Raw genomic sequence first — 111,321 nt, 5'->3', positions numbered from 1 at the left:
AATATATATTTTGTGGTCAGTCTAATCTAAAGGCCTGTGCAATGTTAACTTGTGAAGATCTTGAGTTTTTGTTAAAGGGAGTGTCCATGGCGCCATGACAAGTTTGATGTCTTGCCACAGCAAGAGAAGTTGTTATAACTCTGGCATAAATTGTTCGATCTTCCCCAAACTTCACATGTTCGATAAAGAGTCCTGGTCTGAACACATCTGAAGGCTAATATTCCATAATAATGATAGCGCCACCTGCTGGCAACAGGAAGATTGGAACATATACGGAATATACTTTGATATATTCCAATCATATTTATGACTTTAAATGCATATTTCTCACCGTTAACCTTTTTACTAATGCCACTCGCTGGCGGGGAGCCCGGGTGCGAGGGCCTGTTCATCGCTGCTTGCAGCTTTAATTGTTTATGTTATGTTGTGTTTTGTGGCGAGAATAAAGATTCTCCTTTTTCTAACTCTGCATCTGAGTCCTCTGTCCAGTACGCACCCCTGACACTGGTGGCATACAGAGCCAACATAATAAAAACTGTGTCAGGGTCCAAATATATATGGACCTCATTGTATTTCACAGCAATGCCATGACAACCATCCATGCACAGCACAACTAAAAAAAGAATGTGAAAATCTGGTGTCTATTCCAGTGTTAGTGTTATCTCTTTTGCTTGTTTTGCTGCATTTGAATGAAGAAGGCTTTTATGCAGGTGGTGAGGTGCTCTGGTCTGGTTCCCACCCCAACAAACTGCACACATTCCTTTCTCCATTCCAATACTCACTTGAATAGCATCACTGGGTATTAATGAGGATTTATAAGAGCCTTTGTGTATTGCATTGCGAGTTCGTCTAAGTGAGGGTTAACAGCGATTTCCCCCAAAAGGGATTTCTACAACACAAGTGTTCTTCAAACAGAGTCAAAGGATGAATGGGAGTTAGATGAAAGGCTTTTGGGCAACTAGATAAGGCCACACCCTCCAGCTCTTTTTAACTCTCAGCCAGCTGATGATAAACAGAGAGATGAGCAATGGACCATTAGAGGAAAAATCAGTGAGTGGGAGTAACAGAAGTGGGAGTAACAGACTTAAAGATAATGATTTGTTGGATGTGGTTGGCTGGTGAAATGATCACTTTCTGATTTATTTATTTTTCAGTCATTCATATGTGTCTTAATTTTTGAGGAAACTTGACATAAAAACTGATAGTGAAAATCAGGCACATATACACATAGACACATATCTGAATATTTTTTATGTTTGGAGAAGAATTTTAGATCAGTAAGGTTTTGCTGTTTTGACTATTAACTGCATTTACTGTTACTTTTGTTCATCTTCAAAACACAAATGAAAATAATTTTATATTGTCTCATTTTTATTCCTTCCACTGAAAGTTAATGCAACAAAATCCATCATGCATTGAAAAAGTACAAATAGATATTGTAAAAATAATCCATATGAATTTAGCAGTTTGATCCAAACCTCTTGAGGAGACACGATCGCTTGTTGATGAGATTTTAGAGTTTTATTCACAAATAAACACTGATCAGTGCAACACAGAGGCTTAACCGTGCAAGAACCAAACTTGCATTGTACCCCATTATTTACTTTTCTTTTACAGTTTGTATATCCACAGTTCTAGTTTGGATTTCTCTAGATTGCTCAGACAGTTATTTTCCCTAATGCAGACATGCAGTGTGTTCAAGCACATCTTTTTGGCCTAGAGACAGGCAATGAGAGGCGACAGTTGGCACCTTGTTAAAGTTTCATTCTTAGCAACCAGTCATTGCCTTCTAATTTTTAAAGATAATGTAGTTAACGGTTAGGTTATTAAAACTTGGCTTTAGGACCATGTTTGTTGATCCAGGGCCAACAGAAGATTTCGATCCAGGAACACATCCTACTCTACAAAGTCAGAGTCACTGCACACATTATAAATAAAATCTTTATTGCAGTATTCCTAGTTAGGACACAATTATTTTTCCTTTCCCTTAAATGGAACTCATCATTGTGAACCCATATTGCTTTGCTGCTGTTCCTTTATATCTTGTTCTGCAGTAGAGAAAATGCTTGTTAGACAATAATGAGTTGTTTATTCATTAGTGTTTCCTCGTTTGCTTACTCTTTTTGCTCAACATTTCTTAAAATACAGTACACAAACGCATCCCAGGGGGCTAAGATTCCTCTCCTCTGACTGCGATTGGTGTTCGGTCTAATTTATGGGCCTGTTTATTCTCTTCAGCCCACTAATGCACTCTTGTCATGCACGCGGAAGCTAAAGCTGGAATTTCTTTGGAAGTGTTACACAGCAAAAGCTATAAACGGCCCAGCAGAATGGATTGTCAAATCCCCTTCCAGATTCCAATACTTGTGTAGCCGGGTGTCCCTGTCACTAAATTAGGCTTCCGTTGCCAAATAGGGAATTATGTTGATTATACATTGACTTTCATGTTTACATTCTCAAAAATGTGTCTGCGCTTTATTCCTTGTACATTTCCAAGTCAGTCATCTGCTGTGAGGATATCCCTTACCAGGTGAACTTCAGCTTGAGGGTGTTGTTTGCTTCAGCCATGTTTGTCAACCAGCTTTAGAAACAGCATAAACCTGGCATTTCATGTTGGTCGTAGCTGGTCGTTTCATCAAGGTGAACCCATGATCCACCTCCATTAAAGGTGTATAATGAAAGGTCTCTCATTTTCCCCTTATTCTGAGTTCTGCGTCTCTTGTCATGAACAGTTCAGTAGTGTCCTTAAAATAACCAAGAACCCTCGTTTTAGAGATATTAGACCACACAGAGACCCTTTCACCAAATTAGGCTCTGCGCTGCTGTTTGGCATGTAAAGCTTTAAAGCCTGAAGCTCTTTAAAAGTATCTGATGGCTGACAGCCATTCTGAGGCTCGCATATCTCACTGACTCGACCTCCAATGGCGAAGCCAGTCCAAATATATTCGTGCTGACGCATTCAGAAGTGTTTTTTAAAAAGACAGGCCAATTCATTTGCTTCTGGGATAAAAAACATGAATTTAAAAGTAACTAAATCTTGCTTTCAGCCAAAACTGTCAATTTCTCTTACACTTCTGTACAAACCTGGCATGGATGCAACCTGGCATGGATGCAATACATGCAAGAACCAATGAAGTGTGTGCAGTTTCTTACACAGCAAGAGCCACAAAATAAAAAAGAATCCATTATAATCAGTGATGTCGCTACACTGGATGTGTCACGATGAGACACTTCCAGAAATCTGATCACATACACCCACATTTGCATACTCTCGACAACAGCACAAGTGGATTTAAAACTTTCACTTTGGTACGTTGAGTGTAGATCGCCTTTACCTGTTGGGGTGTGATGCGACAAAAGTCACATTCTGTGAAAACATGGTTTATTCTTGACATTAAAAAATGTAATATTGATTTTGTGTTAATACTACACACGTGATAATAGAGTAAATAATCCAATTCTAATAAATGGTTGACACTCCAGCACAGTAGGTGGCAGTATTGGCTGGTTGCCACCTGTCATAAAACAGGAAAAAGAAGACACAGTGTGTATTTACTAAATGCAGTGCAAAAATCATGTCAACTGAGATATAAGACGAAAGCAATATACTCGCAACTGACGACAGTTAGCACACCAGTTTGCTAAAGGCAAGAAATATTTGTGTAAAAGTAACCCTTTAAGTATCAAGTTCTACAGTAGCTCTAGTTGACTTGATTGCAAATAAATGCACAGACACTATTTAAAATAAAAAAGAGATGACACACACTGTTTTCCTAATGAATGTTGTTCAGTTGCTTTGACGCAATGTATTTTGTATAAAGCACTATATAAATAAAGGTGACTTGACTCTAGTTACTTGTTACTGTTTTGTGATAACACTAGTTGTGCTGACCTTTTGGCTAAATAGTTTTTACTTGTAAATATATGTGTCCAATAAATCTCTAGACTTGTTTTTCTCACCAACTGAGCTGTCAAAACCTCTTTCACAGGAGCCAGCCAACCACTGAGCTAAAAGAGGAGATTCTTGAAGACATTTTTGTGAGACTGGTAAAGAAGCATTGTCTGTGTTCACATGTCTTTTCAAAGAGTGAGCAACCACACAACGTTTCTGGACAAAAGACAGAGACACGCACTCTTTCTTCTTTTGAAAGGTTGTTTTTTTCTTTTCCCACAGAAACCTCCACAGGTGCTGACATCATCAAACCTCCACACGTTACATGATGAAATGGCTGTGTTTGCTGTGAAACTGATATTAAGGTCTGTTGCGTGCCTGGAGAAATGCATTTGGACTTTTCCGTGACAATCCACAGCGTTATCTGATGCAGTCGGTTTAAGAGAGCTGTGAGAGAATGATGTGCTGTCAGAAATCGAGAGCCTTGAGCATCTAGGAGTCTGCTGACCTGCTTGGCCTTCAGGTCACTTTATCTCTTGAGTTTGAATTATGTTGCTCATCAGTATGAGAACCACCCAAAACCTTCTTCTGTTTTTCTCCTCATTCTCTTTGAATTTGTCATCAGTGTTTGAACTGAAGTGGGGCCGGTAGCTCCTGGACCCACGGTACGAGTTAATGGACCACCCATATTAGCCAAGGAATTAAACTTAGGTTAAAAAAAAAATAAAATGTTAATTATATTAGTGATTTGTAATTCTGAAATTAAAACCATTCTCATCACATAAGAGGTATTTTAAACGGAAAAAAAAGACTCACTTGAATAGGATTCCCAGATAAACAGCGAATGTCCTTACATATTTGACTAAAAATCTTTAAAAAGATAAATAAAGGACAAAACATTTTTTAAAGTAATGTTTGAGGATTGTTCTAATAACTTCGTTAATATTTGATATATGTTTATATATCAGTAAAGAAAGAAAGAACAAAAAAAAAAAAGAAACAAATAAGCGATCAGATGAGAAATATGTAATGTAATGCGTAACTTTTTACCTGGGTCGATACTTCATTATAAGAGAAAATTAGGCTAAGACTTGGTACCCCCAAGAGCTCTCTGACTAAAATAACCATGGTTTGTCATCAGAACAGACTTCAACAAAGCAGGAGAGCTTTTAGCATGAGGAGTCCAGAAAAAAATCCCTCTTGTCAATGAAGGTAATGTGAGCGTGTTATGCTGACACAGCAGAAAGGAAACTGCTCTCAGGAGACTGAATCAGATGACAGTGAGGACACTACTAGACAACAGTGAGACACAGTGATTCCCAGACATACACATACAAATGAAAAGAAGGGAGGAGGAGATAACGGTAACCCTTCCATTAAAGGTCTTGTTAACCTAGGGCATTACGGTAATTTACCGCCTAACTGTAAAGTGTCTGTGTATGCCTGTGTAAGTGATGTTTGTTTGTGCTGACTGAGATATTGCATTTTTGCTTTGAGTGCAGGGGAGGGATGGTGATGGAGGGGAAGGGAGGACGGTTGACTTAGTATCATTTATGATTAGAAGAATAGTACAATACATTGCTGAACAAAAAAATAAATAATAATATATATATATATATATATATATATATATATATATATATATATGTGTGTGTGTGTGTGTAAGTTTTTTGCATAACATTTGCAATAAGAATGTCTTGATCAAACTGGGCTGCTAAACTACCTTGGGCCAGCAAATAAATAGAAACCAAATTACAATAAAAGTCTGACATCTTTAAGCATGACATCTTTATTTTTATTTTTTATAAACTTCAGAGACCGTAACGAAATACATATACTTAAGTACACTTTTTGAGTGTCTGTAGTTTACTGTATTATTTTATTCTGTTAACTTATGACTTCAACTTCACTACATTTGAAAGTTAAGTTAACACCAATAGAAATGAAACAAGTAAGTTGATAATATATTATCATTATAATATAATATATATAAGGAGTCTGACAGCAGTCAGTGCTCCACACAGAGATCTGATTTCATCACCATCAGTATGTCTGGAATAACATGAGGATACAGAACAAACTGAGACAGACTCAATCCAGAAGAACTGTGTTCCAGAAGTCTCCAAGACACTTCAAGAAACCTGCAAAGCTACAGTACTGTTTAAAGTTTTAGGCACTTGTGAAAAAATGCTGTAAAGTGAGGATGCCGTCAAAAATTATGTTGTAAATAGATTTTATTAATTAACTTCTATTAACTTAATTAAATAAACATTTGGTGTGACCACACTATGCGTTAAATAAAGCTTTTTTTTCCCTAGATGCACTTGTGCATAGTTTTTCAGGGAGCTTTGCAGGCAGCTTTCTTGAAGTGTCTTGGAGAATTTGCCACAGTTCTTCTGGATTGAGTCTGTCTCAGTTTGTCTCAGTTTGTTGTGTTTCTTCATGTTATTTCAGACAGACTGATGATGGTGATATCAGATCTCTTTGTGGAGCACTGCACTGGCTGCTGTCAGACTCCTTGTGCAAACAAAAATCTTATGGATTATAACAATTAATGGTAAAAAATTATATTTGGAAATGTAAACTGATATTTACAACTGACACACTACAGGAAAAGATAGAAATAACTGACTTAAAACCATTTTTTGTTGGTAAAAATACTAGTGGCCTAAGACTTTTGCACAGTACTGTATGATTGCACCGACCATGATACCAGTCGAGTTGATGATATGAGTTTCGTGAAACAACACGCTATGGGTTTATTTTAGTCCATCTTAGTCAAGTTGGTTAGGGCTGGTAGATCACAGCACCCATCTATCATGTTCAACAAACCATCTTCAACAGCTGCTATGACCTGATCTTTCCACACAGGTAGCACATATTCTCTATCCTTGACGCTCATACATGCAGATTTCGTTTCAACACTCGTTGGCAGGATGTGAGGGCAGAGAATGGGGAAAACCCAGTAGAAGTTAGGTCATCTGTGGGGCCTGAAGTAGAACAGTTGTGGTTTGATGGTGGGTGGAGGGTGGAGGGTACTGGGCATTGAAAGATGATGTCACTCACCACATGGCACAAAAGGATGTTTTGACAATATTTAGGTTAATTGTGCCAAACAACCTGGCAATGAAGAATGACCTCAGAGCAAAGGCGACGTGGCAAATTATGTCACCATGGTGCAGCATCACAGAGACCCTAATAAAACTGAAACATGAGGACCAGTGGTACAGAGAGAACTGCACCCTAATTTAAAGTCAGCCCTTATTAAGAGGAGAAGAGACAGCATGCTTTCTTTCCTTAAATATCTGCTAAAGAAGCTGACGTGGTGATCGGTTGCAGGAGGAGACGTAGGGCACTGATGTCATCAATATCACCTAGACACACTGTTGCATTAACAATACCTAATTAAATACTGGTTCATTTTCTCCCCTTTTCTCTCTCAAATATATGCATACGCACAAAACATGACTTGACTAGAGTGCTAAATTGCAAACATATCCACATCACTGTGATCGAATGCTTTCTTAAAGGGGTAGTTCTTCCAAAAATTTTAAACTGCTGTTCATTTACTTAGTCTTGGGATATCCACAATGAAGTAAACAGTAAATGTTATTAAAGCCATTGGTAAAACCCTAATAGCCACAGTCACGTTAAGAGCCAAGAATGCATAAACAGGCAATACAAAATAAATACCCCTGACTCCTAATGATATCTTGAGGTCTTATGAAGTAAAACAACTGGTGTGTGCAAGAAACTGAACATTATTTGCAACATTATTACCTGTAATACATGACAACTTTCATTGCTGTGTGCTAATTTTGTTATTGAGAAGAAAGCATGCAGCATATCCAACCCTTGTATTTTTTAGTATTACTAGTATTATAGTGAAATACTTTTAATCAGGCAAGACAAAGAACAGGGATTTAAAACAATTCTGAGAACCTGACCCATGAAAACGAAATTCGATTTTGGAGAATGTAGCCACCCACTAATAGCATCTGTGACCATTAAAACAGTACACGCCCCACAATGTCCCTTCATGTTTCAGTAGAAAACGTATCAGCTAAGTAAGGAAAACTACAGTATGTTCATCATTCTTTAAAAATCTGTGCATCTTTGCTTTCATATTTTTGACATTTTATAATCTGTGCATCTTTGCTTTCATATTTGTGACATTTTATAATCTGTGCATCTTTGCTTTCATATTTTTGACATATTTTATAATCTGTGCATCTTTGCTTTCATATTTTTGACATCTTTTATAATCTGTGCATCTTTGCTTTCATATTTTTGACATATTTTATAATCTGTGCATCTTTGCTTTCATATTTTTGACATATTTCATGAGATATTTTACAGAGTGCACACAAAGAGCTTCTTGTTATGTGTTACAGTTGACATGAAAGAAAATCTATTTTTACTGTAGTGTGAAGGCTAACATACACAGAAAATAAATATTTACATTTTATTAAAATATTTGCAAGAAAATTATTAAAGAAGTAATGAAATCAGGCCACATAGGTGTTTCTTCTGGCAGTAAATCTGCATTCCTGTTTGGAGAGGTCTAGCATGTGCACTGTGGAGTGTGCTTCTGCAATTATACTCATCAAAATCAGAAACCTCCTCAGAGACAATACACAAAGCCTCTCATATGCAACTCACGGCCCTCCAATCATGTTAGATGCCAGCATTCGAAATGACAGTGTAGGCGCTCTAAATATTTCTTTGATTGCAATTAAAAGAAAGATGGAGCGCACAACTGAGAGAGAAACACCAGAGTACAGATGGATGGATTGGACTGAAAGACAAAGTGAGAATCTTTTCCTTTTTTTCTCTCTCTCTCGAATCAAAGGTGCCAGAACGCCCCGCCTGTCTTCAGGGAACTGTAATGAAGTATTAAAACTAAAGTTACACTATTGACCCTGTCACTGTTTTGTGACCTCATGTTTCACAGACTAATTTTTCCCTGCTGGTCAGTAAGACTCGGCTTGACAGTGACAAACTGAGGAAAGTTTCAGGTTTTGATTAGATTTCCATGCTACAGTGACACCAGATGGCCTTAGTTTTACAGTTACAGCGTGTTTTCCAGGCAAGTTTACAATGACATCAAAAGTCCAGCTCCATGTTACACAGCTCATTCTGTCAGCGGCTGTGTAAATGCTGGAACTTGTGCTGACCACCCTGTCTGCTTTTTGGCTATGTAATATGGGCAAAAGTCGCATGTATGAGACTCTTTTTTTCTGTGGAACACATATGCAGATATTTTGAAGAATGTTCATGCTGTTCTTTTCTAAGTTTGTGCATCATGGTGCATCCTTTTTGCTTTATCAGTAGTTGTTCAAGATGTTATTTCTGGTAGCTCTCTGGTGTCTCGTCCATCGTTTGACTTCTGTGGTATGAATCTGATGTGTGCATGTGTTTAGGAATGAACACTATGTAGGAGTTCCAGATAGAAAAGCAAAAAGAAATGAATGGACTTCATTACAGCTCAGAGTCTCATCTGACTGCAGGGGTCACCGGCACAGACTACAAAAGACTCTCTTGTCTTTCTGACAACTCCGAAGATGAGATGTACTGAAGGGAACAGATATAAAGCAGAGGACAGTCTTGCACACAGCTGGTGACTGAAGAAGATGATCTTTACTGCACAGAGGCTGTGTAGACATGGACAGAGCCATATCTCTTTCGTAGTCTTCTGATTTAGTCTAATGTGTCTGAGATATAGCTAGCATGGCGGTTTAGCATCTCTAAATAGTGTTAATTTATTCATATATATTCATCACAGGCTGCTTAAAATGTGCAGGCTTAGTGAAAATGTTAAAAATATCGTTAACATTAACAAAAAAATGTGGCAATAAATCAATCATTTCTGGAGTTAATGTTGAAGATACAGTGTGCTTTTTTCCTTCAATGTCAAAATACTTTATCCTGGCTTAATTTACAGAGCAATTTGTAGATAGATATTTTTTAACCAATGGAAAACTGGGGAGTGTTCAGGAATGAATAGGTTATGTGCTTGACAAAAAAGTTAAAGGTTTAAGCCAGTATTACTTAAATACCAGTAAAATGGGGTATATGTGTATATATATATATATATTTATATATATATATATATATATATATATATATATATATATATATATATATATATATATATATATATATATATATATATATATATATAAACAGATAAATAAAAACAAAACAAAAACAAAACAGATTTGTGAGCTTTAGTGGTGTGAGAGTAAACACAAAACAATTTTTTTTTTATTTAGATATTAGTGACAGAAATCACACATTTAAGGTTTAATCCATATTTTAAGTTAATACACAATTATTTCAATATATGATATACATGATATATTTTCATTTATAATCTTCATGTTGGGAAAGTCATTGTATCAAAATGAAAATAGCCACTACTGTCCAGTGTTTAACTTTCTTTTTGTTATTTTTCTTTTGACTTTTCTTTATATATATATATATATATATATATATATATATATATATTTTTTTTTTTTTTATTTTTTTTATTTTTTTTTTATTTTACATAATTATTTTGTTTAATTTTATATTTAATTAAATTATTATAATTATTTAAGTTAGAAATGTTTAGATATCCCTTTCTAGAGTATTCTAAAATCATCTAGGAACACATCAGTAGCTCCTGATAAGTTATAATGAAAAGGTCAAAGGTCGTGCACAACCGCCACCTTTTTCTTGGGCACCGGAATGTTATCAAATGGCGACGTGTGCTTTTCAACAACAACACCGATCTGTTATGCTGAGGTGTGACGGATATTTCAAGCTCTGTTCAGACTGGAAGGACACTGAAACTCAATGAATAGATAAATGCTTCGAAAACAAAGGTGCGTTCTGCGTTTGTGCACACAGGCTTTGAGGGGGTCAGGGTTGGGTGTGCTTTTCTAAGCTAACCTTGGCTTGCTGACATAAATACTTTAGTTACTAGAGTGATTTGGCTTAAGTGTGTGAAGCAGCCAGAACAATGGACTTCCTGTGCCTGTTCAACTGGTCACTCATCTCATGCCCTCGAGGAAGGGGGAGAGGAAAGGGGACTACAATCGACAGATTCACATTTCCTGGCAGAAGTCTTGAGGATGACATCACTTCTGGTGTAGCAGCCTGGGTGTGAGAAGGAAGGGTGTCGAAAGAGAAAGTTAGGGTCTTATTTTTGTTTTATTTTATTTTTGAGAATTATTTTCTGTTCACACACTCAAAGTTTTTAAATAACTTGTTCAGCATAGCTCAGATAAATTGATCTTGGAATGAAATTGATGAGAATAGTCTGAGTTCATATTAACCCTATAAAGCCTACAAATATGTATAATATCTGATTAGCATTTTTCTAAATGATTAACATGAAAAATCTGTTGTACATAATCTACTACTGCTATTTTATGTAAGTGTTTTTTCATATTGTTATATAAAGATATCATCAATTTACTTTAAAAGCTATTAGTATTTAATTTTTCAACTTTTTGGTGATATAAGTAACTTCACCAAATTGCACATTTTTACTTAATTTGAGGCTCTAAATAAAACAGAGTTGTTTTTTCCTCCTCTAGTATAAGCTTTTACTGTTTATCATACTAAATGATAAAAGCCTAATATATTGAATATTGTCCCCCGAATAAAACAACAACAACAAAAAAATAATAAAGAAAAAGTACAAACATTTTTTTTATATTGTGTGTGAAAGTTTTTAAAAAATCAGGCTTTATGGGGTTAAAGGTACAGGTTGTAGGACCTGCCACTAGAGGGTGCACTACCAAAACAATAACAATCGCGTGGTTTGATAACACTAAGAAGGAGTGTGGAATGATGGGATTTGTTGTCTTCTACCCAACCGCTGACCGCCATCAATCAGACGGAAAGATAAATCATGGATTTAACACAAGTTCACCAATTTGTGCAAGTAGACTACATACAAAGTCAATGCAAAGACCCGATCAGACTATGGATCAGACGCATACTCGCGATACCCCGCGTTTGGCCTGTATGCCCCATAATACTAATCTTGTTGATCGTTATAATAGCATACGTTTTCTGTAAAGATACGAATCAAAACTGGTTCACGGTTCGGTTCATTTTCGGTACAGTAAGGGAAAGAAATGGAAACATTAAACTCCAGCTTGTAGGCCTGCTCATATTTTAAAAAATATATAACTTTTCCAAAGTGTAACCCATAGACTGTATAAAAACATGGTCGTTGAAAATTCCGCCACTTAATATGTTTGTTTGGAAACATGTGCACAGTACCGAAAGCCCTGTACCGAAACGGTTCGGTACAAATACACGTACCGTTACACCCCTATTTACAAGTAGTTGAAAACATTAGAGATATTGTTAGTAATCAGGTGGACAAAATATATAACACTAGCTTAGTGGTTTTTGGATATTTTACTGCAAATTGTACCTTTAAAACTCAGTTGTTAGTACTTTATATTGGAAAATGTGTGCACAGTCTGAAACATTTTGGAGATCTCATCTGTAATTTTACAGGGAATAAAGTTAAAATAACTGCTGCTTCTGGCAGAAATTTGAGACCATAATCCATTAAGGTCTGTTGTCTTCTCACGTCAAACTCCTCTGACATTTGTGTGTAGAACTGTTGTTTTTGGAATGTTTTTGCTTGTAAACAGTGGTGTACATCAACCATGAGAATCCCTGCTTTATAAAGCTGCCATCTCTTTCTTTCTCTTAAGGATGTTGTAAACTATAATGACTGAGGTGAGAAGAACACTTAGGTTTTAATGTGAGTGTTTTTGACCTTTGGCCTGCCGGCAGTAACGCGCCATGATAGAGCAATAACACAGATTCCATGCTTTGCCTATGAGGTCAGGACCATTAGAATAGATCTCAATGCCTTCATTCAAGCCTGCTGTGTCCCTCTCTCTGATCCTGCCTTCAAAAAGGTCAGATCCCTATCGCTAGAAGCTAAAGCTAACCCACCCATTGTAAAACGCCCATAATAAACCATGTTGAAACTAAAAAAATCACCTGGTGGTTAATGAATAACCCAAGAGTTCCCCGTTGTGATGGCCTCCTCTGTTTGCATAAACTGGCTCTGGTGTTGTTTACCTGGTTCTACACATCTCACTGACCATGCAGGTTTTCCCATAGTGTACCATAAAATAAAAAGATGAAAGGATCAGAAGTGTGGGAGAGAGGTTCAGATGTAGGTGACTCTTAAAGGTCTGACCCTCATAAGTTACTTGATGTCACCACCTTCTTCTCGGTTCTTCTTGACTCTTGGATTAAATAGATACATAGCTATTGATGATTACAGGCTTGAGCAGGCTATGCTTTAAGGATTGCTGTTGTAAGATGAAAAGTTGCGAGATACAACCTATAAATCTTTGATTAACCACTCCTATAGATTCATTAAGCCTCCCTTTTCAACAGTATTCAGAGGAAAGCTTTATTGCTCAGTGGTTGCTCTGTCATAGCTCAAGAGACTTAATCGAAGTCTCATTTCATTTCAGTAACAGCTTTCACTCAGCTTCTGACTCACAGGGTTATACAAAATAATATACTTTTAAAAGAATACACAAGTGCAAACTCAGTGTAATTATTTACAGACAGGTAATTGCAGGTCAATTGCAAATAAACAAAATGTATTTTAGTTAAAATGTGCTTTTTATAATCTACTTATGTAGGAATTTTTACATGTAATTACATACTTACTTCTAGAAATATTGTTAAAATGTTCTGCCAAATGTACTGACAGGTATATTTGTCAAAGTGAAATACACTTTCATGTCATTTATACAGTTATTATGAATTTTACTTTTAAATTTCACATAATTACACGTGTTTTGATCTGTCAACACATCAAAACAAGTGTATACATCAACAAAATATCAATACAACAATTATTTAATGTACTTTAAAGTAAAACTTTAATCTAATTTGACATCACTGAAAAGTCCACATTTATATTACATGCAAGTGCAGGTTTATTTTATTGTAATTTACATATTATATACTGTATATAAATACATATATATTTGTATTTATTTATGTAGAATATGCACTTTGAAATGCATTGTAAGTGCACACTGCACATTAAGCACTTTTCCCTACAAGGTTTGTTTTGGAGAAAAATCCCCTCACTGCCGTCTAGGGAAAACAACTGAGATAACGAAGGTTCCTTAAAAACAACAAAAAAAGATCTGTATACATGTTGTCTAAGAATAAGGCGTGTGAACTTGGACAGAAATGCAGAATAGTAGTTTTTTTTTTATGGCCCACTGGCTGTAATATGGACCACAGATGCCAACATCAGACTGTTTGTAAGCGAGGGTATCATTATTAGTCTGATGTTACTCTTCCTGCTGTTTTGTTGTCTGTTTTAATGGAATAGTGCCGTCCAAAAGAGACTCACTTCATTCTCCTGAATTATACAGCCTCATGCAAACCACGATAATAAAAATAAGGTGAATTCTTGTCAGAAACGTTCTTGATTTATCTGAAGTAACCTTACATTCCAGAGTCCTTGTATCTGAGCCAGCTGTTTTCTCTCAGACTAATTGTCTCTCCTCTTCCTGCTCTCTGTTTATAAAAATGTTCATTATATTGGTTTTCCCGGTTGAGCATCTCTTTTCAAACAGCACCTGTAAAAAATAAGTGGATTGCTGAGTGCTGGTTCTTAAACGCATTGCTGAGTATCTGTGCATGCATGAGTGTGGAAAGGGTCTCATAAAAACAGCCCGCTTTCAGATTTCTTCTTTGACATTCAACTGCGTAGATCCAAAGACTATATTTGAACTGGAATAATAGCTTACTGCATCTGGGTATCAGGCTTCTTTATTTATCCCTGAATTAGCATAGTTTTAATAGTTTGCAAGAGCGTGATTAGAAGCTGTCATTGTGGACTAGTGCGTAGATGAGCTTACCTGTTCCCTATCTGTCGGTCACTACGAGTTATGTCGACCGACAAATGGGGTCTCACTTGGGAGGCCAGTCATCTCTGAATTTAAGAGAAAACGCCAATGAAAATTGGCTAGTGGATTAACACACCTGAGCCACTCCCGTGCCGACGGGTATAAATAGGGCGACAGGTGCATCCACTCATTAGATTTTTGCTCCGGAGCCGAGTGGTTGTATGAAAGCTGTTATACTCCACAAAGCCATTCATCTGCTGTGTCGGGAAGCTGTTCTGGTTGGCGGTACGGCGCAAACAGCGGTGTCCCTTTCAGCGATTCCCCTGGGCGTTTCAACTAAGAGAGCATTTTTTTCAAGACGCCGTTTCGTACGCGTCCTTCTGGATGCGGTCGTTTCCTGTTCTCTGACAATGGCCACGTTCGCTCTCTTCCGTGTCTGGGCATTCAGCACGCTGAAGGCGCATTCGTGGATGGTTCATGCACGCACTGCGTGTGTGACCATGGCAACACTGTGATCGCGTCTCCCCTTTCTTAAAGGGAAAGGAGCAGACCCCTCTGTCACTACCCGTTCTGGTTTCTCTGTCTCGAGCAGAGGACCGCTGGCTAGTGCTCTGGGAGATTTGAAGGTGACAGTGAGAGCTTCTCCGCCGGGCCACGCCCCACGGACCTCTTACCCCTTCCGTAGTGTTTGTCCTGTGCGGCTGCTGGGTGATTTTGCTGGGCTGTCTTATGGCAGTCCCAACGGGTCATTCAGTTTGCCGCCGGAGATCAGATGACAATTGCAGCATCGGGGATGGGCTGTTGACCTCTGTGGATGAAGATTCGGCGGGGCTGCCCCCCTTGGGTGTTGTCGCCACTGCCGAATTGGACCCAGAGTTGACAGCCGTGCTTGCCCGGGCAGCTGTGAGCATCACGATGGAGGTGAATGCACCGCCCAGCCCTGAGTGCTCATGGCTGTTTGATTTGTTCTCGGTGTGGAGTGCGACTCACAACCGCGTTTTACTCTGGTTCCTTACTTCCCGGATGTGCATGGGGAAGTGATGTAGTCGTGGATGGCCCCTTTTACGGCCGGAAGCAGCTCATTTCGTTCCTCCGTCCTCACTACCCTCGATGGCGGGGCAGCTAGGGGTGCGTTGACATTCCCCAGCAGGAGAGTTGTGACACTTGTGTCCGCAAAACGCCGCCACTGGGAAGGATAGTCCGCGCCTCTCACCCAAGGCCTGTAAGCTGTCGGCCGCGCTCGCTACCAACGCAGTGCTGCGGGCCAAGCTGTCTCTGCTTTGCATGCCATGGCTATCCTGCAAACCCAACAAGCCAAGGCTTTAACAAATGCACGAGGGTAGGACCAACCCCAGGTTGATGCAGGAGCTGTGCATGGCGACTGACCTCCCCCTTCGGGGTGACAGAAGTCACAACGCAGTCCCTCGGGTAGGCGATGTCCACTCTGGTGGTCCAGTAGTGCCGTTTCAGGTTCAGCCTGGTCTGTAGGAGAGACATTGACAAAGTGTATTTTCTCGATGCTCCCATGTCCCAGGCTGTCATGTGTGGCGACGCTGTCTGGGGCTGTGCCCATTAGTTCCTGACAGAACAACAGCAGACTGAGGTCATACAGCACATCTCGCCACGACGTGATCCTCCGGTTGCCACCATTCCGTCGCAGGCAGTGCCTCAGCCTGCTCGTCGCCGTGGGCGCCCCCCTGCGTCCTCCACACTAGCTCCGCCTCGTGCTGAGAGGTCTTCAAGGCCGCGCGTCGAGCCCCGCACAGGAGAGCGGTGCCCACTGTGTCACTCCCGGCTGCGAAGTCCTCAAGGAAGTCGGCTAAACGTCCCTGACACGGGCAACTTGGAGATGTGGGAATCTGCTCTTCAGGAGCTGGCGAAGACAGCGCTACTCCTTCCCCCGGAGGAGGGCCGGGTGGAAAATCTTCAGTTATGTTTCTTTCTGTTCCGCCGCTGGTCAAATGGCCAGTGGCACCCACTTTTTCAATGAAAGAGCAATTTCCCTTTCCTCCGAGTTGCAAGGCTTGTGGGTTGACGATGAGCGATGCACTGCCTCCTCATTCTCACCCACGATGCCCCCTTTCGCCAGCGGTCGAGAGGTCGCGGTTCGGAGACGCAACGCCTCTCCACGCGTCTCTGGGCAGTTCCTCCAGGAACACGGGAGTGTGGCTGTGATGACCCAGGACGCAATGCCTTCTGGGCCTTCCCCACCGCTGCACCACTGCGGGTATGTCAACTGTCTCTTTGGTGCCACTTGTACGGAGTCTGGGAGCGTGGCTTGTGCTGCCCAACCCGTCACGCTGGCTCATCCGGATGGTCCGACTCGGCTACGCGATTCAGTTTGCCCGGCGACCCCCCAACTTCAATGGCGTGCTCGAGACTTCGGTGGCAGTCCGGGACGCTTCTGTCTTGCACGAGGAGATTGCTGTCCTGCTGGCGAAGGATGCAATCGAGCCGGTCCCTCCAGCCGAGATGAGGACGGGGTTTTACTGCCCTTACTTCATCGTACCCGAGAAAAGCGGTGGCCTTCGGCCTATCCTGGATCTGCGAGTCTTGAATCGGGCCCTGCTTAGGCTCCCGTTCAAGATGCTGATGCAGAAACGCATTCTCAAATGCGCTCAGCCCCTGGTTTGCAGCAATCGACCTGGAAGACGCGTACTTTCATGTCTCAATCCTCCCTCGCCACAGACCGCTCTGCGGTTTGCATTCTAGGGTCAGGCATAGCACTACAAGGTCCTCCCCTTCGGGCTCCCTATTCCCCCGTGTCTTCACGAAGCTCACAGAGGGTGCCCTTGCCCCACTCTGGGAAGTGGGCGTCTGGATCCTCAACTATCTCGACGACTGGCTCATTATGGCCCGGTCCCGAGAGCAGTTGTGCGATCACAGGGACTTGGTGCTCCGGCACCTCAGTCAGTTGGGGCTTCAGGTCAACCGAGAGAAGAGCAAGCTCTCCCCTGTGCAGAGAATCTCTTATCTCGGTATGGAGTTAGACTCGGTGAGTATGACGGCACGGCTCACCAGCGAGCATGCCCAGTCAGTGCTGAACTACCTGAGTTCCTTCAGAGGCAGGACAGTGGTACCACTGAAACACTTTTTAGAGGCTCCTGGGGCATATGGCATCCGCAGCCGCAGTCAAGCTGCTTGGGTTGCTTCATATGAGGCCACTTCAGCACTGGTTACACTCCCGAGTCCTGAGATGGGCATGGCGCCGCGGTACACATCGTGTCACCATCACACCGATGTGTCGCTGCCTATTCAGCCCCTGGTCGGACCTTGCCTTTCTACGGGCCGGCGTGCCCTTAGAACAGGTGTCCCGGCATGTTGTTGTCACAACAGATGCCTCCAACTCGGGCTGGGGCGCGACATGCAATGGGCAGGCATCCGCTGTTGCTGGACAAGCACGTGTTGGTCCGCACGGACAACACTGCGGCTGTTTCGTACATCAACAGACAGGGCAGTCAACGATCACGTCACATGTCTCAACTTGCCCGCCATCTCCTCCTCTGGAGTCAGACGTGGTTGCTACGCGCTGTCCACATCCCGGGGGAGCTCAATCGTGCAGCCGACGCGCTTTCACGACAGCTCACGTTCCCCGGAGAATGGCGACTCCATCCCCAGACGGCCCAGCTGATCTGGAGTCGATTCGGGGAAGCCCAGGTAGTCCTGTTTGCTCCCCACTCCCCCTCTGGCCTGCACTCACATATATGCTTTCAGCATTTGTGCCGGAGCACGCTTACGTCATTATGGTGCGACGGTTTTGGGATAAACAGAAAGAGTGGCACTCTCTGAACACAATGGAGTCCATCGCTCTTTTTTCTTTGTGGATAATTTTGCGTTGTTTGGTCCACAGCCCTCTCACAGCCTGTTGTTAAACAGATGTGTCGCCTTAGTGGCGCGAAATTTTCACGTAATCGTGCTGCTCGTATTAGGATGTTTGCAAGGTACCAGCTGAAGTGCAGTTTTTATGCGTTTTGCACCTCTGCCGTAGACCAAAGCCACCCTTTCCCTGCCATGTTGGTTTTGGAGCGTCGCAAAACCGTGACGCAACGCGTCCTTTTCCGTGCTCCGGCACGGTTAGCGATCACACTGCATGCGAACCGCGCCCGAGTCCAACTGAAAAGCGGGCCAGGGCCGGCTAATCGAGCCGCGCCCAGGCACGGTTTGGAGCACTCACACTATTCAAACGAACCGCGCTTTGGTGGTCAAACGCACTCGGGCACGGTTCAAACTGGCTAGTGTGAGTACACCCTAAGAGACGTATGGTTGTATGCTATTCTGTACATAGCCAAACTCTCAACTCACACCTGCTGACAACAATATGGAGTTCAGGATGAATTCATCTAATTTAGAAATTTCTTTTGGCAGGCAGCAAACTGTAGCATGCTGTCACTCTGCCACATGGCGATAAATTGCCGCCCTTACCACCCGTCCCTTCCACCCCTTCAGTACTTTTCTTAATCTCTTCTATATGTCCCTATTTATGAGGCCTTGTCTTTTCTCGCCCATGGCGGAGTGACCCTCCCCATCTGCTTTCTCAAATGAAATAAGGACTCTAATGTGATTGAGTGAGCTGCTCTCTCTCTCTCTCTTTCTCACTATCTCTCTCTCTCGTCGTGTTCTGGTGGAAGAGGAGGCATCCATAGACATCCTAAGCTAATTTAATAAAAACTCCATCAGGCTAATGGAGCCATGTGGTCTGAGCACCTTCCCCTCCCCCTTGTCTCTGCCTCACTCTACTAGCTCCAGTGCATTGTGGGAATCCATTCACATTTATCAGCCGTTACTCTCTCCTAACTTATCAAACATGCCAAAACAGAGAGGGGCGAAGAGAGTAAGCTGAGAAAATACACACAGAATGACAGTGCATAGTGACAAAGTATTCTGTTTACTTTTTCTGCAGTATAGGCCTACTGTGCATTGTATTTGATTGTTTTTAATTATGTATTTTATACGCTGCCATCATTTCAGAATGATCATAGTTAGGAGATGAGCATACATTAATCCCTGTACAATAGCATAATTACAATACCTGGCCTACCCCTTTATACCTGACAGTTTCTGCAGTTCTTGAATCACATTTTTTACAAATACAAATCTTAACAAAAGCAAAAAGCAAAAATCACAAATCACAAATCACACAACAAACCTGATCTAAAATGAAAATGAAAACATATAAAGTGTATAACATACGAAAATAATGTCTATTAAATTATTTACAAACTTATATTACTAACTTATTTTAGTACGCTACTAAAATAACACTGATTCCGATCATAAATGGAGATAGATTTTATATCCTTACGTCATTTTTCTTTCTTTTTTTTTTTAAGTCCATGCAACCAAAAAGTTAAAGCTCAAAAAAGAACATTAGAGGCATTGTAAAAGTAATCCATATGTGTTGCGTAGTCTAATCTAAGTCTTCTGAAAAGACATGTTCACTTTATATGATAGTGAATGAAGATCAATGTCAAAGTCAAAGTCTGCTCTATTGTCAATTCTTCCACATGTAAAGCACATACAGAGCTTGATTTGGCTTTCTGTAATGATTATATTTACATATAAACATTGATCAGTGCACACTGAGCTCAACCATACTTGTTTGATATGAAGAAGAAAAAAATGCTGTTCATGAGTCCTTTACTGTGAGTGGATGAACTATGAATAATACTGTCTTATTTTATGATGCTTCATAAAGTGTATTTCATATAGATGGCAAAACTACTCTGAGTGCCACTTTTGGGACACAGCGCCCAGTTTCATTGAAACCACAATCAAAATGACCTTCCTCTGTCCCTGACATTTTGAAGTGACCAAATCATGCTCAGCTGTTACACACAGCTTGAATTCATTTCTTGTTGGTCTCATGAAATTAAACCCACTGTTTAAGATTATGTGGAAAGAGCTGAGTGAGCAATACTTTACAAGGATCATATGCAGCTGAATGAGGGGAACACAAATCAACATGGAGACAGTGAACGCCGGCCACACAGAGGTGACAGACAGACAGCCTCCCCCTGCTGCTGGTTACCAGAGCAACATCCAACTGTATCTCCACCCTGCAGTCCATTTCCATTGCCTTTTTGTGCCTGAGAGACTTAAGAGCCTCTTCACTGGTCATTATGGCACAGATGTGTTTGTGAGTGACCCTGGTAACAATCTGTCCTGGTTGCAGCAAACTCACTGCCAGGATTTGAGCAAATCAAGCAGCCCACAGACAGTTACTTAGCATATCACATGCTATGCCCATCAAATTCTATCTAGGACATATCATATTGTTTTATATACCCTTGCAACAAAGAAGTACATTTTATCATACCTTTTGAAAAAACGTATAAATTAGGGAAATAATAAAGCCTTCTTAAGTGTGAACTTTAATGCATGTTAATTGCAACATGTCTTATGGTTTAAATTATCAAATTAAATTAGCAGAATTTTTGAGTGATTTTTTATTTACTTAAAGGGTTAGTTCACCCAAATATCAAAATGATGTCATTAATAACTCACCCTCATGTCGTTCCAAACCCATGAGACCTCCGTTCATCTTCGGGAAACAGTTTAAGATCTTCTTGAACCAGTTCACCAAATCTAACTGAATCGTTTTAAAAGGTTTGCATCCCCAATACGCATTAATCCACAAATGACTTAGAGAGAACTGAAGATGAACACAGAGCCGAGCCAGATAATGACTCGTTCTCGAGTCAAGAACCGTTTCTGTCAGACGCGTCCGATTCGAGAACCGAGGAGCTGATGATACTGCGCATGTGTGATTCAGTGTGAAGCAGACCGACACACAGGGCGTCTGAACTGAACTGGTTCTTTTGGTGATTGATTCTGAACTGATTCAGAATCAATCGATTCAACGTTTATTGAATCAAACTGTCCGAAAGAACTACTGGTGATCCGAAAACCGATGAGACAATCTATTGTTCATTATCTGGCTCGGCTCTGTGTTCATCTTCAGTTCTCTCTTCACAGCAGTTCAGTCAGTGTACTGTTTGTGTAAATGAATTACTCCGGGTTATTGGTTTGTTTTAACTCAGAGGGAGTGTTAGCCACATTAAAAAAGTTAACAGCTTAAGTCATTTGTGGATTAATGCGTATTAGAGACACGAACCATTTAAAGGGATTCAGTTCGATTTGGTGAACTGGTTCAAAAAGATCCGGTTACGTCGAATGATTCGTTTGCGAACCGGATATCACAAACTGCTTTGTTTTGAACTCTCTCACAAAAGACACAGAAGACAAGACAATGCTGAATAAAGTCGTAGTTTTAGCTATTTTTGGACCAAAATGTATTTTTGATGCATCAAAATTACTTTATATGTGGTTTAGTATGTTAGTCAACATCAAGATAAATGTACTTTTTTAAAGCATTACATTTAAAAAGCATTTAAAATGTACTTCAAACTTCACTTAAGTGGCATTATATTTCATAATTTTATTATTATATCTGCATGTTCTTTTTTATTTTAATTTAACTTTAAGATTTGAAATACACTAGAAGTGCACATTCAATGTAAGTGACTACACTACACTACTTTCTTAACAAGTGTAAAGCTATTATATTGTAATATGAAATAACTATAGGATAAAAGAAGAAGGTTCCTGATTTTATGCAAATTATAGCCAAATATAGGCCTAACACAAAGACACATGCACACCCCATCCTCCCTGGCTTATTGTTGTTAACAGAGGTAACTAATAAACAGACTGAGAGATGCCACAATAGCAACTGTCAGAAACGTGGATCACATTTTACAGCAATAAAAATACTCCATTGGAACACAGATGGATGGAACATACAGCTTATATCTCCCACACTGCCTTCCTCTTGTGTGCAATAATAAGAGGATGAGAAAGGAAAATTAATCTAAAACTTTCCAGAGGTTAGGACATTATCCCAGGATTTTGAGCTCCATGCTCATAAGGGCTTTTTACATTGCACTTAACCCTGGGTTATTATTGTTCTAAACCTCACTTTTAACCCCAGCTAAGCATTTCACACTTGTAATTTAGTGGAGGGGTAACACCACTTTTGCCTGCTTTTAGAAACACTACCTGTTGTACACACAGTTCGTTCAGCATCTTAAAATATGTCAAATGGTGACAGAAAACACTTGGAGTTGATTGGAGTGAAGAAGAGACTGTTTCTTATTCTTTCAGTACTCTGAAAAGGCCATTCAGAAAAACTTGATAGTACAATATACAATACACTTGCAGCCCATGATACAGTGATATGCAATGTTGGAGCCATTATGTAAACAGGTTGTGTGCACTCTCAAAAATAAAAGTACAACAGCTGTCACCGGGGCAGTTTCTACAGTCACACTTATGTACCATTTTGGTTCTAATATGCGCCCTTTGAAGTACTCATTTGTACATATAAGGTATCAAAATTGACTTTCTACAAACATGTATTTGCAATTTAGGTACAAACGTATGCAACAATGGATCAGAAATTCACTTTACTGATTATGGATTTCTAACCAAACTTATATTTTGACCTTTTTTTTTTTTTAAAGCAAAATATTTAAACGAATTAGTTCTGTGAATTTCACATTTCATTTTACATGATTATTACATAATCAGAACTAAATATTTACAGTCACTGCTAATACAAAAAGTTACTTTACTTAACCTGTTAGTTTCCATTCTGCACATGCTGGCTAAATCTAAGGTTTGTGGTTATTTATTATCTGTAACAATATTATATAATTTTAACTTTAGGTTTTAAGCATTTAACTGTTGATCCAAACCAGATTAAGGAGTGAGCTCGCTAAGCCAGACATTTTTGACCGCGTCATGTGATGAAGACCAGCGAACACGTCTACAAATGAGTGTTGTGGGTCCTCAGTTTCTGGTGTCAGTAATTCCATTCATAAATCAGACTCACGTCAGTGTTCCACATCACACAAAAGCTGAGAGCATGAGAGGTATTGAGGCGTAGTCTCTGAACCCACATTAATGCTTCTACTTAAAGGAGTACTTATGTAAAGTCTCAAGGGTCCAGCAAAGCGTATATTCTTTATGGAGGCCACACATTTCCTGTGTGTCACTGAGGCTCTCATGTGGCACGTGGTTTAAATACTTGTTAATTGCTATGAAGCCATAGTCTCCCCCATGATCTTGAAATAGTCTCATGAAAAAGGTCACTATATATCCTGTGTGTGTCCCCTCACTGACCTGCTATAGTGTCTGAAAACATCGAAATATGGCTAAATGTACTGTAGTAGCATATGTGTTGGCTTAGATTTTAATGCATCATCAAAACATCTGAATAGTATTAACAGACTGTTGCATTGGCTTTATTAAGAGTTGATCTTTAAAATGCATTACTTGCGAAAAAGAAGTGCAGTTAATTGTATTTAACGTGCACCTACTATAATTCAAATCTTAAAGGCAGTTTTAAAAAATGTACTTGTAGATAATATATTAAAGAAATAAAAGGACACCTTAAGAGTACACTATCATGACTGTTTCTTAACACACTTATTCCTTTAAAGTGGACTTTGTAATAATGGCAAATTAAAAGTAGCAATAGCCTACTATGTAACTTTTTCTTTGTTAAAAAATTTGCAAGATGTATATAATGAGCGAGTTCATCATAAATTAATCTACCAAACTGCTTTTTTGTCTTATCCAAGATCACAACAGTACATTTATAAGAAGTGATTATTTTTGGACTATTGTAGCCTTTTCGGGTCGTCACCGCTGCGGCGTAACATATGCCTGCATGAATCGCCATTGACATAAACTTGGAGAAGTAGCTCCGGTTAGAATGTTCTTCCGCGGGATGCGTGCAGTTCTGTTTATTAACCACTAGAGCGGCAAAATTTACTTGAAGTAGGCTACATTAACTTATTAAAGTGCTTGATTATATTTTTTTTGTATCAATATTACCTCTAAAATAAATATATTTTGCATTTACATTTTGTCATTTAGCAGACGCTTTTATCCAAAGCGACTTACAAATGAGAACAGTGAAGCAATCAAAAACAGCGAAAAAAAACAATGATATATAAGTGCTATAACAAGTGTCAGTTAGCTTAAACACAGTACACAGAGCAAGGGCTTTTAAATAATATAATAAATAAAAAGAAAACAGATAGAATAGAAAAAGAACAGATCAAGTGTTAGAGGTCTTTTTTTTTTTTGCTTTTGTAATTGTATAATAAATGAAAAGAAAAAACAGATAGAATACAAAAAGATTAGAAAGGTAGTTAGATTTTTTTGAAAGAATAGAATTACAATAGTGAGTGCTAAATTTAGAGGGTCAAATAAAGATGGAAGAGATGGGTTTTAAGAGTAAAGATTTTACATAATAAAAGAATTTCAACTTTATCATTACCTATGTAAATATTTAAATATATTTTAGTTTGCCATAAATGTTTGTTAGTACATTCAGCAGTAAACTTACACTTATTTCAAAGACAATAGAAGTAATCATGAAATTACATATAAAGATGTACTCAAGTTCTGCTTAAGTGGGTCTAAAATTTAGCTAACTGAATTTAAACTGATACATCTGCGAGAGAAAAAGAATGAAGGAAAGGGGCCTTACTTGTGAAAAAGTGGGTACCACTCATACTTTGAGCCACATTTTAACAATAGTAGACCATAGTCCAAACCACAAAGCATTTTATGTGGCTTGATTATCATTTTGTCAGATTCTTTAAGGTCTACTATGTTTATCACTTCAGCAACATAGACCAAAATGAATTAATTTCATGAAATTAAGAGTCTATATCAGTGGCCTAAAGTAAAAAAAGTTGTTATATTATACATCTGAGTGGTCCCTTCCATATTGGCTGCCATATTTAGATCACATGACCAACTGAATACCATTCATTTTAGCCACTGTTGCTGAACAGATTTGGTTACCAAATAAATTATGTCATTGGATGGCAATTGTATTTATGCCATAGCATCCTTCAACCAGAAGGTTTGCTTATTGTGTGATGCTGCATCCACACATGTAGGTAGTCTATCAGTATAAACACCAGGACCACTGTTGCTTTATTCAGCAAAAATTACTTAGTGCACCTTTAAAGTGGTGTCACGTAATACAGAAAAAACAACAACACACATTTCATTATTAGCCATTATTAGATAAAGTCTTTGGGTTGTGCTGGCTTGTCTTGGCTTGTGCGCGCCATTCAAAGCTGCAGCTGGCACTTGGCAGGCATCTCAAAGCCGCTGGCATTCAGAGCGTCCAGAAACAGCAGCATTGTACAGAGCATGACCAGAGGCAAATCTGACTGATTGTGTATTAGAATGGGCTCACTGTTGCCAGCCCCTCCCCCGTCCTCATCCTGCACCAATCACAGCCTGACTTCTGACTGATTGATGGTGTGATGCGTCATCAGCTGGAGGATGTTATATTTCTGCCTGACACCGAATAAATCTGGCTGTCCTTCAGAAGACCTTTAAAGACATAGCCGGTCTGGAGTCCTTAAAAAGCCAGGCTCTGTGTTGTGGATGGGATTTCCCTTTCATGAAGTTATGAGGGTCTCTCATAGTAATATGTGGTTTTACTGCTGATCTACAGCAATTTGAAGACAGAATGCAGCATATCAAAACATTTCACATGCTGTTTACTCATAAGATAACCATTTGCAAAAGATTTACTATATACTGTATAAAGATAAAAATCCTTTGAATGCATCCCAAGTTGTCCCATAGTACGCTAAAATTTGGTAAACTGTATACAACTGTATGTATGTTGGTAATGGAAAAGAATGTAGTTTGTTGTATTCATTGTTTGTTTGTTCTATAAGTGTTAGCATCTAAATACATTCATTACCTTAAAATCCATTAAAAATGAACTTCCATATTTTATTACTGTTGTGGCAGCTTCAGCCTTGCATTCCTTGCAATTTTTTTTTTGCTAAAGAAAACTTGAAAGTGAATTGCTACAAACACAAGTAACACAAAATTGACATACTTTTACAGTATTACATATTAATTAAATACCGTAAAAGTCCACTTAAGTACTTTAAGAGTATATACTTTCATAACTATGGTTCTTAACATACTGAAGTACATAAAATAATTGCACTTTGTTAAAATTTCAAATTAAAATCATTTAAATAATCCGTGTCATACTTTAAAGTATATACTTATTTTGAAGTGTTGACTAACAAAGTACGTTAAAATACTTGACTATAATTTGTATAGTAGTGTGTTATTCAGTATTACATTTAAACTTGATATAATTTAAATGTAATAAATAGCAACTTTAGTGTGACAAATATGTGATTCCAAATATATTTAAATAAATGACATTCAAGTTTCAATAGAAATTACTTTCGCGTATTTTTCACACAATTCTAATTTAGGATATTATTTAGGACATATAGTACACATAGTAGTCTGTGTCTTATCTTATTTTTTCTTCTTTTTTGCAAAAATATAAAAAATAAACTTTTTTATTAATTGTTTTTTTATTTATATACAATGTGTTAATATGTTATGTTAAATAAATTTTTTTTATATATACTGTATATGTGTGTGTGTGTGTATTTATATATATATACTGCACTAGTCACAAAATAAAATAATTTAATGACGCTTTATTGAAGTAGCTGTTTAATAAACTGTTTAATTTATTTTTTGCAATAACATTGTTATGGACTAAATATTAGTACATTAATCAAGCTGCAAGTAACTCGTAAATTATTTCTTGGTTTGAGGTCAGTTTTTTCTTTTTGATGGAAAACAAGTAAAAGATACAGGTTTTTTTCAGCAGTTAATTCTTATCTTCTCAGTTTATTTACACTGCTCTCTCTGACTCTCCATATATCTTTGCTCAAGAGACTGTTTAGATCCTCTAACTACTTTCCCTCAATTTATTTTCTTTCCTCTCACTCACAAATGTTAACCCAGCTCTCCCAGGACAACCTGGCATCTCTCTCTCACTCACTTACTCACTCACATTTCAGGCCTATAAGAAGTGGGTCAAGTCAACACTGATGGAGAAAAGGAAGAGCAAAAAAAGATTAATTCCTGTAGGAAGAGCGGATACAAAATAGGCCTCAGAATGGGTACTGAGCTCACACAGTTAAGAGTCACCATGGGAACTGAAGAGGAAGCCAGGCCTGTAAAAGCACTGATGACGGTGATGATGACAATGGCGAGGAAGGTTTGTGTGAACGGAGAGAAGGCTGAGTCAGGAGAATAATGCTGGGATGGGAGAAGGGGTGTAGTCTGGGTTATGGATATGTAATGGGCCCCTAGCATGTGAGTTTTAATGGTTTGGCTCGAGTCAAAGAGCGTTGAGCAAATGGGACTTTACAGCATGAACGTCATTGTTTTAACAGCATTTTCTCTTATAGTGCCCTCTGGCTAATGGGCAGACATGATTAGGTTTGCGATTACTGATGCTGATTGTGCAAATCTTTCTGCAGTGCATTTAAGTTTATTTGATTGTTAACTTGGATTCAGTTTTTGTTTTATTCTGGGTGGAACAGAACGTTTCTTTGTAATATTGCGTATTTGTGATTACATATGCACTTTTCTTTTATATTGTTCTTGAATGGCAAAAAAAGGATTGAATGACATTAGGGTTCTGTTAATGGTTTTTGGCATGTAACTAATTCAACCAATTTCTTTTGGAGACACAATATCTTATTGCAATACTCTGAACATTGTTATACAGAGGTTAAGGCTAGAAGGGAGACAGCTACGGCTGCTGGCCATGCACACAGTAATATAGTGTCATTTACGTCACACTGTACAACATTAATTACTGTTTTTGCATTATTGTAAGGTGTAGGTTTAGGGTTAAGGTAGCTGTAGACATGTTGTGTGCCCCGTTCACACCAAGAACAATAACGTCTGTTTATTCTGAGTGCACGTGTGTCTGCCGCTTTAAATCGTCGAGCTCGTTACAGCAGGAAGGATTCTGATTGGATGTCAATATTTGTATCGTTCATCAGCTGGAAAAAAATAGTTCTGAAAATAATTGCAACTATGCTGTTTCTCTGTGCCTTTATCGTTATAGTTGTAGCGTGGACTCTGCTATTCTTTAATATTGAGAACGATTTTTTTAACTATATCTTTATCGTTATCTTTATAGTTATCGTGCTTGGTGTGAATGGGCCTTAATGGGTAGAATATTAAATGTATTGTATGACCAGTTCAATCTGAACAAATGATTCTTACAAACTGGTTCTCTTAAGTGAATTAAAAACTCAAAGTGACCACTCTTGTGTCACTTTTCATTTAACACTCTTTTTAGTGGATAAAAACACACAGCACAACATTTATTTTCCAATTCCTGAACAAGTGACTCTTCTGAGTCAGTTCTTTTTTTAGTGAATCACAATCATCAAGTGGAACCAGTGTAGTCTGATTTCTGAACAAATGACTCTAATGAGTCAATCCTTTTATGTAATCAAACACATATGGCTTACAATTAATATAAGACTTAAATCAGTGTAGTTACTGTCTTGTTGTTCACATGGCAATGGGCACATTACAAGTTTTCTCAATGTTTTAAAAAAATTTATCAGATGTGTTAATTGTTGATTGTTAGATGTTAGGTTAGTTATTGCATTGAATTTAAGCTGTCCTTTTGTAAAAAAAAATAATAAAAAAAATAAAAAAAACGTTTCACATCATTATTGGATGCTTTAATTATATAATTGCATATATGTGACATCATTGCATGATTATGTAAATGAACTACTGAACTGAACCAGTTCATAATTACGAACTGTCTGAAAGAACAATTTTTTTTTTTTGGAAAGAATCCGGTTGAGGCTATGGATTACAGGTAATAATGTTTTACACAATGTTTGTTCAGGTTCTTGCTGTCAGACACAGGAGTTCAGAATTCGGGTGATTGGGGACGAGTGGGTGTGGCGTAAGTGTCCGATTCCGGGAGTGTAGAAGGTGTGGCTGTGACACTTGCACTGACTGATCGTTTTGCTTCATAAGACCTTACTATATAATTAAGAGCCACGATTATTAATTTTGTGTTCCCTGATATGTTTTTATTTATTTATTCTTATTCAAACAGACAGCCACTAAATTGCATCTTATTTATCACCATTAACTACGGTTTCAGCTAAAAATCTTCTTTAAATTTCTACTGAAGAAAAAAGACATCTACATCTTGGATGGCCTAAACTAACAGCAAATTTACATTTTTGGGTGAGCTATCCCTTTAACAATATCATGGGCTGCTCTGTGTTCCAACGCACACAGTCAGGATCACAGCCAAAGTCTGCTATTCTGAGATGTGAGGTGTAAAGACAAGCCCGACTGACCTTTCTGCCTGCTACCTTTGCCAGCCTCCAAAAGCGTCTGGCCTCATTGAGCTACATTTCCTCTCGCCAGCCCATGTGGACAGCTGACCATTACACCCACAGAGCCTGTCCCAACAGTCCCCTTTCATTCCTGTGCAAATATGTCTATCAGTCACCACCGCAACTGCCAGCCGATGTCCCTCAGGAATCTCTCCACCTGTTCCCATCAGAGAGAGAAAGAGCGATGGAGGGAGGGGAGGGATATAGAAGGAGTGATAAAGAGTGTGCGGTATGGAAAAAGACAGAAATACTCAAACTCCCACTGACCGCACCCTGAACGTGACCCTCTGTTTAACACAGCAAGTAATGTTAAGAGTCACTCCTCCATATCCAGACATCCCCCATACATTCATATGAGAATCAGCTGTGCTTGAAGGTGCCCTTTACAAAGGGTTAGAAAGGGGTCATTTTATGGAACATGTGTGGTGTGCATGAAAGTCACTTACAATATGTACCAAATTATGTTTTGTTTTATTTTTTTGTGCATAACAACACAACAAAAAATGGATTATTTGTTGAAAAGCTTAATACTATAATGCTTGTATTTATTTAATATTATGGTAGTCATATAGAAGACAATTTAAAAATAGATTATGATATTTGTCATTTTATTTACTTTTTTTTCTCACTGCATGGCAGTTTTGGGCATTTGCAACACTTACCTGATCAGATATGTAGTACTGGGAAATATTCTTTACAATAAAAAAAAGTGTCTGTTTGAATTTATTTCCACATGCAATGTATTCTTGTGATGGCAAAGCTGAATTTTCAGGAGTCATTACAGTCTTCAGAGTCACATGACCCTTATAATATGCTGATTTGGTGCTCACTTAACATTTCTTATTATTATCAGTATTGAAAACAGTTGTGCTACTTAAAGGAATAGTGTCACAGTTATGTTCTGTTCCCTTGTCTATTAGCTTCCATGGTTCGATTAATTTGCTCCACACTTTTCAGTTCTCCCTAATTACCTTTTCTAGTATTTAAGCCCTGTGTTTTGCCCTAGCTCCTCATTTACAGTATTGGTGTTGATTTGTGTTAATCTGCCTGTGGATTGATTAAAAGAATATGTCTATTTCTGTTCATGTGTTGTTTCTATAAATACACATGACAAATAGTTTATGCCAAAATAAGATTTCAGTCATCATTTTTTTTTCTATCTATGTAAATTAAAATGTAATTCATATAAGAATAAGTACTTTATTATCTTCTTTATTAATCCCCGAAGGGAAATTGGGTTCCTTAAATCTAAATAAATAGATAAAGGTATAATATTGCACAGTAAAATGAATTTTTGACTAATAGACACAGGTAAAATGGATTTCCAGTGTCATACATATTCTACCCTATGCATACAGCTTATTCACATGCTATTTCCTTTAGTGTGTGCATGTGTTTATGCGCGCATGTGCATTTTGTGTGTAAGGAAATTACAAGCATTTTTTTTAGCAATATGATGATGTGTTTTATTCCATGGTGACAGAAGCTTACACTCACCTGTTCCCACAATTTATCTCCACAGATGAGTGATCCACTGTATCCTACAATCCTGGAAGAAACAGGCGGCAGAGTCTTTATCCAACGCCTGCTCAACACATTCCACATTCCTCACAGATGCCATCTATTATCATCTGACATCATCTCTAGGTTAGTTAACTGACTCACAAACATTCCATGCTAAATGCCTCCTGCATAAAACACTTGACTAGTTATTTGCCTTGAATGGTTTTCTGTGTTAACTGTATAGGGACAATTCACCTGGAGCAACCCACGGGTTAAGAGCCTTGCTCATTACACAAAACTGAGGTCTCGTCTCAGGAACTCTTTTATTCTTTTGAAACAGCAGATTATACGAGCAGTCAAGATATATTGCATAAAATAGTGAACTGTAATCAACTTTTTAAAGGGGGGGGGGGGGGGGGGGGTGTGAAATGCTCGTTTTCACTCAATGTCCGGTTAATCTTGAGTACCTATAGAGTAGTACTGCATCCTTCATAACTCCAAAAAGTCTTTAGTTTTATTATATTCATAAGAGAAAGATAGTCTGTACCGATTTTTCCCGGAAAAACACGACCGGCTGGAGGCGTGACATGTGGGCGGAGCTAAAGAATCACGAGCGCCAGTAGGCTTTTGCGTTGAGAGCATGTGGAAACTGTGACATAACCGTGAGGGAAAAACCATCATCCACAACAAACCATGGCTTACAGTCAGATTCAACCGTTTATTTATGATCCAGAATCAGAGGCTGAAACTGAACGAGAGCAGCAGCAGCAACGACTCGCTCTGAGCGGGGCTCGAACCCAGGTCTCCGGCATGGGAGGGGACGCACTAACAAGGAGGCAGAGATATTTTAAGCAGTTTTACTCACCGCCTGTGGTTCCAGCACACGATCGTGACCCTTTTCCGTTGGGATTGCATCATCCTTAAGAAATAAACGATACGCAAATCCGTCGCCAAACTGGGCCTTGTGAACAAGCATTTTCGAAATGCAGGGAACAAACAAAAACACTTGCACAACTCCGTTGATGCTCTGTAAAAATAAACTCCATCCACTGGTCCCTTAATGCTGTTTTTTTTTTTGGTAATCTGTGCAGGGTTGTCTTGCCCTGGCAACCAAAAACACACTTCTTTTGTGACTTTTCGCGACGCTCTCACTCTGATCAGTGGATGTCTTGTCTCTGCTCTGCTATACGGGAGCACGCGCTCTTCCGGCAGAAGTGCCCTTAGGACACATATAAGGAAATTCCGCTCCATCTAACGTCACACAGAGCCATACTTGAAAAAACTTTCCGAAACTTGTGACAAACCGGAAGTAGTATTTTGGGAACAAAAATACTCCTTCAAACGTACAACTTCATTTTTGAAACTTTGTCCATGTTTAGCATGGGAATCCAACTCTTTAACAGTGTAAAAAACTCAGTATGCATGAAATAGCATTTCACCCCCCCTTTAATATGTTTTACCAGATTTTTCTTACAAATTGCAGACAAGCAGCAAAATAAAAAAAAGAGAGAGAAAAAAAAAAGAAAGAAAAGGATAAACAAAATGGGACAGTTAATGCCATTCCATGTATCAGTAAAATACAAATACAAAATGAATGTGCGTTACAGCTCGGATAATTGCAAGATAGTCTAATTGAAAAACATGCTTCTACATTTTAATAAAACTCCAAAACTTACCTATACATGCAGTACAACAGTTTTTCAACTCAAATTGACACCAGATGCAGTAAAATGGCAACAACTTTTGTTTTTCTCACACAAATTATTAACTAATAGGATTAGATAAATAAGGAAACATTCCTTGCAAAATACCATGTTATGTTTTCAAAATGTTTTACCGTAGAGTATGATTTGGGAACTAATACATTTAGATGTCTGCATCACATAACCAGCTCTATAAATGGTCTTTTCTGACATAGTAAACTTGCTTGGATGCTCACCTGGTACAGAATAGCACTTACAATGGACTGGAAAAAGGGTGTTGTATTTACATGCTTTCATCAGGTGCATTGTTTAAACATGAGTTAACAAATATATATATATATATATATATATATATATATATATATATATATATATATAAATATATATATATAAAACAGATAAAAAAATATGCTTCAGTGAGGCATATTTGGACTTTCTGCATGAGACAGCGCCCTCCAACTAAGTATAAATGAAACTATAAGTTCATGCCCTTAATGTTGTGCCAGTTTTTTTCAACTGATATTGAAAATAGTATAGAATATCTATATTTTTCAAGGTATCGTATTGAAGATAGAAATTCTAGTATTGCGATAACACTATGTTGAAACACGAGTCAGATAAACTAACATCTGTCAAAGAACTCAACATGGTCACCAAACTGAAAGACTTGTAAAGGCAAACTTAAATGGCATACTTCAGCAATTGTTTTTTATCCCATGTTTGCTTATGTTAACAAACACTATTGGTCAGGTTTAGTGCTAAACACATCAAACATGATTAACCTTTTGGCACCACTAACTGTATCTTTCCTTTCAGAGCTACTGACTAATAAGTGCAACAATCAATTTAATAAATCATTGACAGATTCATGGTCATCTGTTTGCCACACACTGGACATTTCATTTAAAACATTTCACAAAATGTCATATGAGTTTGCCGAAACTTTGCCAAAGAGAAATATTTCCAATGAAAAATTTGATCTTTGATGAGAAATCAAACAATTTGATGTGAGATGTCATTGAAATCTCTGTTATATGATGATAGACTTTCATATTTTTAATTTTGTCTATGAGAAACAGTTACACATAGTCTGTCCACTGCTGTCCATGAGGCATGTAGCGTCTCATTCTCATGTGTGGTATTGTTTAACACAGGGTGGAGCTGGAGAGGAGCAGTCTGGTGACCTTTGGGGTCATGGTGTCAGGTTTGTTTAGTCTGCCTTTTACTGATCATCACTCCTCAAGAGATGGACACAGAGCACGCACCTGACAAAAGCACACAGATAGAGAGGACAAAGCATGATGGAAGAGTGGGAGCGTCTAAACGCCTTTTAGTGTCAGCTTATGAGTAAGGCTTTGTCACACATGAATACTGCAAAGATGGAGATGGAGGGGATTTTTGTGTTTATGTGTGTGTTGACTCCTCAAGGTCACATAAAAGCCACTACACAAGGCCTTGTCTAACACCAACTACATCTGTGTGGGAAAATGTCCAGAGCGTGTACACAAAACTATTTCTATTGATCGCTTCTCTCCTCTATTTCTCTCTGAAATTAAGCCAAACCACAAGGTTGTGTAAACTCACACAAACCTATTCTCCTTCTAACAGATAACATTTGCTCAATGCAATTGGTAGGTCAGATGAAAACAAGGAAATAAAGTAGTAGAAAAACAACCGAAGCCTTTGAATCTTCTATGATATTGATGCTAACTGCGTTCTCATTGGTCAGTCCAGTCGTACATGTATTTATTTATGAACCAAATAAATGGGCATCAAAATGGCCATTCAAAGGGCAACACTCTTCAACAAGCCGCATGGTTTGAAATATTGTTAATAGCAAAATAATGCAAGAGTTACAATCTAAAGTAATATTTTAGGTTAGTAGTTGTTCAAATTGACATTCAATGTACTTGTGTGTGCTCAGGTCCACCGTGATTTTGCCAAGTAAGACATGCTCCTGGATCAACACTTTTGATGATCCTGGATCAGCATTATTGTCCAAAAATATAGACTTAACCCAATCCCTACCCCTAAACCTAACCTTACCTATAATTTATTCCTAAAATCAGTGGGAAATGATAGCTGATTAACAAGAGTGTAGAAGCACCTAACCATGATTCCAAGCCTAAAACAGATATTTCCTGAAAAGTTACATCTCCATTCTGATTGGTTGATTAAAATGTTGTTCCAGGAACATGCTGTACTTGGTAATATTAACTCTCGCCGTGTGCTCAGTTAGGTGTGTTTTCATCCATGTACTGTACTCGAATGTCCCCTGCTCATCTAAGATGTCCTGCAATCGCCACAAGCAATACAAATGAAGATCTACCTAACTGAATGGTTTTGGTCTTCTCTTTGCTCCGACTCCCATTCATCAAACTCTGGACAGCCACTTTGCATATTGGGATGGCTTTTTTATTGTTCTGCATTAGCTTTGTAAGACAAAAAGTGGGAAATCAATGCAAATTTGATTTGCATAACTTGCTTATGTCCATTATAGTCCGTGTGAAGAATCTCATCATGTGGTTTACCCATTTTATATTCCACAAAGGAACATTAAAACTGAATTGAATTTATGACATGTACCACAGCTCAGTATTTTGATATTTCCAGTGTATGGGATTTCCTGTCACATATACTTGCAGTTCAATGTTTAATACTGCTCACACTGTTCTAGAGCGAGCATAAGACTCATGATCCAAATAATCAAGTATAGTAGTAAAAATGCGGTTTATACTGTATGCATCTTGCTCTGTGTTTTATTCATGTACAGTAAGTGCAGGAGGCACGTTGTTTTTAGTGAATTAGCCATCTATCCAGGGATTATCAAGTTCATCATGGTTCAGCAAACAAAGCCAATCATATGTTTTGTAAAAGAATTCAATGGTATTCATGTGCATCTGTTTCAAGTGTATTTAGATAATAACAATATGCAAGATCAACTAAGCTCTTTTGTCATTGCATGTTCTTGTCAGGCTTGTTGAAAAACTCTGACTCCACCTGCTGCTGGTGGTGCATCATTATCCTGAACTTAAACTCAGGATGTGTACTTTAACACAGTTTTACTTGAGGGGGAATTTTTTTAAATTTAAGTAATTTGATTTACATGAAATGAGCATCCAAAGAAGCTTTTTTATTATTATTAAACCACTTTACCACACAAAAGTTTTTCTTGCACTTCAAATATTTAGAAAATTTTAGCTTTAGATTCATTAATATTACAACTAGCACAAGCAAAGAGAAAGTGGGAAACTTTTATTTCAGAAGTTTGGCTGGTAGAAAAAATAAGAATACATATGCAAGCTGTAGTCTGAGCATTTCTGAATGTATAGACTTTTGTATATTTACATCCTGAGCAATAATGAATAACAATCTCTATACAATGGGGGGGGGGGGGGGGGGGTAAGACTGAGCTAGACAGGAACACTAAGACTTGAGCTGATCACAGTATCTTAAAAGCTTTTTCAAATGTCATTCTTTAATGCAGTGTTGTGTCACCTTGATAATCTTGCACTTATGTATTCATGTAAAGTACATCCACACTCACACTCACTAAAGGGCAAAATATTCTTTGTAATCTGCCATTCACACTCTCATAAAAAGATTAAAAAGCCAACTGTAAAATGAGTATGAGCAGCCACATAAAATAACAAGATAAACTGCTTTTCTGTACATGGTTGAAAAGCAGGCTGGGATATGGCCAAGTGCTCTAGAAGATGTTAGGCAGTAAACGGTAGGGCACGGCTGCGGTGTAGCGCTCCCAGTCCTTGCTGTACTTGTTGCTACAACGGTGCTCATCACGAATGCAGCGGTGCACCAGCAGGATGGTCATGTAGACGATGTAAAAATAGGGCAGCAAGTGCCCACCACCGCAGGCCAAGCAGTACGCCAGGGAGCCCATCAGGTCGCCCGTGTAGTTCATGTGACGAGCCACCCCCCAAAACCCAGAGGTCATCAGTTTGCTCTTGTGAATCCCGCCATCGGCCGATCGGTATGAACACTCGATGAAGGTGGGCTTCTTACCCCAGATTTTACAGTTACCCTCTGTGCGACGGAAAAGGTCTTTCTGGTGGTTGGTTGAGCGGAAGATGTAGTATCCCACCAGGCCCAGGATGAGGACACCTGCAGCATGAGGCGTAGAAAGCTGGATGGGGTTGTAGACCAAGTAAAGGCCCTAAAGAACAAGAACATGACATCAACAGCATTACTCCTGCTGTAATCACTCAGTGAAGGTGTGTGTCCAGTATTGCAGTGGTCCCATCCAACACATATACTGCTCAGATACACACCTGTAGTGTGTAGAGGAAAGGAAGCCACACGCAGTCTCCCCAGCCCAGGTACCAGCCAAAGTGATCATGGCAGATGTCTATAGTCTTGAGGTACCAGGCTTCGTTCCAGAAGAAATCCAACACATAGATGGCCTTAGAGAAGAAAAGGGTCAAGGTTGTGATACGAAGCAGTGAAGGGAATGATATGAATGAAAAGAAAAACACCTTATGAATCAATACTGAAAAAAAATGTTGTTGAATCTAGGCAATATGAGTAATAGTAAAGCACTATTAAGTTGTTTTATAGTGCCACCTAGTGGCTACTTGACTCACTTGCAGAACATTGACCAGGATCATAGAGTTTGTCACATATCCATACAACTCCTGCTGTTTAGCAGCATAGGATAAGTTAATCAGGGTCCATGCCACGATACCCGGCCGGCCGTTGAAGAAAAGCTTAAAATCAAACCATTTTCCTATGCGAGGGTTGAACTCAATTCCCATCATGTAATTGTAGAAGATGTTGCCTGTGAATTTACTGCAAATCAAACAAAAATAAGATAGAATCTATTTAATGTTTGCATGTATTTTAATCTTTGGACAATTCAATGAAACAAACATCATGCTTTTTTTGTGACCAGTGGGGAAAAACCCACTCACACTCGAGATATTGTTTATGGTAAAAAAAATTAAATAAAACAAAAATTCTAAGTAGAATAAATAAGTAAGTTATTATTATAAAAATAATTATTGTTATTGTTGTTTTGTTATTATTAGTTATAGTATTTATTCAATCAGGCATTTCAAATGTTCAAATGAAAGCAAGATTTTCATTGTTAATTTTACAACACACAACTCTTCCGACTCAAAACCAGTCATAAATTTAATATGCCAAACCACTGTTACTACAGTGGGTATATAAAGTGAGCACACTTCTATTAAAATGAAAGCTCTTTGAGAAATTTTCTAATGTCGATTTCCACATTTAATGTAGTATTGAAACCAGAAAAATGTATGTAAGAGAAAGAAAGATTTAAGGGAAAAAAGAAAATTGAAACTCTTCAAACATTCAAACTCTTACTGAAAAGTGTAATCATGTAGTCATCATTCAGGTGACACTGATTAACCCTGAATTAAAATCAACCATTTCTGTAGAATTTTCTTAACATCCTCTTGGTCACATTTTATTGCTGAACCGACAGCCTGCAAAGAGCTTACAAAAGGATGTGTGTGTTACCTGAATTCTGCTGGTTTCAATATTACATTAAATGTGGAAAGAGATCAGAAATTAATTTACTGGTGTACTTCTCAAAGCTGGGGTTTAACAAAGATGTGCAGACTCACTGTCTGCACTGTAAACAATCAAAGCGTGTTTTCTCACCAGTCCTCTGGGTTGGTAGGGAACAGATGAGCCTTAATGAAGGCGAAAGTGGACACGGCATAGCCGAGGATGTTGGTGCACCATAAGAGAGGGATCCAGTTATCAATGATGATGGTTGGAGAAAACCAGTGGAAGTATTGCGCATTAGCCACCCATAAAACATGAGTGATTATCCAGCACTGCAGACCGTTGACTTCATACTTATTAATCAGACCTGAGAGAGAGCAACACATTTACATCACATGAATTAAAGAAGGTTTTGATACATTGCACCAAACAAACCAATAGCGAGTCATTCGAGTAAATCAGTGTTATTTATGTTTTTGTTCATTATCGAGTATTTTTTTTACCTGCTGGTGTTCGAGCACCATCCTGCACTCCTCCCACATAACCTGGAAGAATCTTATGCATGATATCTGGAACGCACATGTACAGCACCACCTAGTGTAGACACAACCAAATCTCATAATTCAAGCTCAAAACTACTCAAACATTCCTCACTATAAATGTTATTGAGCATTTATTCATCTGTAATTCTGCACACCTGAAATGTGACCCAGACTGCGTAGATCTTGGCAGCAGCCCACGTGAAGGAAGGAGCACGGCTCCAGATGGTGAGCAGGGTGGTGTCGCCGTTGTAGAGGTCCAGTAACGGGTGGCTGATGGAGCACTGGTACTGATCACATGCCATGATGAAGAAGAAGACGATGAAGGGGGCAAAGCACAGAAGCAGGATCACACCTGTCAGAGAGAACCAATCCACCTCCCTACACAGATCAACAGATTAGCAATATGAGCCAAAAGTCATGTCAAATATGTGACGCTGGACCATAAAACCATCACATGGGTGTATTTGTAGCAATAGCAATATTAAGATAATATAATAGTAAAGATCATGTTCCATGAAGATATTTTGTACATTTTCTACCGTAAATATATCAAAACATAATTTTTGATTAGTGATATGCATTGCTAAGGACTTCATCTGGACAACTTTAAAGGCGATTTTCTCACTATTTTGATGTGTTTGCACTCTCAGATTCCAGATTCTGAAATAGTTGTATCTCTGACAAATACTGTCCAGTCCTAACAAAACATACATCAATGGAAAGATCATTTTCAGCTTTCAGATGATGTGTAAATCTAAATTTTGAAAACCCTTACGACTGGTTTTGTGGTCCAGGGTCACATATGAGTACTAAAATCAATATCACGGAGTATCAGTATCAATATGAGTAAAATGTGAAGAACTGATGTCAATGTAAAGTAAAGTCAATGTCCCCAAAAGTCAATTAAGATGTAACTCAAAAGTTAATTGCAAATGGGCAATTTGAAAAGAGCAACCAAAATGTTATTTATTGTTTTCCATTTATGTTGGATAGTCGGCATGAAGGGTGAGCGATTAATAATAAATGATTCTCCCATATTTAATTGAATTACAGTATAATATTTTTGGTAAAACAAGCCTTTCATGTTACCTGTACAATAATTTATTCATTTTAAGATTGTTTTATGTTGTTGTAGGCAGAATTAGCCAGATAAGGACCCTGATAAGTTCTAAATAATTGCTTTACATAATTGTAGACAATGCATTCTCAATATCAATGTAATAATGATCTGATCATTCACTTATACTGAGCTTTTGAGTGACTCATACAAGCACTAGTGACTGAACACAGAAATAGTACTTTCAATGCATTCAATTCATCAGTTATTTACTTAAAAAAAAAAAAAAAAAAAAAAAAAAAAAAAAACAATATATAACACTGAACCGGATCAAACTATGTTTAATGTATGACTGAATGGCTTACCATGCTCTTCCCCACTGCACCGGCTCTTTCGCTTGGTCTTTCACCCCTGCCCGGGCTCCACTGGAGCTGCCCTTATGGCGCTTTCTCACAGCGTCAGCTGTCGTCATGATGTCTGAGGGAGTGAAATTTAAAAAAGCAGAGAGAAAGACAGAGTTAGATTGGGAAGAAGATCATAAAAATAACCTCTGAGTTGGTAAACATGTCTCTAGCATGAGTGCATAAGAGGAGAACAAAGTGCAGTGCAGATAACAGATAGCAAACAGAAGATCTAGGTGTTATAAATATAAGTCCATGGTTTTAAATAATGATTATAACATAACTTATCATATATAATCTCAGGAACAAGGCCAGGGTTGTTTCCTTTAGCACTATGACATATAATGTTATCTTTCCAACTGATATGAGGTTGCTAATTGTGTGTTTATTTTATGCAAGAAAAGACGGATGCTTTGCATAAATCTATTTTCAGTTTATGGATTTTTAGTCCACTGAAAACTCTTCTTGTCTTTAATCATGGGCATATTAACAAATATGCACATGAATTACATCAAGAGCAATGTTCTACTTAGCGTTGTATGGTTTCAAATATGCAATGGTGCTTTATTTACAATCAAGCTGTAATTGTATCAAATCAATCAAAAGTATAGTTTTTGTCTATTTAGGAGACATACAATGCTAGTCATACCATAGATAAGGTTTGCGTTACACCTGTGCGTTATTCTGCCAAGGTAAACATGCTCGTTGAGATTAATGCGACAAAACGAGTTTAAAGGGAAATATGACTCCAGTCGTAACATACTTCCTCATATCAATGCCAATCCAGAGTAATAGTTGTAATTACCCCCAATCCGATACTATAATTAAGCAGGATGCAGATACTAAAAAAGTATTTGAAAGATGTGTGTACATAAAATGCTCGATAAAGCATGCATATAGTCTGCAATGCACTCAAAGAATTATACATTCTGTTGATAAACTTGCATTTGTAACTTTAGTTGTACAGCACACTAAACGGATACCAACTGAACATGCAATGTATAATGCTGGAAATATTGCCTTAAAATAAATATAGCAGATTACATAAAAGCAACTGTTTAAAAGGTGAAATATCAAAAAAGCTTACAGTTATAGGTGTACAGTTCACGCTGCCCAGATGTTCACAGTGATGCACCGAGCAAAGGGGAGTCTTTGGCCGAGTTCTGCCTCCACCCACAGGTGACGTAATGACCATGCATCCAATCAGAGACAGATGAAATGCCTATTCGTGTCAGTGATTGGATAACCGAGACCTGAAGCCATGAGCGCCTGATGAGCTCAGCCCATGGGTCCTGCTGTCATCTTCATCAAGAGCATCCAACTGCACCAGATTTACGCAGTTACAGTACAGCATTAGAAATTATAAGAACATTTAAACTTCAATTGTCCAATAAATTTATAAAATATTTTTTTAGAAGGAAAATGCCAACATTTTAATAAACACTCGTAAAAGCTTTATTTGGTTCACTGCCAGATTTGTAGAGAAAACACCTCACTTGTTGCTAAAAGCTAATAATAAATGCGTAACTGCCTTAATTAATAAATACATTCTCTCTCTCTCTCTCTCTCTCTATCTCTGTCTCTCTCTCTCTCTCTCTCTCTCTCTCTCTATATATATATATATAAACATTAGTTTGGAACGTAAAATAACAAATTTTAATGAAAGGTAGGCTAACATTACATTTATTATTCACAATTTATTTATTTTCAATTTATCCAGGTATTTTATTGCATTGACATAACAGTCTGACTCATTTTTATCTTTATTCTTAGGGTGTATTATTTGAAACTTAAAATACGTTGAAAGAATATTGTATGGTGCTGGTAGTTTAATATTAGTATGGCTCTGGATAGCAAAGATTGCATGTTCTTTTATTATTAATTAATTAATTTATTTTCTAATCAAAGAATGTTTGACCTCAAAATTTGTCCCAATGTTCTATCTCTGCTAGTAGTTTACTGTAAATATGTTTGTTTATTCTGAGGTTTAGATAGTTTTCCTTGCTCTAAACTATTACTTTTATTTTGAAGTGCAGAATCGTACAGACCGGAAATGGAACTACAGGAAATAAAAGTTTAGACTGCTGTTGCACGGCAGGGTTGGTTTGATACATTTTACACATTTTGAATCATTTGTATCTGTGCAAAATGGGTCGCAAGGTTACATTAGCGACTTGCTCCTTGAATCAGTGGGCACTTGATTTTGAAGGCAACTTGACAAGAATACTTCAAAGTAAGTTCTGATTCTTCATCTGCTACTTGTCTCCAGTAGTAGTAACTAATAGCACCAAAGGTCTTATGATCTTAAAGTGACCTTGCCCCATTTTACATCTATTCTTTTCTCCAAAACAGGTATTGAGATAGCCAAACAGAAAGGAGCCAAGTACAGACTGGGACCAGAGCTAGAAATCTGGTAATATTGTCATTAGATACTTCAACAAATTTTCAATTGAGAATAAGGAGGACACCCAGATTATTGGAATATTTGCATTCATATATAATATAATATAATATAATATAATATAAACCATCTATAATTCAATGGTGAAAATGAGAAAACTGATGATACTGTATTTTGTGTTCTTTCACAAATCTTTCGTATGCATCAGTGGTTACGGCTGTGCAGATCATTTCTACGAGTCCGACACCCTGCTCCATTGTTTCCAGGTTCTGAAGTCACTCTTGGAATCTCCTTTGACACAAGACATTATCTGTGATGTGGGAATGTAGGTGATATTGTTTAAAACATTGTGAAATAATAATAATAATAATAATAATAATAAGTTGTATATGATTTCGAAAGCATTTAACTTGCTCTATCCACAGGCCTGTTATGCATCACAATGTTCGATACAACTGTAGAGTTATTTTCTTGAACAAGTAAGATTTTACTATAGCGCAGTATTATAAATGATCTGCATTACTGCTAAATTACAATAATGTATAATAATATCTTATAATATATCTAATAATATGTTTACTTTTATATTTGACAGAAAGATACTGTTAATTCGTCCTAAAATGCTCTTGGCTAATTATGGCAACAACAGGGAATTTCGATGGTTTTCACCTTGGAGTCGACCCAGGTATATTACCATGATATATTGGTTCAATCTTGGGGTTGTTTGCCTTGCAAAGTCTTTGATAATCAGTAATAAATCATTGATTACATATGAAATGAATTTTGTTGCAGACATGTTGAGGAGTACTTTTTACCCAGAATGATTCAAGATGTGACAGGACAGGTAAAATATTATTATTTTGATTTTTTTTGATTACCTAATCAAAACGCTCAATTATTAAAGGTATTTAATTATTAATAATGGGTCTTAACATTAACATATATACACACACACAGCGGGTAACATAATTATTGAACACGTCACCATTTTTCCCAGTAAATATATTTCTAAAGGTGCTGTTGACTTCACCAGATGTCGGTAACAACCAAAGTAATCCATACATATAAATAAAACAAAACAAATAAGTTCAGAAATTAAGGTATGTGCAATAAAACTGAAGGACACAAGGAAAAAGAAACTGAACTGTATTTAATACTTCCTACAAAAGCCCTTGTTTGTTGGTAATGAGAGCTTGAAGACATCTCCTTGTTTGGATAAACTAGTGGCATGCATCGCTCAGGTGTGATTGTGACCCATTCTTCCACACAGTCTTCAAATCTTGAAGATCCTGTGGGCCTCTTCTGTGAACTCTGATCTTATTCTCTGTTGGATTCAAGTCAGGTGATCGGCTTTATTTTCTTTCTCTGAAACCAGTCGAGAGTTTCTTGGCTGTGTTTGGGATCATTGTCTTGCTGAAATGTCCACCCTTGTTTCATCTTCATCATCCTGGTACTGTAGGGTTTGGGACTGAACCGGCTAATATTAATTTCCACTGACGAGGGGCAGGACTGCTTTCTAATTACTGATAGATTTCATCTGGTGTATTGACTTTCCATTTCACATTTCAGTTTTTCTTTTTTTTTATAAATGTGCAAAATGTCAACAATTCTGTGTTTTTCTGTCAGTATGGGTTGCTGTGTGTACATTGAGGGGAAAAAAAAGAATTTTGAATGAATGAAAATGAATGATTTTAGCAAATGGCTGAAATATAACAAAGAGTGAAAAATCTAAGGGGGTCTGAATACTTTCCGTACCCACTGTATATGTATATTTGCAGGGACACATTATTTGGCATAAATAATCATCTCATCTGTTGTCACTGATAGACCACAGTGCCGTTTGGAGATGGGGTGCTGTCCACCAAGGACACCTGCTTAGGGAGTGAGATTTGTGCTGAGCTGTGGAACCCCAGGAGGTGATGCTCTGCAAACAATGATCTCTTCATTTAGCATCTTAAATCCTTTCCTAATGTCTAATATACCGTATTTTCCGGACTATTAGTCAAACTTTTTTTCATAGTTTGGCTGGTCCTGCGACTTATAGTCAGTTGCGACTTATTTATCAAAATTAATTTGACATGAACCGAGAGAAATTAACCAAGAGAAATTACCCAATAGAAAACATTACCGCTCTATACTGCTCAGTGCTCCTGTAGTCTACACTGAAAACATAGAGCGCCTTCTCGCGGCTGTAGACAGTAATGGTTTCTCTTGGTTCTTGGTTCTAAATAAATGCGACTTATACTCCAGTGGGACTTAAAGTCCGAAAAATAGGGTACATGTTTTTTTTTATGCCATGCTATAATCTTGTGAAATAAAACATGAATGTAGTTCCATAAATTGCTTTTACTTCTTTCTTCAGTCCACATGTTGACATGGGTTTAGATGGTATTGAGATCTTTACCAATTCCTCTGCAAGCTACCATGAGCTTCGCAAGGCTGACCACAGGGTGAACTTGGTCAAATCTGCCACCACTAAGGTAAACAGATTATATTAATATTTCTGAATGAGTTAAATCATATTACAATAGAAAACAGTTTAAACTGTAATAACATGTTACCATATAATATCACTGCATTTATGATCAAATAGAAAGGCTCGGCCTTGGTGAGAATAAGAGACTTCTTTAAAAAACATAAAAAATCCTAATTATTCCAAACCTTTTACAGTACATACTGTATTAATGAAGCTAGTGTTGACACTGAACCTTATATATAGGATATGTTTGTTTCAGAGTGGAGGGATCTATCTATTTGCCAATCAGAAGGGCTGTGATGGAGACCGTCTGTACTACGACGGGTGTGCTATGATTGCCATCAATGGAGATATTGTTGCCAGAGGAGCGCAGTTCTCACTTGAGGATGTAGTATGTGCCAATTCACACTTACTTGAATACTGAGACTCGCCCAAGTGACTGTGATTGATCTGTCAGATTTCTTCTGACTTGCAGGAGGTTGTCACAGCCACTCTTGATCTGGAAGATGTTCGCAGCTATCGAGGAGAGAGGTGTCACCCACACATGGTGAGCAACTGTAAAAGACATCAGAGTTTGAAGTGTCAAAACATGCTTTAAATATTTTTCTTACTGTGCAGGAATATGAGCACAAACCTTATCAGAGGATCAAAACAGACTTCTCTCTGTCTGACTGTGGTGACAGGTGTCTGCCCACACATCAGCCTGTGGAGTGGATCTTCCACACCCCAGAAGAAGAGATCAGGTAACTTCAATCAGGAAAACATTACCCTACATATATGACTTATATCGATACATTTAAAGGAAAAGTTCACCCAAAAAGAAACATTTGCTGACAAGTTACTCTCCCTCATGACATCCAAGATGTAGGTGAGTTTGTTTCTTCATTGTAACAGATTTGGATAAATGTAGCATGACATCACCTGTGTAGCTCTCCATTGGATCCTCAGTGAATGGGTGCCGTCAGAATGAGAGTCCAAACAGCTGATAAAAAACATCCAAAGACTCCAGTCCATCAGATAATGTATTGTCAAGTAAAAAGCTCTGTGTTTGCAAGAAAATAATCCACCATTAATGCATTTTAACCTTAAACCATTTGAACTTTGAATCGACTCCATGATAACACAAGTCCATGTCCTGACATCAAAATCCACTGACATTTGTGTTTAGAACTGTCTTGGACTTTTCATTTGTAAATGGTGTTTGATCTGTAAAAATGTTCTTTCCTGATACATACGAGGCAACTTTTTTTTTGAAAAGAACAATGTAATGGATAGAGAACTCATATTTTAGCCTAAAGCAACAGTTTAAAAACGTAAAAAAATAATTTGTTAATTACAAACACACAGCTTTTCACTTCACAGAACATGGATTGATTGACTGATGGACTGTAGTCGTATGGATTACTTGTGGGTTATTGTGATGTTTTTATCAGCTGTTTGGACTCTCACTCTGATGGCACCCATCCATTCACTGCAGAGGATCCACTGGTGAGCAAGTGATATAATGCTACATTTCTCCAAATCTGTTCTTATGAAGAATCAAACTCATCTTTGATGCCCTGAGGGTGAGTAAAATTTTCTCATTACATTTAAATTCTAAAGTAAATGTACACACATGATGACATATAAACGGCAGAGACCACATTGAAAACGTGTTCTCTTTTTTCCTGGAAACAAACAGAAGATTGAATGATTTTTGAATACTTTAAAACATCATATAATATATAGATGTAAAAAGAAGGATCATTTTTAAGATTCTGTGTATATATTTTAGATTTTTTTTTGTCGCGACACCTTTTCATTCAAATTGTTATGCAAATAATATAATTTGTAATTTTTTGTATCTCTTTTAATTACAATTCCAGTTTCTACATTACAAAATAATAATACAAAGTAGAAGCATATACACTTGTGGAAGACTGTTAATTTTCATACTGCATGAAGAGACATGTTCTGCTGCTCTCTAGTGGAGCTGCACATTAATACACTCTCAAACTAATTTAAACCAGGTGATTTAAATTTTCCCGTAACATACCAAATTAATTTTCTGTTCCAGTGAGACTATTTTTGTTACTTTTAGAAGTACCTTGTGACACTAATTTACTCCAGGCTGTATCATCTCTGTTGGCAAATAAAGATTCAGACTTAAAAAGGAGAAACTGTAAGAGGGGAAAAGTGTAATAATAACAATCTAATAATAATAATAATAACCGATGTAATAATCTACATACAGTAAACCAGCCTGCAAGTATATGTACCTTTTGGTATTATAAATTGTATTGTATTGGTCCACATTTATAAAATCAATGTTTTGGGTGTTATTTCAGTCTTGGTCCTGCCTGTTGGTTATGGGACTACTTAAGGAGGAGTGGACAGGTGTATATTTTTATTCTATTATGCATGTAAATATGAATGGTAACATTCATTTATGCAATTTATTAAAACTTGATGCTTTTTTTTGTATTAGTCTTCTTAGCAAATATCTTTATTTGCATGCAAATGCTTATGGTCATGAATGTGAACATATAGGACATCGATAGCTAATGGGATTTGTGTGTTTTGTCACATTTAGGCTGGTTTCCTTCTTCCCCTTAGCGGTGGTGTGGATAGTTCGTCCACTGCCTGTATTGTGTACTCCATGTGTGTGCAAATCTGCCGAGCTGTCAAAGATGGCAGTAAGTCCAAAATATACACACACACACACCCACACACACACAGAACCAGCTAATTTAAAGCGTACCCTCTAAACATGTTTCCCACTGGTCTCAGATCCTCAGGTGCTGGAGGATGTGCAGCGGGTGGTCAGTGATTCGTCCTACAGGCCCGAGGACCCACGTGAGCTGTGTGGACGCCTCTTCACCACATGCTACATGGCTAGTGAAAACTCCTCTGAGGACACTCGCAACAGAGCTAAAGATCTCGCTGCACAGATCGGCAGGTCAGTGGATGACATGGCATATTGTACAATTTTTTATGTCTTTTATAAAGAAACCCCTGGTGCTCACCAAGGCTGCATTTTTATTAGATTGAAATGACTGTAAAAATCTTTTTTTATTTTTATGATGGCAAAGCTGAATTTTCAGCAGCAATTACTCCAGTATTAAGTTTTTGCTGCTAAATATGTTTATGAAAAACTGTGATACACTACCATTTAAAGATTTGGGTCAAATTAAAAGTGACATTAAAGACATTCATAATGTTACAAAATATTTATATTTCAAATCATTTTTGTGTTCTGTTGAACTGTTCATCTAAGAATCCTAAAAAAAATGTCATAAAAAATATTAAGCAGCAAAAACCGTTTTCAACATTGATAATAATTTATAAATAACAAACTATAATAGTTGATAATTGAGCAGCAAATCGGCATAAAATAATGATTTCTGAAGGATCATGTGACACTGAAGACTGGAGTAATGATGCTAAAAATTCATGAATAATCATTAGAATAATATAATTTTTACAATTATATTATAAATGAAATAGTATCATTTTCTGATTGTAAATATTTAATATACAATTATTATTATAAAAAGTAATATATATATTTTTTTTCTCTCAGCAATCACCTAAATATCAATATTGACATGGCAGTAAAAGGCATGCTGGGAATCTTCTCTATGGTCACAGGGAAGTGGCCTCAGTTTCGTGCTAATGGAGGAAGTGCCAGAGAAAACCTGGCATTGCAGAACGTCCAGGTAAATCATAAACACTGATGCTATTAATAAATGTACAGTATGATTTTTTTTATTAGCGACTTGTTGCATATTTTCTGCAAGGAATACATAAGTAACATTTTCAGAAAAAAAACAACAACAACAACACTTTGGTTGACCACCACATAAGTCTCAGAATCACAGATAATTAAAAAAATATACAGCTTATGCAATACCATTGAATGTGCGATACTAATGTGACATGTAGTTGTTGATGGGCATTTTGGTTTGACTCGTTGCTGATGATTTCTTTTATATGATTCTACATGACTCATGACATCACAAAAGCGCGGGCTTGAGAAAGCAGATTCTGTCAAAGTGATGCTAATTTGCTGACTGTTTAAAATGCAGTTTGCTTGCATTGTAACACAACCACCACAGTTTTCACAGAATAATATTGCAGTTAGTCACCCCAAGCGTCAAATGACCTGCGAATTTGCTGAGTTTGAGTTCTAGATTCACTACTTTAAAGCATAAATATATAGGTCAGTCATGAAACTCTAGATAGCGCGGGCTGATGGGTTGTTAACGTAACTGATGATATTCAGAGAGTTGAATGACTTGGCACAAGCTGATTGGTTCATGCTGCATATGCAACCAATAAGCTTACTGACTTGCATTTATATGGCAGGCAAGCATTCACATGAGATTCCTGCAGTGTGCGTTCAGAGTTTCTCTGAAACCCTTCAACCTTCCCCAGCTCCACCTGTATAAATCTGCTACGGGTTATTTTATATGCTATTTGTGCAGCAGCAGTATGTCTTAAATACTCACTGCACCGTATTGCCATATGTTTTGGCAGTAGCAAATTTTGTACCAATTCAGCAGCACCATAGCAGATCTATTCCACCTAGACCAAATACATTAACGTTGCCATATCCATCACCATGCTAAAATCTTCAGAGAGTTGTCATGATTGAATTAACATAGTAACTTTATTAAATTTAATTAAATTTATGCATTTAGTAGATGCTTTTATCCAAAGCGACTTACAGTGCATTCAGGCTATCAATTTTTACCTATCATGTGTTCCCGGGGAATCGAACCCCCAACCTTGTGCTTGCTTGCTAACGCAATGCATTACCAGTTGAGCTACAGGACCATGCAACTCTTTCCAAGAAAATAGCTTGTGCTTTAGACTGGCAAAGTAATGCTGATTAGAACCTATTTAAGACATTAATGATGTCACAGCTTTGAAAGTGGTATATGTGTCTGTTGAATGTGCATGATGCATGTGTTTTTGTATGTTTACTCCAATACAGGCTCGTATCAGGATGATTTTGGCCTATCTCTTTGCCCAGCTATGTCTGTGGGCTCAGGGAAAACCTGGTGGTCTCTTAGTTCTTGGTTCAGCAAACGTGGATGAGAGGTGTGTCTTTATGTTGTTCTTTCTTCCAGTATCCAACTGTCAGTAGTATTGAACGTTGCTTAAAATAATTCTTTTTTTCTTTGCAGCTTGACTGGATACTTCACGAAGTATGACTGCTCCAGCGCTGATATCAATCCCATTGGAGGCGTTAGTAAGATGGACCTGAAGTGCTTCTTGCAGTACTGTGTAAAGCGCTTTCAGCTCACTGCCCTCATAAGGTGTGTAATCATTTGCTGATCAAATAGCTGATGTAGTAACATAATCTTGATCGTTTTGGCCAACAAAATTGAAAAAAATAAAAAAATAAATAAATAATTAAAATAATAACATTGAGTGAAAATTAAAAGAGGGACAGCTTAAGGGGAGGCATACCACTCATAGAAAAATGAATGGGGGAAATGCTTTTTTTCTTAACTAATATGGATGGCCAGCCTGAAAAACACAGTATTTAGGAAAAAAAAAATAAAAAATTATATTGCATATTATATTGCAGAATTATGCTGCATTTATTTGATCTGTATAAACAGTCATATTTGTATAGTTTAAACAAATAACTGTTTTCTATTTGAATACATTTTAACCTGTTATTTATTCCTGTGATGGCAACACTGATGTTTCAGTAGCGATTACTTCAGTCTACAGTGTCACATGACCCTTCAGAAATCATTCTAATATGCTGATTTGATGCCCATCTTCTGTACAGTATTTTGGATGCTCCACCAACTGCAGAGCTTGAGCCACTGACTGATGGCAAGGTCGTCCAGACTGATGAGGTAAACATAGCCTCATTCACTGCTCAAAATGAGGTTTGAATACTACTGCATTTCTCAGTCATTGTGATTGATTGAGATGGGATGTGCAATGTACTGTGCACAACTCAACTGTGTGTGGGAATGGTTGTCCAGTACTGTCTGAAATATATTTAAACTGGCTAATGTACTGTTTGACAGCCATATGACTCCTGCAGTAGACTGTGTATTTTTCTAAGCCATCTTCTCAGTCAAGCTGATCAAATTTCACTTGAAAAGTTTTTCATTGCATTCATGTGAATTGTGCAGTTTAAAACACAAAGCAGATGTATCACAAGCGATTCTTGTTGTCATTAAACATTCAAATCTAGCACGTCATGGGAAAACATAATCCAAATGCATTGCATCCATTACTGATATTTCAATCTACAGCTTGCATTAGACAGATGACAGATTGTCATTTTCTTCCTTTCTAGAAAATGTCTTCTAGTATATAGAATCTGAATGAATGTAAAAAAAAAAAAAACACACATTCTGTTTACTTAAATCACTGGATGGTGCAAATGTGTCTTATGTTACATACATGAATTCAGTTTTAAACAATGACAGATTGGAGATGATTATTGTGTTTTGTGTGCCTGTGTGGCTTTAGATAATTTTTTTTTGTGGCTTTTAAAGAATGGTAGGGATGGAATCAACTTTGGCAAAGTGGTCAAATAGCAAAAAAAAAATTGTTTAATAATTGATTTTCAATTTGTTTTTTTATTTTAATATATTATTTTATGACATTTAAACTATTCAGTTATAGGTGAAATTAAACATATACATAATATTTATATATTAATTATTCTGAATACCTTGTAGTAAATAAATCAGACAGTGTAGGATTTGTAATTGAGTGAATTGAGAACCTGTTTGATGTCCGAAATTATTGCAAACTACTGTGGACATTTATTTTAATTATTTGTAATTTATGCATATTTGTTAGTGATTTTTATTTTATTTTATTTATTTTTGTTTTCCACTTACTTGTTCGAGTTGTCTTTACTTTTATAGGGCATGTTTACTATGCTGCTGTGCCCTTTTGAGCTTCCTCCATCACTGTGTGCATGCAGACAGATAGTTTTACAGCATGTGTTTCTGTGCTTCCCTCCCACAGGCCGACATGGGAATGACCTACTCAGAGCTCTCTGTGATTGGCAGACTCAGGAAGATCTCCAAGTGTGGCCCATACAGCATGTTTTGCAAGCTGATACACTCATGGAAAGAGACCTTCTCTCCCTCGCAGGTCAAACATGCCCTAAACGTTACAGTACTCATAGTGCCTGTCACTTTTAAAAGCAGTTAATACTAATATTTGACCATTGTTATTTTTGTCTGTTTTGCAGGTGGCTACTAAAGTGAAACATTTCTTTAGGATGTACTCAATCAACAGACATAAGATGACAACAGTAACACCCTCTTATCATGCTGAAAACTACAGTCCAGATGATAACCGCTTTGACCTCCGTCCTTTCCTTTACAACACACAGTGGAGCTGGCAGTTCCGCTGCATCGACAATGAGGTCAGCAGATCTACAGAACAATGTGATTTCATTAGGCTGCATTATACAAGCTTTAATATTGAAACTTACAGTAATGCTGTATACTTTATATAGATGTAAATATTTATCTGAAGAAGTCTGTGTGTATTTTTTCTATTTGTATGAAATCCATTCTGTTTTTCTGTTGTATAGGTGGCTGTGATGGAGTGATATGGAAGATTTATGTACAACTGTTATCAGAAGCCATTGATCCTTGGTCCAAAGATTCATCTCGGCCGCTGATGTTATAGTGAGCGCTCAACCGTTCTCTGCACTCTTTCTGTTTGGCTACACATGCATTGCGAATTGTTGTAGTTATTGTTTTTCTTCGGATGTATAAATCCTAAATAATTTTGTTCACATTACAATGCAAAAAATCAGGTTTGTGATCATTGATGTTGTGTATGGTAATGGTCATTTAAAAATAAAACAATACATATAAAATTGTTCATTTGCAGTTAGAAGTTATTTGCATTTTTGAAGAACACAGGCTTGCCAGTGCTATAACCATGATGATGACTGATACATTCCTAGCAGAACTCTGTAATATAATAAATATTTCTATAAAAAGGATTATGCTCTTTCTTTATATAGTATGCTTTGGTAAAGCTCGGGCACTTTAGGTTTCTAAATTGTAGCTTGATTATCTGCAAGAACCCATATGTTGTTACAAACCAAAGTATTTTTGTTTGAAAGAATGTAGGTTAACAAACTGTTTCGGTTACCATTGACTTAATTTTTTTATAGTTATAAAGTTTAGTTGTAAGTTGTTCTTGAAAATATTGTATATTTTATGACCACAGAAGAAAGAACGTCATGCATGTTTGGAATGACAAGAGAGAGAGGAAATAATGGCAGGATTTTCACTTTGAAATGAACTATGCTTTTTAACTTGAGGGTAATTTTAGAAATGTAAAAAAAAAAAAAAAAGAAGATTGGAGCGTTTTAAAGACAAACCAACTAATACAGAAAACCAACCCTTTTTTTACGTTTTCTTTTTTGATAATGCTAGCTACTCTTGTCTGTGTTGTTGAAAAGCCAGTGGTTGTTTTCCAACCAAAGATTGCTTCCTAAAAAAATATTTTGGAAGTGGCTTTTTATTTAGATATTATAGTTTCAAAGACTAACAGGATATTATGTTATATTGAGGACAATTGAGGAATAATTAAATACCAATATTTTTTTTTTTTTTTTTTTTTGTGTGTGTGTGCTTGTTTTTCTATTCTGGTGGGGACTTAAACCTGAATACACACAGACTCATGGGGACTCGTGTTACGGTGGGGACCTAAATTGAGGTCCCCATGGGTAAACAAGCTAATAAATTACACAGAATGAAGTTTCTTGAAAATCTAAAAATGCAGAAAGTTTCCTGTGAGGGTTAGGTTTAGGGGTAGGGTTGGTTTAGGGCCATATAAAATACGGTCTGTACAGTATAAAAACCATTACGCCTATGGAGAGTCCCCACAAGGATAGCTGACCAGACAGTGTGTGTGTGTGTGTGATTTTAATATTTCATTTCAATGTAGATTTGAAAGAGATTTTAAAGTTTGAAGGGTACTTTAATAAAGTTGTCATACGGCAGAAAGCACGAGAGAGCGGATGTGGAGTCGGGTGTTAGAATTGACTTCCTCTTTGTATGTGTGAAACGGTCTGATCACACACACACACCTACACACGAGTGCCCATACAATTGTTAATATACATAAATGAGAAGGAAAAAAAAGTTTATTTCAGGGAGATTCATTATTTAACTGTTATTATAACCCGTGACGCAAATGAACTCAAAGTAAGATTTACTAAAAAAAAAAAAAAAACAGGCTCGTAAATCCCAAACATTTGCCTAGACTAAAACTACCCTTCATTATTAACAAAGGCGGACGTTTATTTGATCGACGGAACGCAGAAGACAATGCTCTTCTTTCGAATGAATTCTTTTTACTGATTCTTTTGAACCGGTTCGCATTGGATCGCCTTATCACTTGCCCTCAGAAACACATTAAACTTCAGCATGTGACGAGCTCTATATAATATTTAATATATCAAACATTGTGGAAAAACAGTAGAACTAAAACGGTTTTGGGGTTATAATTGAACAAGTGAATTTTTGGAGGGTGAACTGGTTCATTGTAAAGAATCATTCGAACCGATTTGCTAAAATGAAACTTACCTAGTGCTCTGACATGAGCGAGAAAGAAAGTTTCTTTTGAGTGAGTGAGCAGAGCATATGGGAGGAGTTGAAGGCTCCTAAAAACACCACGAGCACTGTTGCTCTCTCTGAAATGAACACCGACTCAGTACGGTGGGAATAAAAACAAGTGCGTCTCCACTATGGTTCCTAGCGAGACTGTCACTTTATTTACAGATAAGGGCAGAAGACTCGTTTAGGGTTGTCCTTCGTCACTACTGATATCTTTAACGAACTGTTTGGGATTTATTTGGCATATTTTGAGACTTGTAGCGATTGTCTAGATGGAAGAAGAAGAGCCGCTGCTGACTGGCAGCATTAACCAGGGTCCAGGTGATTATGGATCTCAAGATAATGGTGAACATTATCATCATGACGAATCACCAGAATCGAGACGACTGTCCCATTCAGTGACTGACGATTCTTACCCTGTGTACGAGGGTACGTATGTTTTATCAGCCTGTCCTTACTTAGCCTTTAAATCTTTTCCTCAATCTTGTTCAGCTGTCTTGTAGTTTATTATTTTTCTCTTTGTGTTATTTAATAAAAGTCTAAAGGTTGTGTCTTTTTGAGGCTTATCATATTCATTTAGCTTACCTCTGTTTGGTTTCTGTCTTTGCTGTCAGACAAACACACCATTGTCTTTTTATTGCCTCTGCAGGTCATCTACTTTGACTTAATGTGTTGCTTTCTTGAATGATGTATTCAATTACAAGAGGAGATAGTTAGACAGTCTGTATTTTTATTGTTTACGGTTCATGTTATTCTTGTCAGATATTAGTTTTCACATTTTAGCAGAAATGTGGGGCAGCTAAAGGTGTTTTGGGTGGATGTGTGAAAATCTCGATCAGTCTTGTTATAAAAAAGTGTTGCAAAATACAATTCGAACATTAATGTCAGTGTAATTTAAATGTCAAACTGATATTTTAGTCTGTGATTTTGGCAATTTTATAAAATGTTTTTACTTGTTGACATTAGTTAGCTAAATTAGGTATTACAAACTAACAAATAGCAGATAGTCAAACCCTGACAGGGTGATCAGGACCCAGTTTGTTAGTTCTCTTATAATCCATTACAGCATACAAAACAGTTGTCTCAAAAATGGCAGCAGCTGCGTTTGTATGAAATGAGAGCGAATCCGCGATACCAGGAAGACATAATTAAACAATTGTACATCATTTTGAAGCAATCAAGAGTACAGCGCCGACTGCTGTTACCTGGATGAGCCTGAGTTGTTAGCTTTTACAGGTTGTTATCCAGGGATAACATACCTCAGAATGTTGCGATTGACCAATCAGAATCAAGTATTCCACAGAGCCGTGTAATAATCTTAGTTATACCACAGGGCCGTTGAATGCTTGAATCTGATTGGCTGACGAACATTCTGAGGTGTGCAATTATTTTCAGGGAAAAGCACGTACATTGTGAAAAAAGTTGTACACGTACATTGGTGTTGTCAGCGCTAGCCTGACGATTTTATCAGTTAGCAGCTTAAAGTCTACACATGACATTTCTCACTAGCGAGGTAAAAACAGTGCTGTTTAGAGACACTGCTACAGAACACTGTTGAGGGACACACAGAGGTACCTTAGCCTAATTCACACAAGCTCTCTTTCTCTCTCTCTCTCTCTCTCTCTCTCTGTTTCTCTGTCTCTCGCTATTTTTGTAATAACGTCATTAATAACTGCATTAGAATGCTATCCATTTCCATCTTTAGAATCACTCAGTAAATATATATATATATTTTATTTTTTTATTTTTTTTGACACAGATGCAGACCTCTGTATCCAGCAGGCAGTTGTATTTATTGAAGATGCAATTCAGGTTATTATTTTTTTTCATTGTTTATTATTTTTACAGTAATTGAATGAAAGTCTGATTTCCCTGTTTGTGCTCTTTTCACAGTATCGATCCATTAATCACAGGGTTGATTCTGGGTCTTTGCGGTTATACAGATGGTATTATTCCAAAATTTGTCAGTGGTAAGCAAGCACAAATGAATACTTTTTATTTTATTTCTTTGCTAGGAAAACCGTTACTATGGCAAAAAAAAAAAAAAGTCTTCATAGGTTTATATAAAAACATTGAATTTGAGTTTATTTGGTATCGGTATTCACACTCTCTAGTTGTGTCTAAATCTTAGTATACTGTAGGTGAGCCAAATCCATCAGTAACAAGACCCAGAGAGTCTTAATCTCGATTATTACTCAGTTTTGACAAAAGTATGCACTTTGTTTCACCTTTTAATTTCATACTGTAGTTATTTCAAGCAGTGGTTCATAACTGGTGAAAACAAAAGTGGTACAAAATGTTTGTTTTTGGAGCTATTACATTGTCAATGTTATCCTTTTGTGGTGTGATTACTATTGTATTATTATTAATGTATTATGCATTACCAGTATAGATCCTGTGGGCGTAATGTAAACAGCACTTATAGTTGCAACATGTCCCTTTCTGGTATCCTTGCAGGGATAGAAATTAAAACCGGCTAAATGTAGGTGAAAATCAACAATGCTGGTTACACATATAAACTCGCTAGCCAGTTTGGAGAGATGTGATGAGTAAATCTATAATTTTACACGCCATCAGAACCCTTCCTATAAAAACAGCCTCCAACATTAGCAAAACAAAGCAAAAAGAGATCCTGAAGAAACATCCTACCATGACAAAGTGAGCCACTCATGAAGTTTACTATTGAATTACATTAACACAATTTAGAGCATGTCCAATAATCTTCAGTGTTTAACATTAAACATCCATTTTGGAGTAAGCTATATTAAAAAAATTTGAATGCTGTCACAGAGATTTTGTGTGTGTGTGTGTGTTATTTTGATAATCCACTTGATGTGCAATATTTCTGTTTTGGCTAGTAGAAGTTCCAAATGGCCAATAACTTAATGTGCCTAGTGAGTGTATGTTTGTGTATCATGCTAAAATATAAAATACCAGACAGTCTCTGCAGTAACATTAAGTTACATTAAGTCGATTTGATACCTGTCTTTCTACAGATGCTTTCTGATGCTTTGTTCATTATTAGTAACTCTTAGCAGGAATACATTTGGGGTAAAAACAAACAAACAAACAAAAATAAACATGGACCAGCAACATTCCTGCGATTATTTTAACCTGTACCCTCTAGCCATTTGCTTACAGTATGCTTCTCTCTGTCAGTATCAGTTCCACACTCTCTCTTTCTCTTGAAGGGGTCTGGGGTTCACTATTGCTGTTGTACTGGGACTGGCTTTCATTGAGACACCCTCCTCTCTGACCTACACCTCGGACATTCGTTTCAAACCCAAGCCTTGGGAGCCACCCTGTGGACTGACGGAGGGGATTGAGATGGTCTGCCTTTGCATCTTCATCCTAGATGTCACTGTGAAGGTAGACATCCAGAAATATCCAGTTGTCATTCATTTTCATTTGACAGAGTTTAACAGACCTCTTTTGTAATATGACTTAAGCTGCTTAATATTATATATAAGAACATATTGAATGTTTGTTTGTTTTGCAGGGTTATCTGATAGGATGGGAGGAGTTTCGTACGAACAAATGGCTGATTGGTTATGTAGTAGTGATTGCAGCAACAGTTATTGATTGGATGTTGAGTATTAGCATGATGTGCAGTGAGGTGAGTTTATAAGAACAGTACTACAAAGCTGCTTATTTATTGTGCCTCTTGATATTATAACAGTATATGACAATATTTACGCTATAAAAAAATGGTGTAGATAGTTTTGACTTGAAATTGCTAGTAAATTCCACAAATAATTACAAAGAAATGGCAATTAAAGCATTAAATTAAACTGAAGATTGAAATTGTATTAAGTCTGATGTGACAATAAATTACTAAATTAATTAAATATGACATAACTATACCTTTTTATGTAGTTTAATTAAATTAAATATCGAAAGTCCCCACATGTAATCTATTGGCAAAATGAAATGTTGTTATAATGCATGGAAATGCAAGTGCTTTTTTCAAAACTTTTTTCTTTGTTTTAACTTGCCCTCATTTGAAGAACAGTCCAAAATTGAAGTTGGTATTTTAAATCTTGCCCTCCATTGTCACTCACATCTCATTTGCATGAGCACATCAAATATGACCTGAGAGAAATGGAAGGAAATGTACATTTTTGGACAGTCTATTCCTTAATAATCTTAAATAAGTAAATGTCTCAGTCGGCTGTCATAGTCAGATCTGTTGATTGTAATGTTTCCCTGTCATTCTGTCCCACAGAGTTTAAGAGTCAGGAGACTAATTCGCCCATTTTTCCTCTTGCAAAACTCTTCCCTTATGAAGAAAACTCTAAAATGTATCAAAAGGACTCTTCCAGAAATAGCAAGGTAATAACATATTTTCTGTAATAAGGGGTTTTCCCCATAACAGCCTCAATTTAATTCCTTATTTTCAGTTCTCAATTTGTGTGCAGTTCCATTCTACTCTTATAATTTAAAAATGACCAGATAAACTGTGACCGGATCTTTCTGTTTCAGTGTTATTCTGCTTCTGGCGTTACACATCTGCTTGTTCACCATGATAGGAATGCTGATCTTTGCCAAATCAGATGTAAGAAGTGTTCACATTTTTATCACATCATTTCTATCAATACTTATATTGGCCCACTTTTTGATTTAAATAAGCCCCTGTGCCCAAGTATTACATTTTGCCACATAACTCATACTTACAATTTGTGCTTTGGACATGAATGATACATTAGAGATGTTCAAGAGATCAGATTTTTACTGGGCAGACACTAAAAAAGGCAAAAAAGGCTTACGTTGATGGGGAAACCAGAGTCATATCTAGAGATCAGCATATAGAGACTTGGATGTGGGATCTTTTGACATTAAGCAGCCATGTAGCAGAGCACCATTGTAACCACATAGCTTCATGCTGAATACCTCAGAAACCACACAGGATCCATCCACAACACTATAGCATCCTGGCAGCAATTTTTGAACAGGCAAGCACCGCTAAAAAATTTCTTCAGAAAATGTAAAAGTGTAATCAGGGTTTATGTAGGTCTTAAAAAAGCCTTTAAAAAGTCTTAAATAAGATCAGGAAGTCTAAAACTGAGAGAGTAATGGCATTAAATGTTGCATACATCGCAAAAGTAAAAACATTTTTTAAATGTAAAAAACAATATAATCGTCCTTAAATCTAGATACATTTACATGCAAATGTAAATGTAAGTGGAGTTTATGTTTAAGATACATTTAGTTGAGGAGCAAATTGACATAAGAAGTCTGAAACTGATCAAAGTGAAGCTAGTTTGATTAAAATATGAATAATATCTGCCAATGGGCTCAGAAAAAAATAATTTAATTCAAAGGGCAGATATTTGTTCTTGTTTTAAGAGACATTTTGTGCAAAATTACTGTGGAATAAAATCACTGTTTTCTGCAGTGTGATCAGGAGGTAAAGTAAAAATTATTTCCATATACTAGTGGTTGGAAAGAAAGCTGTTCAAGTGTTTGTTTGTTTTCACCAAAAAGTGTTAAGTGCTAAGATTTACTAAACAAGACAATTTAGTGTGAGAGCACAGTTCCCCAAAAAAAAAAAAAGTATCTTTGCATACAAGATGTATGGATAACATCTTCCTATAAATTAATACGAGTGGAAAAAGTCTCTCCCTTCTATAGCAAGCAATGCTTCCTCCTGGCAGTGGTGGGAGTACCAGTAAATCGACTACCGCAACTCTTAGTAAATCATGCTGCATGATTCATTGAAATACTCCTACTCTCCTCCCATGTGCAATTTGTAAAGGAACAAATATTTACACGGAATCATTTAGCAGACACTTTTATTCAAAGTGAGTTGCTACAGTTGACTGAATAGATGTGTTTCTGTAGGACCCTAAGAAGAATGGAGAATGGGAAACCTACTTCAAAAACCTGCCAAAGGCCCTGTCTTCTCTGCTAGTGCTGCTAACGACAGCCAATAACCCTGACGGTACGTCATCATTTGACTGTAAATGTGTCTCTTAGGAGGCGCAAATCTCTGAATGACTCAGTAAAGTTTTAGATGGTCAGAGACACAAATGACATCTCGGCACCGTTGTGTCGAATTCTCAGTCATCTCTGGCTCATTGCAGTGGAGGCAATGAGTCATTAGCTTTAACCACATGACATGTTGTCCTGTGACTTGTCACAACGTTCTGTTAAATTTTCACAGGTATCTGGATTCATTTTAAATGTGAAACTGTCTACAGTGGCCTGTGACCTTTCTTGTAATCTGTGTGTATGTCAACTTGTGTTCTCTCAACAGTCATGATTCCAGCATACTCTCTGAACCGTGGCTATTCTATATTTTTTATACTCTTTAGTGTGTTTGGTAAGTTTTATTGGCACTCAGTCACACACACAAATACAGACTAAACTACTGGTCAAAACACTGGAATAAAATAAGATTTTGCAATATTTCTGAAAGAAGTCTCTAATAATTATTTTTGAAGAAACGTGTCATTGAGTAATGGCTGCTTAAAACTCAGGAATAAATTACATCAAATTTGCATAAAATTGTATGCTATTTATTTAAATGTTTAACTATGTTAACAGTGCAGCTTTGGTGAGCATAAGAGACTTTTGACTTTTACTAGTGTATATTTACTGTACATGCACACACTGCAGTTAATATTACTTGCATTTAAAATTTTCCACCTGCATTAAACATTGACGTTTTTATTTATGTTTTTCTTTTCTTTCAGGGACATATTTGTTAATGAATCTAATGACAGCTATTATTTATAACCAGTTCAGGGGATATTTACTGGTGAGTAATGGGTTTCGTGACTTACATTAGACATTGTTTTAGGAATTTGAGTTGGTTGCTAAAGGAATAGTTCAGCAATCAATATTCCATTTTTTTTCATGGACCATAGAAAGTATTTTATAATTTCCAAGCTCCCCTTTTCCATACAACAGAACTGATAGGGTACATCAAACTCCAAAAAAAAAAAAAAAAAAAGGCACAATGAAAGTTTTCCGTATGACCGTTTTTCAATTCATTTTAGGACCTACTATAATTATTATTGTATGGAAAAGAGTGCCGTGAAAATTCTTAAAATTCCTCTTGTGTTCTGTGAAGTCGTACATGCTTTTGACAAAATGAGGGTCAGTAAATGTTGATTTTAGGTGAACTGTTCCTTTAATTATTAATGTTATGGTCTGTGTATTTAGATGTCGGTTCAGACGTCTATAATCAGGAGGCGTCTGGGTATTCGGGCTGCTTTCGAGGTGCTGTGCTGTCCAGGCCGTGGGCACATCAGCACTCAGTCTGAAGGCCATGTGTAAGATCCAGCACTTCAGTCTTTCTTCCTTACAGCAAACATTTCCTCTTTATATATCTATGCCTGGTCACATGACTTTTCCTGTTGCTGCTCAGGGAGCGAGTGGCGGTGAACATGTTTCTGCAGGTCATGGATAGAGTCCACATGAAGTCTTACTGCAGGCAGGCTATCATTAAGGTCAATACAGCTTGCAGAAGAGTTTGTTATAGTAAATAGTGCGTGACATGGTTGTATGTCTTACCTGTCTTTTGTTTCCTCCAGGCTGCTCAGCAGTTCCCAGACGGCTTCATTAACGGCGAGGCCTTCCAGAGGCTCTTTAATGAGCTGGATAAGGATTTTATGAAAGAGGTTTGATCATCTACGTTTGTGGATCAGTTTACATTACAGTACATTCTGAATTCAGGAAGTCACACTTTTTGAACAGTTTGTGCAATTTGGTTAAATTAATATTATAATCATCTGGACATTAGCGCATAGCAGGGTTGGGCAAGTTGAGAATTGGTTCCCTTGCATTTTCTGAGTTAGAATTGGAATCAGGATGACAGCTTTATGGCAATTCACAAAACTCACAAAATAAGTTTTGATGTATTGAAAACAACAGCAAAACAGGCAAGAATAGATAACTGGTTGGCATCTTATAGGTTGGCATCTTATAAGTTTGCTTCATTTTGTTTGGCTTTAATACAATTAAGAGAACATTCTAGAAAATAATGTGTACTTCAGCTATGTTCCAAACAAATAAGTTAAATTCTTATTACAAATATAATCGTATGTTTAATAACATAAGATATAATATGATTAATTATGAAATTAAATTATTGAATATAGTATGTATAACTATGTGACCCTGGACCACAAAACCAGTCATAAGGGTACATTTTCTTTTGGAAATTGAGATTTATACATCATCTGAAAGCTGAATAAACAAGCTTTTAATTGATGTATGGTTTATTGGGATAGGGAAAAAATGTTGCCGATATACAACGATTTGAAAATCTGGAATCTGAGTGTGCAAAAAAATGCCTTTAAAGTTGTCCAAGCAATTCTTAGCAATGCATATTACTAATAAAAAAATGAAGTTTTGATATATTTATGGTAGGAAATTTACAAAATACCTTGATGGAACATGATCTTTGCCTGATATCCTTATGATTTTTGGCATAAAAGAAAAATCAGTCATTTTGTCCCACACAATGTTATTTTGGCTATTGCTACAACTTAAGACTGGTTTTGTGGTCCAGGGTCACATATAATAAAATGTATATAAATTGTGTAGAAAATTCGGTAACACTTTATAATAACTGCACACTATTAATCATTAATTAAGCATTAGTAAACGGATAATTCATAATTTATAAAGCATTAATAGACAGTAATAAGCAGTTTATAAATACAGATATAAATGCTTTATTCTTGATTTAAAAGCATCTATAATGTGTTTAATAATTGTATTTACATACTTTATTCATGATCAATTTATCATTTATCAATGAAGTATAGCATTATTTACAAACCAGTTATTTAGGAGTTGCCAGTGATTCATAAGATCACAAGAAATGTAGTAAATTCAGGTAGTTATAAAGCATTTAGTAGTGGTCAGTTAACTATTTATGTGAGCTCATCTAAAGTGAGGACTATTTATGCCTTGTAAAGCATTTATAAAGGATATTTAAAGGCTCAGTTATCTTCTAAAAAAAAAACAGAAACAAACACAACACAGTGATACAGAACATAGAAATATTAACAGCCTTTAAATCTCATTTGTAAAAGCTTTACAAGGCATAAATAGTCCTCACTTTAGAGGAGCTCACAAAAATAGTTAACTAACAACTACATATGTTTTATAACTATCTGAATTAACCCTGAATTACAGTAGAAATACATGTTAATAAACCATTTATTAACACTATAAGCAACTATTACTATATGTCTGAATAAAAAGATGTATGAATGCACAATTAAACAGTTTATTAATCATTTACTTACAATTTTTCAGTGATCTTATGAACCATTGACAACTCCTTAATAACTGGTGTGTAAATAATGCTATACTTAATTTAGAAATGATAAATTGATCATTAATAAAGTATGAAAAAACAATTATTAAATACATTATAGATATGCTTTTAAATCAGGTATAAAGCATTTATATCTGTATTTATAAACTGCTTATAAATGTCTATTAATGCTTTATAAATGATGAATTAACTGTACTAATGATTAATAGCATGCAGTTATTATAAAGTGTTACCGAAAATTCTTATACAAACATTGAATATTAATAGTATATCATTTTTCAGGAAGTGCCCCACTTATCGTGTTTGATGTTAATGGGTAATTCATATGTAAATATTAATATAATTTAATATTAAACCACACTTATAGCAGAGTGTTTTTGAATTTCATTTCAATTTGACTTTACTTGAATAATGGAATTTTAAAGACACTCTTAATTTAATTCTGAATTCAGCTTTGGTGTCAACAGATATTTTAACTGTTCTATTTTTATTTCTTTTTTCCTTCAGCATCCACCAAAACCAGAGTACAGTTCTCCTGTCCTACGATATATCCAGAAAATCTACAGTCACTTTTATATTACTGTGCTGGGGAATGTTGTCGCTCTGGCAAATGTCATTTGTATTTGTGTAAGATACCGTATTTCCTTTTACCTGCTTTGATTATCATACTATATATCACCCTACATAAAGAACATCACACAATTTTCCAGCATTCAGTAGACTAAAACAGGGTTTTCCAAATTGGTTGTTCACCACCTAGTGGTTCATTATGGAGCTGCAAGGGGCTCTTGACAAAGAACTGCCAAATTAAATTGAATTGGATTGAAATATGTAAGTTTTAATATTAAATAATCAAGTGTAACACTTTACTCTTACACAAACAAGTCATTAAATGTATTTAAACATTGACCATAGATTATAATTATATTCTAGATTACAACTACAAATTTGAGAGTGCTTCAATTAAAAACTAGTTTAAGAATTACAATTATTATTAAAAACAGATACAATCAGTTTGAAATCAGAAAATATTTGAATAATGTTCTCAAAAATGGATTGCAAAGTCTATGTAGAGCACGTTTTTATTTATTTTTTATTTTTTTTTGTAAAATGGTGCCATCTTGTGGATAGCATATGCAAAAAAAAAAAAAAAAAAAAAAAAAAAAAATTATTTGAATCCTGAAGTTCATATTCTGATCTCTGTTTTTCTTTCTCTGCAGACTGTCTTGGTTCTAAATTCAGAGAAATCTGTGTCAGAGAAAAATAACTTCTGTATGGAGGTGACTGTCTCATGCACTGAAAATAATTAATGTTGCTGTAAATATATAATTTTGTAGATAAAAATTAGTTGTTTGTTCATTTGTAAAAACAAAAAACAAAAAAAACAAAACATTAACATTGTGTTAAATCCTTTGGGGTGGACTTTAAAAATCCCCTGGTGTTTTATCAGCAATAGTTGATATATGTGTTGCACTTTATTTTACAGTACGTGTACTTACATGTACTTATAGTGTACTTACAGTGTATTTATCTAAGAAAGTTCTGGTAATACAAGATAAATACATGGGGTAGGGTTAGGTTTAGGGGTAGGTTCAGGGTTAGTACCTAGTTATTACATAGTTATTGTAATTACTATCAGTAGTACGTAGTATGTACATGAGGAACAGGACTGTAAAATAAAGTGCTACCGATATATGTGTTTTCTGCATTTTCTGTGTGGTTCTATTAATATTCATGTAAATATATTTTCTGTCTTCTAGATCCTCAACTGTATTTTCATCATGTACTATTTAATAGAAATGCTGCTGAAAATAGTGGCTTTTGGTTGGAGAGGTTACCTGTCTTACAGGAATAACATCTTTGATGGATTCCTCACTGTTCTACTTCTGGTAACACATTTTTTTCTGATATAAAATTATCAGTAGGAATTCTGCGGCATACATAGCTGTTTGCATGGCAAAGGCAATTACTGGAGATACATTTTGTTTTTCTTTTATTCTCAACAGGCAATTCAGATTGCCATAATCATCACAAACAGGATTCCCTTTGAGGACGTGTGAGTGTGCTCAATTTAAAGAACAAATCTTCTGATCTCGTCTCCAAATGTTTAATGCGATGTTTTCCTCTTCTGTTAACAGAGATCCAGTTCCACAACGTGTGATGGTTTTGTGGGAGATGGTGCGACTGGTCAACATGTTGATTGTCTTCCGTTTCCTCCGAATAATTCCAGAAATCAAGGTTGGTGACGGCCTTCTCACGTGAATCACATTGGTACCAAATGCACACAAGGAGAAATGGTACTAAAGCTGAAGCACAAATTGCATTTCTTTTTTCAAATCGTTTTTTGCCAGTCACCAGTAAAGTTAAAAGGTTTTCAGTGCACCAAAATAAAAAGCTTCAAAATACTAGATAGATAGAAGAGCCAGGAGCCAGTGTTTTTTCATACCATCTGACATTGAGATGTAATAAATGCTTAATGAATGTGTAAAGATGTTTTGTGCTTACTTTAGTTGATGGCCGTGGTGGCCAGCACTCTTGTGGACCTGGTGAAAAACTTAAGGGCGTTTGCTGGCATTCTGTTGGTGAGTGAACAGACTCTTTCTACTAGCAGTTTTATTATGAACGGTGATTGATCGTACTGATGGTCACTTGTACATTTCTCTGACGCAGGTAGTGTACTATGTGTTTGCTGTCCTTGGTACCTGGCTTTTCCAGGGAGCTATAACCCCTCCATCAAACACAAGGTACTGTTCATCAACTGCACATTTAACAGGAAACTTAAAAATACATTAAAAACTATAATACTGTGAGATATTATTACAATTTTAAATAACTGTTTTTATTTTTTATATATATTTTAAATTTTAATTTATTACTTTGATGGGTGAATTTTCAGCAGCCGTAACTACTTTAGTCTTCAGTGTCACATGATTATGTTCGAGAAACATTTCTTATTATTTTCATCGATTTTACTTCTGAGCCTCTTCTCTTTCTGTGTGCTCTCCTTTTAGTCTGATCTTCAATGCCAGAATAGAGAACCAAACGGATGGTCCCTTCAGCATGGATTGTGGCACTTTCGAACAGCTGGGGTACTGGCCAAACAACTTTGATGATTTTGCTGTAAGTTGCACAGAGGCCTCTGGGAACTTGGTTTTCAACAAGTTCCCAGAATGCCATAATTAGCACGTATGAGGAACAAGAAGTCAGAGGATTTGACCAGATCTGCTAGGTTTATAGTATTAAATTGTGTTTTTGTTTTAATACTATTTCGAGTTTCAAAAGTGAAACCTATATTTTAGGTTTAAGCCTACATAAAAATGAATGAAAACAGTTTTCTGGTCTCGCAAATGAATGTTAATTATTGAACTGTTAAATAAACTGTATTTTTCCTGTCGTATTTTTCCAGTCCTCTCTGGTTCTTCTCTATAACATCATGGTGGTGAATAACTGGCATGTTTTCACAGACGCATACACCAGATACACTACAGAGTAAGCGCGGCGCTCTACACACACACACCCTTAACACGTGTGCTTTAACTGAACGGGGTTTTGAAAATTTGTACCCATAATTCTTCCATGTCAGGTGGTCCTTGGTGTACTTTGTGGCCTGGTGGTTGACATCTTCAGTCATGTGGGTCAACCTGTTTGTGGCCCTAATTTTGGAGGTAAGTAGATTGTTTCCTGTAAATATTTTAAGACTGACCATATTTACTTTATTAATGCACATTCCTAGTCGTCCTATTCCAAAAGGAAAAATGACTGAAATCGGATGAACTACTGAACAAGCATGACTTTTTTTCCAAACCAGTTAAACACTGCCCACCAGTCCCGCAGCTGATTGTAAAGAATTCATTGGTCATGTCTCTGACAGTGTTGATTGCCTATACAACACTGAAACCAATACTAACCCTAACCTCAAGCTTAATAACCAGTAGTAGCACATCCTGTTAGTTAGCATTACTGTTTGTAACTGAATCAATAAATTATGACCTTTTCTTGACAGGGCAGTACAATCGTTTCTAAGCACGCTGGTTAACCTTGTTTTTTTCCCTCCTTTGTTTAGAACTTCACCTATAAGTGGGACCGCAGCAATGCTCTTTCTGTTGAAGATGTGGAGAGAATCGCCTATCAAAGCACTGTACAGCTTATTTTTAGGTATGAACGATGATTCCAGAGATCTGGGAGAAAACAAGAAAAACAATTAGTTGTATAAATAGCAACATTTCCACTTTAAAATGAAACCGTGAGAATCAGTAGTACATTATCAGTAGAGCTGTTTCAGATTCATTTTGTTAATTATTTAGTGAACACCCTTAAGTTATCAGAATGTCTGTCTGACTGGTGATAATTCAATAGATGGAGCTGAAAATATATTTAAAATGAGTTTGAATGGTCACACTATATTTTAAGGTCCAATTCCTGTTATTAAGAAACTTTCATTACGACTTTTGCCTCAGTATTATTAAAAGTTAGTAAGGATGTTGTTAAGTTTAGGTATTGGGTAGGATTAGGGATGAAGAATATGTACTTAATAAATATGAATAAACAGCCAATAATAGGCATGCTAATACACATTATTTTTGAATCTCATGGTGTTGAGCCATATTAAGTTATGTAAAAGGAAAACATTAATTTTATTTTCTTTTGTAGAAAAATGGAAGCATCTCATGGACATGTTAACCAAGTTAATACAAAAATGTGCCGATACGTGACAGATTTTGCCCAAGGCTCCTCTGCTCAGTATTTCAGGCTGCATTCTTCTCTTTCCTCACAGCTTTCCCTCACATTCCTCTCTGATTAAGGAAGGGAAGGGTAATGATTTAATTTAGCGGAATGTGCTGTGGTTTATCCAGCTGTTTATCACTCCTTAAGACCAAGTGCAACTCTTCATTTCCTTATATACAGTATTTCTGCTGTTTATTTATTTCTGTGATTTGCCTTGATCACCATCCTTTGTTGGTCTTGGAATGATGTTCCTATATAATCATGCGCCAAACTAAGGGGATGAGCGATATGGCAAAATAATATATATATATATATATATATATATATATATATATATATATATATATATATATATATATATATATATATATATATATATATATATCATAACAATATTATATGCAGAATTTTAAAAGTCAAATTAAAGACTTTTTATTAAAACCTGCACATAATACTAATAATAATAATCTATACAGAACACTGTCAGTACAGAACAAACCCATACATTTCACAATATTTTACTCAATTAAATAGGTTGTGGTACACATTCAATGACTCAGACTTGAATGTAAAATATATGTAAAATAATGTAAAATACATATTTTATTAAGTAATTATTTATTAAAATTGATTTATAAACTATTTTGTAAATACATATATGGGTTACAGATATGGGATTCTGCTGATTTGATAACGTGTTTAATGAAAGCCAATAAAATATGATTACGCTGAAACTAGTAAAATCTTTGTACTCGATGTATTAAATACTGTTATTAGTCTTTCCTTCATGTGACAGGGGAATGTAAGTAACTAAACAGTTGACGGTAGCCATTGACTTCCATAGAAAAAACATTGCTATGGAAATCAATAGCTGCTGTCAACTGATGGGTACCTACATTCTGCAAAATATCACAAAGAAATAAACCCTTACAGATTTTGACCAAGTGGAAAGTGGTAAAATGATGACAAGATTTCATTTTGGGTGAATTGTACCTTTAACTGAGAGAGAAATTGTAGTTTGGTTGTTTAAATATCTGATGTTTTTCTGTTCTTTTGCCATCTTCAGAGAGCATGTTCGAGAGCCCACAGAAGAAGAGCTACTAGCTCAACTACAACAACATCCTCATCTGCACCTCTCCTGGTGACCCTAAGCTCGCCCCCCCCCCCCCACCCACCTCCACCTCACGGGACGCCTTTAACACATAATTACACCAAAACACCCAGGATTCTCCAGGACTCCATCACGTCTGTGTGTGCCTCATGTTTACATATCCATCCATTTTGGAGGACCTGTTTCCAATTATAGGATCTGTGTAACCTCAGGTCGGCCTGGGAAAGGATGCATGTGTTTTACCAGAGCGTCACACAATTAATGTTCAGAGGAACTTCAATGTATAAATAGGCTTTAGTTCAAATCACTCCTGCTGCTGGAGTCCCAGAGTCCTTGTTTAGTGCTCAAGACAACCTGTAAATTACAGCAGTGTTTATGATACTGTATCAATACCACAGTTTTTGATTTACCCTATGTCTAAAAGAATTTCATTCTTTGAGTTTGAAAGTCACATTTTCGTTGTGCATTTTACAAAATCCATATTTGTATTTATTTTTTAAGCCTGTTACAATCACAAACAACAAAACAATTTATAGATTGTTTATAAAGTCATGGAAACAAAGGGACATAACTCATTACTTTTTAAATACTTTTAGCTGTGTTTTTATTGATTTGTAGATTCTATATTTTTGACTGTGACATTATGTTTGTTCAGTGCTTTTATTTATGTTAGAATTTACTGTATATTTGACAGAAATCTTTATGGGTGAATCCCTAAAAAAGTCTCAAGTTATGCCCAGATCATATTTCATCCGTAAAAATAAAGGTAAAAGGAAATTGATTCTCATTACTGTAATGTGAAACACACTTTAATTAAATCAGTCATTGCATCCTGACAGGAGGATTGAGAAGTGTTTTGTATTGTAGTAAATTTACTATGTAACTTTATGAATTATTGTCATGCACAATGCAAAAAAAATTAAATCTCAGTGTTAAAAACTATGCTTCTCTTCATGCCAATTTTATTTTATTTTTATTTTTTTTTGTAATACGATGCCGACTGTTCGTCAGTAAATTTCAGTGATCTTATCAAGTGTCATTATTAGGATATTTATCATGTTTTCAATATTATCAACAGATGGCGTTTTGCTGCAATCAATACATTTGACTGGATATTGGTATAAATGGTTGAATCACGCCAATGTTTTGTCTTCTTTCTGTTCTGAGATCAGCTTCATGATTAAATGTCTCTGTTGAATGTCTACAGGCGAATCTGGTTTATGTCATTGCCTTTCTGTAGCATGCTTTACATCAAACCAACTTTAGGTGACATTACATATGAGGCAAAAAATATTATTTTACATTTTATTTTCATTTATTTTTTTTATATTTCGTTTTAGTAAAAGTGTAATAACCCCCGATAAGTGGACCATGCAGGCTTATGTGCTTGAGGTCTTAAAGCTGCAGTAGGGAACTTTTGTAAAAATATATTTTTTACATATTTGTTAAACCTGTCATTATGTCCTGACAGTAGAATATGAAACAGATAATCTGTGAAAAAAATCAAGCTCCTCTGGCTCCTCCCAGTGCTCCTATTGCCATTTGCAGAAAGTCATGCACTCCCGGTAAAAAACAACCAATCAGAGCTGCGGTCCGTAACTTTGTTTGTGTTCAAAACGTAGAAAAATGAACATAATAAGCGAGTACACCATGAATCCATTTTCCAAACCATGTTTTTAGCCTGTCCTGAATCACTAGGGTACACCTATAATAAGTGTTTATATTCTGACTATTTTAGATTGCTTCGGTGGTACCGCGGCGGAGTAACCCAGTACCTTTGTGATTCTTCATAGACATAAACAGAGAGAAGTAGTTCCGGGTATGATGTTCTTCCGCAAGACGCAAGCAGTTCTGTTTATTAACCGCTAGAGCGTCAAAAGTTCCCTACTGCAGCTTTAACATAAATGTCAAATTTCCAACACAGTCTATTTAGCAAGACCATTTTATAGTTCATTTGGAAACTCCCAGGTGATTATATGGACTTCCTCAGCCTCCAGAAAAGTAGATCAGCACTAACACACACACACACACACACTCTCTCTCTCTCTCTCTCTTTGCATTGATTTAGGGGGCTAAACATACAAACACAACCTCTTACACAGTGTATGTTTTCCCAAAGGTGTTGTGGTCTGCCTGACCTTGTGTTGAACACACATCAGAGTCATTCACCTCATCTTCCAAACAAAAACACAGAGTTCCCTTCCACTGTTTGTTTACTTTTTCCTCCAGATCTACTGTAGCTTCAGTGAGAATTTGAGTGAGGAAAGTAATGGATTTTTATTTATTTATTTTTTTTTTTCATGTAAGATGTGTCAGTATTTATTTTTTATTTTATTTTTTTTTACACGCAGGTCAATTTTTATCAGATCAAATTTATTCGGGTGAAAAAATACACTACTAGTTAAATGGGGAATAATGTTAAATGTTTTTGAAAGTCTCTTATGCCCAACATGGCTGTTTTTATTTAAGCAAAAATGATGTAAAAACTGTAATATTGTGAAATATTAATATTATTAACAACAACTTTTCCATATTCATATATTCTAGAATTTTAGACAGCCATTACTCATGTGACATTTCTGCCACATGTTCCCTTATAAAAATAATTAGCTTAATTGGTGCTCAAGAATAATTTCTTATATATATTGCATTTAACAGTTTGGGGAAAGTACAATTAATGAAATTAACTTTCAACTTTAAATAATAAAATGTAGAATAAGAACCATTATTAATAATTGAGCACCAATAAATTGATAATATTTTGGTAACAAATCAGCATATTACAGTGATTTCTGAAGGATCGTCTGACACTGAAGACTGCACAATTACATTGCATTTAAAAATGTAGTAAAATAGAAAACAGTTTTTCTTTTGTTGTATTTTGATCAAATATTATATAATATTATATAACATTTATTTCAGAAACGTACAACATTTTAATTATTCCAAACTTTTCACATGTAGTGTAACTGACACCTTAGCATTGTAAATCTTGTAAATTATTTGTATAAGCACTTTTTTCTTTGTCTGTAGAGGACAACTTAAACAGTGGCACATCTTACCCCACTCGCCCCTGTATATCATTAAGGTATGTTTGTACCCTGCTTTATTTTACTATGTAAACACCTATGGCTATACAGTTTGGGAATGATTTAACATGTTTACACAATAATATTCTTCCAGCTTCTATTTCAGCGAGAATGTCGAGCTTAAAGCAGGACTGTTGTGGTCAGACTTGCTTAGATAGCAGCACTCTCATAAATAGCTTTAAACATTCAAAACTAGATTATTGATCTTTTTAAAGTGTAGTTTACACAGCCTGATTGTGAAGGCTTTAAACAATAAACAAGCCGTTCTTCTGAGGAATGGCTTTGTCAGCTGTGAGGAGATCCATATTGCTCTGGAATGTGTGGAGCTGCCAAAGAGATTTTCAGCTCAGTTGTCAAATAACAACTTTCAGTGACAGAACTTTTTTGCCCAAGTAGGCAAAGTTGCCCAATAGTTTCCAGTTTAGGTGACAATATTGAGGATTACTCCTAATGTTTAAAAAAAAAGTTACTTACACTTTTTTTAGGGACACAAACTCATCAACTCATCATTTAATCTCATTTTTTTTAGTACAACGAATGCAATCATGCAAAGATCGACATGTTTTAAACCCCCATCTCCCCTTAATCGACAAAATTATCTATTGTGAAGTGTTTACTGGTTGGTACCGAACACAGCAGGCACCCGTCGGAAATGTAACACCCCTTTCCATGATCGCAAGCTTCATGTTTCAAAATAAATGTAAATACAGTTAATAATGTCCTTAGTTTTACCATCAGTTCAAGCCGAAAGAGGAACAGAGTCACGTGACAGACACAGTGATGAAGCTCGTATGTGTTTGCAGTACACAAGCCACGGACGGTTAAGACAGCTGACTCCACTGTGTGTCCGTCTCACTCTCTCTCTCACAGACGTGCGCGCACACACAGACACACACGCGAGGAGCAAAACTCTGCATTTGAACAGTCAATATCAAATTCTTAAACTAATAATAAAACATAATTCCAGTATTCAGATTCAGAAGCGCCAGATTGTTGTAGCAAAGTCAGAATGACCTCCTCTCCTGGGTTCACGAAATTGTCATCCATAAAATGCGTTGCACTTCTGTTGCAAGTAATCTTAAAGATTCCTAAACAAATCTACTTTATGAAGGCCAAATAAAGTGCTTTTGCTTTTGTCTAGATACACACAGCGTCTCCCTGACATAGCTGCTTCAACACTAACCGTGTTACTGAAACCAGGCCTTCTTTCTTTGCGTGAACATTTGGGCGGCATTACACAAATATTTCCAGATAGTGACGTAGACATGTGGGGGCATGTTAGAACGAGCTGTTTTAGGGAAGCGTGGCAGAGTCTTAACTTTGATAAAGAATATCTCCTTGGATTTGAGACTTTAGTCTTTGCAACTTTACAGATCTTCTTTATGTACTAAGAGCTTATAACACTCCAAAGAGAAAGGGAAATTTGAAATCACATTATATGACCAATTTAATTAGACGATTATAAAAATAAATAAAAAAATTCACTGGATGGATTTTTATCATTTTAGGGTTGTGTACACAAACTGCCAACACACATTTCAGTTCAAACTACTTGTAAAAGTGGATGAATTGCTTACAGATATGTTGCACAGTTGGTCTAACTTTGATTTAGTTTTAATGGGAGATTTAAACTGGGACTGGTTGTCTCAGTCATCGGACTCATTTAAGGACATATGTAACTCCTTGTGTTTGGAACAATTGATAAGTTCACCAACTCGTCTAAACGGAAAGAGTAAGAGCAAATCATCTAGGAGTTTTAGATAGGAGTTTTTTGTAATGACCTTAGCGATCATTGTGCAATATCTTGTGTGAGAAATTTTAAGTTGCCTAAGAGTTCACCCAGATTTATATTTAACCGACAGTAAAAAGACATTTTAATGAACAAGCTTTTTTGCATGATGTGTATAATAGTGACATACAGTTATATTTGTCTATACCTGATGTGGTTGATGCTTTGGATTATCTTAAATCTACCCTTCTTAAAATTTGTGATAAACATGCTCCTTTACGTAGATATCGGCTGAGTGGAAAAAAATAATCCTTGGTTCAGTGCATCTGTTTCTAGTCTCATTAAACAAAGAAATTTTGCCTGGTCCAAAGCAAAGAAAACAAATAGTGATGAGGACTGGTCCAATTATAGATTTCTACGAAATAAGTGGACTAAATTGATATAAGGTTCTAAAAGTCAATATTATCTTAATTTAATTAATAATAACATGACGATCCTTCTAAATTTTGGAAATTAACAAAATCTCTTGTAGGGACAAATAAATCTACTGACTTTCCAAAAGTTTTAAAAGTGGACCGGAGATTAATTACAGACAAGGCTGATATTGTTAATATTTTTAATAATCATTTTGTTTCAGCTAGTTTGATAACAGGTACCAATAATTTGTTGATCACTGATGAAAAGGAAATTTATGAGACAGCAAATTATAATGAATCACATTTATTTTCTTTTACTCCTATATTGCCCACTGAAGTTTATAAGCTACTTTCAAATTTAGACTGTAAGAAATCAGGTGGATTTGATCAAATTGAACCAGTTTTTTTAAAAAGTGTCTGCAGATATTATTTGCTGAACCTATTTCATCAATTTTTAATTTGAGTCTATCCTCTAATGTAATTCCAACATCTTGGAAATCAGTTATGGTTATGCCATTATTACAGGATGAGATCCCTCTGATTTGAAATATTATCGCCCTATTTCTAAATTACCGGTTTTAGCAAACGTTTTTGTAGCTATAGTAAATGATCAAATGAAAGAACAATGTACTTAGTTTTATTCACATTTAAAATTAATTTTAATTGGAGTAAATTATGCTGAAAAGTATTAAAAGAATCCTGTAAAATTTCAATAGCTTGTGAAAGAGAGGCTGCAGCTGAATAAATTATTGTATCATCAGCATAAAAATTTAACTTTGCGGATTTTATTCCCTGCGCTATAAAAATAGAAAAAAGAAGTGGTGCCAGTAAAGAACCTTGCGGGACACCCTTCTCAACTGTTAACACAGATGAAACATAATTATCTATAGCAACACATTGCATTCGATCAAATAAATAATTTTGAAACTAACTCAAGGCCGAGTTACAGAGGCCTATACTTTTAAGCCTCTGCAACAGTAAGCCATGATCCACTAAGTCAAACGCTTTTGTCAAATCAACAAACAAGGCCGCACAATGCTGTCTCTCATTGAGAGCGGTGATTTAATCATTAGTAACAAGTGTAGTAGCTGTTATCGTACCATGGCCCGCTCTAAATCCTGACTGAAATGTGTTTAAAATATTTCGACTAACAAGGTATTTTTTCACATAGTCGTTCCATGATCACTGCTCCGTCTATTCTTACTGTTGATGACGTGCATATAGAGAGAGTAACAACCTACAGATATCTGGGAATATGGATAGACGAGAAGTTGGCATTTGATATTCATATTGATTTTAGTAAAAAGATTAAAACCAAGATTGGGCTTTCTCTTTCGGCAAAAAACATTTGTTTTCCTTTGGAGCTAGAAAGAAAATTATTCACAGTACTTTTTTACCCATTTTAGATTATGGTGATATTATTTATATGCATGCTTCTATATATTTATTAAAAAGATTAGATTGCATTTATCATGCTGCGTTGCGTTTTATAACAAATACTTGTTCACATACACATTGTTTGTTATATAACCGTGTAGGCTGGACCTCCTTACATCAAAGAAGGAAATCACATATATTAGTATTTACAGTAAAGGCATTGTTGGGTATGCTGCCAAATTCCATTACTAGGCTTTTATTCCTGTATAAAAAGAACTATAGTGCTAGATCATCGATTGGCATTAAATTTGAATCGCCTAGGATATACTCAGCACATGGAAAATCAGCTTTCTCCTACACTGCTCCTTGGCTGTGGAATGAATTTCAAAAGAATGCTCAACTAAAAGAATTCCTTCTTTGAATGTGTTTAAAAATTAGTGGTGGGCATAGATTAATTTTTTTAATCTAGATTAATCTCACTGTGATCTTGAAATTAATCTAGATTAATCTAGATTAATCTATTAATCAGTATTAGATTAATCTAGATTAATCTAATACTGAGATTAATCTAGATTAAAATGGCTCATTCGAATTCAGAATATGTGTGTTACCCAAATAAAATTGACAAACAGAAAGTCTTTGAGAAAGGGTTTATCAAGCTAGGTGGTGCTTTAGAAAAGGGGCTCGTCTCCTGTTTCCAAAATGCATCAAAAAGTGCTTGAAAAAGCTGATTCCACTAATTCCACATTGCACAAGGTGCAAACAACCGTACGCCTGTTTCACACCAATGTTTACGTTTTTTTTCAAGTTTGTAGGTGTCAAGGTACAGAAACCAAATAATTAAATGTAAAATAGCACTGGATAGTCTTCAATGTAAAAATGAAATATACAATCAAACCTACATTTATTCAGACACCTTCAACATCTCTCACATTATTACAGTTTTGCTATATATATCAAGAATTATATCTGGTGTCTGAATAATTTTTGGTTTGACTGTTAAAACTACATTCAGTCAAATTCAGTCAAGAGCAGTGAGTGATTTTCTTTCTTTCATTTTCTTGGATTAACATTACAGCAGCCAGTGGCTAAATTAGGTGCGGTCCCTTTAAGAGACGATGAACGCATCCAATATAATACACATCCCATTTTTTTCCTCAACTGTTTACATTCACTTAAGAAATAACTGACGATTTTTCGAGCATAATTTCAATGGTGGATATTTTGACATATTTGGTATGTATTTGTCGGCACAAGAGCAAAAATAAGCAAATGCGATGTTCAAGTGTTTTGAGATTTGGATTACAATAATTACATTCATACTGCACACATAGTAGGGGAGAGTGGGTTAAGATGAGCCACTTTTTACTTGCATGTGAACCCATGTGAAAAATAATTGAGCTCTTCTAAAAAAAATTACTTTATAATCAAATTTCATTTTACGAACAGTAATATTTCTTTTCTTAAAGCTAACTTAAACCAAATAAAACCATTCAAATAAAGGTTAATTTTCAATCTTTAATTATTTGCATTTCTGAAAAAATATGTTCAACATCAATGTTTTAACCTGCCCAAAAAGAGACTAAACAAAGTTTGTTAAAATTAAAATTAAAAAAAAAAAAAAAAAAAAAAAAAAAACTGAAATAGAATGAAGGAAAAAATGTCACTGAAACTAATAAACGTTTTAGTCAAAAGATACTTGGCATGGTAGCTTTTCTGCAATGTTGAACAGGCCTTATGTTTATGATCAACTAAACCCTTTGTTTAATATCACAGTTTTTGTGTCAGAGATTTAACTTAACTTTAGTGACTTATGGTGGGGGAAGTTAAAGTGTCTTATATTTAGCTAAATTATTTGTATAAAACACCCATATGCATCATAAATATAGCTAGACCTGGATAAATTTGAAATCGTATGGTCCCCAAACCGGACACTCTCCGGCCCTTGGCTGCGCCTAGAAATTCTGTCCATAAAAATTATGAACAGAACCGGTGACAAAGGGCAGCCCTGCCGGAGTCCAACATGCACCGGGAACAGGTCTGACTTACTGCCGGCAATGCGAACCAAGCTCTTGCTCCGGTCGTACAGGGACCGAACAGCCCTAAGTAGGGAGCCGCCGACCCCATACTCCCGGAGCACCCTCCACAGGATGTCGCGAGGAACACGGTCGAATGCCTTCTCCAAGTCCACAAAACACATGTGGACTGGTTGGGCAAACTCCCATGAACCCTCCAGCACCCTGGAAAGGGTATAGAGCTGGTCCAGTGTTCCACGACCGGGACGAAAACCACACTGTTCCTCCTGGATCCGAGGTTCCACTATCGGCCGAATTCTCCTCTCCAGTACCCTGGCATAGACTTTTCCAGGGAGGCTGAGAAGTGTGATCCCCCTATAGTTGGAACACACTCTCCGGTCCCCCTTCTTGAAAAGAGGGACCACCACCCCGGTCTGCCAGTCCAGAGGTACTGTCCCCAACCGCCATGCGATGTTGCAGAGGCGTGCCAGCCAAGACAGCCCCACAACATCCAGAGACTTGAGGTACTCGGGGCGGATCTCGTCCACCCCCGGTGCCTTGCCACCGAGGAGCTTTTTAACTACCTCGATGACTTCAGCCCGGGTGATGGACGAGTGCCCCTCCGAGTCCCCAGCCACTGCTTCCTCAACGGAACACAAGTCGGTGGGATTGAGAAGATCCTCGAAGTATTCCTTCCACCGCCCGACGATATCCCCAGTTGAGGTCAACAGGTGCCCATCTCTACTGTAAACAGTGTTGGTAGGGCACTGCTTCCCCCTCCTGAGGCGTCGAACAGTTTGCCAGAATCTCTTCGAGGCCAACCGATAGTCCTTCTCCATGGCCTCACCGAACTCCTCCCAGGCCCGAGTTTTTGCCTCCACGACTACCCGGGCTGCAGTCCGCTTGGCCTGCCGGTACCTGTCAGCTGCCTCCGGAGTCCCACAAGCCATCCAGGCCCGATAGGACTCCTTCTTCAGCTTGACAGCATCCCTTACTTCCGGTGTCCACCACCGGGTTCGGGGATTGCCGCCTCGACAGGCACCGGAGACCTTACGGCCACAGCTCCGAGCAGCCGCAGCGACAATGGAGGTGGAGAACATGGTCCACTCAGACTCAATATCTCCAGACTCCCTCGGGATCCGGTCGAAGCTCTGCCGGAGGTGGGAGTTGAAGATCTCTCTGACAGGGGGCTCGGCCAAACGTTCCCAACAGACCCTCACAGTACGTTTGGGTCTGCCGAGTCTGTCCAGCTTCCTCCCCTGCCATCGGATCCAACTCACCACCAGGTGGTGATCAGTTGACAGCTCCGCCCCTCTCTTCACCCGAGTGTCCAAGATATATGGCCGAAGGTCTGATGACACGACCACAAAGTCGATCATCGACCTCCGGCCAAGGGTGTCCTGGTGCCACGTGCACTGGTGGACACCCTTATGCTTGAACATGGTGTTCGTTATGGACAAACCGTGGTTAGCACAGAAATCCAATAACAGAACACCGCTCGGATTCAGGTCAGGGGGGCCGTTCCTCCCAATCACGCCCCTCCAGGTGTCACTGTCACTGCCCACGTGAGCGTTGAAGTCCCCCAGTAGAACGACGGAGTCTCCAGTCGGAGCACTTTCCAGCACCCCTCCCAGAGACTCCAAGAAGGCCGGGTAGTCCGCATTGCCGTTCGGCCCGTAGGCACAAACGACAGTGAGAGACCTATCCCCGACTCGAAGGCGCAGGGAAGCGACCCTCTCGTTCACCGGGGTAAACTCCAACACATGGCGGCTGAGCTGGGGGGCTGTTAGCAAACCCACTCCAGCCCTCCGCCTCTCACCATGGGCAACTCCAGAGTGGTAGAGAGTCCAGCCTCTCTCAAGAAGTGTGGTTCCAGAGCCCAAGCTGTGCGTTGAGGTGAGCCCGACTATCTCTAGTCGGTACCTCTCGACCTCCCGCACAAGCTCAGGCTCCTTCCCCGCCAACGAGGTGACATTCCACGTCCCTAAAGCCAGATTCCGTGTCCAGAGATCGGGTCGTCGGGGGTCTCGCCTTCGACTGTCGCCCAATCCTCTATGCACCGGCCCCTTACGCTCCCTCCTGCAGGTGGTGAGCCCACAGGAGGGCGGCTCCACGTCACTCCTTCGGGCTAAGCCCGGCCGGACCCCATGGGGGAAGGCCCGGCCACCAGGCGCTCGCATACGGGCCCCAACCCTGGGCCTGGCTCCAGGGTGGGGCCCCGGCTGCGCCATGCCGGGCGACGTCACGGTCCTTGATTTTAATTTTGCCATAAGGGGTTTTATGAACTGTTCTTAGTCTGGCCCGTCACCAAGGACCTGTTTGCCTTGGGAGACCCTACCAGGAGCATATAGCCCCAGACAACATAGCTCCCAGGATCATTCGGGTACTCAAACCTCTCCACCACGATAAGGTGACAGTTCAAGGAGAGGCAGTTTTTGCGGATGATGTTGTCGTGTTGGCATCCTCAGACCAGGACCTTCAGTGTGCATTGGGACGGTTTGCAGCCGAGTGTGAATCGGCTGGGATGAGAATCAGCACCTCCAAGTCCGAGGCCATGGTTCTCAGTCGGAAAAGGGTGGATTGCCCACTTCAGGTTGGTGGAGAGTTCCTGCCTCAAGTGGAGGAGTTCAGGTATCTTGGAGTCTTGTTCACGAGTGAGGGAAGGATGGAACGTGAGATTGACAGACGGATCGGTGCAGCTTCTGCAGTAATGCGGTCGCTGTACCGGTCTGTCGTGGTGAAGAAGGAGCTGAGCTGTAAGGCAAAGCTCTCGATTTACCGGTCAATCTACGTTCCTACTCTCACCTATGGTCATGAGCTGTGGGTCATGACCGAAAGGACAAGATCCCGGATACAGGCGGCCGAAATGAGCTTTCTCCGTCGGGTGGCTGGGCGCTCCCTTAGAGATAGGGTGAGAAGCTCGGTCACTCGGGAGGAGCTCAGAGTAGAGCCGTTGCTCCTCCACATCGAGAGGAGCCAGCTGAGGTGGCTCGGGCATCTATTTCGGATGCCTCCTGGACGCCTTCCCAGGGAGGTGTTCCAGGCACGTCTCACCGGGAGGAGGCCCCGGGGAAGACCTAGGACACGCTGGAGGGACTATGTCTCCCGGCTGGCCTGGGAACGCCTCGGGGTCCCCCCGGAAGAGCTGGAGGAAGTGGCTAGGGAGAGGGAAGTCTGGGCGTCTCTGCTTAGACTGTTGCCCCCGCGACCCGGCCCCGGATAAGCGGAAGATGATGGATGGATGGATGGATGGATAAATTTGATTTGATGTGATCAGCCATTACATCTATGACGATTATAAACATGTTATGCTACATTTTCACTTAAGTTTTTAAAGTAAATGGGTACCTTCCTCTCACATGACAGTAAAAGTGTACAGTTGTCAAATATACAGGGGGTGGGTCAACTTACCCACTGGCTCAACTTACCCCACTTTCTCCTGCTATGCAGAACATATCTTTTTAGCAAAGTATTGCAAAGTAATTACTTATTCAAAAGGAATACCTAGAAGTGCATACTGTTCTATTGTTACTGTAGGCAGAAGCTGTTATTTACTATGCAGTATAAAGGAAATAGTAAAGAGCAAGTCCATTCTAAGCATAGGCATTGTCAGACTTAGGGGCTGTTTACATTACAGTGTTTTATGCCAAAAAATGTAAACTTTATATGTGTTTTTCCAGTTGATTTACATGACAACTGAAAACGCATATTTTTGAAAACAGGTTTCAAAGTGCAACTTTTTTAAAACTGCACCATTATCATTTCCGTGTAAACACCCAATACAGGAGTCTTTGAAAATGGTGACATCATGTGTGTATGTACTATGTGTTAGGTATATAGACATGTGCAGTGTGCTTTGACTTCAAAGGCAAGCGCGAACAGTACTGGTACTGTTGTTGCTGCTTTAGAGTTTGCTAATGCTTCTTCAGTAAAGTGTGGATTTTCTCCACCAACAATACATCCAACAGTGGAGTCACATCCTATACATCTATAATAGTCACTTCCCTACAGGTACTGTTTACTAACAAGGTGACAGCTCCAACTACTGGCCTGGCATACTTAATACAAAATATTTGGTCATTTTCATGGATATGTGTAAACGCAAATCATTTTGAAAATGTTGTTGTGTATACGTGAAAAAACGTTTCAATTTTTGACTACACCTTTTGTCGTAAAAATGTAGCCTTAGTAACATTTGGCACAGCTAAGAGTTATAGTAATTTTCCATCCAGCTTTTCTGTATACAACAGATAAGTATAAACAACCATTCTACGTCTAATTCATAAGCTAAACTTTCATGATAGCTTCCCAGACCACTGAAGACCAATTCACATGTCCAGGCATCTCTCCAGCAAAGCTCAACAGGTGGCAGTATTTTATTCAAGTGGCAGTGTTGTCTTGTGTTTTATGTTTTCCACTTGTTCGGATCATCAGCTCAAACAGAGTCACAGGTTTGGGTCCCCCATCATATACTGGAATACAGGTTCGAACAATGTTGACAGCTGTAGAAAGTGATGTCAGGCACAGTGGTATGTGAGCAATGCCACTGTCTGTTAGTTCTCCCATGCTTATCTTGTCTCTGCAGCCTGCTTGTTTGATGATTGAGATTTTTCCCATTACTACTTTCTTTTGAGGGTTTTGCATGTGGAATTTGCAGCTTGTTAGGCCTTGCCTCCCACTGCATTCTTTACTTGCTCACACACAGAGTTCTCATTACGCAGTGCTGTATTTCAAGTGTCCTTTCCCATCTCTGTCAGCTACAGCAGTCTGTTCTCACCATTGCTTGTAACTGGTGTTCAGAGTAAGTAAATGTATCTATATGACGATTACGACTTCATAGAGGAACTACATGCCTGAAGTGACCACAGATCCATTCAGTTTATCCATAAATCTGCAGTGTTGTCAGAAAGATATTGAAGTGGGGCTTTGGCATGTGTTGATCTTATTAGGTTCAAAACTTTCAGCTGTCAGATAGCCTGACTGGGATTCCTTTAGCTTTAACTTCCCCCTGCGGCTGCTGATGTTAGCTAGGTCAACAGATCTCTATTGGGCCTTCAGCAGAATCATCTCACCTGCTTCTGAGTGCAGTGAAGGGTCATCAACATTTATTTTTCTTTTAAATTTTCTCACAATTTAACCTGCAAACGACTTTAAATGAATCATCTGTGGGTCCCCCCCAAAAATGACTTTGTGGCATTTTCATTGCTCTGTTTGTTTAAGAAATCCAACATAGCAAAATTTGCTCATCTAAAGAAATTAGATTGTGGTTGAATTATGTGGACTCAAAAAAGTGAGAGAGGAGGAAAATTTGTTCTTACATTTTATTTGTTGTATTGTCTGTATTTTTTGTTTTTGGAATGCATTGCTTATACTATAATAAGTATGAATAGGTAGGTGCAAAGATGAAAATTACATGCCATAGTTGTTCACATTTGCATTTACAGCATCTGCAAATTGTATCAAAGTTATGATTTGTATTTCAGACCACTTTCTTAAGCAGAAAATGTACACCAACCATATTAATTAAAATCTGACATTAAGTGGGATAGGGACTTTGAAAAAGGACCCATATTTAAAAGTCAAACGTGTTTCTATAAGGCCTGGCCCAGACAGGAAGCCAAAATCAGATTATTATAATTTATTTATTTTGCCTATGCAATTGAAATAGGTTTAATTGACATTTATTTATTTTTTAGTAGTGGCATAACGTTACACAAAAATTATGGTTCAGGATACATTTGGTACAGCAGGTGGACAAAACACACATATTGCAATGATTAAACACTGCATTTGTTCGGCAGACATGTATGCTGAATTGAAAGACCAGTATAAAGTGCACAGTTACACCCTAGTAGTTTGATCATATTATAAATAATATTAATAAATAAATAATTATATAAGTCATTAATCATGTTTTTTTATTTCAGTGACTGACAACTCAACTTTGGGAACTCTTAACAACCAACCTCTTCAAATGTTTACCTCTTCCGTGAACCCATACTAGGATGCCCCGCAATTATGACAACCAGCATTGCATTCAGATTTGCCTCCATTTCGGTATATAATGATCAATTTTTACAATCCAAACAAAAACAGTGGATAAATTCAATTACTGCCCTTATCTTGATGGGTTTTAAAGTCATATTACTTGGAAATATGTCAAAATGCACAAGTGACAGTACTCTGGCAGTACTGTTTATGCCATATTGTATGCCATTTAGCAAGACCCAAGGTTTAAGCTCATCAAACTTGTTGATCTTTTACCAACTTGCTTTTACGTATGTTACCCAAAGGTTTTAAATATTGTTGAATGCTTGTGAAGAACCCATTGTTTAGGGAAATTTGACAGTTCTGTTGTCCTTGGCGGGAAGTTCAGCTAAATGCCTCTTTAAACACTAATGATGCCCCTCTTTCTTGCCTCCCTCTACTTCTGCTCACACCACTCACCCGCCCAGCACCTGGACCCCATCTTCGAATCCCGCTCCTAAAAAACCCAGCCATCGTTTTTCAAGCTGTAATTAAGGAGACGACTAGCCTGGTTCTGCTGTAATAGGAGTGAAAGAAATGTCCAACCTCACCCTCTGGCAGGGCATGGCGAAAAAGAAGTAGAAGGTGTCACTGCACCTAAACAATGCAAGTTGGATCAAGGAGGGTCCTCGATTTGACATGTAGAGACTGGACCATCCACTCCTCTTGTTCCTCCTCTATTCTCCTCAGCTGCTGCAATTCAACGCCCTCTCCGCAAACCTCCTTAACTGTAATTAGGTGGCTGTCCCTGCCGCACAGGGCCCCTTTTGACTTTAAGTTTGCGTGGCAGCCCCAGCAGATGCACCTGCCCCTGCCTTCCTCTGCTCAGGTGAGCGAGGACAGTTAATCTCCTGCGACCCCTGACAGACTCTCCCAAACACCTGTCTGCCAGGTGCCGCTTTATCACCGGGCCGCTCCCTGTTCTGGTCTGGTCGAGGATAAGGAGGGCGGGAGATAGCGAGAGACAATGAGAGAGAGAAAGTTTAGCACTGTTCAGCTCCAGCTCAACCCACACCTTTCTCCCGCTGTCTGTCTTTTGTGAACAGCAGCTGCTTAGGAGTGTGTGTGTGTGTGTGTGTGTGTGTGCGCGCATGTGTGTGTGTGTGAAACAACTACTGGAGTGATAAGATTAAAGGCATTTGGCATAAAAAAAAAAAAAAAAACTTAGCACTAATGATGTTGCACACTTGATTGAGCATTTTACAATTACTCCTTTAATCTGTGATTTTATATTTAAACAAAGAATCAGAGGCTGTACTATATTGTGAACATAGTCATAGATAAAAAGAGTTTTATCAAGTCCTGCATCGAAGAACGCAGGTATCCAAATGCACTCTTCAAATTAAAAGTGCTTCAAAGCAATGCCAGGCATAGAATAACTATTTTTGGTTCCACAAAGAAGAATTCTGTCTAAGGTTCTTTTAAGAATCATCTCTTTCTTACCTTTTTATATTCTAAAGAACCTTCTTTCGCCACAAAGAACCTTTTATGATACAGGAATGTTATTCAGATGTGACAGGTTCTTTATGGAACCATTTAGACAAAAAAAAAGTTATTCTATGGCATTGTGCAGTACCTTTATTTTTAAGAGTGTATATCCAAATTCATAGTATTTATAAAAGGACCTGGACGACCTACTATTTACACACTGATTCAATTCTGCTTGATACTTTACCCTCCCATGAGGCCATGAGAGAAGAGTTTATAGAACTTTATACTTTTTTTAATGGTTGTGCAGTTCTCTTCATCAAATATAGCACCTACTAGAGAGTATGTGGTAAAAATAGTTCAGTCCAATAGCGTGCAATGGATGCACAATTTAGAATCTTGGTCAACAGTAGGTCTTTCAGGTGTTTTCGCCTAATATTTTATGAATACTTTATTATTACACTGCTCATTTGCTGTGCTGCTTTTAACGTAGTATATAATAATGACATATGCACATTCGGATAGAGACAGAACCTGAAAGAATGGTGCTGTGCAAGAATGTTCAGCTATGAGGGTTGCACAGCGATGCTGTAAATGGGTGTTTTACTGGATTTCAACACTCCTAATTAGTCATTTTAATTATTAAAGTTTTTCTGCATAATAACCACTAACTTGTATAAGTGACTGTACAAGTCTTGTTTCATTTAGTGGTCTCTTAATAGTGGCCATATAATAACCAGGATAATGTGTGGCCCATTGGTCATTGCTGCAAAATAAACCCACTTTAGGGTAGTACAAGACCCCTCCGCTTGGCGTCGCCCTAATAACCCTTTGTATAAAATAGAGCATTTCTTTCTTTCTTTCTTTCTTTCTTTCTTTCTTTCTTTCTTTCTTTCTTTCTTTCCACTCCATCTATGACTCTCTCTCTCTTTCTCAAGAACTGCCCCCTCGCTTCGTTCCTCAGGTTGCCTGCGCACTCTGAATGGGCACTCTTTAGGGGGAATAGCTGGGGTTCAAAGCGCTGTGCTCTGGCCGACTGAATAGAGTGAAAGGGATCTTTAACAAACATCCCCTGTGTGCCAGGCGCTCCAAACCCTCCAGTAATAAATTAACTTGTGGCCAAAGTGCGGCGAACATTCTGCGGCAGCGGAAGCAATCTGCTGCTATCTCACCCTACCTCTCCCAGATTAATGAAACAGAATGCTGGCCAATTTGCATACAGGTGAGAAGAAGAAAAAGCCAAAAGGAGCAGGTTTAGATAAAGGAAGCGAATGGGGTGATGAGCTTTGAATAGCAAAAGAGGGATACTTTCATGCACAGGGAAGGGAGAGAGAGAGAGAGAGAGAGAGAGAGAGAGAGAGAGAGAGAGAAAGAAAAAAATAAGAAAGAGAGAGTTTTTTTCCCCTCATCCTCAAAGACCGGGGTCAGTGCTGGCATTTGAAGGGAGTGCGCAGCAGCTGTCTACATAGCTCCATCATTAGCTGCAAAGGGGGCCATTAGTCCTTGTCAACAGTGTTTCTGGCTCACACAAGCATAGTGAAGCTACTTCGGCCACCACTAGAGGTCGTTATGCACCGTGCCTGAAGCAACAAGTGTGCGCCAATCAGCCCATGCTCCCTTTGTTCTAAATAAACTGAGAAGTTTTGATGCATGTGGCGGAGTTGATTAATTGAGCAAGAGCTACGTGTCCAAAGAGTACGGAAAATCTCTTTGACTTCTCTCTGCTTTGTTTTGCAAGAGTGCACCCTGTTATGTAACAACCTACCAGTGCAGATAGCATTTGACTCTTGTGTCCTGGTTAAACAACTCATTTAGCCATTCCATGCTGCAAATACAGTCTGTTTGAGAGATAAAGATGCACAGCTGCAATATTTCCCCCTGTGTAGTAAGATAACGGTGAAGTTTTGCCTTCACATCTTCTCGTCTTTGGCCCTGTCAGAATGAGCGACTTATCTGTCTCCCTGCCAAGAAGCAACAGGTCACGTCCGTATGCCACGCTGAAAAAACTTATGTTCACACCTAGGCCAAGTGATAAAGCACAGTTAGTCTTCGTCTGGTGAGTGTATATGTGTCCTTCAGTGCATGTGTGTAGATATGAGGGGCAGATCTCTGTGTTCTTGTGGCAAACGTGAGAAGCGTCATTGATACAGCATCTTAAGTTTCCTGGTAATCGCTCTTGAAGGAAGTAATGTGGCTTTCCCACAGATACGGGACAATAAGCCCAGTCTTGAGCAGTGAAACTCAGCTAGCTGCACCTCTCTCCACTTGCACAGCCCATCCAGGCTGTCCTGGTGTATGGAATGCATGTGTCGGCTCAAATTTAACCACTCGCGCTGTGTCCAGAGGTGCATAAAGCTACTAGACTGAGTATGTTTGTTGAAGTGTGCTCTGGAAACATGTTGTCTAATGTTACTATTCGTGAAACTCTCCAATTTCCAAAACAGCATGTAATATGTATTGCATATAAAAGCATTTTAAATCACACTCTGCAGCTTCATTGTTGACTAGGTGCTAAAAGAGGTGTAACTTAAATGTGTTAGCTTATGCTAAAAACGTGCTATCAGGGCTGGTACTGGTTGTTGCAGTTAATCCGTCTGCGTCCTGCTAAGACTTTTCAGTGTAAAGCTAATATCAGAACAGTTTAAGGCTGTTAGTGGTTTAGTTGCGCTCTAGTAAACTCCAGCAGAGTCAGGTCAGTCTAAGCTCATTACAGTATTTTGAGGCACACTGTGGTGGCTAGCCTGGTGACCCTGAAGGGTCAAAGGGGTTATCCTTTTGGGTCAGAGGAAGACTTTGCTGCTGTGATGACCACGAGGCAAGAGATAGTTGTCTGATTGAACAGGAACAAATTTTGCTTTGTAGAGAATGTGTACTTTGCTGTTTTCCAGATGCTGATATCACCTCAGGTAGTTTCCGACAAATGGTGATAAGCCTTCCAATTTTAAATAAGCAAATAAAAAACAGAGAAAACGCCAGAAATTAATACAGAAAATATGCATTCAGGATATAAGATTGGAATCCAAGTGCATTGTGGGACGGTTGACTGACAGTCAAACAAATCCAGATGTACAGCACCTAGATGCAAACTCCATATTTTAATCCCATCAAAGCAAATGAAATGAAAAAGATCAGAAAACGTTTGTGAAAAATTTACTAACAATAATCTTATTGTACTCATTGTTTAAATTATCTTCAAAGGAAACTTTAGACTTTATGTTTTCTGTAACAGATAACAAAATCAAGCACAATTATTGGTTTCTTGTTTATGACAGTTCAGCTTACACCCTTATGTTACTAAAAATATGGTATGATATCCTTAAGGTTCAAAAGTTTATGGTCAGCAGTTTTCAGATTGTTCCCACTCGTTTGCAATGGGTCAGCCATCATTTATCAATTCTTTTGGCCATTCATGCCCTATCTTTATCATCCTGTCATTTACTGGTGCTGTGCCCCATTGATGAGACACAGTAAGTCTAGCTGTCTGTGACATCAGCCTGTCTTCTGAAAACTTTGACACAGTTTAACCCCCATGTGTAGAGGCCACAGCATCCGTGTACTGGTAATAAGTATTTTTTTTTTTTTTTTTTGTATGGCCATGAGGAGATGCAGATGGAGTAAATTCTTTGAGGAAAAGATTTGAGAAGGAGTGAAAATAATGCTAGTGAAACAAATGGGCCAAGTAAATAGAGAGAAGAAAGACAAATAATCTCATAGGAATGGGAACCCCTCGGACTGGACAGGGCGATAGGGAGGCCGCTCTATTTCCCGCTTGCCTGCTCCATTAGCATGATGCCCCTCGTACCCCCCGACACGACACATGCATACCTCACACAGTTGCCATCGTTAGCGACCGCAGCCTGTCAGCCGCTGCCGCGTTGTACTGGGCCGTGCTGGGCCACACTGGGCCAGGCAGGGCCCCCTTTGTGCCGGAGCGGGGAGGAGGGGGCGAGCGGGCCTGACGGCAGGGCCTTGCAGCTGTCGCGAGGGTCGAGCCATGGACGCCTGTGATCAGCCAGCCGTGAAATCTGCCCTGAACAGAACTGCATTCAGAGCCTGACCCTCTCACACACACTCCCAAACACACACACATTCGCTGTGACACTCCACTCTCTTTGGTGCTAAATCTTCCCCAGGCTTGTGGAGCTCGTCTGGCGCCAGCTATTCGTTGCGCCATGCCTGTCGATAACCCTTGCTTCCCCAAAACCCCCACACGCTCTCCTCTCGCACAAATGGACCCTTAACCCCCACTTTTTTCAGTGCCAATCCCTACAGTAGGTTTAAACAAATCGATCAGCAGGCATTAAAAAATTGTGATTTGGCATCATAATACAATAAGTACGAACGGTGAGAGATAAAGGCTTCAGCTGATTGACGCTCAGACGTTTCTTTTGGAACCACCCAAAAAAAAAAAAAAAAAAATAGTTTTGGAAGTTTATCTATCACATATTCTTAATGACTATTTATACTTAGAGGAGTGTCCTAAAGGTTCATGTTCTTGTACCTTTAGTGAACATAAAGATAAATCAACACAACTTTATTATTACTCACTTCATCTCAGTAACCACCCAGTTATGGATGTCTGCAAATAGGGCATTTCGAGCTGTTGAACTGGTAAGTGAAAACTCGCTTTTGTATGATGCTGCATCCACACTACCAGTGTCAGCATAATCCAATTATGATTTAGCAGTTTCTGTTTGAACTTTGTCAAATTGTCTTGGATCTCTTTATCTAAGATGTGTACTAGTTAATTTGGTGCTATACCTGTAATGACTAGACTGGCATGAAATGAATGCCTCTAGAATGTGCGATATGAGAGTTTCTTGAACTGACAGTAAACTTCCTGGTCAACTGAGCTTAGCATTAACGTGATACTTGCCTTGTAATTTAGTCCAATTATTCTTCTGTTCAAAAACAACCATTGAGTGTAGGTTTGAATTGCCAGGAAAGCAGTTCAATAGGATACATTTCAGCATGTTAGCTCTTCATAGATTGTAATTTTATATTTATTAGTCAACTGCTAACTTGCAATAAGTCAATGGAGGTTAAGTGGGGATATATGAAGATAAGCATGCCCTGATGCCCATTTATCCACAGGGGCCAAGGCATATGGAAAGGCTGGGTCAGCCCACCCATGCTGCTGAGTCAGCCCACATTCTGGGTTCTGTGCCCTCATCTCTTGGCAATTGTCCGTAGCTTGGAAGGAAACCAAGATGGCTGCTGGATATAGGGCCACATTGTCCATTTTCTGTCTGTTTCTGCCAGTCGAATTCAGGTTTCTATGTTCCACTTTCTCCTCTTTTAGCTTTTCCTGTCAGACTAAATTCTGTCTTGCTTTGACCAACCCCACCCCCCCCCCCCCATATTATATCTCAATAAAAAAATGTTTTATTGAGATATAATATGAATTTATTACAAACACGATATATTTATTTTTATGTGGTCATTTGGCAAATAAAGGTTGTGAGTGTATATTGTATTATGGGAAGATGTGGAGGAGGATATGGAGCATCTGAATAGGCAGGGTGTGTGAAGATCAGTGACTGATAATAGAACAAGCCACTGCAGGCAAACTCACCCTGCTTTGTGCTTCACCTGGAAACCGACTGTGCCTCTGGAATGCAATATTATTTCATTTGACTACTGGTAAATGCCTCAAGGACAGAAGTTATAATGTTTAAAATACATCTGGCTGTATCCAACAACAATGAAAAACCTGACACTCTGGTTGTATATATATATTTATTAAAACATTTAAAGGTCCCGTTTTACGCGCTTTTTGAAGCTTTGATTGTATTTACAATGTGCAATATAACATGTGTTCATGTTTCGCATGTAAAAAAACACAGTATTTTTCACACAATTAACCTATCTGTATACTGCTGTTTTCACTGTCACAAAAACGGGCTGATGACTTCCTTGTTCTATGAAGCCTCTCCTTCAGAAATACGTAACGAGTTCTGATTGGGCCAGTGGTTCCTGGGAAGCCCAAACAAAGATGATTGGACTCAGAGATGAAAAAAACAGCGTTTCAACAACATGGTGACAAACACAAACAGCTCTTCCTTCTCCGTCGGAGCGCAACAAGGCCATGCCCCCTGTTTGTGAATTCATGTGGGCGGTGGTTAGTCAAAAAAACTGTTTTAGTGACGTCATTGCTACAGGAACTAGAGGGCTGTAGTCCAAACGGGTCGTTTTATCTAGGCGAATTCTATTACATCAAATATCTCGCTTGGCATTGAACTTTGAGCTTTAGAATTTTACAGATATTATTTATACTCTAACAACAATATTACACACTATCTAAAGTTTAAAACATGGAATCACGAAGAAGGGGACCTTTAAGCTTCAAAGTATGTGAAAAGCACCCATTAAAACTGCTGAGGAAGAGAAAGTTTTTTTTTTTTTCAGCCAAACAGTAGTTGTAACTGGCACCTTAAAAATACACTGTGTGATTGTTACATATTCCTCAATCAAACTGGCAAGGGTTCGATCTAAACCCTCTACTGTAAATATTAAACTTCTACGATTAATTAATCTCTATTCAAACTATGTGTTGCAGATAACTTTAGTCATATATTTGTTAAAAAATGCCGACTTGTATCAATGATGTATTCATCAATTAGAGTGTAATGGACAGTGATGGCATCATCATTATATTAGCATATTAGGTTTGGATTGGATTGGTCTTGCCATTTTTGCATGTTAAAACATCTTTAAAGGGATTGTGATCTATCCTTAACTAAAACTTAACTAAAAGTTACACTTCTCTGTTCACTTTTTCTTACAAATACAAATCTACAAATCTAATTGCAACATGTTCTTGCTTTCTAAGATGGGTTTTATTGAGCACTTTAACACTGTTTATATACCATAGATCTGTACTTGTGTCACTCCTGTTTCTAAACCCTTTGTACCTTGACCTGCTCCTGTGCTACAGACATCCCCAGTAGTAGCTACTAATGGCTTACTCTGTGACTGCCACTGTCATTTACCTAAACTCACATTTCAGGAAGGTTAAAGAGGGTCAGACAGGCAGGAGTTATTTTTATTTAAAAAAAATTATATATAAAAAAAAGCATGTTTAGTTTTAAATTTGAATATGCGTTTTTTAAGACAGGGCTTCAGTAATACACGGTTTATTTACCCCACACAAATGTCTGGCATTCTTAAAAGATGTGATGTATCAGTGTTTGCTACACAGGATTGCCCTTAGGCTTTTCAAAACAGCACCCAGTTTCGGCATGTGAAAACAGAAATACACCTGTCTTGCTTTTGTTGTAATGTTTACAGTAAATGTTATTAGAAATATAATTTAAATAAGATTTCATCAACTGACTTGGTTGTGTATATTTACCGTGGTCAGCGTCCAAAGCCCTATGAGTCACACCTGAGATTTTGGTGGATTCAGACCACCCGTTTTCCTGTTGTTGCCTTCAGCTCTGGAGCTGAGCTTTTTGTACATTACCAAATAACCTACAATAACTACTGTCAGGACTTCCCAAATGATTTACTGATGCTGTTTTTCTGCTACGAATTTCTGTTCCTTGTGCTAAGGCATAACTTCAAATTTAGGATTTTAATTTTACCATCGACCCAGACGCTGGAGGCTCTTCAAACAGGAAACAGAGGTAGATGGCAAAAGAGATTTGAAGTGATAGCCCATTTAAGCGGAGAAAAGGGCTCTGATTGTCTCTGCTCCCCATCGCTCCCTCCCCGTGACAGCTTTGCATGCCACTGGAGAAAGAAAGGAAATAAAGCAGCTGAGAGAAAGACAGAAAGTGAGGGAGAGAGTTAGAGAGGACAGTGTCGCTGTGCAGCTGCTCCTCTGGATGTTTTTGGATTACATCAGTGCTGTGGAAAGAAAGGAGCGAAGGATGGATAGAAAAGGGATCAGAGGGAGAAGGGAGCGGGGCACACTCCACAAATCAGGGCTCTTATTTTGGGAGGGGGCTGGGGCTAGCTCTGGAGTTCTGTAGGACAGAGCTGTCATTGTTAGCAGGTTGAAGTGGGTAAAGCCAGGGCTCAATAGTGTGGCGGTACCCCCCCGAAACTGTACCCCCTACTACCACATCCTGACAACACAGTAACAGCAACCCAACCTGGCCTTGTCAGCTGCCCGCGCCTGTGGATGGCATGCAGCTGAGATCACATTGCTTCGGGTACCCACTCCTGTCCCCCCTTCGGAATTAATACTCCTACATCTTTGTTTGGCTGGCGAGCGCTGGCATTGAAATGGGCAGAGAGAAGGAACAATCACAACATCAAGGAAAACTGGGGGAAAGGGGGAAGTTGGCATTTTAAAGCCACATTAATCAGAACCTTATAATTGTAGAATGTTTTCTGGTGTTCTAATGGCCATATAAGATTAAAAATGTAAGTAAAAACATATGTTTTTTTTTTACCACTGTGAAAATAATAAAATATAACATAATTTTTAAAAATGTATTAATTCTCACACTAGCTAAATGTACACCTTGATCCATTTATTTTAGCACATATATCAGTTTAGTCTTTTTTTATTTTCATAAATATATCCAATGTACATTTATTGATTTACAATAAACATAGTGCCTTTTCATGTCAAAGACACTTTGAAAGGTTCTTTGAAACTTTGAATCTCAGTCAAACTTTAAAGGGACAATAAGAAACTTTTTAGGTATTTTATTATCTAAAATCAATATTTTTATTCATAAATATGCCCTCAATGGTGTACAAATACCTATGCCAATGTTTAAACTAATCCTCGTAAATGAAGAATTTATTATCTTTATATACATGGGACGGGTAGGTCGACGGAGCCCAGCAGGCACACAACGTCATATGACGTTAATATTAGATTAGATTTAGGTCGCGACGTCAGGTAACCAAAATTCAATGTCAAGCCAACGTCTAATGACAACGTTAAATTGACGTCCAAGACCAACATCATCTGACGATGATATTAGGTTGTTTTTAGGTTGTGTTATAAAATAACCAAAATCCAACGTCTAGCCAACGTCTCAAGCCAACGTCACATTGACATCGAATACTGATATTTAGTCGTCAGGTATGGCAACCAAAATCCAACGTTACCTAGACGTCATAATGGCAACGTCCAAACAACGTCAAATTAAAACATCATTTGACGTTGTCTGTAGTTAGTTTTAGGTTGTGGCATTAACTAACCTAAACCCAACGTCGAGCCAACGTCTCAAGCCAACGTCACATTGACATCAAATACTGATATTAAGTCGTCAGGTATGGCAACCAAAATCCAACGTTTTCTAGATGTCCTAATGGCAACGTCCAAACAACGTCAAATTAAAACATCATTTGACGTTGATCTGTAGTTAGTTTTGGTTGTGGCATTAACTAACCAAAATCCAACGTCGAGACAACGTCTCAAGCCAATGTCACACTGACATCAAAAACTGATGTTTAGTCGTCAGGTATGGCAACCATAATCCAACGTTTTCTAGACGTCATAATGGCAACGTCCAAACAACGTCAAATTAAAACATCATTTGACGTTGATCTGTAGTTAGTTTTAGGTTGTGGCATTAACTAACCAAAATCCAACGTCGAGCCAACGTCTCAAGCCAACGTCACATTGACATCAAATACTGATATTTAGTCGTCAGGTATGGCAACCAAAATCCAACGTTTTCTAGACGTCCTAATGGCAACGTCCAAACAACGTCAAATTAAAACATCATTTGACGTTGATCTGTAGTTAGTTTTGGTTGTGGCATTAACTAACCAAAATCCAACGTCGAGCCAACGTCTCAATCCAATGTCACACTGACATCAAAAACTGATGTTTAGTCGTCAGGTATGGCAACCATAATCCAACGTTTTCTAGACGTCATAATGGCAACGTCCAAACAACGTCAAATTAAAACATCATTTGACGTTGATCTGTAGTTAGTTTTAGGTTGTGGCATTAACTAACCAAAATCCAACGTCGAGCCAACGTCTCAAGCCAATGTCACACTGACATCAAATACTGATCTTAAGTCGTCAGGTATGGCAACCAAAATCCAACGTTTTCTAGACGTCATAACGGCAACGTCGAAACAACGTCAAATTAAAACATCATTTGACGTTGATCTGTAGTTATTTTTAGGTTGTGGCATTAACTAACCAAAATCCAACGTCGAGCCAACGTCTCAAGCCAACGTCACACTGACATCAAATACTGATATTAAGATGTCAGGTATGGCAACCAAAATCCAACGTTATCTAGACGTCATAATGGCAATGTCCAAACAACGTCAAATTAAAACATAATTTGACGTTGATCTGTAGTTTTTTTTAGGTTGTGGCATTAACTAACCTAAACCCAACGTCGAGCCAACGTCTCAAGCCAACGTCACATTGACATCAAATACTGATGTTTAGTCGTCAGGTATGGCAACCATAAGCCAACGTTTTCTAGACGTCATAATGGCAACGTCCAAACAACGTCAAATTAAAACATCATTTGACGTTGATTTGTAGTTAGTTTTAGGTTGTGGCATTAACTAACCAAAATCCAACGTCGAGCCAACGTCTCAAGCCAATGTCACACTGACATCAAATACTGATCTTAAGTCGTCAGGTATGGCAACCAAAATCCAACGTTTTCTAGACGTCATAACGGCAACGTCGAAACAACGTCAAATTAAAACATCATTTGACGTTGATCTGTAGTTAGTTTTAGGTTGTGGCATTAACCAACCAAAATCCAACGTTTTTTAGACGTCATAATGGCAACATCCAAACAACGTCAAATTAAAACATCATTTGACGTTGATCTGTAGTTAGTTTTAGGTTGTGGTATTAACTAACCAAAATCCAACGTCGAGCCAACGTCTTAAGCCAATGTCACATTGACATCAAAAACTGATGTTTAGTCGTCAGGTATGGCAACCAAAATCCAACGTTTTCTAGCAGTCATAATGGCAACGTCCAAACAACGTCAAATTAAAACATCATTTGACGTTGATCTGTAGTTAGTTTTAGGTTGTGGCATTAACTAACTAAAATCCAACGTCGAGCCAACGTCTCAAGCCAACGTCACACTGACATCAAATACTGATATTAAGTCGTCAGGTATGGCAACCACAATCCAAAATTTTCTAGACGTCATAATTGCAACGTCCAAACAACGTCAAATTAAAACATCATTTGACGTTGATCTGTAGTTAGTTTTAGGTTGTGGCATTAACTAACCAAAATCCAACGTCGAGCCAACGTCTCAAGCCAATGTCACACTGACATCAAATACTGATATTAAGATGTCAGGTATGGCAACCAAAATCCAACGTATTCTAGCAGTCATAATGGCAACGTCCAAACAACGTCAAATTAAAACATCATTTGACGTTGATCTGTAGTTAGTTTTAGGTTGTGGCATTAACTAACTAAAATCCAACGTCGAGCCAACGTCTCAAGCCAACGTCACACTGACATCAAATACTGATATGAAGTCGTCAGGTATGGCAAACAAGATCCAACATTTTCTATACGTCATAATGGCAACGTCCAAATAACGTCAAAATAAAACATCATTTGACGTTGATCTGTAGTTAGTTTTAGGTTGTGGCATTAACTAACCAAAATCCAACGTCGAGCCAACGTCTCAAGCCAATGTCACACTGACATCAAAAACTGATGTTTAGTCGTCTGGTATGGCAACCAAAATCCAATGTTTTCTAGACGTCATAATGGCAACGTCCAAACAACGTCAAATTAAAACATCATTTGACGTTGATCTGTAGTTAGTTTTAGGTTGTGGCATTAACTAACCAAAATCCAACGTCTAGCCAACGTCTCAAGCCAATGTCACACTGACATCAAATACTGATTTTAAGTCGTCAGGTATGGCAACCAAAATCCAACGTTTTCTAGACGTCATAATGGCAACGTCCAAACAACGTCAAGTTAAAACATCATTTGACGTGGATCTGTAGTTAGTTGTAGGTTGTGACATTAACTAACCAAAATCCAACGTCGAGCCAACGTCTCAAGCCAACGTCACACTTACATCAAATACTGATATTAAGTCGTCAGGTATGGCAACCACAATCCAAAATTTTCTAGACGTCATAATTGCAACATCCAAACAACGTCAAATTAAAACATCATTTGACGTTGATCTGTAGTTAGTTTTAGGTTGTGGCATTAACTAACCAAAATCCAACATCAAGACAATGTCTCAAGCCAACGTCAGATTGACATCAAATACTGATATTTAGTCGTCAGGTATGGCAACCAAAATCCAACGTCTACAAAGCATCATAATGGCAACGTCCAAACAACGTAAAATTAAAACATTGTTTGACTTTGATCTTTAGTTTGTTTTTAGGTTGTGTTGTGATATTAACTAACCTATACCCAACGTCAAGCCAACTTCTCAGGCCTATGTCACATTGACATCAAATACTGATATTTAGTCATCAGGTATGGCAACCATAATCCAACGTTTTCTAGACGTCATAATGGCAACGTCCACACAACGTCCAATTAAAACATCATTTGATGTTGATCTGTAGTTAGTTTTAGGTTGTGGCATTAACTAACCAAAATCCAACGTCTAGCCAATGTCTCAAGCCAACGTCACATTGACATCAAAAACTGATATTAAGTTGTCAGGTATGGTAACCAAAATCCAACGTTTTCTAGACGTCATAATGGCAACGTCCAAACAACGTCAAATTAAAACATCATTTGACGTTGATCTGTAGTTAGTTTTAAGTTGTGGCATTAACCAACCAAAATCCAGCGTCAAGACAACGTCTCAAGCCAACGTCAGATTGACATCAAATACTGATATTTAGTCGCCAGGTATGGCAACCAAAAGTCATAATGTTAATGTCCAAACAATGTCAAATTCTAACGTCATTTGACTTTGATCTTTAGTTTGTTTTTAGGTTGTGACATTAACTAACCAAAATCCAACGTCGAGCCAACGTCTCAAGCCAACGTCAGACTGACATCAAATACTGATATTAAGTCGTCATGTATGGCAACCAATATCCAACGTTTTCTAGACGTCATAATGGCAACGTCCAAACAACGTCAAATTAAAACATCATTTGACGTTGATCTGTAGTTAGTTTTAGGTTGTGGCATTAACTAACTAAAATCCAACGTCGAGCCAACGTCTCAAGCCAATGTCACACTGACATCAAATACTGATTTTCAGTCGTCAGGTATGGCAACCAAAATCCAACGTTTTCTAGACGTCATAATGGCAACGTCCAAACAACGTCAAGTTAAAACATAATTTGACGTGGATCTGTAGTTAGTTGTAGGTTGTGACATTAACTAACCAAAATCCAACGTCGAGCCAACGTCTCAAGCCAACGTCACACTTACATCAAATACTGATATTAAGTCGTCAGGTATGGCAACCACAATCCAAAATTTTCTAGACGTCATAATTGCAACATCCAAACAACGTCAAATTAAAATATCATTTGACGTTGATCTGTAGTTAGTTTTAGGTTGTGGCATTAACTAACCAAAATCCAACATCAAGACAATGTCTCAAGCCAACGTCAGATTGACATCAAATACTGATATTTAGTCGTCAGGTATGGCAACCAAAATCCAACGTCTACAAAGCATCATAATGGCAACGTCCAAACAACGTAAAATTAAAACATTGTTTGACTTTGATCTTTAGTTTGTTTTTAGGTAGTGTTGTGATATTAACTAACCTATACCCAATGTCAAGCCAACTTCTCAGGCCTATGTCACATTGACATCAAATACTGATATTTAGTCGTCAGGTATGGCAACCATAATCCAACGTTTTCTAGACGTCATAATGGCAACGTCCACACAACGTCCAATTAAAACATCATTTGATGTTGATCTGTAGTTAGTTTTAGGTTGTGGCATTAACTAACCAAAATCCAACGTCTAGCCAATGTCTCAAGCCAACGTCACATTGACATCAAAAACTGATATTAAGTTGTCAGGTATGGTAACCAAAATCCAACGTTTTCTAGACGTCATAATGGCAACGTCCAAACAACGTCAAATTAAAACATCATTTGACGTTGATCTGTAGTTAGTTTTAAGTTGTGGCATTAACCAACCAAAATCCAGCGTCAAGACAACGTCTCAAGCCAACGTCAGATTGACATCAAATACTGATATTTAGTCGCCAGGTATGGCAACCAAAAGTCATAATGTTAATGTCCAAACAACGTCAAATTCTAACGTCATTTGACTTTGATCTTTAGTTTGTTTTTAGGTTGTGACATTAACTAACCAAAATCCAACGTCGAGCCAACGTCTCAAGCCAACGTCAGACTGACATCAAATACTGATATTAAGTCGTCATGTATGGCAACCAAAATCCAACGTTTTCTAGACGTCATAATGGCAACATCCAAACAACGTCAAATTAAAACATCATTTGACGTTGATCTGTAGTTAGTTTTAGGTTGTGGCATTAACTAACTAAAATCCAACGTCGAGCCAACGTCTCAAGCCAACGTCACACTGACATCAAATACTGATATTAAGTCGTCAGGTATGGCAACCAAAATCCAACATTTTCTAGACGTCATAATGGCAACGTCCAAACAACGTCAAATTAAAATATCATTTGACGTTGATCTGTAGTTAGTTTTAAGTTGTGGCATTAACCAACCAAAATCCAGCGTCAAGACAACGTCTCAAGCCAACGTCAGATTGACAACAAATACTGATATTTAGTCGCCAGGTATGGCAACCAAAAGTCATAATGTTAATGTCCAAACAACGTCAAATTCTAACGTCATTTGACTTTGATTTTTAGTTTGTTTTTAGGTTGTGACATTAACTAACCAAAATCCAACGTCGAGCCAACGTCTCAAGCCAACGTCAGACTGACATCAAATACTGATATTAAGTCGTCATGTATGGCAACCAAAATCCAACGTTTTCTAGACGTCATAATGGCAACATCCAAACAACGTCAAATTAAAACATCATTTGACGTTGATCTGTAGTTAGTTTTAGGTTGTGGCATTAACTAACTAAAATCCAACGTCGAGCCAACGTCTCAAGCCAACGTCACACTGACATCAAATACTGATATTAAGTCGTCAGGTATGGCAACCAAAATCCAACATTTTCTAGACGTCATAATGGCAACGTCCAAACAACGTAAAATTAAAACATAATTTGACGTTGATCTGTAGTTAGTTTTAAGGTTGTGACATTAACTAACCAAAATCCACCGTCGAGCCAACATCTCAAGCCAATGTCACATTGACATCAAAAACTGATGTTTAGTCGTCAGGTATGGCAACCAAAATCCAACGTTTTCTAGGAGTCATAATGGCAACGTCCAAACAACGTCAAATTAAAACATCATTTGATGTTGATCTTTAGTTAGTTTTAGGTTGTGGCATTAACTAACCTAAACCCAACATTGAGCCAACGTCTCAGGCCAACGTCACATTGACATCAAATACTGATATTAAGTCGGCAGGTATGGCAACCAAAAGTCATAATGTTAAAGTCCAAACAACGTCAAATTATAACGTCATTTGACTTTGATCTTTAGTTCGTTTTTAGGTTGTGACATTAACTAACCTAAACCCAACATCGAGCCAACGTCTCAGGCCAACGTCCCCAACATCGAGCCAACGTCTCAGGCCAACGTCACATTGACATCAAATACTGATATTAAGTCGTCAGGTATGGCAACCATAATCCAATTTTTTCTAGACGTCATTATGACAACGTCCCAACAACGTCAAATTAAAACATGATTTGACGTTGATCTGTAGTTAGTTTTAGGTTGTGGCATTAACTAACCAAAATCCACCGTCATGCCAACGTCTCAAGCCAACGTCACATTGACATCAAAAACTGATATTTAGTCGTCAGGTATGGTAACCAAAATCCAACGTTTTCTAGACGTCATAATGGCAACGTCCAAACAACGTAAAATTAAAACATAATTTGACGTTGATCTGTAGTTAGTTTTAAGGTTGTGACATTAACTAACCAAAATCCACCGTCGAGCCAACATCTCAAGCCAATGTCACATTGACATCAAAAACTGATGTTTAGTCGTCAGGTATGGCAACCAAAATCCAACGTTTTCTAGACGTCATAATGGCAACGTCCACACAACGTCAAATTAAAACATTATTTGATGTTGATCTGTAGTTAGTTTTATGTTGTGGCATTAACTAACCAAAATCCAACGTCGAGCCAACGTCTTAAGCCAACGTCACACTGACATCAAATACTGATATTTAGTCGTCAGATATGGCAACCAAAATCCAAGCTCTTCTAGACGTCATTATGGCAATGTCCACACAACGTCAAATTAAAACATAATTTGATGTTGATATGTAGTTAGTTTTAGGTTGTGGCATTAACTAACCAAAATCCAACGTCTAGCCAATGTCTCAAGCCAACGTCACATTGACATCAAAGACTGATGTTTAGTCGTCAGGTATGGTAACCATAATCCAATGTCTTCTAGACGTCATAATGGTAATGTCCACACAACGTCAAATTAAAACATCATTTGATGTTGATCTGTAGTTCGTTTTAGTTTGTGGCATTAACTAACCAAAATCCAACATCAAGACAGCGTCTCAAGCCAACATCAGATTGACATCAAATACTGATATTTAGTCGTCAGGTATGGCAACCAAAATCCAACGTCTTCAAGACGTCATAATGTTAATGTCGAAACAACGTCAAATTATAACGCCATTTGACTTTGATCTTTAGTTGGTTTTTAGGTTGTGACATTAACTAACCTAAACCCAATGTCGAGCCAACGTCTCAGGCCAACGTCACATTGACATCAAATACTGATATTAAGTCGTCAGGTATGGCAACCATAATCCAACGTTTTCTAGACGTCATAATGGCAACGTCCACACAACTTAAAATTAAAACATCATTTGATGTTTATCTGTAGTTAGTTTTAGGTTGTGGCATTAGCAAATCAAAATCCAACCTCGAGTCAACCTCTTAAACCAACGTCAGATTGACATCAAATACTGATATTTAGTCATCAGGTATGGCAACCATAATCCAGTGTTTTCAAGGCATCATAATGGTAACATCCAAACAACGTCAAATTATAACATCAATTTATTTTATTTTTTTTAATTGTTATTTAATATAGTGGTTTCACTTTATTGTTATGGTTCATTTTGAAATTTATGTTGTTGCGTTGTTGCACCTACAGTCGTGGCCAAAAATATCAGCACCCTTGGTAAATATGATCAAAGAAGGGTGTGAAAATTCATCTGCTTTAATCGTTTTGCACTTTTATATAAAAAATTCACAAAAATGTATCCTTTCATTGGATAATAAGAATTTAAAACAGGGGGAAATATCATTATGAAATAAATGTTTTTTTTTCTAATACACATTGGCCACAATTAATGGCACCCTTTTATTCAGTACTTTTTGAAACCTCCATTTGCCAGATTAACAGGTCTATTTTTTTTTCTATAATGCCTGATGAGGTTAGAGAACACCTGACAAGAGATCAGAGACCATTCTTTCATCCAGAATCACTCCAGACCCTTTAGATTCCCAGCTCCATGTTGGTGCTTCTTCAGTTCACTCCTCTCATGTTCTGTAAGGTTCAGGTCAGAGGACTGGTATTAGCAGAAACTTGGCTTTGAGCTCAGTGACCCATTTCTGTGTTGTTTTCGAGGTATGTGTTTGGATTATTGTATGGTTGAAAGATCAAAACATGGACCATTATAAGATTTCTAACAGTCACTTACTGATTTTTTATCTGTTGGTATTTGATAGAATCCATGATGCCATGTTTCTAAACAAGATGTCTAGGGCCTCCAGCAGAAATATAGGCCCAGAAAAAAACAAATACAGCAGTATATTTCATTGTGCACATGGGTTACTTTTTTCTCTCTGTGTTCACCTAACCCATCTTGAGTGTTTGCTGCTAAAAAAATAATTTTTTTGGTTTCATCTGATCATAGAAGCCATTCACATTTAAAGTTCCAGTCTTGGCTGATAACTGAATTATGCTTTAGTTTGTTTTTGAATGAGCTAGGATAATTTTTCTTGTAACCCTCCCAAACAACATGTGTTGATGTAGGTTCTGTTTGACTTTTTTTAAAAGGTTTTCTGAACCAGAGACTCTGCTATTTGCTGCAGTTCTCCAGCTGTGACCTTTGGCGAGTCTTTAGCTACTCAAACTCTCCTTCTCACCACACATTAGGACGATATAGACAAGTCCTCTTCCAAGCAGTTTTGTAACATTTTATGTTGATTGGAGATTCTTAATTATTGCCCTGATGGTGGAAATGGGAATTTTCACTGCTCTAGCTCTTTTCTTAAAGCCACTTCACCAATTTGTTAAGCTCAATTATCTCAATTATCACATCAGAAATACATTCTTTGGTTTTTCTCATTGTGATGAATGATTAAGGGAATTTGGGCTTTGTTTTCCCTCCTCTTTATATTTCTGTGAAACAGGTAGCCATAGCTGGATAATTTCATGTTTATAATCAAGCTTGAGTGCTCAAAATTGTGAATTTGAATGGGAATATACTTCAGAGATATTTTACTCATAAAAATTTCTAGGGGGGCCAATAATTGTGTCCAATGAGCATTTGAGAAAAAATTTTCATTTCTTATTATCCAATGAAAGGATACATTTTTGTGAATATTTTTTTAAATAAAATATCAAAAGGATTAACAATGAATTTTCACAACCTTCTTTGGTCACTTTTACAAAGGGTGCCAGTATTTTGGGCCACGACTGTACCTGCTTTCATTAGAGTGTTAGAATAAGTTGATGTACTTGCAAAGTTACTTGTAGTCAGTCAAACATATTCTGGGAGAGCATCAGAATTAGAAATTAAGCAGACAGTCTATTAGTACTATAATGAGAGTTAGTTGACATGTAAGTGCAATACTTATATTGTCAATAGAATATTCAAAAGGGACTATGAAAATAAAGTGTTATGACTTTAATTTGACCCATGACCATTCATGAACCATAACAGTTTATATAAATTGATATCCAATCTGTCACAGTTTTCTGTCTTTCTGTCACAGTCTTATGTCTTTCTGTCACAGTCTTCTGTGAGTGTTGTGTTTGTTTGGTGCCATGTGCTTTTGTCCTGTCTCTTTTCTGACCCCGCCCCACCTTGTCACCTCAACGTCTTGTAAGTGTTACTGCTTCTCGTGTTTTTTTGCATCTTGGTTTTGTTTTTGCCGTGTTGGCTTTTTTGTTCTTAGACTCCAGAGGGTTAAAGTTAATCTTCCCTGCATTTGGACCCAGACCCTGTTCTTTCTTTGCTGGCCCGTGACACAATCTTGTTTGCAATATAATGCAATTCAAACACTCTCAAACATGTTAAGACATATTTAGGAGGATCAAAACAGTATTGCTTACTTAATTCTGGGCTGGAAACATTGTTTATCAAAACATAAACTTGTTGATCTTTGTGTTGGAAAGTAAAGTGAGTGCATGCAGACAATGCAAGCATTACTGTTTATTGTACAGTCTTATAATTATGCAATATAAATGTCTAATTCCTTTGCTATAATTTAGTCTGTTCTTATATATGTTTTTTTTAAATATATAAAATAATTGATCAGATTGATTGCTGCTTCTTACTTGCATTTTTCATATTTAACGTACATTCTAGTTAAAAATTTTAAATTACAAATTTCATATTTAAATGTTGATCTCATCCATCAATGATGAATATGCTTCAACTTTTTCTGTGTTTTCTGTTTTTCTTATTTGTGAATAAGCACTACAGAATAATACAAGTTAATTTAAAGTATATTATTGTTTATTTTATTTGGATTTTTATTATGATTATGATTATTATTTGTATTTTTTTTATTTTTTTTGCCCCCCCCCCCCCCCCCCCCCCATAATCCCACGCCCAAACATAATGCAACACGGTGACATCCATAGGTGACATCGCGCTATTGCGCCATTTTGCGACTACTTGGCGGTCTTTTTTGGATCGGCAGGCATCAGTTTATCAGGCGGCCTGCGGTGCACTTACAGCTCAAACTGTGGTGAGTATATCTGGGTATTAGATCATGTATAACGTAAAAGTGTTTATGCCCCCCTATATAATGATATTACTTGTAATACATCGAAGTGTTTTAGCTGCAAGACGATGGGTAGAGATAATTAATTAAAAAATGGTAACGTTAACGGTTATATCCCTGAAATAAAAACGCCTGAGTCATTAAAGCCATCTAACTGTTAGCGCTGAAAAACAGTTCAAATAAAGTTTAAACTTGAGACATATGTTTTTAATTATTATATTATTATTATTATTGTTTCGAATAATTTAACGTTAAGCTTTTCATCATGAAATTTGTTCGATTCAATGCTTTTTTTTCTTCAATTGTGTCATGCGAATTAGTTATACAGGTGTTTATAGTAACTTAATATTCTGCTGTACAAGTTTAATTAATTTTGGATCTCCTTTAGCTGTCAGATTTCTACACACGATGTAAAGAGGCTCCTTTTTTATTTATTTTAAACAAAAACAGCCTTTTCTTCTACAAGCTCTAGTTTTATATTTGGGGTTCAAGTTTATCACTAAGGTATAGTATTTAATATAGTGTGAATTTAGGGGCTATACTATATGAGATTATAACTTTTGTTTTGTTTTTGCTTTGTTTTGCATTTATCTCTTTGCCATGTTCTGAAGAAGCCATATTGTTGTAAGGTATGTTTTTTTGTTCATTTATAAAAGAGCCGCTAGAACAATCTGCTTTAATATATTACATTAATTAGATTAAAATATTAATAGATTGAAGGTAGTTAATCTGATTCTTCTGGTTTTCTTGTGTGCTCTTCTGTTATCCTATAATTTTGCACTTTACAGTTGCTAGCAAGGAGAAAATGAATGAAATTAATATTTACAGGCCAAGTTGTTGAAATAGTGTTGGTTTTACATTTTGAAATTGCACAATATCAGTTGTTTTGCAATAAGATAAAAACCTGCCAGTTTGGGTGAGCCTATGACTTTTAATCTAGTACCAACTGGAGGACCTGTATGATATCTGCATTATACTAGATATGATGAACACGTAACATAAACTATAACACCTGCCTCATAATGTGTCATGTATAATTAATTATTTGGGCATTACTCTTGTATCCACAGGTTGATGAAAAATGAGGTCATGGCCTGTTTCAGTATGAAGTGGGGGAAGGGGAAGCTTGCTTTCACCAAGATCAATCTGTACACTGTTGTCACAGGTAAAACAAAATTAACATATAATACAAATATTAGCATCATATCATTGTGACATTCAGCGTTGTTTAGTTTCTGTTTTAGTTGGTTTAGTGAAAACCAGTAACCTCGTATTGTAGGTACTCATCTGTCACACAGAAATCACACAAACTTCCATATATACACTTCTTATTGATTGGCAGGTCATTCCTGTTGCCAGCCTATCTTTATCGTTCAGAACTCTAACAATTGTTTTTGCATTCTCTAACAATTGTTTTTGCATTTAATGTATTAGACATTAAATGTTAATTTACCTTAAGACACTCTGCAAAAAAAATACTGCAATGTGTCTTTGTTGTCATGGTTTTCTTTTGCTAGATTGTCTGCTTAGTGTTTGTAAATTGCATCACAAGCTGAAATATATTTTGATGACTTATAGCATGTAATTTACATTCATGGCTCTTAAAGCTAGGGTAGATTTTTATTTTTTTCTAAGAAACCAAATCAGTAGTGTAAGTGGTCTAAATGTATTCTGTGGAAGGCAAATAAATAGTTAATGATTACATTCAGTGATTACTATAGGGCATCATATCCTATACTTACACATTTTCTTATTCAAATATTTCTTACAGAGAGTGTCCAGAAAACATCAAAAGAGACGGGGCAAATACTGCAGCAGCCACTGCCTTTTGTTTAAAATATGCCCCAGCAGAGCCGTCGCAAGGAGGGTGAGAGGCCCTGTGCAAAGTTGATGTGCGAGGCCCTCTACAATTTTGCGTGTATGTGTGTGTGTGGTGGGGGAGGTTGCTGTAGCAAGGCAAGGCAAGTTTATTTATATAGCAAATTTCGAAAAAAATGGTAATTCAAAGTGCTTTACATAAAATGAAGTAAAATAATCATGAAGAACAAAAGTAAAACAAGCAATTTTAAAACTTTGGAAATTATTTAAAAATTGACTTGAATTTAAAACAGTTAGAAATAGAAAATGATCTTACAGTTAATACATAAAATACAGTGCAATCAGGTCGGACATCGCACAGTGCTCATTCAATAAATGCACAGCTAAACAGATGAGTTTTGAGTCTAGATTTAAATGTGACTAGTGTTTTAGCACATCTGATCTCTTCTGGAGGCTGATTCTGGAAGCAATGTATTTTGGTCCTAGGTCTTTGAGTGACTTCTAGACAAGTAGAAGTACTTTAAAATCAATCTTAAATGTAACTGGAAGTTAATGAGGACTGGTGTGATATGCTCAGATGTTCTAGTCAGAATCCTGGCAGCAGTGTTCTGGATGAGTTGCAGCTGTCTAATGGTCTTTTTGGGAAGGCCAGTGAGGAGCCCATTACAATAGTCCACCCTGCTGGTGATAAAGCATGAACAAGTTTCTCCAAGTCTTGGCTGGAAACAAAACATCTAATTCTTGCAATGTTTTTTAAATGATAGTATGCTGATTTAGTTACTGCTTTGACATGACTACTGAAACTAAGGTCTGTCTCCAGAATCACACCACGTTTCCTGTCTTGATTTTTAGTTGTTAGACCCCTAGAGTCAAAGTATGCATTCACCTTAAAAACTTCATCTTTGTTTCCAAATGCAATGACTTCAGTTTTTTCCTTGTTTAACTGAAGAAAGTTCTGGCACATCCAGCTATTAATTTCATCAATGCATTGGCAGAGGGAGTCAGTGGGGCTGTATTCATTTGGAGATAAGGCTAGGTAAATCTGGGTATCATCAGCATAGCTGTAATAGGCAATTAGGTTCTTTCTCATTATTTTACTTAGAGGAAGCATATACAGGCTAAACAAGAGCGGTGCAAGAATTGAACCTTGTGGGTCTCCACATATCATGGATGTCTACTTAGATTTATGCTTTCCTAGACTCACATAATGATCGCTCCTTTTTAAGTATGACCTGAACCATTTGAGTACCATCCCAGAAAGCCCGACCCAGTTTTCCAGTCTCTCTAGTAGTATGTTATGATCGACAGTGTCAAACGCAGCACTGAGATCTAGCAATACCAGCACTGATATATTGCCAGAGTCACAATTTAAGTTAATATAATTTATTATCTTAATGAGTGCTGTCTCTGTGCTGTGATGCGGTCTGAAACCAGATGTTTAAGTGTTTATTCAGCTGATTAAAAACTACCTTTTCTATAATTTTGCCTATAAAAGGAAGATTAGATATTGGTCTATAATTGCTCAAAATGGTGTTATCAAGATTGCTCTTTTTCAGGAGGGGCTTAACAACTGAACAGTTTACTTCTAAACAGTTAAGCACACTTTTGAAAAAAGATGTGGGAAGTGTGTCAATATAGCAAGTTGATGATTTTAGTTGCTGCACTATGTCTTCCAAAATGTTGTTTGTTTTCTTACTGACTATTATTGGAGCAATATCATTAATAACATTCTTAACTTTTGAGTTGAAGGAATCAAGGAGAATATCAACAGAGTCGGCAAAAAATACTTGGTGTTAAAGATATGGCCTCCGTAAATAGTACACTAGTGTTCTCGTTAGGGCTGCACTATTAATTGCATGCAATTGTCATGCATGTCTCGTCAGTAAAGCTGGTTCTGTGATTAGCGGTGATTAGCGGTTGATGTCAATAACCTGCTTTCAAATGGAGCCGCACTTAATAGACAGAGCCGTAGTTCGCTGACAAGCTACGCAATATCGCGTTCATAACCGCATGAGATTCTTCTGCGATTTTGAACGCAATAATGCACCACTTGTCAGCGAACTACGGCTCTGGTTATTAAGTGCGGCTACATTTGAAAGCATATCCTTCTGACAGAGACAGTTCTAGAGTAAGTGGTAGCAGAGATCAATATATCAAAGAAAATACAGAAGTGATCAGATAGTACTACGTCCTTAATAACAATGAATGAAATGTTTAGAGCCCTACTGATGATTACATCTAGAGTGTGTCCACCTTTGTGTGGGTCCATGCACATGCTGAATCAAGTCAAAGGTATTTAGAACTGTTATCATTTCTTTTGCAGTTTTGTTTTCTGCATTGTCTATGTGAAAATTAAAATCCCCTGCATTAGCAAAACAGTCAAACTCTGAGGAAATCATTGATAACGTTTCTGTTACCTCAACAAATGCTGAAGAGTATTTTGGAGGCCTGTAAATAATAATAAAAAGAATGTGTTGAGCACCTTTTAGCACAATCCCTAAATATTCAAAAGACAAGTCATGACCAAATGACACTTGTTTGCATTGATAGACATCTTTAAAAAAGCAGCTCCACCTCCACCTCTCCTAACAGTCCTGCAAACACTCATGGAAGTGAAGTTAGGAAGGACTGCTTCATTGAGGACTGTTGAACTGCAGCTGTCCTCTAGCCATGTTTCATTTAGAAACATAAAATCCTAATTGTTTGTGGTTATAAAGTCATTGATTACAAAATGATTAAATTTTTTAGTGAGCGAATGTTTAAAGATGCTAACTTGATGGCAGTGCTTTATGTCATTACATCAGTTTTAGTTTGATGCATATTAGATGAGTTTGCCCTTCGGCTTAAGATGGCCTTAAACTTTCTGTCACATGATAAAAGTGAAATCGAGAAAGCTACAGGCACACTGGGTTCCCACTTGTTCTTTAAACATTTGTGAA

General features: G+C 37.6%; 3 protein-coding genes and 3 long non-coding RNA genes across 6 annotated transcripts; 4 read left to right on the top strand and 2 right to left on the bottom strand.

Annotated features, from left to right (window-relative positions):
* Positions 1-1,923: 1,923 nt before the first annotated feature.
* Positions 1,924-3,260, bottom strand: LOC127961362 (uncharacterized). Its single transcript, XR_008154426.1, has 2 exons — positions 2,528-3,260; positions 1,924-2,048 (listed from the first exon to the last, which is right to left on the bottom strand). It is a non-coding gene; the product is annotated as an uncharacterized LOC127961362 (long non-coding RNA).
* Positions 3,261-10,519: 7,259 nt separating this feature from the next.
* On the top strand, positions 10,520-35,910 carry LOC127962618 (uncharacterized). The gene is made up of 3 exons (XR_008154611.1): positions 10,520-10,761; positions 31,633-31,757; positions 34,471-35,910. It is a non-coding gene; the product is annotated as an uncharacterized LOC127962618 (long non-coding RNA).
* Positions 35,911-36,556: 646 nt separating this feature from the next.
* On the bottom strand, positions 36,557-42,005 carry LOC127962617 (7-dehydrocholesterol reductase). The gene is made up of 8 exons (XM_052562241.1): positions 41,900-42,005; positions 40,777-40,888; positions 39,510-39,732; positions 39,316-39,406; positions 38,966-39,179; positions 37,918-38,122; positions 37,606-37,737; positions 36,557-37,490 (listed from the first exon to the last, which is right to left on the bottom strand). The coding sequence occupies exons 2-8, from the start codon at positions 40,881-40,883 to the stop codon at positions 37,026-37,028; spliced, it is 1,437 nt and encodes a 478-aa protein (XP_052418201.1). The 5' UTR covers positions 40,884-40,888; positions 41,900-42,005; the 3' UTR covers positions 36,557-37,025.
* An 851-nt stretch (positions 42,006-42,856) lies between these two features.
* On the top strand, positions 42,857-53,679 carry nadsyn1 (NAD synthetase 1). The gene is made up of 21 exons (XM_052561347.1): positions 42,857-43,045; positions 43,165-43,225; positions 43,422-43,538; positions 43,639-43,692; positions 43,809-43,898; positions 44,006-44,057; positions 45,041-45,129; positions 45,576-45,693; positions 45,949-46,080; positions 46,165-46,236; positions 46,308-46,432; positions 48,017-48,065; positions 48,262-48,364; positions 48,459-48,627; positions 49,252-49,387; positions 50,668-50,774; positions 50,861-50,992; positions 51,478-51,547; positions 52,683-52,811; positions 52,912-53,088; positions 53,260-53,679. The coding sequence occupies exons 1-21, from the start codon at positions 42,961-42,963 to the stop codon at positions 53,275-53,277; spliced, it is 2,085 nt and encodes a 694-aa protein (XP_052417307.1). The 5' UTR covers positions 42,857-42,960; the 3' UTR covers positions 53,278-53,679.
* A 1,637-nt stretch (positions 53,680-55,316) lies between these two features.
* On the top strand, positions 55,317-71,636 carry LOC127961994 (two pore channel protein 2). The gene is made up of 25 exons (XM_052561346.1): positions 55,317-55,732; positions 57,063-57,115; positions 57,197-57,273; positions 58,495-58,672; positions 58,803-58,919; positions 59,529-59,635; positions 59,786-59,858; positions 61,145-61,244; positions 61,560-61,625; positions 61,999-62,063; positions 62,471-62,580; positions 62,676-62,757; positions 62,842-62,928; positions 65,106-65,225; positions 65,819-65,878; positions 66,359-66,487; positions 66,605-66,654; positions 66,737-66,836; positions 67,109-67,180; positions 67,269-67,342; positions 67,610-67,718; positions 68,005-68,087; positions 68,182-68,263; positions 68,662-68,753; positions 70,390-71,636. The coding sequence occupies exons 1-25, from the start codon at positions 55,576-55,578 to the stop codon at positions 70,466-70,468; spliced, it is 2,322 nt and encodes a 773-aa protein (XP_052417306.1). The 5' UTR covers positions 55,317-55,575; the 3' UTR covers positions 70,469-71,636.
* Positions 71,637-106,428: 34,792 nt separating this feature from the next.
* On the top strand, positions 106,429-108,521 carry LOC127962750 (uncharacterized). The gene is made up of 4 exons (XR_008154625.1): positions 106,429-106,528; positions 107,176-107,193; positions 107,635-107,729; positions 108,336-108,521. It is a non-coding gene; the product is annotated as an uncharacterized LOC127962750 (long non-coding RNA).
* The last annotated feature ends 2,800 nt before the right edge of the window (positions 108,522-111,321 follow it).

Source organism: Carassius gibelio, chromosome B7 (assembly GCF_023724105.1).
Source record: "Carassius gibelio isolate Cgi1373 ecotype wild population from Czech Republic chromosome B7, carGib1.2-hapl.c, whole genome shotgun sequence".
Taxonomy (NCBI): Eukaryota; Metazoa; Chordata; class Actinopteri; order Cypriniformes; family Cyprinidae; genus Carassius; species Carassius gibelio.
Note: the sequence above shows the minus strand (reverse complement) of the source record. Positions and strands in the feature narration are given on the sequence as shown.

Excerpts from the sequence above, each read along its gene's own strand:
- LOC127962617 (XM_052562241.1), bottom strand. The coding sequence starts at position 40,883 with ATGACGACAGCTGACGCTGTGAGAAAGCGCCATAAGGGCAGCTCCAGT. Across the intron at positions 39,733-40,776 it reads GTGCAGTGGGGAAGAGCATG|GGAGGTGGATTGGTTCTCTC; the intron begins GTAAGCCATTCA and ends TGATCTGTGTAG. Across the intron at positions 39,180-39,315 it reads TGGTGCTCGAACACCAGCAG|GTCTGATTAATAAGTATGAA; the intron begins GTAAAAAAAATA and ends GCTCTCTCTCAG.
- nadsyn1 (XM_052561347.1), top strand. The coding sequence starts at position 42,961 with ATGGGTCGCAAGGTTACATTAGCGACTTGCTCCTTGAATCAGTGGGCA. Across the intron at positions 50,993-51,477 it reads CAGCTCACTGCCCTCATAAG|TATTTTGGATGCTCCACCAA; the intron begins GTGTGTAATCAT and ends TCTTCTGTACAG. Across the intron at positions 51,548-52,682 it reads AGGTCGTCCAGACTGATGAG|GCCGACATGGGAATGACCTA; the intron begins GTAAACATAGCC and ends TCCCTCCCACAG.
- LOC127961994 (XM_052561346.1), top strand. The coding sequence starts at position 55,576 with ATGGAAGAAGAAGAGCCGCTGCTGACTGGCAGCATTAACCAGGGTCCA. Across the intron at positions 65,879-66,358 it reads AAAATAACTTCTGTATGGAG|ATCCTCAACTGTATTTTCAT; the intron begins GTGACTGTCTCA and ends TCTGTCTTCTAG. Across the intron at positions 67,181-67,268 it reads CGTTTGCTGGCATTCTGTTG|GTAGTGTACTATGTGTTTGC; the intron begins GTGAGTGAACAG and ends TCTCTGACGCAG.